We start from the raw sequence: 144,179 nt of genomic DNA, 5'->3' as shown, positions 1-144,179 counted from the left end.
AGGAGACCAGGCTCTTGCAGAAGTATATACTTACCCATTTGGAAAGGTGGAATGGTCCTCCCAGGGTCTGAAGGGATGCCTCTGCTGTTCAAAAGGTATAGGTTAAATTGTGAATACATTTCACTCATGCCTAGTCTGGAAAGCTTTTCCTTTACCACTTCTCATGTCCTAATAGCTGATAGCACTCCTGAGGACGAACGTTTCTGTGCTGCTGCCCCTTGGGTGGTAGATGTTGGAAAAAATACAGTGCTAATCCTACACAGCTGCTCTCAATTCTGCCCACATGGGTTTGGAGTAGGAGGTTCGCTCCGAATACTTCTACACAATTTTCAAATGCTGCATTTTTCCATGCCAACACATCTTTGCTTGTCAGCACCTAATTGAGTACTCACACACACACATACACACACACACCCCCGGGGTGTTCACACGCCTACAATTTACATTCTCAAAAGGAGTTGTTGGAGAGTGTGAGCCAGGATGACCACTAGATGGCAGTATACGAAACACTCCTAATGTGCTCAGGTGAACCAAGTTTGACGATTACCCAGTGCTGGGGTTTCCAGAATTTAATCTGTAAAATTTCATGAAAGAAAAAGAAAAGGGGAGCGCTCCTTAAGCTTGTCAACTTTTTATTTTGCCAAGGAACATCATTAAGATATAAATCAACTTCCAGGGCTTCCTAAGAGAAACATTTTAACCATAAAGAAATAGGAAGGACAGAATCTCAAAATTAGTGATTGTCTTCTAAATCTAATAAATGCAGCTTTATGAAAAACTCACCCCACTGTCAGTTTGTTCTCATTTTGATGTTGACCAGTGAAAGAGTCATCATGAACAAGCATTTAGGAAATAATTAAACCTAGAGGAAAATTTGCAATTCCAGAGTGAAATCAAGATCTTTGGGCTTGCGCCATCTTATCTCCAAATTGCTGCTAGGGCCTCAGTAGTTTCCATCTAGAGGCACAAAGGAGAAGCAGTGATTGCCACGTGATCAAACTGGATTTGACAAAGCTCACTAAGAAGCATGTGTCAGACGGAGTATCTGCACACGTGCTGGTTGCGTTGTTGTCAAGCCACCTGCCTTGTTTATCTGGACTACTTGTGTCTTCCTGTTTGTCGGGATCAAAACTGACCATTGTTGGGCCAGCCCCAGTGGCCTAGTGGTTAAGTTCCGGCACTCTGCTTCAGCAGCCCGGGTTCGGTTCCCAGGCCTGGACCTACACCTCTCATCTGTCAGTGGCCATACTGTGGTGGTGGCTCACATACAAAACAACAGAGGAAGATTGGCAACAGATGTTAGCTCAGGGCAAATCTTCCTCAGCAAAAAAAGAAAAAAACGTGAAAAAACCTGACCATTGCTAAGCCTCCCTGGCCTTTGGGATGGGCCCATCTAGCTGAACGCCTGCTGAGCCAGGCCTATGGGAACTTCATGCTGGTCACAGCCTGCTGGGCGAGGGCAGCACCAGCCTAGGCCCTCTATCTGGCATCTTGCTCTATCTCGCGAAAGAATTCTAGAACACGGGGCCCATCTGCATGGTCTCTTCTGTGGTGGGGGCTGGGAGGGAGGCAGTGAGACACTATGGACTGTTCAAGAATGTGCTAAATAAACACTAGTACAGTGAGACCAATGATAGGCTTTCAATCAGAGAGACCCTAATCAAATTCCAGGGCTTGGACAAATCACTTCATCTCTCTAGCCCTCATTTGAAGACTGGGATAATAATAACATACACCTCTTATGGTCACTGTCAGATTAAATGAGGTAATCTATATTGTGTATAATATAGCGCTTATTGTGTGCTCAGTATGCGTTAACTAATCTTAATAATACAATTCATTTTGGTGCAGGGTGCTCCTTTCTAGGGGCAGGCAGGCTGGGTTACCCCAAAAGATGCCCTTCTTTGAGATGAGGATGCTACACATCATATTTGGGAGAAATTAGCTCCCAGCAAATCACCACCTCTGAGTCTTGGATTTCCTTTTAACAGCCTTTACTCTGTAGGTTGCGACAACACAGGAAGTGACCGGGACGTTACCCAGCCTGAGGATTTGGTCCTGCAGCACAGTGCTAGATACCTGGAGTGTCTCCTTCTAGGATCCTGGGCGCCCTGCTTACTCAGAGGGATGGCAATTACTTGGTATTCAAAGGGCGGGGAGTCCTGTTAAGATTTTCCCTCACTCATTGTACTTAATTCAGTAGAAGGTCCCATGGCAGGTATCTCCCCAGCAAAACTACGCAGGCTCTGATGAGGCTGGAGAGCACAGAGAAAACTCCAGATAACCAAACACACTGAAACCGATACCACGACACTGGAGTAGTGGGATGACTAACCCCGGCCTGGTTAGGAAACCCCTGGTTTGTCACAGCCACGGACAGTCCCCGGAAGGCTGTGCTTGTACTGTCACCTAGTGGTGACAAAAAGCAAGACTCGGTCTGGGAAGGATTCTGGACCCCACTGCAATCACCAAGAACCATCTTCCTCACAGAAATTTTATAAGATAAAATTTTTATTCACACTGCTCTGCAAGCTAATTCTCTAAATTAATTTAATTTCATCACCCCCTAAAAGCACTGAACCGCTTGTGAGAGTCAAGGTAAGTCGCAAAGCACCAGCCTTGGTATCCAAAGGCTCATTTAAGTCACGAGCTCACTGTACAACTTTGGGGAAGTGGCTTAAACCTTCCATTTTCTCTTAGAAAAGTGGGAATTAACAATACCCAGAGTATAGGTGGCTGTGAGGTTCGAGTATGAAGCCCCTTTGTAAACTGTAGATTGTTCTCCCCTTTCTAACATCCTGCCGCCCCACCTCACTTGGATTCTGCCTCTCTGGGCCCAATGCCCACACCCTTCCTTCAGTAAAACCAACCAGCCAACCTCCTCCTCTTCCCCAGGAAAGGAAGGGCCCTCTCCCTTGGTAGTGCTGAAAATAGAAAACAAACAAAACCCCCAAATGGGAAAAATCCAGAGCCAGCCCTGATGGCCTAGTGGTTAAAATTTGGCATACTCCGCTTTGGCAGCCTGGGTTCAGTTCCTGGTCGTGGAACCATACCACTCATCTGTCAGTAGCCATGCTGTGGTGGTGGCTCACACAGAAGAATTAGAAGGACTTACAACTACAGAAGGATATACAACCATGCCCTGGGACTATGGGGAGGAAAAAAAAAAAAAAAAAGGAACAACAGCAACAGATGTTAGCTCAGGCAGAATCTTTCCCAGGAAAAAAAAAAAAAAAAAAAAAAGGGAAAGATCTAGCCCAGGATGTACTTATGGGAACAGTTAACAATAAAAAGAGGCAAGGGAGACCCCTGCCATTCACAGCCCCCCATTTACCAGGATAAAACTTCATTCAGAGGACAACACACACCCTGAGGGGGATGGACAACAGACAGGACATACTGCATTTACACAGAGTGATGGCCCCCTAAGCAGAGACCAAGGGCTCTACTTGTGTCCCCCAGGCTCAGCCCTGGCCCTGGGTGCTTCTGTGTGACCTGCATGGAGGCATCTTCAGAACAACTTCCTGCCCAGCTCAGCCCCTCTCTGATCTCTGAAATTCTCCCGGGATCCTAGATTCTGCAAACCTTTCAGGGCTCCCCTAAGCTCAGCCCCCTGTCCCTCGTTCCCGTGGGGCTAGCTGTGGCTCACTGTGTGTCCTGTGTCCCCAGCTGACCTCTAGGGAAGAGATCTCCAAACTTGCTCCATTATGTACCCCTATCTGTAAAATCATTTTAAGCACACACTTCAATCTGAATATTTATTTAAGTATATGTATATTTATATATGCACTAGATTAATGTATCATGTGTATTATATAACATTCTCAAAAACAGATATCCTAAAACGATGTGAAATTAATATATAATGTATCATTGTGCCTGTGCCCTAGAGCAGGTGCAGCCCCTTTTGGGGACCACAGGTCTAGGGAGGGCGGGACCATTTCTCTGACTGTAAGAGCTGTAGTTCGGGCAGAAGGAGGTTGTATCTCCTGAGCTGGCATTAGGTAAGAGAAGCTCGACACACAAGGCAGACCCTCTCCTGGAGCCCCCACATAAACAGAGATGAAGGGGACATCTGCTGGGAAAAGAGTCAAGGCGCAAGGAGGAACCACGATTCTCCTCTCAAATTACACCTTCCTCGGGGCTGCATGTTGCTGTGATGCTGAAAGTTATGCCACCAGGATTTCAAATACCAGCAGGGCCACCCATGGTGGACAGGTTTCAGCGGAGCTTCCAGACTAAGACAGACTAGGAAGAAGGACCTGACCACCCACTTCTGACAAAAGTGGATATGAAAATCCTATGACTAGCAGCAGAGCACTGTCTGATGTGGTGCTGGAAGATGAGAGGATAGTGCCTTCCTCTTGGCATCTTGCTCTACCTCATCAAAGACTTCTGCAACGGAACCCGGGGGCCCATTTGTGTGCCCCTCTGCCGTGGCAGAGGCGGGGTGAGACACTGTGCATGGCTGAAGAATGTGTTAAACACTAATATAGCTAAACACCTGGACGTAAGCATTGCTGGTTCATTTACATACATTGTATCATTTAATCCCCAAACCAATCCTGAGAGACAGGTGAGCGCCCCATTGCAGCTGGAAGCTCAGGCTAGGAGAGGTTAAGCGATGCCCTTAAAGCCACGTGTCTCGTCAGGAGTAGACTCTGCCTATTTCTAAAGCCCCAGATTAATCGTACAAGTTCAGAATAGTCGATTTATTTATTTATTTATTTTTGCTGAGGAAGATTCACCCTGAGCTAACATCTGTGCCAATCTTGCTCCATTTTGTATGTGGGTCGCTGCCACACCATAGCCGCTGCTGTGTGGTGTAGGTCCATGCCTGGGAACTGAACCCAGGCCGCCAAAGTCGAGCACGGCAAACTTAACAACTAGGCCACAGGGCTGGCCCTCAGAATAGTCAGCTTTGATAGTAATATTAACATAAAATCAGTTAACATTTACGGAGTGCTAATCTTTATAAAGGCTTCATTGTTGCATTTGTTCCTCAGGAAAGCACTATGAGTAGAATCTATTATGTAAAAAGAAAACTAAAGCTTAGCGAGGTTAAGTAATTTGTTCAGAGTTGCCAGTTCTAGAAAGTTGTGAAAATGTGATGTCTGACCTCAGAGCTGGAAACCGTAACCTCCACTTCCTTCTCCAGGTCAGTCCAGCTCTGCTGATTGGGACATGGGAATGGAGGACCCAAACAGCAGCATTCAGAGCTCCATGAAAGGTTTCTCCCACACCTGAATATTGCCTGTACTGGGAGGGGTTTACACTATGCAAAATTTGTTTTCAGATTAGCAGAAGGTAGGGCAGAGCTGGGAGTCCCCGCTCAAGAGTCTACGTGAATCTCTGAACTTGGTTTTCTTGCTGTGAAATGGAAGGGCTGGATAAAATACTCTCCAAGATCCCACTTACCTCTAACTTCTATGGTTCTGTAGGACGGAAATTGGACATTCTTGTGTGGGGAAGGGAAAGGTCTGAGAACAAAGATATTCCCACCCTTTAACAGGGAGTCAACTCCGCCCCTTGCCTGGAGGACAAACCACCCCCCTCAACTGTGTTCTCCCACTTCTAAGCACATGCTGGTCTTTCTTCTTTTTAATTTAACTATCATGTAAAAAGTCAATCATTCATTTAATTCCTGAATTTCAGGGAAATATTCTTTATTTCTGGAGACTCCTTAGTTTCAGCAGGTGGGATCGTTCCCTTGAATCAGCTGTCTTAAGAATATCAAGCAAAGGTCCTGTGGCCTTTTCCTCTGTGGGTGGTCTTCTCCTCATTCGGCAACAAGTAAACCAGAGTTATATCCCATCATGCGCTGAGTCCCTGAGACAAAATTTGGGAGATATATTGAAGTGATAGGTTCAAAATTCTTCCTGAAAGTTAATAGTCTGTAAGCATACTTTCAGCTAATTTTTAAAACTTATCAGGTGTTGTATAGGCTCACAAGGGAATACTTGCTAATATAAAAGTCTAAGCCTGTTTATAAACCTCCCATGATAGTTTGTTGCCTCTAATCTTTATCACAGGGCGGTGAATTCTCACTCATCCCCCAGACTGTACCTGCCTGAAGGTCGGGGGCCACGTCTCATCCGTCTTGTCTTTCTACAGCCCTGGTTCAGTGCTGTCCCTGTTTGTTGAACTGAGTGGATTTTTAGTAAAGAGCAGTTCACAAGTTTGTTTAGTCTATCCGTTGCTGGACAGCTGTAGTAGAATGTTATTCCCCAGCAGAGCTAAGACATATTTCCATGTAACATGTTCCTCATAGATGGGCAAAAGTTAGAGGAGCTCACTACATCCTTGCTGATAGGCAGCAGGAGGAAAAAGCAAGAATACTGGGAGCCTCTGCAAGCAAAAAGTTCTGGAGACTAGTCTCTGCTCACTTTTTGGTATCTCAGCAGATGCCACATCACACCAGTGATATGCAGTAGGAAGTGGCCATGCATAAACATGTAACTGGGCTTCTTTGGCCCAACCTCCATTGGCAGTAGAGAAGGACTCTTTGTACACCATCCTCCACCTTAAGAGCAAGGCTTTGTCCTGCATTTATTCTTCAGGAGCTCCTGGTTTTCCATGTGTCTGGAAATAAGAGTCATCACTAGGTCCCACCTACTCCCCCATCTTCCCCACACATTTGCTATCATGTGAACTAGAGGGTCCCACCTTTGGATTTTATTTTATATAGAGCTCTAGTGATGAAAGAGGCATAAGAGATCATCCACCTGCCTTGTCCAAGACAGCAGCCACTGGACACACGGAACTATCTAAATTTAAACTAATTAAAATCAAATAGGAAATTAAAAAATTTGGTTCCTCAGTTGCACTAGCTGTATTTTAAGGGCTTAATGGCCACGTGTAGCTACTGGCTACCATATTTAAAGTGCAGAAGTAGAACATTTCCACCATCACAGAAATTTCTATCAGTCAGTGCTGGTAGACAAAAGCATTGATTTTAAAATCAAAGAGATTAAATGCTTCACCCAAGGTCTGTGGCAGAACTGTAAGTGAAAGCCAGTTTTCCATACTTGAAAGCTACTCCTTTCTTCACTACACTTGAGGTTCCATTTAAAATGCCCAGGGAGAGGTTCCTCAACAGCGTGTTAATACACATCGTCACAAGTTAACAGACAGGCCATCTAGTCCTCCCTGGAAGAAGCTAGGTCAGGCAGTGTGGAAAGCCAGGTAGGATGAGTCATGGAGATGAGATGAGGGTCCATCATGACTCAGAGTGTGGGTTAGACAAGCCCAGAGGCGTGGCATCCATGTCTGTGTTCCCAGGGCCTGGACCAGAGCTGGGACTCCATTGAGCCAGAGGAAACAAGAGGAGCCGGGCATAGCACAAGTTGCTGGGTATTGAGCAAAAGGGCAGTTAGGGAAGACTGGAGAGCTCTAACCAGGATCTGCAATAAGATGTTGACTGTCCCTGTGCCAGCTTTTCACTCTGTCTTGTCTTGTCTCTCCGAATGTATGCTCCGCTGTCTGGGATGCATGACACCACTCTGGAGCTGTTAACCTTTGCCTTAGTTCATATCATGTGTGACTTGGTAATGAATTTCAACCCATTGTGAAAACATAGACCAGGCACAGGTTAAAGCTTTGTTTTGAGTAGCTGTAGACCTGAGCCATAGAAGGAATGTAGGATAAGAACTCAGAAGACCTGGGTCTAATCTCCAGCACTCTTTGATCCTTGGCACTTCACTTAACATAGTGCCCTCATCTGTGAAATGGGACAGCAGTAAGGATTCCTTGTCAGGATTGCTGAGGAGATCAAGTGAGGTAATATTCAAGACACTTACGTGCAAAGCAGAGAGCTCTGTACAGGTGTTAGTTAGTTATTATTTTTATTATTGTCCCCTCATTTGGCACCTTTTTCATAGCAATTACAGTCCTGAATTCTGGGTGGCCAGCATTACCTTAGGTTTAGGTGTATGTGTTTTCCACCCCAAGATTTACTGTGTTCAAACAATTGATGGATCTACCTAATATCCTTATTTGAAGATGATGTAGTCACAGCCTATGTGGTTTTGTGAGACAGCAAAGAATAGTTTAATGGTTCAATTAGCTCCTTGAGGAGACACATGGCGCTTGAGATACGCCAAACAAGCAGCATGCAACCTCTGTGGGGAGAAAAGAAGTCAGCCGACTTCTTGTGAAGACACAGCTTCCTGCAGAGCCAGATGTAGTTTGCATTTTCCTCTTGCTTTTTCCCAATAGCAGTGCTCAGGGGGGATAAACTTTACTTAACCTAATTAATTTTAATCACAGCTTTCAAATCTCATACTGTGAAAAGAATTACAAATTGGAATACATTAATAGAAGCCATAGTTTATGCTGTAAGCTAATCATGAAATGTGCATTTACATTTTCTGCATGAGTTTGCAATTACCATTAAAATAAAATTCCGTTATGTCCTTTTAAATTACCAAAATGTGAAGAGCAGATTGAGCCAGGCCCATTTTTCTGCTAAATTACTAGAAGAATGTCTAAATTTCCAAGAATTAGACAGCTTCCTCCATTTGAGTTGCAGCAAGGAATGATTTCCAGTCCGAGCTCCAAGCTATTTCTGTTTTTAAATAATAATCTTTTAAACTAATTGTGCAATGTCTCACCTGCTTTAACAAGTAGTCTTTTAAATTTAGTACAGAGGAGAAATTATATATATGTGTATATAGATATACACATACATACATTATATGTATACATACAGACATGTATCTATATACTTATAGGTATATTTAGATCTATACATGTAATTTTGCTTTTAGGTTCCATGTAGACTTTTATTTTATGGATGTTTGTATGTAAGCAAATGCTACCTGGTTCCTTAAAGGATCTAAAGCAGTTTAGAGGAAACACAGAGGGTATAGTAATAAGATTTTAGTAAATAATTAATTCCCAAACTAGAAGAGAATGGCAAGACATCTGCAGAGTTATATCCTGGCTTCGACGTGTGTAGGGTTGGGCAGTGTTTTACCTCCCCTCACACACTTCATTGCACTTGGTCCTGAGGTGGGCAGCACAGGTGTGATCATCTCCAGTTTACAGGTAAGGACACCGAGAGAGTCTCAGGGAGGACCTGAGTGGGTCTTGCAACTCCAGTCTGAGGCTTTTTCTATAGGAAGGCTCCTGGTATCTAGAAACACAGTTTTTGAATTGTGATAGCCCAATGAGGAGGAACAAGTGGACATAAGCAGTGACAACATGCAAACAGCATCCTGATATCTGAATATTAGTGATGCAAAATGTTGTGGGGTGAATGCTCCTCCATAATACATTAGGAAGCTTCAGCTGGTTTGTTTGGTCACTGGCTGGACTCATTTAGATTTTGGTTTCCTGGAAATATTTCAGATCTAATTATGCCTGAGAATGTTGCTAGTATATCGCTAGCTGGTTTCTAGCAATGCACAGAAACAACACACCCCAAAACAACAACAATAATAATAGTAATAGCAGCTACCAATTATTGATTGCTTACTATGTTCAAGACACCTTGTCCTATGCTAGTTCTGCCCATTTAGTGCTCTGTCTTCTTTTTTCTCGGGTAAATATTCCATTTCTGCCAAAATTTCTATCCAAGATGGCTTTCAGATGCCCACCAACCAGTCTGCCTACCTCTGCACATGCCAAGATTATGAGGGTGCTGTTGGACCCCTGGCTGGCCTACATGGAAGTAGATCTCCTTTAGGATTAGGAGGGCCAGGCCAGTTTGCCCCAGGGTGGTCCAGTCCCAGGTACCAGGTCCCCTTCAGATGCTACCTTCTCTCCACCTGCTTCCTCCTGGCCTAGCACTTCCTTCCTTCATGGCTGACATCACTTGCTTTTGGATTCACATATCAAAAGACTCCACCCTAGGGTAACTTAGGTCCAGGCCCAGAGCCCAGACCTCATCCATTGGTATAAGGAACAGCAGACAGTGTGTGGTCCCTGAAAGACCTGGGCTTTCAGCCCATGCAGACCTGGGTGTGAACTGTGGCTCCACTGTGTGCCCACTGGGATGTTGGGGGATTCACTGAACTGCTCTGCACTTCAAGTTCCTCTTCAGTTAACAGGGATTTTCAGTCCGCTTTGCCAGGGCTTTGGGTAAAGATGAAATGTGACATCTGTGTAAACCATGAATACATCATGAATACGTCCCTACCACCTCAGTGTTTAGTGCCCTGACTAGGAGGCTTGCCTGAGCTCCTGCTTCCTTTCCTTGTGTTCCTTAGTATTTCACTTAACATCTGTCACGGGAGATATCTGGGCCTGTTTTCTGAGCAAGTGCTAGCCCCAACCCACCATTTCTACCTCCTTCCTCCCCACTTCCACCCTTCAATCCTAGGTCCATGGAGCCAGCAGCCCTCCCAGACCTGACTCTGGCTGGAGGCGGCCCCATGTCCCGAGTACAAGGAGGATCTGAACACGGTCCTCTGGGTCTCTGCACCGTTGACTACTGAGTCAAGGACAGTGAATCCCCTATGGTCTGTCTACAGTGGCAAGAGATCAAGACTGGGGCACCAAGGGCATTAGATTTCGCTACTCAAAGCATGCTCTATGGACCAGCAGCATTGGCATCACCCGGGAGCTTGTTAAAAATGCAGAATCCTTGGGGCCAGCCTGGTGACACAAGTGGTTAAGTGCGTGCACTCTGCTGCGGCGGCCCGGGGTTTTGCCGGTTCGGATCCCGGGCATGCACCGACACACCGCTTGTTAAGCCATGCTGCGGTGGTGTCCCACATAAAGTAGAGGAAGATGGGCATGGATGTTAGCCCAGGGCCAGTCTTCCTCGGCAAAAAGAGGAGGATTGGCAGATGTTAGCTCAGGGCCGACCTTCCTCACACACACACACACACACACACAAAAAGCAGAATCCTGGGCCACTGATTTGGAATCTGCATCTTAACAAGATCTCCAGTGATTCATAGGGACATCAAGGCTTGAGAAGCCCTGGATTGGCCCCAGAGGACAAGGGTCCCCCAAATCACTGCTACAGGTGAGCTTGGGTTCTTCCTTCCAGGGTCAGCATTGGTGTCTGCAGAGCTTCCAACAGGTATGTGTTCAAAACATGCATTCAAGTCAAATTCATCTGTGTAGAGTCAGTTTTTTCTTCTTTCTATGTTGTCTAAAGCAAACTTGAATCTCCTTCCCCAAGACCCACAGATAATATAGGATGCTGCCTGCTTGCATTAGGTTAACCTGCTTGTCCCCATGCCATTCAGTAAAGTCTCCCAGACCACACCTACTCCAGCCCTTTCCTATTACGGAAACATGATCACACATACACAAAGGCATACCCACATACACACATATATATATATACAAGGACATACATCACACACACACACACACACACACACACCAGAAGCCATGCCATTTCCCACCCCTGGACCTGAGCTTTTTACTGCACAAAATTGGGGTTCTCTGCCCGATGTGCATAAACAAGCCAATTAATTACAGCATCAGCCTTTGGGAAAAGAGATCAGCTTTACTCTGCAAGATCGATCTGCCTGGAGAATGGGGGTGTGTGCTCTCAGGTCTGTCTCCTGGATTCAGGATTTGGGGGGAAATTTAAGAGGTTAGAGAGAACAGGCTGGCATGCAGAAATGCTGGTGGGACAGATTTCGATTGGTGGGCTTCAAGCATTTATGGTAAGGTTTTAAACATTTATGACAGGGTTCTAAAAATTTTTAATGTGGTCAATCCTGAACCTCTTAATCTCAAGTTTGTGTGCCTGATGCCCAGCAAGCTAAACACTGAGACATTGGTGCTTGGAGATGGAGAAAGATTTATTCGAACTGGCCAAAATGAGTCGGTGGGAGCCTGGGTTTGCTCAAATCCACCTCCCCCAGAATAGAAAGCAGGAGGGTTTTATAGAGCTTGGCAGGAGGGGCTTCACGGAAACAAAGGGGTTGCTCTTGATGAGCCCCTGGGCAAACTGACTGCTGGGCTTCCACAGCTGCTGACGCCCATCTGGTGATTGCGACCTCCCCGAAGGCATTCTCTTTCTCCTGCAAAACAAGCTCACAAATCCTCTGGAAAATAAGCTCACAAATCCTTGAGACCCCTGAGTCACCCCTCAAGTTACACAGGAAAAACAGCAAATTGGTTTAATATCTGCAGTACCCCTCAGGTACCCAGCTTCAAGGTGAGGAAGGAATTTTAACACTGGATCTTCCTAAACGCGGGACCCTTCACTTCTGATAAGTGTCTGACTTGCAAGTTCTGGTCATGTCCCGGTCCTTGGGTTCTGGGGGAAGGAGGATCTTTGGTTCTGCGATGGTTTCAGGTCAGGATTTCTTCTTTTGCGCATGCCCTAACTACGTGACGTGATGTGACTTGGCAGATTTTCTGAAAGGCAGTTCTTAATCACTCTGCTGATAAGAGATGGGGACAGTTGAACTGGTCCTCGAGGGCCTGTGGTTGTCTCTTCTGCCTGGGATGTCCTTCGTGCCCTCGTTTGGCTCAATTTTAGTCATCCTTTAAGTTTCACTTAAAGCTTCAGCTCAGCCAGAGCCGCCGTTTTCCTCCCACACGGCCCTATATAAAATGGCTGTGTGATGGTATTTCCATGGTCACCACATTGCATTATAATGTTCTGTTTATAGCTTGATCATGTCCTGGAAACACTGGACTCAAGGAGGGCAAGAACTGAGTTGTATTTATTCATCTTTGTCTCTCCAACACCCAGCACAATGTCAGGCACAGTGTAGATGCCCCGAAAATGCTTTCATCAATGAAGTGGAAAAAAGCTTAGCTTGTTCTGGTGGCTTGGTCTTTCGTCCTTTAAAGTGTAATCAGAATGAAACAAAATTACTGCAGACTCAAAGCGTTTGGGGAAAATTCTTAAAACCTTGCAACCCAAGTGGAAAAAACAGATCAAAGGGAAATTAGATGGCAATTTGTCTTAAAAAAGATTCTGCAGTGGCATTTTAATTAGAGGATATTCTTCTCATTGAAATTAGGAACTCCCAGGGAAATACTTGGTAAGGCGGAGTATCCCTCCTTCCTGCTTTTCACCAGCTGTTGCAGGACCTGCTGAGCAGCCTTTGTGAGGGAAGCTCCGAGGACGCAGCACAATAAGACATCAGCACTTACAGGGCACTCTGCACTCCACCAATTAAGCCTCTCACTCCTCCTCGCCCTGCGGGGGAGAAGGCCGGCATCATTGACCGCATTTGAAGGCTGAGGGAAGAGGCTCTGAGCATAAATGACGTACTTGATTCCACACAACTGGACTGTCACATGCAGAATTCAGAGTTTTGGATCCTCCTCTCATGTCAGGCAGTTTTTTCCTACCTCAGAATGCAATCCCTTTTGACAAACATTATGTATCAAACCCAAAGTCTCTTCATAAGAAGGCAGTTTGGTCCGGATGAGTGTTTCCTAGACTTTGGGATGTCACAGATCAGTAAGATTGTTGAAACTAAGTTTAAAGAAGACTAAGTTTAGAATAGCCAGCTTTTTATTTTGCTAATTAAGAAAATCTATGATCAGAATTATGTCATAGAAGAAAATAAATGTTAACATTAAAAGGAATGATCTCAGAATAAAGGCCAGTGTGGGGGATCAGAATTGGCCACCCCAAAATGTGTCTCTTTGCCTTGATTTTTTTTAAGAACAAAAGACTGAAGGAAACTTTGACCTTCTCCCTAACTGCCTAAAAGAATTTAAAATAGAAGGCCTATTCCAGGAAGAAACTAATACCATAAGATGACGTTGTCTATAGATGGCCCAGCAAACACTTGTTTAACAAATATTTGCATTTCCATCTCCATGTAAATTGCCTTCCTCCACTTTGAAGTCCCAAACCACTACCCCCAACATCCTCCTTTGTCTTTAGGTGAAGATGGTATCTAAGGTGGCAGCTTTGGCCATTCTGGCGAGTTACTCTTTTCCTGGGTCTCTCCCATGTATACATGTTATTAAACTTTGTTTGATCTTCTTCTGTTATTCTGTCTCATGTCAGTTTAATTCTTAAACCAGCCAGAAGGACCTAGAGGGTAGAGGAATTGTCTTCCTCCCCTACACCAGCTTTTTGAAACTTGAATACATTTAGCTTTATGAAAAACTCACCACATTGTCGTTATTTTTCTCGTTTCACAGCAGGCCAATGAAAACCAGTAATGGTTTGGAGTAGTGTTTGGAAGACGCAGGCTTTGTTGAGCTTTAATACGCTAGATCCATGTATTTTGTTGAAACCTCAAAGCCAAGCTTTTGTAGCAGAAAAGTGAATGAAAGTCCACCTGTGGGCATTCCACACCCAGGTCAGTCAATTCACTCCTGACATTACTTTTCCAGAGCTAGTGTGTCATGTCTTTGCTTCATGTTCATTAGAGAAAGAAGATGGAGGACTTGGAAGCCTTGATGTGATTCTTCCTAGTGAGTTTTAGGTAGGATTAGGCTAATTCAAAGTTTTGAGCTGAGGACTTTATCCCATGATGTACCCTACTCTTATTTTTGCTTTGTCCACACAAGAAAAATAAAGAAGATAACTTGTGTTGAGATGTGAATTTGGGGGCTTATTTGCGAAGGAGAAATAAAAACCAACACAAAACTCTAGGTACCTTATGAAGAAATTATGTAGTAAAAAGTCTAAAAAGAATTACTGTGATTGGCTGAAGGAGGGGGATTGTGGATAGACTTTTCTTTTATATTTTCCCAAGTTTTGTTACATTTTAAAGTGATTTTTGTAATTATAAAGAAATGAGAAAAATTGAAGAATTACATCTTTACTGACTTGGTAGGGATCTCAATGAAATATCGTAAAAGCAAGTCACAAACTAATAAATGTGTTGTGGCAGACTGTATTTTCCCAAGAAGGCCATCACAACATTGCCCCTCCCAGGTGCTCCTCTTACAAAGGATGTTAACACTCCTCCCACTGAGCTTTTCCTCTCGAACCTGGACAGACCTTTGTAACAGCCTCAACCAATTGAGCACAGTGGAAGGATGCAACGTGACTTTTGAGGCTAGGTTGTAAAAATGCCATATACTTCTGCTTTGCTTTCTGGGGACCCCACCCTTTGAATTCAGCTGCCATGCTATGAAGGAGTGCAAAGGAGCAGCCCATGTGGCGAGCCCACATGTAGATGTTCTGGTTGACAGCCCAAGTGAGGACCCGATATCAACTGCCAGACATGTAAGTGAAGAAGTCCCAGATGATTCCTGCTATCAGCCGTTGAGTCACCTCCAGCCTTTGAGTCTTCCCAGGGGAGGCCTCAGACACCATGGAGAAGAGGCAACTGTCCCTTCTGTGCCTAGGTCAAATTTCTGATCCACAGAATCCCTAATTCTAAGCATAGTTAAGTGGTTGCTTTATACCATTAAGGTTTGAGGTTTGTTACATGAGGAATATGTGCGTAGTATAAATCTCTTTTAGTAAAAGTAAGCAATGAAGAGCAAAAACAAAATCCCTGTACATCCATATATACAAAAACACCCCTGAACATCCATCTATCTATAAAAATTTTATTGTGTTAAAATATATATAACATAAAGTTTACCATTTTAACAATTTTTAGGTGTACAGTTCTATGGCATTAAGTATCTTCAGATTGTTGTACAATCATCACCACAATCCATCTCCTGAACTTTTTCCATCTTCCCAAAGTGAAACTCAGTACCAGTTTAACACTAACTTCCCACTCCCACCTCCCCTCAGCCCCTAGCAACCACCCTTCTCTTTCTGTCTCTATGAATTTGGCTACTCTAGGTACCTCATAAATGGAATGCTACACTATTTGTCCTCTTATCACTGGATTAGATCACTTAGCATAATGTCTTATAGGTAAAACCATACTGTAGCATGTGCCAGAATTTCCTTCCTTGTTAAGGGTGACTAATATTCCATTGTATGTTGTAGGGGAGGAAGACATATCCTCTACCCACTCTGGGTCCTTCTGGCTGGGCTACGAATTAAATTGATGTGAGACAGAATAACAGGAGAAAATCAAACAAAGCTTTATAACATGTATGCGTGGGAGAGACTCAGGAAAACTGAGCAACTCAACAAAATGGCAGAGGCTCTCATCTTAAATACCATCTTTAGCTAATGACAAAGGAGGATGTTGGGGGTTTGGGACTTCAAAGGGGAGGAAGGGAATTTACATGGAAATGGAAAACAGAACTTTAACAAGAATGGGCTTAGCGAGGACCCTCCCAGTCTATCAGTACCCAGAGTTATCTATGGTGATGGCCCGTCCTGGGGACAGCCTTTTTATCTTAAATTCCTTTAGGCAGTTAGGGGGAAGGCCAAAGTTTCTTTCAGAGTCTTTTTTTCTTAACAATAATCAAGCCAAAGCAAAGAGAGACATTTTGGGGTGGCCAATTCTGATCCCCCAAAATATATATACCAAATTTTGTTTATCCATTCGTCTGCCAATGGACACTTGGGTTGCTTTCACCTTTTAGCTATTGTAAATAATGTTGCTATGAACATGGGTGTGCAAGTATCTGTTCGATACTTTCAGTTCTTTTAGGTATATACCCAAAAGTAGAATTGCTGGATCATATGATAATTCTGTTTTTAATTTTTTGAGGAAGTACCATACTGTTTTCCATAGTGACTGCACCATTTTACATTCCCACCAGCTGTGCATAAGGGTTCCAATTTCTCCACATCTTCAACAATACTTCTTATTTTCTGTTTTTTTTTTTTTTAATAATAGCCATCCTACTGGGTGTGAAGTGGTATCTCATTGTGATATCACATTTTGATTTGCATTTCCCTTAATGATTAGTGATGCAAAGCATCTTTTCATGTGCTTACTGGTTATTTTATATCTTCTTTGGAGAAATAGTTATTTAAGTCCTTTGCCCATTTGTTTTTTTTCCTGGGAAAGATTCACTCTGAGCTAACATCTGTTGCCAACCTTTCTCTCTCTCTCTTTTTTTTTTTCCCTGCCCAAAGTCCCAGTATATAGTTGTATATTCTAGTTATAACTCCTACTAGTTCTTCTATATGAGCTGCTGCCACAGCACGGCTACTGACAGATGAGAGGTGCGGTTCCGTGCCCGAGAACCGAACCGGGGCCACCGAAGCAGAGCGTGCTGAACTTTAACCACTAGGCCATGACGGCTGGCTCATTTGCCCATTTTTCAATTGGGTTATTTGGGTGTTTTGTTTGTTTGTACATATTCTTTTAAATGTATATATATACATATATATAAACAAGGCAGAGGCAGAGAAAAACAGCCAATGGAGTGTTACCTCAGGGTGTGTGATGGGGATAGAAGACCAGCAAAAGTGAGTCTTCTTTGCCATTTACGTCATGTACTGGAGGGTTTCACTTGTCACCAGCACGTGTTACTAATTGAATAAAGGAAAAACAATTTAAAGAAATTATCAATAAAATGTCATTTTGCTCAAGTATCAAAATATCTGACTTGATACAGCCAAGAAAATAAGTCTTGAGCTGACTCTCCAGGCAAATTTCATTGGTAAAATTTTAATGAGCAGAAAACTTCCCTTCACTGTTTCAGTTGCAAATCCTTGGCCTGCCTTTTTCCACCTCCCCCTCCTCCCTTCTGGAAAGAGCTCAGACTAGGAGAGGAGCCTGTCTCTCTTTAAAGAGACTATTTGTTTCCATGGTAACATGCCTTCTTCATTTTCAGAGTTGTAAACTGGGAAATTCTATTAAAGGCTTATCCAGGCAGTTGCTTTTGCAATGGTGTCTGATATGAGCTGTTTGCTCCATTCACCTTTGCTGCCCAGTAATCTTTTGAATTTGGTGATTCTGTTTCTATCAAATGGAGGAAGTAAAATAAAACAATAAGAAGCTGATTATAATCGGTCTGAACGGGCTCACTGTGTACTCTTGTCAGGTACTGTCGAGGGCTGTCACGGTGGAGGCCCTGGGTGACTGTGATTTGTGTGGCCCAGGCCCACCTCTGCCCTGCCCCCCGGCAGCGAAGCCCAGCATGCAAGCAGAGCTGCTTGGAGATGCCCCATGGGGTCAGCTGGAGAAGAAATAGAAACTAGCTCTGTTGTCAAAAATGACTTTGATTGTTAATCTATTTCAAGTCTTATCCATGAGATTCTGATACGGGCACATGGAGTTGATTACACCACTGCTGTGAAAGCAACTGTAGTTCAGACAGGTGTAAATAGAGCAAGTAACCAAATTACCTGAGGCTGATGATTTTAATTTTTCCAGTAGCAACTATGCTTGTAAAGCTTCATTTATTGACTCTGGGAATACAAGGTTTTCAGATTTTTTATTGACCAGTGTGATTGATATGCACGAAATCTATATGGTTTTTAATCTCTCTGGACCCCCAAACACATGACATTTAAATCAATTTATAAACATAGAAAATATCTTGAAAGCACTTTTTCTATTCAAGAAATTGAGCCACTTGATTGTTTTTGAAAGCAACTTCATCTAATTATATTGAAAAAAATAACATTCTATTGGCTTTCTTTTTTTTTTTTCTTTAAAGCTAATTGCTGATCAATAGCTTTCCTCCAATTTTTGAACAGATTTCTTAGGCAAAATATTAATATTTAAAGATAATATTTAGATTGGAATGATGAAAAAGTTCTGGAGATGGATGGTGGTGAGGTTGTATAACAACGTGAATGTACTTAATGCTGCTGAACTGTACACTTAAAAATGGTTAAAATGGTAAACTTTATGTTATGTATGTTTTACCATGATGAAAATATTTAGAATTTTCCAACTGGAAAATAATGAGAGTTTCTGCAATTGCTAAAGAAAAGCACATTAAGCAAAACACAATTATATGAAAGTCCCAGACTCCTAACGTTTTCTCCCCCTAAATTTTTTCGAGGAATCACTGAAAAATAAAAATTGTATATATTTAAGGTATTCGTCTTGAGGTTTTAATATTTGTATATGCTGTGAAATGACCACCACAATCAAGCTAATTAACATATCCCTCACCTTACATAGTTACCATTTTCTTTCTCTCTCTCTTTTTTTTTGCGGTGAGAACGCTTAAGATCTACCCTCTTAGCAAATTTCAAGTATACAATACACTAGTATTAGCTATAGTCACCATGCTGTACATTAGATCTCCAGAACTTATTCATCTCATACCTGAAAATTTGTACCCTTCGACCAATATCTCCCCATTTCCCCTCCGCCAACCCCCACTAAGGCGCTGGCAACCACCATCTTACTCTCTGCTTCTATGAGTTCGCCTATTTTAAATTCCACATATAAGTAAGATCATGCAGTATTTGTCTGTGTCTGGCTTATTTTGCTTAGCTTAAAGTCCTTCAGGTTCATCCTCATTGTTGCAAATGGCAAGATTTCTTTCTTTTTCAAGGCTGAATAATATTACATTATATATACACACACACACACACACACACACGCATATACACACACACCACATTTTCTTTATCCATTCATCTGTTGATGGACATTTAGGTTGTTTCCATGTTTTGGCTACTGTAAATAATGCTGCACTGAACATGGGAATGTAGTTATCTTTTTGAGATTCAGGCTCCTAGCTTTCTATGAAGCTTTCCTTCATCGTTAGACTCCCAAGAAAATTCCAAATTTCATTCTTTTTCATCATCTTCAATTTTGAAGCATTTTGAATGCTCCCCTTTTCCTGTGAGAGATGACACAACTACTATGTTTGGCAGCCCTTATTTCTAGAGACATTTTTGTATTCCTTCGTTCCCAATTCTTGTCCTGGAGGAGTTTGCTGTCTCACATGGGTCATCAAAGAATACAAACCATCCTAGAATTGTAAGGGATCTCTGCAGCCAACTCACCCACCATCCTACCAGGGCAGGCTTCTCTCTCCAGCATCTCTGACAGGTGGACATTCAGTGTTCACCTGATCACTTCCAGTGAGGAGTTGCTCTCTGCCTCACAGACTGCCCATTCCACCTTCGATCGGTCTCACTTACTACACACGCACTCAACAGTTGGTCTTGGCCCTGAGTTGGGTACTGGGGATACCAAAGTGAACAACATGGACGTAGTCTTGCTTTTATAAAGCTTACATTAGAATATTCTTCTGTCTTATAGGCTGAAATCTTGTCCCTTTACCTTGGGCCCATTTGTTCTAATTATGTTTGCAGAGTCATAGAATGCATGGCACCATTAGTGAGTGCCTGCCACGGGCAGCCTGGTGCAGAGAGCCCTGTAGCTTTATTTCTTTTACCCTTCATAGGAATCCTATGAGGCAGAAACCATCACTGTCTCCATTTTACCACTGAAGAAACTGACTTAAAAGGTTAAGTGCCTTGCCTAAGATCATATAATTACTATCTGTTTCTCCATTCATATTCATTCATTCATTGGTTGAGAATCTACTGTGCAACTGGCAATGTGAGAAAAATTTGGTGGCTATACTTGAAGAACTCACAGCCAAATGGGGGAAGACGTGAAGTAAACAGGTATAGTGCAATGTGCTGGGCTGTGCGCTGGGGGCGAGGACAGCTTGGAGGAAGGTCTCTCACTTGGTCTATGGGTCCAATTAGGCTCCCAAATAACACAGCCAGCCCCTGCTGGTCTCTGTCGCACATCTGGCCCCTCTAATCCACCCATCACCTGCATCCAGAGTGATCGGTTATCACACTCACTCATGTCTTTGTTCAGCCAACAAATAATTGTGAATGCCTACTTTGTTAGCCTTTGGGGACACAGCAGTGAATAAACCAGACATGGTCAGGACATTTATAGAGCTTGCAAGGTGAATAAGAAACAGAAACAGGGAGATGCATGGGATGATAAAAAAAAAAAAGCATACAAAAAAAGCATACACTCCCTAGCCACTATGGAAACAGTTTGGTGGTTCCTCAAAAAGTGAAGCACAAGATTACCATATGACCCAGCAATTCCACTCCTAGGTATATACTTACAGAAATTGAAAACAGGTACTCAAATACTTGTACACGAACCTTCATAGCAGCATTACTCACAACAGCCGAAAGATGGAAACAACCCAAATGTCCATCAATGGATGAATGGAGACACAAAATATGGTATGTCTATGCAGTGGAATATTACTTAGTCATGTGAAGGAATGAAGTACTGACAAATGCTCCAACATGGATGAACCTCAAACATATGCTAAATGAAAGAAGCTAGACACAAAAGGTTACATATCATATGATTCTTTTTATATGAAATATCCAGAATAGGTAAATCCATAGAGACAGAAAACAGATTGGTGGTTGTCAGGGGATGGGAGGAGGGAAGAATAGGGAGTGACTGCTTAATGGGTATAGCGTTTTCTTTTGGGGTGATGAAAATGTTTTGGAACTAGATAGAGGTGGGGGTTGCACAACATTGTCAATGTACTAAATGCCACTGAAATGTTCACTTTAAAATTGTTAATTTTCTGTTATGTAAATTTCACCTAAAAAAAAAAAAAGCATAACAAAGGAGACTATTTTAGACTGGGATCAAGGAAAGATTCTCTGAGGAAGCACCGCTTAAGCTGGGACCTAGAAGCTGAGCAAGAGTTAGCTGGGAGAAGGTTGTTGAGAACATGCCACTGGCAAGAAGAAGGGACTGTGGATGGAGCTGAAGCAGAAGGCAGCAGCCAGACACGGTAAGGATTTGTAGGCATGTAAAGCGTCTTAAATCTTATCCCAAATACCATGGGAAATCTACTGAAGAGCTTTAAGCCGGGGACAGTCACAATCCAAGCTACGCTTTATCAGGTTCACTCTTGCTCTCCATGGGAATGGATTGCAGGGGAACAAGAGCAGGGCAGGGATGCAGGGAGGATGCAATGCACAACAGTGATGTGGACTAAGGCTCCCTGCAGCTGTCAATTTTGTTCGTATCCCTCCAGGGACATACAGGCGCGTCGTGACCTCATCCTTTCCCAGTTCCCCTGGCTCATCTCCCACCCTGTCCCCCTCACACCCTCCGCTCCAGCTGTAAGGAAGGGCCCTCAGTACTCGTGAGTTCAAGAGGTACCACAAGCTCTTTCGCTTCAGGCCTTTGAACATTCCGCTCCTACTTCTGAAACGTTTTCCCGTAATATGTGCCTGGCCAACTTCTCTTCAACTTTCAGCATTCAACTAAGGCATCACTTCTTTCTAGATGTTGTCTTGGCCCTGGAGTACTATAGGGCCCCCCTTTGGCGCTCCCTCCAGCCTGCTGACCTAATTCTATGATGGTGCATAACACAGTGGGTGGTCATTGCCTGTTTCACCATCTTGGTTTTTCCATTAACCTAAGGCAGAAACTCATTTGTCCTGGTGTCCCAGCACCATGCACTGGGGTAGATGAATGAATTCTTTCACGAGAAAGGAGTCAGAATGAAGATGGCTCTCCCGGAGGTTTCCCCTGAGTTGTCAGTTAACATCATTTCTTTTTTATCCTGAAGATGTTCATTCCCACCCTCCCACAGATACTGACCCTTGTCGAAATGCTTGCCTCTTCCCACTTTTCAGAATACCTCCATCCTTATAAGATACTAACCACATTTGAGTTCTCCAAACTTCTCAATGGTGAACAAGGCTCTCACCGTTGCTTTTGTTCATAAAGAGCACAAAATGGAAAATGTTGACATGCTTTTTAGTAGGATACCTTCCTTCATTTTTCATGACATTTCTAGTTCTTTAATCTAAAGACTATGATATCAGTTCAGAAATAACTGATTTTTAAATAAAGACATTATAGTTTTAATGGACTTCTAATCCTCAGGTTGCAAGTGCTTGTCAATTTTTTACTCTCTTGAGGATGTAATTTTAAAAATATATTCATTTCAGTGTTACTCAGGACCTTACACATTTTCTCAAAATATTCACCTATTATCTCCCCAGGTGGTGTTCCGACTTTAGCATAACGTTACGAGCCCAAGCTGCCTGCACTGAACGCCACCTCTGTCACGCACCAGCTGGGTAACCTCAAGTAAATTACCTCACCTCCCTGTGCCTTTGTGTCCTCATCTGTAAATTGGGGATAATAATGGTACTTACACCTCAGAAAGTTTTTGTGAACACTGAATACTTGTGATACACTCAGACAGTCGCCGACATTTGCAGCAGCAACAAATCCCTTCTGAGGATGGGGAAAGAGAACAGGAGGAGTTGTGCGCGCTACGGCAGCTGGGACCTCCTGTCTGCACAACCCCACTTGCTCCTTTATGTGCGGAGTGAGGACAGGCCGGCGACATCTGACTGGGGAAAATTGTGTTGCCACCTGGGGAGTGCACTCCGGCAATACCCCTGACAGCAAAACACAATCTTTCTGAAGCCACAAGAGCCTTAGGAACCTTGGTCTGGTTGTCACAGTGCCTTCCCATTGACTGAACTGGTAAAAAGTATTCTCTTGAATTCCTAGACTGTTTGAAAAAATCATTACTTACAGAAAGAAAAAAGAAAAATTTCCCTGACAATATAGCTTTAACTTAATTTTCATATCAGTTAAAGACTTAATTGGTAAGAAAAAGCTAAAATCTGGAAAATCTAGGACAGTCTGGGACAGTATTAGGAATACTCAGAAATGGAAAATATTCCTTTGGGGAAATTTTTTTTCTTTAGCTAAGCAAAACCTAAGTCCTTGGACAGAAAAGGCCTAAGGATAAAATAAAAAAAGAAAGAGGAAGTATGTAACTATGAGGCAGCAAGAATTTCCTTATATGTTAAGAGGGTGGAGCCTTGAAAACTGAAAAGATCAGTTCTCTCATCCTAGAATGGTCCAGAAAACAGGTGAGCAAGAAGGTCATTTTAGGGTCCTCTGACCTGCAGGTCCCCAGTCTTCATGGAATGCAGAGACTACAATACTGGGTGCACCTCAGGGAGAAATGTAGGGGTCATTGGGCAGCTAGTGAAGGATAAAGACACTTTCAGGCATAGAATGAATCAAAAAGTTTACCTTGCTTGTGCCTTTTCTGAAGAAACTGTAAGGTGATACGCTACAGCCAAATGAGGGAGTAAACCATGGAAAAGAAAGACATGAAGTGCAGAAAACAGGGATCCAGCCCAGGGAAGCAGCGAAGGGAAGTCACAGAATGACAGCTCAGGGCTGGCCTGGCCTGGAGAGCACCAAGTCTGCATGGGAGCTGAAGGAACTGTACTGGGCAGCTGCCGGATGATGGGGGAGTGGAGCTGTAACTCTATTTGAGAATATGAAAAATTATTGATAGGTGTGGGTGATAAATCTGTTGGAGCATTTATTTAAAAAGGTGATAAATCTATAGGCAAATGAAAAAAGGCACTAGGAGAAACAAATGGTTTTAAGAGAAAGGCAATATAATCATAGTCACACGTTACTTGGCTCAGCTGTGAACACTAGTTACATAGTCATAACAATGCAATATTGCATTGTTGTCGAAGATGAAGTCGAAATTTTGGTATGCAAAATTGATAAGAAAGAGCAGTATAAACATATTATTTACAAATATGGGGTAAATAGAAGAGATGGATTGAGAGCAGGGGATGGTGCAGCGGCTGCTCATTTTGTAGAAATAAACTTGATTTAAAAACGATGTGTACATATTACTTTAAAAAATTAAAATTCATGTTTAAAACACATTTTAAAAGCCAGACAAATTGTTCATTTGCTTGCTGAGGTGTAGTCTGCTTCTTTGCTCTGAGGTTTCCTGCCTTCTCCAACCTGTGGCCAGGCCACCACAGATGTGCCATACAGTCATGACCTGTAATGAGCTGACCCAGCAAGCAGAAGTGGAGGAGGCGTCAGCATTTCAGGTTTTGTTCTGCCCTCTTATTAAACAGAGCCAAGTTCTGAGGAGTTTTCATTAAGCTCAAATTGGGAATGAAGGAGGGGGAGGGATTGGGAGAAGAGATGAGAACCCCACTCCTTGTTACAGCCTGCCTTGTCATCCGTTTTTGCTTACACAGCAATGATCAGCCCTACTCAGCTACCACGGGGGAAATTACCACATGTAAATACAAAACTGGGGATTACAAAAGGTCCTTGAATGCTCAGAGTGATTAGTGTTCGACTTAATCTTCAGGGATTAGTATTGATGCCAAGTTAATAACTGAAAGGATAGTCTGTAAATGACTCATTTAGTCATAGTGTACATTTATGGTTTTACATAAATAACCGCTACAATTTATGGTGATTAGAGTATTAAGTTCAATTTCCACCCGTGTTTGGAGGCAGCTGTTTCTCTCAGCATCCCTCAGGTTTAATACAGCAAGACTTACGATGGGTCATATGTTGTATCTGGGAACGCTACCCTGCCATTTTATCGGAGAGAGACTGTTCTCATTATGCTGGTCTTGCAAACGAAGACCAACGCATCCCTTGTTCAGAGCAGCAGTAATCTGGCCCCAGTCCAGGACCCTCCCTCCAATCCTAGAGATCTTCCATGGGGAGACTGATTTTTACATTTGTTCACAGGACATTTACTAGCTCCTAAATGAAGGTAACATTTTTAAAAGGTCTGTGAAGAATTTATGTTAACATTAAATGAGAGGTCTTAGAATCTCTTTTGAAAGTAAGAATCAACAAATACACATTCAAATCTATTTTTCCTCCAACATTTTGATTCATTCTTCTCTTGTCGTCAACACCTGAAGTATATGTGACAGAAGAAATGAATTAGCCCTAGTGGGAGAATGGGGAAGGTAACATTAACAGTACTGAGATTACAGGCATTTAGAAATGGATCTAGCCCATCCCTGTGTTCACTGGATGACGAAACTCCTGGCTCTCCCAAGAGTCTCCCAACAGCAAGGCGCATCCAGCTAGGACCAGAGCGGGTTGGCCTGCAGGTCTTTTTCCTCCAGGGAATTGCTATTCCCTGGCACAGTCAGCTACAACCCTCCCGTTATCTGGCTCCCAAGTATTTGATGACTGCAGCTCCTTCTCTGCATGCAGGAGCAATCTGATGAATGCTGATCTAAGAGAAAGCAGAAATGTACTTGTTCCCATTACATTTATAGTTGGCAGGCCTACCTTGGAGTTACAAATAATAAAAACAGCAGATTGTCACATCAGTGAATAGTCTGACTTTGTCCCCATTACTACGGTTCTTTCCTTTTTCTTCCTTTTCTTTATATATATATAAATCACTAAAAAACTAGCTATTCACCAAGGAAAAATTAAAGGAGCACATCCATGTGTTCGTGAAATCAGTTTGTAGAGGACAGTCCTAGGAGATGAAATGTCACATTTTAATGGATAATAAAATGCCCTATTCCTAACAACCAGCAGAATAAGAGAATTTAGAACAAAGGTGGTAAAAAAAATCTTTTAAGTAACAAACATTTAATAATTCTACATCCCATTTGGCTACTTTTAAGTGTAAAATAAGACATTTCTTTCCCCTAATAACCAAAGCACTGTGTCTGAGTGGGGGCAAATTTTACTGCTTCATTTTAATGAACCTGCCTCTTGCTCATCCATGGAACAGTCTGCTGGAAACAGCCTGCTTTTCATTGCGGACCAACCACCTCCGCATTTGTCAGCGTGACAGGCTGTTATTTAAGGGGAATGGCAGGTTGTTCGGATTCTAAATGAAGTTCTAAGGAACAATTATAGCAAAGTTTAAGCATTTCAGGCAGACAAGCTGGCTCAGGTACTAGCTTGTTTAGGCAAGGAAGAAAAATAAATGCCGATTTCCTGTAGTTTTTGATTTATAGACCTACTGAAAGAGTATGTGATTTCTGTTGACTTTAAGATAGTCACTTAAGTTAGCAGCATGCAGTTCTAACTGTGATAGCTGGCATGGCTGATACCGGAAAAAGTAGACCCATCTGTTGCCTCCCGAGTGGGAGAATAAGCTAAGGAAGCTTTAAAACTAAGCCAACTCTCTGCAGTATTTTCTTTGGTCTTTTGTCATCTCCTCAAGTGGTTGACAAGTGTCATCTGCTGGCAGGGCCGGAACAGGAGCACAGCAGGAAACTTCTCCTTTATCTATTTAAAGGAATGAGTAAGCAAAGTTAAAGGCATTCCATTGCTAGTAAAGGTTTGTGAGCATGAAGAGGGCCGGCTCCTTTGGTTCCTGCTTCCAGCATCTGATCACTTAGGCACAAAGGAGCTTCGTCTGTGCAAGATTTCTGTCCACATGTGTATTCTGTTGATGAGCCTGCTCACAACTGTATAAAGGGAGTCCCGGGGCAGGCAGAGACTGGGATTTGCTCCTTATTGACTTATGAATTTGCCTGTTTCTTTCCCACAACTTCCTGAAGCTTTCCTTGTGTGTTTCAGATCAAAAACTTATTGGTGTGCAGAGAGATTTATGATTTATATATATGTGGCTGCAGAAGTATTCTGAAAAACTGCTAGTTGCAATTTGTCCTCTTCTACATGGTTATACACCAATTCATTATGCTGTGCTCTTGTGTTTTCCCTCCCTTCCCTCCTCATTTATTAGTCTTTGTCACACTATTTACAGACTGTGGTAATCACAGGAGATCAATTAAAAAGAAAATAATATTCTTGATTATCTAAAAATAATTATTTTTGCAGGCCTACATCAGGGTTGGTCACATTATATATGCTGTAAATGCCTACAAATGCATTTTATGAAGCCCCATTCATCTCATACAACTACTTTTAAAAGTATTTCCAAAATGGAAATCATTTTTTTGTAAACCAAGAAATTCATAGATTCTTTTGCAGAATCTTTTAGAAAATATCGAAAATACAAATCACCTGTACTTCCCACCCTTCAACAGCAACTTGTGTCCCTGACGCCACCGCACCTTCTACTGCATGACCTCCCACTGTCCTGTCTCCACCTCTGCCTCCTTCTTCAAACTTGCTTAGATTTTTAAATTACAAAGTTATTGTTTTCATTAAACATGCCAAACAACACAGAAATATATAAAAAAGGCAATAATCTCTCCACCCCCATCTACCCTTTCTGGGATAATCACTGTTAAGAGTATCTTTCCCCACTGTTTTCCATATCCTTACGCATGTCATATTATACATACAGGTTTTTCATTTTGTTTTTAAATTTTGACCAAAACAACATCATATATCTGCTCTTCAATGTCCTTTCTTCAAGTAGCAATAGATCATAGACATCAATCCAGATCGATATATATAGACTTAATTCATTCCTTTAAAAAACTACATAACTTACCATAACTAATTCACTCTTTTCCCTATTGATAGACATTTTTGTTGTTTAGGGTTTTTTTTTTTTTAATTAAAAACATTTTTTTGGCCATTATGCAATGTTTCAAGTAACATCTTGGTATTTATGTCCTTATGTACAGGTGTCTTAATCCTGTAGACTCTTCAAAGTGGAAATGCTCTGTCCAACAGTATGATTTTACTTTTAGTAGAAGCTACCAGACTACTTTGGAGTAAATACAACAAAACATGTCCAAGATCTCTACAGTAAAAATTACAAAACATTGCCGAGAAAAATTAGAAAAGATCTAAATAAATGGAGAAAATCACCATGTTCATAAATTGGAAAATTCAATATTGTGATGATGTTAACTCTTCCTAGCTTGGTCTATAGATTCAAGGCAATTCCAATCAAAATCCCAATAAGCTGGCTTTTTTTTTTGGTAATTAACAAGTTGATAATAAAATTTATATGAAAATTGCTAAAACAGTTGTAATAAAGAACAAAGTTGGAGGACTTAACATTACTAATTTCAAGACTCGCTATAAGGCTACAATTTGATATAGACGAATGGAAAGGAACAGTGAATCCACCAACAGACTCACATATATATGGTCTATTGATTTGAACAAAGGTCCTTAAGGGAAAGAGGGAAAAATGGGGAAAGAAAAAGTCTTTTTAAAGAATAGTGCTGGAACAGAACTGGATAGCTGTATGGAAGAAAATGAACACTGATCCTTACTTCACATTGAACACAATAATTACTCAAAATGGATCCCATATCTAATATAATATGAAACTGGGAAACTTACAGAAAAAAACATGGGGAAAATCCTTGCAAAGATTTTTTAGACAGAACACAGAGCATGAAACATAAAACAAAATAAAAAATTGATAAATTGGACTTCATCAAAATTAAAAGCTTTTTCTCTTTGACAAATATGATTAAGAAAATGAAAAAGGTAAGCCACAGACTGAGAGAAAATATTCACAGCACAGATATCAGACAAAGAACTGTAACGAGTATACAGAAGCCTTAAACTCAATATTAAGAAGAGAATCAACCCAATTAAAAAAATGGGCAAGGGATTTTAACAGACTCTTCACAAAATAAATTATATGAAAGCCCAATAAGCAGACGACAAGATGCTCAAAATCACTAATCATCAGGGAAACGCAAATTAAAAATGCAATAAGAGACCACTCCACACCTATTAGAATGGCTAAAATTAAAAAGACTGATCATACCAAATGTTGACAAGGATGTGAGGCAACTGGAACTCTAATACACTGCTGGTGGGAACACAGAGTTGTACAGCCACTTTGGAGAAGTTTGGCAGTTTCTTAAAGAGTTAAACATACGTCTACCTTAAAACTCAGCTCTTCTACTTCTAAGTATTTACCCCAAAGGAATGAAAACACATGTCTACATGAAGACTTGTACACAGATGTTCATAGGAGTTTTATTTGTAAGAGCTGAAAACTGGAAACAACCCAAAATATCCATCAATAGGTACATGGTGTTCTATCTATATAGTGAAACCCTGCTCAAAAAAAAAAAAAAAAAAAAAAAGGAACAAACTATGAATACATCTAAGAACTTCGGTAAATATCAAAATCATTATGCTGAGTGAAAAGCCAGCCCAAAAGAGACTATATTCTGTAGGATTCAATACTAGGAAATGCCAAATAATTATAGCTCTAGAAAGCAGATCCGTAGTTGCCTGGGGAATGGGGTGGAGGAAGGGTGGATAATCAAGGGGCACAGGAAACTTTTGGAATTGGAGAAACTCACAGTTATCTTGACTGTGGTGGTTTCACAGGTATATGCATCTTGCCACAAGTTATCAAATTATACACCTATTAAATATATGCAATTTGTATGTAAAGTGTACCTCAACTGTTGAGTATTTATTTCCCAAGAACTTAAAAAAATCATTTTGTCCGGTTCAAAACAAATCCACTCCCAACTCCATTGGATTTCTGATTGAAATTGCATTAAACAAAGATATAATCTATAAGTACATATAGCTACATAAAAATTCTATGACATTGTTTTCTCATTTAGGAAAATGTTATGTTCACATCTCGTTTTATATTATTCATTAAGACTCTATAGTTTCTGTCAGCCCTTCCTACTTCCTAAGTGTTTTCTTTGATATTTTAGTTTTATTGTCATTGTCAGAAAGATCAAAAAAAAAATCTCATTTCTACTTCTGATTATTGTTATTATAGAGAAAAACTACTGATTTTGACACATATCAGATACAATCACTTTATCAAGGTCTCTAATTTTAATAGAATTTAAGTAGAGGCTTGTGGGCTTTCTATACAATTTTATATTCTGCAAATAAAGATAATCTTGTTTTTTAATTTCCAGAGTTTTTACTGGATATTCCAGAATAATTACTAATTATTCTACTTTGGGGGCTTTTTTCATTAGCTAAAACTTAAAAAAATGTTGAATGATGACAGCACATCCCTGTTTTGTTTCAGATTTTAATTAAAATGTTTCAGATTTGATTAAAATGACAATTATGTAACTAATACGCTGTTGGTTTAGATGAGTGGTCTTTATCAAGTTTGGGAGATTCCATTTTAATCCTTCTATTTTATTTGTAAATATTATCACATGTCCTTTAGGCCTCTATGGATATAACTGTATAGTTCCTTTAATTTATTTATATAATAAATTATACTGATAGATTTAAAAAAATGTTGCATTCTTATTATAAATTCTACTTCTTGGTGTGTGAATCTTTTAATATTTTGAAGCATTCAGTTTGGACAGATACATACACCAACTGTAGAACTATATCATACTTTTTAATGGCTATATAGCATTACATGGTGTAGCTGTACCATAATTTATTTAACCCTGATTAATGGCTATTTAGGTTGCCTTTTACTCAATGCTGCAATAAACGTAATTGTATAGTAGAATACCTTTAAAATGATTTCTAATTTCATCTTTACTTTCTATGCTTCCTGCATAGAAATGGTGTAACTGCAGGCAACAGTTCAATTGACCTATCTCTTATCAACAGAGTGATTAAGAATTGCCTTTCAGAAAATTTGCAGTCACATAGAGCATGCGCAGAAGAAGAAATCTTGACCTGAAATGACCAAGGAACCAAAGATTCTCCTTCCCACGGAAGGACTGGGACATGACTGGAACTTAAAAGACAGACTTATCAGAAGCAACCCAGGGGTCCCTCATTCAGGAAGACCCAGTGTTAATGTTCCTTCCCCATCTCATCATAAATGTTTAGAACTCTACTATAAAAGTTTAGAACCCTGTCACAAATGTTTAGAATCTTACCATAAATGCTTGAAGCCCACCAATCAAACACGTCCCGCCAGCATTTCTTCGTGCCAGGCTGTTCTCCTGAACCTCTTAAATCTCGCCCCAAATCCTGAATCAGGGAGATGGATCTGAGGGCAGATGCCCCCCTGTCTCCCTGCAGATTGATCTCCCAGAATAAAGCTGATTTCTTTCCCAAAGGCTGATGCTGAAATTAAATGGCTTGTGTGCATTGGGCAAGAGAACCCCAATCGAGGGCGGTAACAGTGGGAGTGGTGGAAAGGACAAAGTTCGTATATTCAAAACTTTTTGATTTTCTGATGTTCAGGTATCCCCCCCTTACATAGAAAGGCAGCTTCCCACCCCCAGCCTCCACTTATCTAAAAACATTTTGAGTTGTCTTTCCATAGTTTTTGAAAGTTCTATCTCTGCATCTTTTCTAATCTTATCCTTACCTCCATGCTCATATTTTTTTGGGAATTCCAGAGATATGGCAGATTTTTATCTTTCTCTGACTCATTAATGATTCTGACTCCAATTCCGATGTGTGGGTTTTTCCCTCCACATCAAGCAATTCTTCAACAGCAGCTGGGTGTCCCACAACTTAACTCAATTCTGACACTATCTACTTGGAGATGGCATCAGATCCCACAGGTTAAGGGCTCAGTCCTACAAGACTGCTCCCCCTGCACTTCAGACACCAATCACAAGTCTGAGTTGTCACCTGTGTGTCTGACCAACCGGCTAAAGATTAGAGGTTCTCACGACCCCCTCTTTGGATTCAATTAACTTGCTGCTAGAGCTGCTCACAGAACTCAAGGAGACATCTTACTTACTAGATCACTAGTTTACTATAAAGGACGTAACTCTGGAATAGCCAAATGGAAGAGATGCATAGGCCAAGGTATGTAGACAGGGCGTGGAGTTTCAATGCTCTGAGTGCACCACTCTCCCAGCACCTCCACGTGTTCACCAACCTGGAAGCTCTCTGAAAGCTGTTCTTTTGTTTTTTTTTATGGAGGCTCCATTACACAGGTATGACCTATTAAATCATTGGCCATTGGCAACTGAACTCAATCTCAAGCCTCTCTTACCTCCCCTGAGTGAGGTAAGAGGGTGAGGGGTTGGGTTGGGAGGGGAGGAGGGACTGAAAATTCCAACCTTCTAACTACGAGGTTGGTTCCCCTGGCAACCAGCCCAGATTCTTACTTAACTAGGGGGTTTCCAGAAAGTCACCTCATTCACAAAACAATAGATACCTTTATCACTCTCACCACCTAGGGAATTCCAAGGGTTTTAGGAGCTGTGTGCCAGGAACAGGGGACAAAGACCAAATATATATTTCTTATTATAAATCACAATATGACACTCATCCTCTTAGCTTTCACAATACTAGATGGGTTAGGATCTAGAAAATTTACAGTTGCAATACCTTTTCTATCTGCTCTATGGTGTAGGTAATTCTCAAATTTGTCTGTGCAACAGAATCACTTGGGGAACCAGAAAAAAAAATATCCCTGGGTCGTATCTTGTCACTGTGAAGCAGAATTTCAGAGGCTGGGGCCTCCAGATTGTGCATTTAAAAAAAAAACCTTAAAGCCATTAAAGTTCTGATTCATCTTTTCACTCCTCTTGTTGGGACTGTGCTTCATTTTCATCAAATCCGTGGGAGAACCTTGGGAATTCCCTCCTCTCAGGTCCACCCCTCCATGCAGGGATCCAGGTTGGGGCCAGTAGTGGGAGGGGAAGTTCCTGTCCTCGTAGGATTCAAGCAAGGGCTCCAACTGTTGTGTCCATGGCAAAGGGCCCTGGCGTCCTGCCAAAGAAACATGGTCAGAGTGATGTGTAAGGCGGTCTCCTGGTCTGGTTTTTATTTTTACTGTGCAGAAAACAATAAAAAGGGAAAGAACTTTTAAAAGGGAAAAATCACCACAGTATCAACACCTGAAGACATCGACCACTTCATTTTTCTCTTTTCTCTCACAGTCTTTGTTGGAATTGTTCCATTTAATGGCATTATTATTTTATTTCCATTAAAGACCAAATAGTTTTGTGAACGGGCTTAGGAACCTAGCTCTCCTCCCTTTTATTAAGTCTAGGGAAAAATGCATTCCCAGTTCTATATTAATTAAAAATGAGATTTTTTGTAGGCTTTGAGGCTTAGAAGATCTGGGTTTGAAGTGGACTCCATCATTTACTAGCAGGGCAAGTATTCAAACATCTCTGGGCTTCAGTTTCTCTCTAAAGTCACAGTAACATTTAAGAAATGCCTGAAACATAGTATACACTTAGTAAATGTTAGTTCTTTAGTTTCTTTATAATGATATCTCTAAGTTTGTTGAACATGTTTTCCTCTTATGGCTAATTTTTGTTTTCTCATCATAATGGGTTGTTCTACCAAAGCTTCTATTCATTCATTCATTCAATTGAGATATAATTCAAAGTTTCTTTTCTAAGGTGGACTGTCTGTTATTGAACATCTAAATTATGTACTTCAAGTCCGGTTCCCAACTAGTGTTCCAACTCAAGTGCTCCAATTTCACATTTGGAAGTTTTATTTTTCCAAGCTGCATCAATTATAAATACAGGAAAATTTTTAAGTATGGTATACCCTATTGGTCAGATTTTGACACTAATGAAAATGCAAATTACCTGTGCATTCGTGTGAGAGGCCAACTTTTCCTATAACCATTTTTACTTCAGAGAGTGGGGACAGAGGAATTGGAGGCACTGGCCTAGTTTCCTTCCCGTGGAAGAGTGGTGAAGGCCACCCATTGTCCTCTAAATCTTTTCGATCCTTCACTTGTAACTGAATTCCCAACTCTTAGTTAGGCACGTGGCTGCCCATTATACAGACAGTTCCCAGTAGGGAGGGTGGTCACGTGACTGAGTTCTGGGAAACGGATGTGAGTGTAGGTGACTTGCACCTTCGTTGCTCTTGCCCTTTCCCTCGCCTCTTTGGGTGGGATGCAAATGAAAACAACTATCATATTACTTTAGACTTTTTCTATGAGAAAGAACCGCTACTTTGTTTAAGCCATTATTCTGAGCAGCCAGATTTATGTCCTAATGAATATAGGGAGATAATGCACATGGTTTGGAGCACTGAGACTAAGAGATTTTCTGATATGGATGAAAAAAGAAACTGAAAGGAGAAGAAATGTTCAGCTTAGGCCAAGGAAATTTGTACCACTTCCTCAAGCTGCCTATACATAAAACACGGAATTACGAATGGGAACATAGACTTATGTAGTCAGACATGAGTTTTAACACGAATTTTTAAGTAAGATTATTATTATAAAGAAATGTTTCCAATCCTCAAAGAAAGAATATCCGTTAGATTCTCACGGTCCACGCAAAAGGAACAAGAGTGGTATCAATTTTTGTAAGTAATATGCTCATCAAATTTTAGATGGATATTTAGTTAAGTACCTTTTTAGGATAGTGATTAAAAGTCAAAAGGGTGTGTGATGAGGGAATATCACCATTTTTTCTTCAACCATAAAAAAGTTACACCCATTTTCCAGTTTCTTCAGTGTCTAATTTGAATTGAGTAAATGTATCAATCAGTGATTAATGTAGTCATTGCTGTAATAACTAACGAAGAGGTATCCACAAGGAGAAACAAGCAATAAGTCTGAAAGGTAACTGCATTCTGTAAATTACTTTCGCTTTTCAGAAGATAAATATTCAGTATTTGCTCAGTAATTTCTGCTGCTTTCAAAGCAATTATCCTGCTGCCATATGGCATCTGTAAGATATCATTGACCATTAAGTTACAGAATAAAGAATGCATTTTACTACTTGGAAATAAAGTACCATGAAACTCAGATAAAGTCAAATAACCATTTGTTTCTCAGAAAAGCTTCACTGAAAAAACTCACATGAAGGGCAGCTCGTATAAACAGAAGCTCAGTTGTGGTGGGACCTCATGGCCGGGGGCACGAGAAACTCTGAGAGCAGTGACTCCTGATGGAAAAGGAGCACAGGCCCTGGTGGTAAGCAGTACATGACATGTCAACACAATCCTGGGCACCCTTATACCCGGTAGGACCACCAACAGCTTCCGTATGAGATATCATGTCAAATACTTTTTAAAGAAGATTGTTTTCATAGTTATTTAAAGTACTATTTTGCATAATGTTCTGTGGTGTAATAATCAACCTACTTTTTCCTAGGATTTTGAGCAAGCAAAAGGCAACTGCAGTCTAAATAAAATGAAAAGCATAATTTTTTTTTTTGAAGTTAAACTGATCAACCATGCTTGCTGAAAACTACCATGCACATACGAATACTTGCCATGTCCATTCATATTTCAAACACTCAAAGCAACAGAGATATAAATAGGCTTACTTAAACAAACAAATGCAAGGGATTTTGTGAGCAAAGTATTAAGGTTCTATAAAAACATAAAAATAAAGTGATCTTAAATGTTTCAGAAGATGGTAACACTACACAATCAAGCAGGTTGCACTGGGCACATCTACAGCCTCCTAAAACCTGTATTTTTCCCTGAAAGACTGATACTACAAGGTTATCAAGTATCACTAAAGACGGTTTAACTAAAATTTCCTCCCAACTATTCAAGATGGGAAAAAGCTTAAAAAGTAGAGTATACATTGTATGATTTAATTTATGTAAAATTCTAGAAAATGCAAACTAATTTATATTGTTAGAAAGCAGATCAATGTCTGGGGCCTGGAGTGAAGGGCGGGATGGATTGCAAAGGGGCATGAGAGGACTTTTGGGAGTGATGGAAATATGTTTAGTATCTTGGCTGTTGGGTGGTTCCACAAGTGTATACACAGGTCAAAACTCAATAAATTGCACACTTTAAACGCATGAAGTTTATTGTATAAAAGCTATACCCTAATTAAAAAACAAAGAGGGGCCGGCCCTGTGGCTTAGCGGTTAAGTGCGCGCGCTCCGCTGTTGGTGGCCCGGGTTCGGATCCCGGGCGCGCACCGACGCCCTGCTTCTCCGGCCATGCTGAGGCCGCGTCCCACATACAGCAACTAGAAGGATGTGCAACTATGACCTACAACTATCTACTGGGGCTTTGGGAGGAAAAAAAAAAAAGGAGGAGGATTGGCAATAGATGTTAGCTCAGATCCCGTCTTCCTCAGCAAAAAGAGGAGAATTAGCATGGATGTTAGCTCAGGGCTGATGTTCCTCACACACACACACAAAAAGTAATAAAAAATAAAATAAAACTGAAAACAAAAACAAAAACAAAAACACAAAGAATAAGACCAAAAAAAAAAAAAAGAAGCGCAAAAGCAAAAATACAAAAAAAAAAAAAAAAAAAAGTGTCACTTTCCCGCGGAAAACAAGTCTTCTTTCCAGACCAAGCCTCACAACACCATTATTTGTATTTCCATTTTTAGCACCTCTTTCAGGGGCGGGGGGCGCACAGAAGAGACTGAAGACACCACACCCATCATATAGATGAATGTGAAAGCTGAAGCACCTTGAAACTCAGTGAGCATTTTAAATTACAGTATGGCAAAGAGGTTTAGAGCACAGACTTGGGTTTAAAAGACACATGTGTGTCTCAGTGTTACTATCTATAGAGCTGTCACAAAGCCCCGGTGCCTGTAAGTTCCAAGTGACCTCATGTTCCCCTTCCTTTGTTTGCCATTCAATTTAAAATTTTTCCTATGCTCTTCTTCACCTCATGGGCTGATAGTGGCCAGAGTCCCTTTACATGAGATTCTGCTTAAAACAGATGATGATGGAAAAGCAGACTCAGGCACAATTCTTAACCTTTAGGAGCCTACTTTCCCATCTGTGAAATGGGAATACCATCTAACTACCGTGTGACTGAAATGGATATGTAACTTGGTATTAGCCACAGTGGTGGGCTTATAATAGGTGCTGAATAAATATTCGTTAAAGGAATGAGTGAATGGATTGATTGATTTACTAATGAAGGTAGAGTTTATAAGAATCTGTGTGTGCGCGTGTGTGCGCATGTGTCGGTAGGGGGGCTGGTGGGTTTATAAAGGAATGCAATACTTAATGTAACTTAGATATACTAGAAGAAATCAGTTTTCTAATGAGAAGAATCACTTAGCAATGTATGCCATGTTGTACTTCATACAAATAGGATTCACCGAAATTGTGAGGAGCATCCATTTAACCAAAAATTTGAACTGCAGGAGATACGTTAACTGGCCAATCACCCAGCCTCTCAAAAAGCATGATTATGTTACAACAGTGTTGAGTATTAGAGAATACTGACTTCTCAGTTTTTATTCGATTTTGTGTAAGGTAAACATGCTGCTGGGGCGGAACTCGTCACAGCTCGTTTGCTGATATAAATCAATCACCATTTTTATGAATAAGTTTAGAATAACAATCTGAATTTTATTACAAACAAAAATAAATCTAAAAAGCTTCCTTCAATTATACAGTATGCACAAGGATTTCTGCATTACATCATTTTACATAAAATGTTCTGAATGACAGAAGCAGAACTTCCTACCATTTGAAGAGAGGAGCTGACTGCTGAAAACCACATACACTTACAGAAAGAAACAAAATTTCACAGGTAAGGTCTATGATCTCTGGCTACAGGCAGGAGCGGAAACTACGAACATAAAAAAAACTTGGAGAAAAAAAGACATTCAATACTCTAAAATACTTCAGCAAAATAGTCAAACATTTGTAAACAACTTTTAAACATATCTCTTCAATATGTTGTGTTGCTATAAGGTAAATATCCTTAACCGACTTTTATTTGACTCAAAAAAGCTATTCTTACTGCTGAGGAGTATTTCCCTCTAGATTAGATAAAAGCTTTGTTTTCTTTCCCCAGAGACAAGAATAAAATGTAATTAGGGCTTGTTCAGGGATTGTTCATGAATTTCTTACACTGCTTTTAGCCACTTGCTTGTCTGTTTGCTATTTCCAACCAAAAAAAACAAGGGTTAGAAGAAATGGTAAAACCAGAATTAACAAAAAATTTGGCTCCTTGTTAACATCTTTGTTTGAAGGGTGAGGACACTGTGGATTTTGATTATCCCTGCTACCTTTCTCCCATTATCAAGGATAATCAGGACTTAACAAGTATGAGCTTGGCAACACAACTACTTAAAAATCAAGTAAGGCTGAACTGCACTCAGTGTCCAAGACAACTACAGTACCTAAGATCCCCAGGAACTCACTGTAAACAAACAAGCAAGTGTGCAACAGCCTTTTTTGCATTGGGCACCATGACTTAAAACTACGATTTTCTTCCATTTACCTATTTGGATATTTTTATGAAGTGATTGCATGTAATAATAATAATAATAATAATAAAATTTTCCTTTAAGTATGTAATGTATAGCAAAATTAATGAGTAGAAATAAAATCTGAAATCTATAATACTAAACCCTAATGGAAAAGTCAAGCCTTAGTATCCATGCTTGGCTATCTCATGCTCTGAGATAATTAGAAAAGTCTCTGAACACTGACTAGGGGTCCCTTTTGGTGGAGTGACAGATGTACACACAAGCAGCCATGCTATGAATGAGTTCCGCTTTTCCTCAGTCTACAGTTATTTTCCGTGCCAGTTTTATCTTACTATTAATATGTTGAGCCCAATATCACTTTCAGCTAGGTAATCAAATTATTTGGGAATAATAACACTTCTTTTCCTTAAATGAAGTGATGGTAGACATTTATTTTCCAGAAACTGTCTAATTATAGATTTTGAAGAAGCTAAAAATGACACAGTTCAGTACAAACTGCCCTTTACCTTTATTGCTTGTATACACAAGGAATACATTATAAAATTCAGTGGGAAGAGGGAAAAATAATGGAAGAAAAAGTTACCTGCTTTAGTATTTTTAAGAATAGTTTTGATAACTTCTTAGATCAACTTGCTTATCTGAAATAGAGCAAAACTACAATACAATCATGATATAATTCTAATAATCACAGCAATTATGCTTTCATTTTTAATTTTCTCTTCATAAAACATTAATGCTATAAAAATGAGGTTGATGACATCTTTATTTAAAAGATACCTTGCACTGGTATCAAAATGTGACTTATTTTAATACCAACTGAAAAAATAGAGCTTATATAGTCTATTATTTCAATGACGTTTTATTATTACTTTTATTTGCAAAGTTGGTAGCAAAGTTATTGTTAACAATATAAATTTTCTCTTTATAAGTGTTGAAATTCCCTTAAAAGTGTTGAAAGGCAGCAGGCATTCTAGGAAGGGCTTGCAAGGAAAATCAATTATTTCACTGTTGATAAATAGGATACTTGATGAATTTATATTTACTTTTTTAACTTCCTTACTAACTTCTGATCTGCCAGGTTTTTTATTTGGTATCGTAAAAGAAAACTAAGCCCAAGCCTATTAGCTGGAGCAATTATTTCCATTTTCCATTATTTCTCTTCAGTTTTTCAAATATACAGAAAACAATCCAATAATCATTGCAGGAAGGAATGATCATTTAAGCTGGATTGCGTTCATTTACCTTTTAATTTCATTTAAGAGACAATAATATTAGAGTCATAAAAGCTTTACAGTTTCAACACATATACACGCAATCACAGAATTAAAAATCTTTATACCTTAAAAAAAAAGGTTCCATTTTGTTCAATGTATTATAGTCAAATTTTAGTCTAATGAAATATGCTTTTATTAAATACAGCAGCCGCCACTTACCTTTAAATATCTTATGGATGGAACTAAGTTCAGTACTGATCCAAGGATGCTGGCATCAAAGCACTCACTTTGAACTATCCCTAAAGGTTCTGCATTTCTATAATGTACCAATTATTCTAGATCTATAATACCCTGTCTTTAACTTGGTATATACCATATTTTGGAAAAAAATTATTTGTTTTTTGAGATGAGATACAAGAACAAAATCATTCTTGAGGTTCCACCTCGAAAAAAAAAGACAACGTTTGCACATAGCAGCTAGTTTGATACCCCTGTTTTTGTTAGGCTAGCCTTCACACAATGAGCATGCATATACAGCTGCGGTTTACTGCATCTGTTCTGAAGTTGAGAACTGCTGCTTATTCAAGTCACAGATGCCCCCATATTATGCAAGGAGACAGTTGAATTGCATGTCCACCATGAGAAAAGGAAAATGAACGATAAAACAAATGCAGCAAACATAGGCAGTTGGCATTCAGAACACGCCAAAAAGCTAACACTCATGAATTGTCATTATAAGGGTTTGTCTTTCCTTAAAAAAAAAAAAAAAAAAAAAGTCTTTCTTTGCATATTTTCAAATTTAACAGTCCCAGAGAATCATGAAGTGCCTTGTCGTTTCTGCTGCTGACTTCTGATGACCTCTAGTTGTTTTTTGCATTGCTGGTAGTAAGTAGAAAGGCTTTTGTTTTCATCTAAAAGCTTTTTATGTTCCTGTACCAGACGAGATGTATTTTGCTGGTCCTTTTCATCCTGGTCCAGTTCTGCAACTAGTTCTTGCCTAAAAACAACCACCACATAATAAAATATTATACATGATGGAAAAATTCATACTTAAATAGCCGATGATGAAAGCTCAATTAATTAGAACTTTTATTCTGGGTCTATCATTATACACTACTCAAATATAATTATGGGCTGAAATGGAAACTATCATCTTCTCTTTTAATGTAACCAACAAATATCATAATCTTTTAAATAAGTAACAGTACTTGGACAAAGAGTGAAAACAGATGAAACATAATACAAGTTTCAGAAAATTTTATTTGGTAACCTTTTTGTGTAGGAGGGAAGAAAAAAGGCTGGGAAGGGCTTTATCTGACTACAGGAAAATAACACAAGTTTTCATCATTCACATTCTACTTTTATACTCATGTACTTATATTCATATTCTGAAGTCACAATCCTATTTAACTATAGTGCAAAGTTGTAGCTAAAAGAACATTTGCAAGCTAATTAAAATAGACGCTATTAACTTAAATCTCTTTCCTATTTTAAAACAGTGAGAACAATACAAAGTACCACCTTGAAGCTACTCACTTTTGCAAACATTTTCAGGAAAGACCATCAGAGTCTTTTCTAGCCTGATAAACTTTTTAAAGTCTCTTTTATTTGGAGGATATTAAATATTAGCTTCTAAAGCAAAGCTACTGGATATGAGTGAATAATTAATGAAAAGTCTTCAAAAAGATTTCCTAGTAATATTTCTCATTTAAAGTATTTAAAATTGATTAAAACTGTCAAAATTTTCACATCCCCTCAATCTACCATTTGTCTTTTCCAGCACAGAACTCCTCCTTCAAATGATTAAAGCATGAAAAAAGTGTAGGTTAAATATGTGAAATAAGAAATACAGTTTTTTTTTAACATGGAGTGCCAGCAGTTCTATAACCAGTTCTACAATGTGCAGACTCTAATATTTATTTCCTATCTAGCCTTACCTTTAAGATACTAAATTGAATTCATTTAAATCACTGTATCAGTAAATTGTGATGAAACTATTTTTTTCCATTTTTTGGAAGTAAAAACAGAAAATTTTCCAGAAATTACTTTAGAAAACACGAATTTTCATTTATTTAGATTCAAATTAATAGAGGGAATCCTATTACTATGTATATACATCTAGTTGCCATGATTTTTTTCCTACAACACTTCATTTTAGTTATCACCATAAATCAGCTTCAGAGGTATAAAATTTCATGAGGCGCATGCTGAAGAAAACCGAAGTATTTTCTTTTAGAAATTGAAAATAAAGGAGTATGGAAATTGTACTGTATTTCTTAAAAAAGGGAGGAAGGTCGTCTCTATAACTCTCAGAAAAACACATCTGAATATAAAACTTCCCAGAAAAACAGTCACAGGTATGAAATAAAGCCCTCTAATGAGTAATTCTACCCTCCTAAACATACACTCGGAAGGAATATATCTATACAAATGTTTCTAAGATAAAGCACAACTGAACATTAGTAAATCAAATTATTTTACCTTTGTCCAAGGAAACAATAAATCTTTATGATAATAAATCTAAATAGCTTTTAACTTTAAAATACCGAGAACATAAAACACGTTTATGTAGTACCAGTTTATTTTCCTTAGTACTAATACAATACGATACAGTCAAACGGGTTGAGCTTTGTATGAAAAGCCAGAGTGCTTAAAACTTAAATGTGAACATACATAAAATCTCCAAGTCAGAAATATGTTTAATGATTAATTCTAAAAATTATATAGTTTTCACGTCTTCAAACAATATTGCACTTTAACATATTTTAAACTCAAAACACTACTGTGTTTTTATTTTTATTCATAAAAGATAACTTACTTTCTCTGTAATAACAACGCAATTTCTGTTTGAACTTTCATATATTCTTGTGCCATTTTACAATGCTGTTCAAACACTGCCATAGATTCTTTGGAGTTTGGGCATGGTGCTAAAGGCTGAAAATAAATCAGGAATGTTAAAACATAATTAAATCAAATCTCAATATCTAGCTAAGATGAGAGTTAAGACAGAGACTGATATATTTTTATAGCACTAAAGCAATGACCTTTTAAAAATAAGTGTTCAACTATGCCCTAGAAAATCTCAGTGTCCTTTTGTCAGAGTTAACTCAGAACTTAAATTTATACTTGTTTTAACACTTTCGTAGTGATAGAGAACCATGACTCTTGGCCTCTGGTTTTACATTTCAGGTTGCCAGACTGTATTATACCAAAAGATGTTTATAGCTCTCATACTCATGAGGAGACACTGAAGTGCATTACTTATATTTTCAGTCAATATGAACATGACAATGTATCACAAAATCTATTAAGTAGAAATGAGCTTATATGAGTTTTATATTTTAATGTACTAAAATTAAAGAGCAAAAATGCTATTCTTGGCAGTCTTAAACAAAGACATAGGAGTATTTTAAGATGACCGTTAGAATAAGAACATATGATTTTGCCAATTTTACATCTGGTTAACTTAACTCAAAGAATCATTTATTTTAACTTGATTTTAAAAAGTTCAAGGAGGCCAACTGAAAGCATAAATACACTAATATACAATGACAGGAACACAACTGTCAGCTTTAAAGATAAATTCTCTAAAATTTTTCTAAGGAAAAAGTAAACATTCACTGAAAAGTACTCTTTTACCTGTAGTTGGTGATCCAGTGTAAGATAAGCCATTGGGATGGAGTTATCCGATCCATTGGTATCTGGAATTCAAGCATGTATTTTATTTATTTTCTGTCATAAATAATTGTAAACAAAAAGCAAGAAAGAATGCATGAAATGCTGGTATTTTTTTCCTAAGGTAAAATAAAAATTAATGCTACTGGTAATAAAAAAAAGTCTATTTTTGAATTCTAAAGGTAAACGGGATATCCAGTTACTAGAGATAATCAGAACGCAACCATCCTCTCATACTCACAATTTAAGTTGGCTACAAACTGAGTGATATTAAAGCTTGTAAGCCCTTGTTTAAGTAAAAACAAAACCAGTGATGCGAGGCCTTGACATTTTAAATTCAGTCTTCACTGCCCCACCTAATCAAATCTCACATCTCTTTCTTTCCCTGAGCACGCTAACTTTACTATAAGGTTGTGTCAACTCTGGCAACATAAGTGTTCCTTCACAGGGAAAGGGGAAAAGCAAGAGATACATTCTCTTCCAGTGAGTCATCTTCAATTCATATAGATGCTAGTGTGAGCTCCTTATTCTGCCTCTCGTAAAGAGAATCACTGCAGAACATGAGAGATGTTACTGACGGGAGTATATCACCCATACCAACAACATGGAAACTGTGGCTCAGTGTCATGCCCAAAAGAGTTAAATGGGTTAATTCAAACAACCAGTCAATTTCATCAAATTACTTGCATAGATAGCTTTTGTTTGTATTTCAAAAGGGGTAAAACTGCCATAACAACTTGTACAAGGAACATGAGATGGTCCCTTCCCAACATTAACATTTATGTACACAGTTCCAGAAGCAGGCAGGATAATGTGAAGTAATGTGGACTTTTCTATTTCAGAAGCAGTTGCTTTTCCACTGTTAGTAGAGAATAAATCAGCTAAACAAGTGAGTTGTTCAGCCCTTTTTCTGACAAGTCACTCCTTGAAAGAGTGTTGTGCGTAAAGGCAAGGTCAGGACAGCAAGGTACGGCATCTCATGCAATAAAAAATTAAGACAGTTTGATGATTCAGTAACCTTTTAATTTATTGTTGACTGACATTCTAGTTTTTTTTTTTTTTTTTTAAGCCATTGAGAATGTGCTTGCAAGTAACTCCAAAAGCTAAGCTAAATTAGACCAAACGAGATAATGCATATAAGGAACACCATACAATGCTGGCATATTGTAAGCACTCAACATGTAGTGGTGATGGTTATTATTATTACTGTTATTGTTATTAATACTAAATGGAGAATTAGGAAGGAAGGGCAATTTTAAATAGTTAAGTTTGTATTTCAGATTGAAAAAGTAATGTTTATTAAATACTGAAGTGCAATAAAGAAAGAACGAGTAGTATTGCCCAGTAGAGCCTTACTAACTCTAAAATCATATACTAACATAAATGTTTTTCTGAAAGGGTTAAATAAGAAATACACTTAATTTGTTATTCTCACCCACAACAGTAGTTGCAAACTATGCTCCCATGGAACACTACTTTCCATAAAATTAAATTTGATTAAAAATGATTTTCCTCTGACTTTATAGGAAAAATTAAGTGTCTTGAAAGAGTTTTTTCAATTTAACATTTCCACTCCTATTACTCTTGCTTAAATCTCTGATGTTTGATATCTTATTAAATCAGTACCCTGTACCCGATATGCATTTCAGAATTAAGTATCACTGTTTCACAGCATTCTGGGGGCGGAAAAAAAGTCCAAGGATTATGCTATTCAAACAATTAAAGCCCTCTGATGGTGGGGATTTAAGGTCTTTACTGAATTTCATTTTTTCTCTAAAACCACAGAGTGAGATTTCACTTTCTCAATTACACTTTAACTGAAATTTAGCTTTTAGTCTCTAATAGCAATAAGTGATCACAGGATAGCAAGCTTATTCCATGGAAGTTTTTTTTCCTAATGTTTCAATTGCTAATCAAATCGAACCTGTTTTCCTGAATGTTGAGACACATTTGTTTGGTTAAATCAGGTGCAATATCTTTTCTGGCCCCTCAAACACAATACTTATAACCATCTCATAGTCTCTAAGTATGTGTTCCCTTCACGTGGAATGCTGTCTTCTTTCTGCTTTATGACTAAAGAAAAGTCTCACTATTTTATGAAAAAGTTGTAGACTATGCCAGGTCTTATCTAACTGATTTCTCTCTTAACTATTAAAGCACTCAGCTTGTACTGCAAATTTAGTAGTTTATTATATAGCATGATGAGTTTACTTTTAATGTGTTAGTATTATGACTCTAATCAGGTTGTAAGCAATGGGCCATGTCTCACACTTCTCTCTAAGCAAAGTACCAAGCACAGGAGAAACTCTTTAGCGAGGTTTTCCCTTCTGCAGCTCCCTCTACTGGGTCTACGCATCTCTCTCACTAGCTGCGCTTGGCTATGGATGCCTTTCTTTATCCTCACACTATATGATAAATAGAAACCCAAGAGCACTCATTATGTGCTATGATTATTAAATCGTTATGCTCTTTATTTTTCTCTGAAAATATACAGAAACCGATCCCCTTTTAAATTAAAAAAATCGAATTAATTAGGTGTTTTAACCTACATATACACTTGTAATTTTTTCCTGAGTCTGTGGGCCTTCAAAGACAAAGCCTTTACCTATCTCTTCCCTGTAATTTATTCTATTAGCTTGATTATCAATACTTTTCTTAGAAATAGTGCAAAGCTGAACTTCGTGAATTATAAACTTAAACCAGAATATCAGATTTAAGATTACATTCAAAATTTTTTAAAAATCATAACCACATATTTGCAATATATTTCAAGGCAAAGACAAAATCCAATTGATATTGCAACCTGGACCTAGGTATGGTTTCTAGCTATCAATATTTGGTGGTATTTTAGGTCCCAGAAAAGAAAAAGTGAGATGGGGGTTGGAAGGGTGGGAGAACACATAAAGTGGAAACACAGCAGTTAACAGAGAGGCACATAAGAGAATTCTGATTTTACCCTCATGAATTCACAATCTGCCACATGTTAATGGCACGTCTAGATTAGCCTAGGCTGAAGTCAGGAGGCCCTGCCAAGTTGAGTACCAGGTCTAGGCAAATGCTGTAATGTCAGAGTGAATACTCCCTCACCAGAGGGTTTAAGAACCAAAAAGAGCTGACGGTACCTGACGGTTAGTGATCAAATCTGTCAAGAGCATTTCCCTGTCTTCCTCTGAGGAGAAGCACGTCATGATGAATGCTGCACATGTTCTGAGCAGTGGTGAATGTTCTGGACAATCCTAGGTTGGGCTGTGCTAGGGGTGAAACTCAGAGGCGTTTTTGCCACCACTAAATTTAAACTTACTAAAACTAGAGAGTACACCCGTGGCTAAACATAGTTCTATCTTAACGACACAGAGAAAAGCTACCCAATTAATTTTTTAAATTAAATTATGAACTTGACTAAACCATGCCAAATATCTATAAATACTTGTAAGCAGTATTTTAGTTTGTAAAAACAGAAAGCTGACTTTTCAATTTCAATTTAATTGCTGCTATTAATAACATAGTTGATCTTATATAAAATTCCAAATGGTTTAATTTTCCAAGGTCTAAGAGCTCATCTTTCCCTCTCTGACATAATAACATATAAATAACAATTTTTATAGAAGCATACTGATGAGTATTTACCAGGGTATTCTCTGAATGCCAAGGAAAAGTTAATTCCACTATGCACATAATTTCCTGCTTGCCCATAATAAAACTACTCCATCACTAGATTTTTTTTTTTTTTTGCTGAGGAAGATTCACCCTGAGCTAACATCTGTTGCCAATCTTCCTCTTTTTTTGGCTTGAGGAAGATTAGCTCTGAGCTAATATCCGCGCCAGTCTTCCTCTATTTTGTATGTGGGTTGCCGCTGTAGCATGGCTGATGAGTGGTGTAGGTCCACATCCAGGATCCAAACCCACAAACCCAGGCTGCTGAAGTGGAGCTCGTGAACTTAACCACCACACCACGGGGCCAGACCCCATCACGAGATTTTAACACTAATATTTTGACTATCTAGTTATTTATGTGAGGGAGTTTTAACAACTCTTAACAGGCTTTTTAAAGGCTATTTAATAGAATATTTATACAACTGACATGAGGTCTCCCTATCAGTTAAAAATGATTCAGAAGGTCAATGGTGAGAAATTTTTTTCTCACTAAAATACATGATATCTTGTGTTTTTAAAATAAAAGACTGAAATGAAGATAATTATTTTTACCATTCTGCTGATCTTAGTTATTTAAAAGATAATGACTTTACTGTTGTCATCCAGTTGTATGGATCATAACAGGAAAATCACAGACTGAAGTATCAAAAATATAATATCTTCCTATCTGGAAAAACCCCAAAACAAACCTTCTTCAAAACATATGTTTAGCATCTGGGAGAAAAAAAATACAGAGGGCAAGGTGGTCTCTGTCTCAGTACTCAAAAAGACATTTGTAAGTTTATTGCTAAATATTTGATCTATTAATATGAAAATCTAAACTACTGTACAATGCCTGCCTTGTTAAAAATCAGAGTAATAACAAAACAAAATGAAAATAAACACGATGAATTCAACTTCACAACTATAATGAGGAAATAGACTGGTCACCCGTGGAATCATCAGGGGTCCATGGATGACTTCGAGCTGGCTTTTCTGAGGTTGGTCCTGAGGTAGTGATCATTCGGACGCTAGGACTGGATGACCTACTGCTCACCTGTAGGAAGAAGAGACAAATGGTGACTTTTATTAAAAAAAAATGATAAGAGAAAATTTCCATTATAAGGCAAAGGACAGACTTCCATTTCTATCAGTAGAGATCTTGAAACACTCTTGCAAAAAAATAAATCCTCTAAAAAGATTGTGTGTGTATATACATATATATATAAAATATACACACACATATATAAAAAGTTTATATGAATTCATACACAGTACCTCTTAAACATTGACGAGCTTGCAAGAAAGTAAGAGAAACACTCTGAAACCAGACATAAAACAGGATCATGAGTCTAGCAAGTACCTAAGCTGCTAGCCCTGGGAATTTCAACTGAACACCAACGACCTATAGCTTTTGTTTTGACAGCCTGCCGCACTCAGAGGAACAGGCATGAAGTCTGCGCCTTTGCAGGATGGGAGTAAGACTTGCTTAAAGCTGAAGCCCAAGAAAGGCTTCACTCTCACGGGAAGAGGGAACTATGAAAAAAAATCTATCCTACAAAAGTAGATAGCAAGTAAATTTGTCTGTTTTCATAGTAGCTCTGGATGGAGGGGAGAAAATATATCTACTGTGAAGCCATAAAAAATTTCCAGAATTGACGGAAGATACAACAAATCCCAAGCAGAAAAAATAAGAGAAAATCTACAATATTAAATTAAACATAGGGCATATTATTATCAAATTCTAGAAAACAAAGACAAATAGAAGATAGTAAAAAGCAGTCAGAGAGAAAACACAGATTATCCACAAAATAATACCAGTTAGAGTCTCAAGAGCAACAAGGCAAGAGAGAAGACAGTGGAATATCTTCAAACTGTTAAAAGAAAATAACTGCTAATGTAGAACTGTTTAGCCAACAAAAATGTGAATGAGGTCAAAATAACATTTTCAGATGAGCAAAAACTGAGTCTACCATCCATAAGACTCTTACCATAAGAATTTCTAAAGTATGCACTTTCAGGAGAGGAAAAATTTTTCCCTGATGGAAGGGCCAAGTTGCAGTCAGGAATACTGGTAAACATAAGGACAAATCTGAATACTGACAATATTAACCAATGGAAATAACAACTAATTTACAGAATTACCAAACAAGTAAATAAGATGGTACTAAAATCTGAATAATAGCATAAGCAAGAGGAGCATCGATTTAAAAATCCTTATATTGTTCAGGATGAGGGTAAAGATATTAACTTTAGGTTAGGCATGAGTGTTAAAATTTCACAGGTAATTACTAAAAGTAACAATATATATAACTGCCAAATCAGAACAATAATGGAAAGAGAAATATATTTATTCAATTCAAAGGAAGGGAAAAAAGGAGAAATAAGAGAAAGCATAAAATAAGAGAGAGCAAATTTCTCAGTAACCATAATAAATGTAAAGAGATTAAACTCTTCAGTTAAGATATTTAAAAAGTCAGATTGTCAGGCTGTTTCTAAGAGACATATCTAATTCACAGAGAGAGAGAAAACAGAAAGCTAAAGGATGAAAAAAGATAGCCAGGCAAAAACTACCCAAAATAAAGGTGTGTAGCTATATTAATATCAGAGCAAATACGTTTTAGGGCAAAAGAAAGTTATTATAGAAAGAGATATAATGATAAGTGATTTAATTCAGAATATAACAATTCAAAATGTATATGCTGTACCTATACATAGCTTCCAAACAGATAATAAAACTGCAAAGAGAAAGGGACACATTCACTACCACAGTGAGATATTTTAATACTTCTCTGTAAATGATATATAATAGCAGACCAAAGAACAAAACATGCACACAATAAAACCTGAACTCCATAAAAAGCATGCTTGATCTAAAAATATATATGAAGCCTATGCCTAAAAATTGGAGACTATGCATTCTTTTCACACATCCATTGAATATTTACGAAAATTGATCATGTACTAAGCTATAAAGCAAATCTCAAAAAAGTTAAAAAAATTTCATATCATATAAACCTCATCTTTTTGTACTGATTCAAAATTAACCTTAAAAATCCCATATGTTTAGACATTTAAAAACACTTCTAAATAAATCAAAGAAAACAAAATGGAAATTAGAAATTATTTGAACTGAATGTTAACATGAATCATGCTAAAACTTGTGGGATGCAACTAAAGAGGCATTTAGGGAAAAATATTTAATTCTAAGTATTTATATGAAAAAACCACAAGCAGTCATAATTTACAAGCTAGGGATTTAACTTACATAGTTAGAAAAAGAACCAGGCTATAAGCTTCCCAAAAAGAAACAAAAGAATGAGACAATACTATAAAAATTTTGTGTTTAGTAAACTAAAAAAAAAAACTTAAAATGAAGTAGACAAATTCCAAAAAATACATAAATTACCTAACTTTGTATATATACGTTATAGAAAATACCAAGCCCAGAGGGTTTTACAGGTGAGTTCTATCAAACATTCAAGAAAGTGACATTTTCCATCATAAAGAAATTATTCTAGAAAAAAGAAGAAAGCTTCCTGACTCATCCTGTGAAGGCAGTAAAACTTGATCAATAAATAAGGACAGTATAAGAAAAACTACTAGCCAAATTCACCTATGAAAATAGATGCAAAAGTCAAAAGTCCTAAAAATTATATTAGCAAATGGAATTTAACAGTGTAAAAGCAATAAAAGTCATTTAAAAAGTGGAGGTTCTCCTACAAATGCAAAGGTCACTTGACATCAGGAATTCTATTAATCCAGTTCATCACATTAACAGATTAAATTTAGGAGAAAAACCTCAACAGACACATAAAAAGTATTTGACAAAATTTAACATCCACTTACAAAACATACACTTAATAAACTTAAATTCCATTTAAGAGAAGAGAATTTCTTAGACAGATAAAGGGTATTTAAAAAAAGTCTAGAAATGTGATAATATGATAGAAAATGGCATTGTGGGCTGGCGTGAGGATGACAAGGAGGCCACAGGTGAGGATTACACAGGGAAACTCACAGGAATTGATCATGTTCCATTTCTTAAGTTGCGTTGCGGGTTCATGAGTGTTCATTTTATTATCAGGTTTCATACCTTACATATTACACATATTCTTGTCTATGTATTAATATTTCATATATTAAAAATTCTCAAAGGACATATAAACTAAATGGATTTCATAAGAATTTTTTTTAAAGCAGCTTTTTTCTTGAACTGTTACTGAATATACAAAATAGGAGACTCAAAAAAGAATATGGAGTTTTATAATGTAAAACATAAAAAATATATAAATTCATAAAGAATCTTATGTCTAGTTTCAATATGTAAACACAGAAACACTCAAATTAAAGACTGTATAAAGCAAAACGAGAGGCAATCTAGGAGTGGAAAGTACCCTTGCATAGAAATGAGCAGATGTGAATTCTAATTGTGGTGTAACATCTGATTTAGTTACTTCAAGTCTTGCTTTCTTTATCTGGAGAGGGTTTGGGGCTGGGTTAGGGATGTAATGACTTGTAGTGTTCTGTCCAGTGCTAAAATTCTGATTTTACGCCTTGAAAACTCACAATGGATTGAGGATACTAAACAGTGAAGGGGACTTTCATAACACTTTCAGAGATAAAATCATAAAATAATTTTGAAGAAAAACTGATGGAATATTACTTTCATCTTGGGTAACTATTGAAATTGCTTCAGAAATTCCAAAAGCTTTTCTATATTATAAACAATTTTAAACTCCATATCAAATTGGTCTTTCCAAAACCTTAGTTCATTCACACCACCCTTACAAAGGTGCCCTGTATATCACGATGCTCTTCTCTCCTCCTTGTTAATTCCTCTCCAAACTGTAAGGCTCAACTCAGGTTCCCTTCAACATTATGTGCTCATTCTTGCTACATCCCTGGTTCTTTGTGCACAAAGCCAGACCCTGTGTTTGAGGGCAAGGAGTGTCTAGCAGTGTGCAGAACACAAAATGTTGGTTTATTGGTTGTTATTGGATCAGTTCTGAAATTCTCACCCTAGCATTCCTGACCCTCCAGGGGCAGGTTCACCTTACCTCTCTAGATCATCTCTGCTCTGACAATTCTTTAAGCCCTAATTTCCCTTCCTGCTTTTAATCACGACCCCATATTCATTCAAGGATGATATGGTGTAATGCAAAGAGCATGTATGAAACTGAACTGCATAAAACTACCATTTTTATAGGTCAAAAACAGTCCAATATCAGCATATTCACATGATTTAGTCTAACACTTTGGAGACCTGGCTTTCAATCTCAGTTCTGCCATTTATAGCCGTGTGAACTTGAACAAGTAACTCAGCCTTTCTGAGCCTTAGGCTCCTCATTTACCAAGTATGGATGAGAAGTAATAGTTAAGAAGTCAGGCCTTGGAGACAATATGACCCAGAGTTTGAGTCTCTGGTTAGGTAAGTTATTTAATTTCTAAAACTCAATAGTAAAACAATGATAGTATTATCTATCTCATCAGGTTGTAAAAATCAAATGAAATAATGTACCTCAAGTGTCCTGACACAATAAAAATGCTCACTAAATGGCAAATAATTAGGTTGTTGTAAATATAAGATGAGAATATATGAGTAGACTTCCAGCTCCTAACAATTCCTTTTCTAGATCAAAATCACAGTTCTTTCATAAAACATGTTCAGTGACTAAACTCTGTCACAAAGACATTTTTCTCCTTTGAGCTCTGACTATATTTATAGTCCATTTCTACATAAACCTCAACTTGAGCTGGAAATGCTTTATATTACTCGCAAAGTTTGTGATTCCTCAAAATCATTATAATCTCCTAAGGGCAGAGACCATGTGTACTTTTATATTGTACTCCCCAGGATTCAGGAAATTGCTGAATATACAACAACCACATAATAAATACTCATTGAATAAAATAGTAACATAAGCTGCTGGCACTCAGATATAAGATTGGTGCTTAGGCTTATTTACTTTTTGTATATAAGAAGAATAAGAATACACACCAAAGAGAATGAGTGATGAAATACATAACTCTTACTTTTAGGATGCTGTTACCCTGAGTAAACAAGTACAGATATTATGACATTATTCTCAAGTCCTTTTAGCCTTCTTTAACTGAAAGCAAGTCTTGATGATTTAAGAAGAGTACAGTGATTTGACTACAGTTATAATTTCTACTGTAGATCACGAACAATTTTTCTTCCAAGTGCTAGCAGAGAAGTGTTTCAGAGTCAATGTAATTTTATGCTAATATTCTTACTTTAACATTTTAAGAGGAGAAATAAATCTAAGTGTTTGTAATGTGAGACTCAATACCAGTTATGAGAAATTAAACAAGATACAGTACAAGTTAAGAATTAGGTTTACAAAATATAAGAATGGACTTTGTCTATTAAAAAAAAAAGGCCACTGAACATTTGTCATATTAAAACAAATAATCCTATTTGGACCTAATATGAATTATAGTATTCCTTAAGTTTAAATCTTTCCCAAGAGAATTCTTTGCTACTTATTTCTTTTCACTTTCTACTTTCCAAGAAACTCTTAGTACCTCATGTGTACACTCACTTTGTTCGACTTGAGATTTCCTATAGCTACAAAACTAAGAAATCAGGCTAATATTTCTAGGTCAAGTTTCAAAACTAGTCTTTCTTTAAAGGTATAAGAAAGTTATAATGAGTTAAATTTAAATCCATAAATTAACTAAGTCTTTATATTTCAAGGAATTGGTATTTCAATGAATAACATATTCATTATGTTATTCATTATGTAACATTAGCATATACAAATGCTAACACATTTGTAGAGAAAAACTTAAGAAATACTTAAAAACAAGCCATAACTAATTTTTGAATGCTTGAAAAATACAAGACATTAGTAAGAGAAACAGGTAATACTTGACAATTAAAGCAAAAATCAAACTAGTTTGTGGGTTAAATTTATGTTAGTGTTTACAACCTATTAGAAAAGAAGTCTTCTTTTACAGTAGCTATTTTAAAAAATCACTGGTAAAATTCTGATGGCCGTAAATGCTCTCAAACTATTAAAACTCATTTAGGTTGCTCCTTCCTTCAAGACATTTATAATTACTTTATTCTATTCTCATATAAACTGCAAAGTTTAAGGATATAGAGAAACTTGACTTACCACAAGGATTGGATAAGAAAGTGGTTATGAGAGTACAGAAATGCCACAGTAATTTAAGGCCGCAAAAGAATACTAAGCCAAATTTAAACTACAGGAGTGAATTATCATGAGTAGCCGTGAACCCGAACTGGACTTTGAAGAGAACTTTATATTTGTAAAAAGGAATTGGGAGTTATTTTCAGACAAAAATAAAGCTTTGCTTTTTATGTCTCACCTGAAAGACTGGGAAGATATTTTCATAAGTCAAGAATTTATGGGGAGTGCTACTATTTAGACTGACATTTAAAAGCTATTTAAAACCCTCAGAAATTGTCTTAGTTGCTAAAATTATACAAGCACAAAACACAGAGATTAAATGTTGATTTACATGATATTCTTGCTCAAGTAACATTTGAATAATGTAAATATTAAAAAGAAATGGGTATCAAAGGGTACTTCCTCCATTATGACAGTCACAGATAATTCCATTAAATCTATACATGTCGGGGTGTATTGAAAACATTCTTTCTAATCTGAAGCTATAGGCTCAATCTATTTCTAGCTTCATTATAGTTCATTACAAGGAAATTTAAGAATTTTATTCTTCTTATATGGTCTTTAAATTCTCCAAAAGAAAGGTATACCAAGAACCAGAAATTATTTAAAACTGACTTAGAGCTTTAACAGAAAATTATTTACACTACAGGAGGTGCAGATTGAGGATGAACAAAAGAAGTAGTATAATAAATTATATCCCTTAAATAAATAACAGCAATGTATGATAATACATCTCTTGATAGGTGATAAAAGGCCTTTAAGGCAAATACTCTTCATGATCTCTGACAGAAGCTTCTCTTATGATACAGAAAGAATAGAATGCCAATGGATTTACTTCTTTCCAAGTGCTATTTTTGTTTTATTTTCAGACAGTAATACACTATAAGGAGAGCAGGAAAGTGGTAAGAGCCTGGGAGGAACAGGATGAAGAGGCAGGCATACAACATGTATTAAGCATCTACTGTATGTCTGGTACTTTCACATAAGAACCCCAAGGGGTGGGTGTTTTGGTCCCCACTGGGAGATAAGGTTGCCGAAGCTCAGGGAAATTAAGGAACTTTCCCAAAGCCACATATCTGCCTAGTAAAAGTAAATTCTAAAGTCCATATAGAAATACAGTAGTATGTCTAGTTCTCTAAATAATCATAATTGCATCATCTTGCAGTTGTGCCTTTCATTGACTGCAGCCCCCGCCAAGAGTAATCCTGAAAATAGATCTATATTGGATACAATTCCAGAAGGGGTATGTAGGCATACACGAGAAGGTATCATTTCAGTGAAACATAGAAAGGCTCACTCAGCTGTAAAAAAAATAAATTTGTGCAGTCATCTGTAGAAATTTATTATCAAGGTGGGTTAGCCTTGCTCAACAATATGATACAGCTAAAACTCACCATCACGGAAAACTATATTAATTAATTATATATATTTAACTTAATTTAATATATAAAACTATATTAAATAATTAATGATGATACAATCAGAAGCCAAAACACTTGAAACTGAAGAGATCTAGGATTACTTTAGCATGCATTACATTTGGTTTTATATGCAAGATGGAATGATGGAGTGTCGAGTTTGTGTGCTTTGGAATCAGATCTGGATTCAAAACTTGGTTACAGCAATTACTGGCAATGTAAGGGAAGTAAAAGACTTAGGTGAGTTTCCCTAACCCTCAGTTGATCTATCTACAAAATGAGGAAAATAAAAAGTATCAAATTTATAGAGTTAAGACTTAAATAACATATATTAAAGGCCTGACTGGCATAAAGTTGGTGTACAATAAATAAATGGCAGCTATTATTACTGTAGTTCTCTAATTGATGTGGGTATACGTCTGATCTGCCCAAATAAGCTCCTTGAGGACTGTGCCATCTTGGTATTGTCAATGCCCCCCATTCAAAGATCACCAAGAACACATCTGTAATGGGATGAGCTGGGTTTAATATTCATTGCAGTGAAGCAGAATGAACACCCACCATGGGGCACTTTGGGGTGTCTCAGTAGGAGAGTTTTAGAAAGAGTTTATTATAGGATTTGGGCTTTTGTTGAGTGATTTTAGGGAGGCTCCTAGAAAGGGGGAGTTCACTCTAGATTGGCTACTGTCAGAAAGCAGAGGCAATTCTACAGAGAGGCCAGAGCAGAGCGAGGATAAAGCTGCAATTGGTAAAGAGGCAGCAGCCACTCACATCAGGCGGGAGAGGGCAATGTTTGGTATTTTGTGGGTGGCACAGTGACATTTTTTGGTCTGTGCTTAGACAATATTATAAAATGGTCTTGTTTCATCTTATTTTATCACGGTCTCAGCGTAATCTTGTCTTCTGGCATTCTGAGAAATTGTTTATGTCCTCCTTCTAACACACTGAGGCCTCAGTGTCAGATCATTTCCTGGACACCAAGAAGCATCCTGGGCTGCTTTTTTCTTTCTCAGTATATTTTCAAAGTATCTATTCATTACGTGTGCTTAATAAGATTCCTGAATTAATAAAAACCTGAATTAATTAATTTAAAAGTGAGTTGCATGTTGTGAGGATGCAATCTTTTACACAACTACTTTTAATTAAGAAGCTTGCTTCATTCACTATTCCTTTCAATAGAAATGGCAATATAAAAACAACCAATTTAATTTTAGTTTGCTGATGGAAAGTCTAAGTGATTTTATTAAGATCAGTCGTGAATCAGGAGCCAAAGTACAAACTCTGGTCAGTTCACTTTCCTCTATGAGATGTAATGTTAAATTTTATTACTAAGTTCTCTCTCTTCCTCTGATGATTGTACTGGGTGGGCAAATTCTTTCCTACATGCTCTTTATCAATTTCCATGGCCAAAAGAAACAAACAAAAATCCTCCATGCATCTGTTTAATCAGTGCTTTTGTTGTTGGTGCTGTTGAGTCGATTCTGGCTCTTAGTGACCCTGTGTACAACAGAACAGCATCCTGCCCTGTCTTTTTCCACCATCTTCTCACCTTCTGACACTATATGCAACAATGCTCCGCTGCTATTCATGGGGTTTTCACGGCCAATTTTTCAGAAGTGGGTGGCCAGGTCCTCCTTCCTAGTTTGTCTTAGTCTAGAAGCTCTGCTGAAACCTGTCCACCATGGGTGACCCTGCTGGTATTTAAAATACCAGTGGCATAGCTTTCAGCATCATGACCATATGCAGCTGCCACAGTATGACAACCGACACATGGGTGGTGTGGTCCCTGACTGGGAAACGAACCCAGGCCACGGTGGTCAGAGCACCGATTCTTAACCACTAGACTACCAGGGCTGGCTAATTATTGCGTAGCCAGACTTTAAAAAGAACTACATTTTCAATTTTGAAAATCTATATTGTGTACACCTTTTTTCTTCAAATAATGAATGTTATTTTTATGAGTAATTAAAAAGATTTAATGGTCATTTATCGTAACATTTTTGGGGGAAAATGTTTTCATAGTACATTAGAATTACTGTTTGCCATTCTCATCACAAACTGGTTATTTAGGCATTTTAAGTTTGTAACGCTTAAGTAATTTTGACAGAATGGATCAATTTTAAGCACCAGCTATACAATGGCTATATATCACCCATTTTAGAACAGGTTTTACTACCATATCAAACTCCCCCTGACTCCAGATCTTTTGGAGTAGTCCATGACAATTCATACAAATGACTGTCCCACAACCATAGCCTGCCTCAGTTCCAGTGTTTTACTACCTGAAGGTATTGTAAATGAAAATGGTAACATTCATAATCTCAACAGAGAACTTGAGAGGAAATAAGTAAGGCTTGGTATGGCGAGGTCAGTCCTAAACTATAAGCATTCGCCCTGGCAGATGCCCCTGAATTGTCTTAGAGCAAGCTTCTCATTCCTAGGAAAACACTTGGCTAGAGGTTCTCATAACTGGAATATCAAGGGCAACAGTAAAGAGGGTTAAAAAGGTTGAGCTCATCAAGCCTCTAAGGAATCAAAGCAAATACCAGATGTCAAACTGTTACTAAATGCCCTGTTAATGCTTTAAGTATTTGAGGGGGAGAAAGTGGGAAACTTCATTCAAAAGTTCTGGGATCTCTCAAAAGCAGATTACTGAAAACAACTGTTATTAAATAAATGAAATCAAGATTTAAGGTCACTTAATATCATAAAACATAATAAATTAATGTGTATATATGTATATATATACATATTTTATGTATGTACGTGTATATATGCGTGTGTTTGAGTGTGTATAGGCACTGTGAGAAATAAAAATATTTCCCAATATAAATGAAGATCAAGGATATTTATCATTTAAATATCTCAAGTGGCTTTTGTTAGTTAAGTTAGTTAAGTTGATGGCTATAAAGGGTTTTCAAGTTTTTATTCACGACTACAAAGAATTTCTAAAATTTAAAGTATGTTATAAAAATGAGATAATAATAAAACCACCTTTCTAGGATGAAAGTACTAATACATTTTCCCATAAATTAAATCACACTGTTTATAATATATAATCCTATAATTTTACATGAATATGGACCAGAATTTTTATTACTTCAGATGCATGCTGCGCTCATAAAATTTATTTATTTCAGCACAACTGAAAACAAATTGACACCTCATAATTAGTTCTCATTCATTTTAAGAATATGATATAAATTACATACATCAAGTTTATTAATCTGAATAACAGAAAAGAAACAACGACTGAGCTGCTACTTTTATATACTTGGTTAGTTAAAACTCTGTACTAGTCAGTAACGGCATAAATTTTGGCACTGTCTGGATCATCTACAAAGAAGCAGTGGTAAGGAGATCAGGGGAGTTTAGAAGAGTAACCAGAAATACAAAGATGAAGAATGAAAACCTTAAAAACTGGGGTAGAAGTCTTTCTAGAGTTTATCCATCTGCTTAGTAAATATTGTCTTAAGAATATTTCACAAAAATATAAAGCCAGTGGATATGACAAATTAAATGATGTTAGAGTCCTCCAGGTATGTCAGTACCTACGTGATCCCAGAGACGTGACACTGTATTTGGGAAATATTTATTCCCCTCATTAGTTAAAAGGAGACAACACTAATGATTCACCTTAGAGATAATAATAATGACAAATAGTTAAATTACAAAATTGAATACTTCCTTATTAAAGCATTTATAAAAACCACATAACATACACAGAGCACTACTGAATTAATCAAATTTTCATAAATTATCCTTCAAGATAAATTAATAATAGCATCTATCATTTTTTTCTAAGTATTTAAGTTCAAGTGCCAATGAACTTCTCTATCATAATATTAGGTCAACTCATGAAACTAATTTTGCTGATTATATAAATTATACTTAATTCTTGATTTCTGCCCATTATTATTCTTCAAAGACAGAGAACTTGAATGTTAAGTCTTACCTGACTAGGTTCTGTTCCAGTAACAGTCAAGTCTTGGATGGATCTACGTCTTGGCTGTCCGTTGCCTTTTAAAAAATAAAAAAAGTAAAATACAGAAATTTATTCAAACAGACAATAAGGGTGTTAATTACTACAGTAGGAAGTTGGAATTTGTTGCTCCTTGGATCTACACGAAATGTTTGTAGGAAAAAGAATGAGTTTATTAAAAAAAAAAAAAAAAGATAAGGAAAGGAAGAGAAACAGCTGCAGTCTTTTAACTCACAAGTTGCTGGCCTACAACAAAGTATGTCCTAATACAATAACCGCCCCTACCACACGAATAGCTGCTGGACTCTCTTCCACCATCTTCTGTCATGTATTTAAATAGATGAATGCTTGGGGGCTGGGGCTGATGACGGCATCTATTTCAAGGGCCTTACGTTACAGTTTCTACAGAAAGACAGCTAGCAGATTGTAAGACATGACTGAGTTTAACCAACAGCAGTATGTTGGTTCATTTCAGGGCCTAAAAGAATGTTTAGGCTTAAATTTATTATACCAAGTCACACTTACTCAATCCCATTAGTCTTTGTCAGAATCTAGTAATTCAGTATTTGTGAAAAACAATTCTCAGTTTCCTACTGGAGATGAATGACTCTGATTCCATTCTCAAATATACAGCTTGCAGAAATGGGCTATAGTGTTAATCCTGCTTTAGGAACTTCTATGCCAATAATAATTTAATTTAAAAATCAGTTTACGAAAGAATTCTACAAATATGTCTTCAGCAAAATAGAATGAATTAAGAAATAGCTTCACTCAGCATTTTTATTTGGATAGGGCTGTTTACACATTATCTTCTAAGATGGGAGATCAGCTGTCTAAAAGAAAACATCAAAATAGTATGAGTAACAGCTGACACAATACTCAAAATTCTTTTGACTCTTAAAGTTATATTATGTAATTTCTCAACTAGTGGGTAGCACTCAGAACACGCACTCTAATAGCCGTGGCCTGATTAGCAGAAAGAATTCATTCTTAAAATTATATTTCCACAATCCTGAGTATCTTATTTTAAACCAATCAGCAAAATAATTTAGCATCTTAACCCATGTGACTCCATTATTATTTTGCACATAAACTAAAAGGACCTTACAACAGAATAATAATGTTTAATGCAATAATATGTGTAGTGAATATAACAACTCAAATTTATATCCACCCTTGAAAGTGTAAGACATCATCTCTCTTTTTCATTTTAAGCTATGTTTTAGAATTCTTTGCATAATCTTAACTCAAATTTACTTCAAATTTCATTTTATTCCCAGTTCCAACTTTTGATTACAAATTAACATAACAACAAACTGCACATTTATTGAATCAGGCACACTAAGATACTTTTGTGAAAACTTTTAACCATCCCTGTTTCCCAAGGATAAAAAGGATCTCCACCACCATGACTAATCAGCAATTTTAGGCACATTTCATTCAACACAATCATTCTAAAATTAGCTTCGATGAGAGAGGCTTGTAAAAGTGTCTGGAATTCTCTTTTCAGATTAGCAACATTTGTGAATCTGAGGAACCACCCAGCACATGTGTCTAAAAATCATTACATCACCATTGCAATAACAACAAAAACAAACTCAAATCTAGGTGGGGGTAGGAGGAAAGGGGAGTAAAAACTTTTAAGGAAGTAGGCTAAAGAAGAGCTGAAAGTTAACAAATGCCATAAAATGAGAAATCTTCAAGCTACAGCATGAGTCAAAGCAAGCAATATTAGGCAATGCATTTTAATTAGCATAACCATGGCAGAAACCATCTGGCAAACAGTTCAGATAAGCAAAAAAGGATTGCAATCAACAAATACTTGTTGCTCCAATATTAAGTTTTAAGTCATAATTTAGAAATATGAATGTAAAAAAAATCAAATTCCTATTATTGCAAACGAAAATTACTGGGTGTGTTTTCAGTACATTTAGACTGATTCTGAATTTTTTTGCAACTAAATACTAATTTAGAAACTCACTTATTTTACATTTTTTCATGGTTCTTGGATATGTGCATACCTATGTTACACATGGTAGTATAAATGAAAAAAGAAGTAGAAATGAGGGGAAATACGATGTCAATAGATGCCTAATCACGGGACCTGAAACCTGCAAATGATGTTCCAAGTATTTCATTCTATAATGAATTCTGGAACTTCCATGACTTATGACAGAGAATAAATATTTTTTAGAATAACTTTTCTAAGAGCAACAAAAGAAATACACTACATCTCTAGCCTATCCTACCCTTCCACCTCCTAAAAAAAGAAAGTGTGGTTAGAATAGCAGTTATAGGTCAATTCAGTTGATTTTACAATAATGCCACAAAAACAAAATCTAGATCTTCAAAAAGCTGCTCTTTTAAGTACAATTCATTTCCTGAGCTGGTATTTGAACACAGAGTCCCTCCAGATATTGCTGGCTTAGGTCCCAGACAGTCACTCCTGTGGTTTTTCTTATTGGTTTAAGTAAGCTCATAGTTTTCCTTACCTGAACTACTTTTATTTTTCTATTTTCCAAACTTCCAGAAGACTCTCTTCATGTAAAAAATCAACACTCCATTTTCCTGGAGACATCTCTTAACCAAAATGCTGGAAATTTTGAGATTCCTAAGTTTTGAATATTAAAAATTATAGGACACAGTTCTCTTCATGTGTAAAATACACAAGATTTAAAAAATTTGTACAGCACTACACACTGCAGTACTGTATCACTGCTTCATGGTAAACTGAATATGTAATTTAAAAATCTATGTTCTCACTTAGGCTGCTACAAATTTCATACTCCTTTACTAATTTCAACATATTCTGGATCATTCCTTAGAAAGGCCCTTCAGAGTATTTTTTTTTTCCCTCTACCAAAGGAAAGCAATTATTATTGATGAGTTTTGCTTTCTAATAAACCAGCTTTATTCAGTTAGAGTTCAATTTTTTAGATTAAAAAAAGTGATCCTGACAGACTACAATATAGTGGAAAGAGACTACTAAATATTCTCTGTAAGGTTAGATGGACTTCTCTATTTAATTAGCTACAAATACAGATTTTATTGAAGGTGAGGTGGCTACACATGGCAGAAGCAGGTACAGTCTATCTCAGCATAGTTCTCTTTGGGCCTCAGCATACCTAATCAAAGATTTACAACTGCTAATGACAGTATCTGTGCAAGGCAGAACTTGTCAGATCTAGAAACGCTCAATTCTTTCTATCTCAGTCTCTTCATACTGGCACTGCACTATTTAGTGGGGAAAAATTGCACTAATAATTTATGTACTTAAAGACATGTTTACAAACATTAGTATCTACTGGTGCTTGAACCCAATATAGTATTAGAAAGGTTATATTCTTTTCCTGATAGAGAAAGCAAAATAGTACCCAGGTGTCTCTGAACAGATCTCAGCTCCCAGCTGTCCAGCATTCTATAAAGCCCTTACTGTCCCCCATCTGTTTGCCAATTAACTAAGACACTTGAAACTTCTGAAGGAGGACAACAACACGTAAGTATTAGAAACTTGACTACCCATTTACTTTTCTGTTAAATGTGTTTGGTACTTATTCTACTTAACTACTTATCATACTCTTTAAACAACCAATATACAATAGAGCTAAATGTCCCTGACTGGAATTAAAAGTGAATATTCACTCAATTTTTCTCAGTTAAGAGATCTAAATGCAGCTGAAATCATAAAGACACCCGAAGTTTCTTTTCAGCTTTAATAATATTACAAATAATAAATATCAATTAAATTCAGGCTCTTCAGAGACCTGGGCAAAAATATTTTATATCTTTCAATAAGACTGACTCGAAATATTTGCATATTCAATTTTCCTTATCATATCCTTAAAAACAGTATGTAAGACAGAAAATTCTCTTTGGTGAAAGCATTCTGTCACTCTACAATGTTATGCCGTATTATTTTAGGCTTAGAAATAACAAAAGGTATACTAAAGCACCACTGTTCAAGGTTCTCAGAAAGAAGCACAGTAAGGCAACGCTTATCTATGGAATAGATGAGAGAATTTTCAAATGTTTAAAATGAAATCAAGCACTATAATTTAGTCTGAACTAAGAAATTCAGAACTACTGATTATGCTGTTATAATAGCATTAATAAAAACTTTAAATATAAATATTCTATGAAACCTTCCATTTTAGCTAATTTTTAAGACATTTTAAATATATGATAATTATAATGGTCATACAACATCAGTATTTGGAAAAATTTACTTTTGTAAATCACATATTGGAAATTTATTTCATTTTATAATAGCAATCAATCTGGTATAAACTATGTATAGGACTTTTACATTAGAGAGGAACGATGTCCAGAAGACTAATGTTTCAATTAAATCTTTCACAGGTGGTATGTATATATGTATTTAACAGTACTTTTTTCCAGTGGATTTCAAAATACATTATAATCACAGTAAATTCCCTTAAGTGCTATAACGACTCACACAAAGACTCCAGAGCAGGACTGCTGATCTTCCTTGATTACTGATGCTAGAGCCACGAACAAAATCTGCTTTCTTAACTACTCAGTCTCTTACTCTATGCTTTAAACTGGAAAAGGTTGTTGCTCCTGTTTTGCAACTTTTTGACATTTTACCTGTTCATCTTTGACATCTGGATTTTTAAAAGAAATGTAAAATTCAGGTATTCTTTTAACACCAGATCAAATGTTATTATCAGAATGTATTATACAGTTTCACAATCCATAAGCCCTATTTCATTTGAGTACTTGAGATGAAGATGGGGGAAAATAGATACTTGGAAGCTTGGATAGTAACAAAAACAAAATGTGAGAAAGTCAAGAAAATCCAAGTAAAAGAACCAAATAAACAAAGATCCATGTTCTTATTAAAGTCTTGGAGGAAAAACAAACCAGAAAAACTTAAAGCAATCGAATAATCGGCCACCCATTCTCTTGTCTTCAAATAAAAGTAACACAAATTAAAATGTACTGGCTGAAAAGGGGAAAGAATTATGCTTTTAAAACTTTAAGTTTTAATGGGAGACATTTAAGAAAGCCTATTTCCTTTTCTCAAAGTCCATTCCAATTTATAAGCTCACAATGTTCAATAAACAAACGGATTAGAAAATTGCAGGTCACATGGTTTAAATCCCGGGCAAGAAACTTCTACATTTACATTTACATTTGCTTACGTAGCACTCTGTTACTCGGCAAGACCTTTTCCACAAATGAAGAGTTAGCAAAATGTCATCTGTATTGACAATGTGCTTTTAACCATGTGTCTTGCTTGGTAATAAGAAACCAGACTGATCTACAGCCACTCTTTGTGGGCAGTGGGAAGTAGAAGAAGGGAGACTTATCCATACTAAAGTTTGCTAATACCTCTTCTGAGCCAGGGGCAATGTAAAAGAAGTATAAAAAATTGTGTAGTTTGATCCGTAGGAAGTCCGTAGGTATTAAGGGTCCACTTTTGCATGACCTGAGAGACTATAAAATCAATGAATACTGTTGTTAGCCATAGGTTGCTTGCTCTTCCTCATCTGAACGATGGCATAGTAGATAACAGTGTTGAAGAGCAAGCAAAAAACAAAATTTGAATTTGTTTACCTACGACTAGGTTAGGCATTTTCGTCATTATAAAGTATTTCTAAAAAAATCCTTTAGAGTAATAGTGTGATTAAAAAAACTTTAAAACTTGGTTTTTAAAAAATGCAAGAAGCAACAAACTTCAGAAAAGATAAATTTGTACATTGCCAATAAGTGATGCTTAAAGGAATGCTATTAAAAGAGGCAGTTCATTCCAAGAAGTACATTAGACTCAGTATACTGCACTTGGCCAAAGGAAAGTATTATTGAACCTACTTACCCATAAAAGATAAAAAACACAGCTATATTTTTAAAAATGCTTACAACTGGAATCCAATGCTAATTAATACCAGTTTAGTTATATCAAGAAGTATCAGGTAATACTATAGAACTTCTGGGAAATCGACTTCGAGGAAAAAATTCTAGAAGGTATTAAGAAATTTGGAGAATTAAATATCATCCTCCTTTACAATTATAATGGCCATGTAAGACATTCGAGATATTCTCAAAGCATGGGTTATATTTTTATATTTAATTTAAAAATACAAACTAAGAACAAATTAATGTTTGGTTTTTATGTCCAACTGTTTCAATTTCAGCGCTTGCATTCTTTTACTGAAGAAAAACTGATTAGGTTAATATTTAGATATCTGAGGAAAAAAACAAAAATATTTAATAAAATGTATTACTGAATACTATTTCCATTGGAGCAGCATTGTTGCTCTGGCAATTAAGAGCTGAATTAAGGTTTCCTGACTCCATAAGGACCCAGTGTCAGAAAAGAGGGTCTCCTGGCTCTCTTCAATTCAAGCCCTAAGGATGAGCAAGGCAGAATTACTCTATCTTCTCTGACTCAAACAAAAGAGGACAAAGTAGATGTGATTTGAAGTCAGAAGTTCTGGGCTGGGATCCTGGCTGTGACTCTGGGAAACCCACTCAACATCATTAGATCTGAGTTTTGTATCTGTAAAATGGCTATAATTTTATCTGATACCCTAAGACTGTTACGAAGGTCAATTAAGATGATGTACTTTAAACTACTTTATAGGCCACACAGAGCATCTAACCAGGGTTTCTCAGCCTTGGCACTGTTGTCATTTTAGGCTGGATAATTCTTGGCTGTGGGAGGCTATCTGGTACATCAGGGGATGGTACCAGCATCCTTGGCTTCTGCCCACTATATACCAGTAGTGTCTGCCAGCTGTGACAACCAAAAATATTTCCAGATGTTGCCAAATGTCCCCTGGGGGGCAAATTCACCCTGGCTGAGAACCACTGAGACTACTATTCTTTCTCTTCTTCTCTCCCTTTCATTATCTTGTATAGTATTGGATATATTGCCCCTGTGTGTGTGTATGTGTTTATTCTTAATGCTTACCCATAAGACCTGGATTAAGTTATAGTGCCATTTGCCTAAATCTTACTGATTCCCTCAAACATTTAAGATAATCACAGCTCAGCAGTATGTATGTTTAAACATTGCTACTTCTTTAGTCAGAATATTATTCCCTTAAACACAGTATCTTTCAGTGTGGATGTAAAACGATCTCAAGTACTTTGTTGATTTTGAAAGCAGCCCATGACTCAATAAATAAAATTATTAAGTGAGAAATGGTTAACTCAACTCTCTGAACAGCAATAGTGACGATGTTGTAAAACAAACCACTTTGATAACCAGAATAAAAATTAATTACTCTAATATAAAATGGTTTTCTTTGGACAAAACAGCCCCTAAGAATTGTATAATTTATATTTTACACATATTCATAATTTATACAACATTTTATATGTATCTTAGTTCCTACTCACTGGAGCTCAGTAACGGTTTGTTCATCTATTTAATAGGCATATATTTATTAAACACTATGTGTGAGGCACTGAGCCAGATACTGCTCATACAATCAATATAAATAACAAAGACATGGTCTTTATCCTCAGTTTTCAGTTTGCTAGAGGAGAGAAGAACCACAATTCCAGCTATTCCCCTTCTGGGGTTATCCAAAGAACACGAAAACACTAATTCGAAAAGATACATGCAACCCCTATGTTCACTGCAACATTATTCACAATAGCCAAGACTTGGAAACAACCTAAGAGCCCATCAATGGATGAATGGATAAAGAAGATACGGTATCTATACACAATGGAACACTACTCAGCCATAAAAAAAGATGAAATCTTGCCATTTGCAACAACACAGATGGATGTTGAGGGCATTATGCTAAGTGAAATAAGTCAGACAGAGAAAGACAAATACCATATGATTTCACTCATATGTGGAAGATAAAAACAACAACAAACAAACATAGAGAATAGACTGGTGGTGACCAGAGGGGGAGGGGGATGTAGGGGTAAAAGGGCACATGTGTACAGCAAAGGACTTTAGGTGGTGAACATGACGCAGTCTACACAGAAATCAAAATATAATGATGCACACCTGAAATTTATATAATGTTATAAACCAATGTCACCTTGGGAAAAAAAAAAAGAACCACTAGGTATTCAACTATAACACAATATTATGCTAAAAGCACAAAGAGGCAAAGTATAGAGTGCTGGAGAATTCACCCAAATCACACCCATGAATGTGTGTGGGAAAAATCATGTATTTCCTTATCAAAATTTTGGGGGTAGAGGTGGAGAAAAACCTAAAGCAGAGGGATAAATAAATGATAATTCTGACAACAAATAATAACCAATACTAAAGGTTACATATGCCATTTAAGTTTCTATCAAAAATGGTGACTTAGACTCATCTATGAAATGATCACCATAAGAAATAAAAGCAATTTACCAATTTGAGACCCATGTGTGAGTTCGGTATAAAAATATGTAACCTGCGGGGCCGGCCTAATGGCATAGCTGTTATGTTCGAATGCTCCGCTTTGGCGGCCTGGGTTTTGCAGGCTCGGAGCCATGCTGTGGTGGTGTCCCATATAAAGTAGAGGAAGATGGGCACGGATGGTAGCCCAGGGCCAGTTAGCTCAGGGCTAATCTTCCTCTCACACACACACACACACACACACACACACAAAAGTAATCTGCAAGAAGATTCTCCTGACAATACACAAGAATCATAAATGATCATGATTCTTTTCCAAGATACCACACAAAACAGCAAATCTCATTTGGTTTTACTTTGTTTCTGTTTTCTAGGTTAAGGCAAAATGGTATTTAGCAACTCTTTTTTCTCAACTTCATATTTCACTTGCTACCAACAGAAAGAGGCTGGGATAGAAAGCCTAGAGGGAGCCCAAAAAGTAGTAACTAAGGAAGGAAAGGAGCCGAGGACAACAAGTATTTTTAAACAATTGTTGCCTCTTTCTGCTGGGTACAAAAAAGGTCTGGGTTCAGCTCATCTGCTCACTTATAAGGTGAGAGGAAGTTGGTAGAATTCTGGGCTGGTATTCTCCCTTTTGTGAAAGTTTACTTTGCCTTCCATTTTATCCTCATTTTTAGAGATCTGAGATATCCTGTCAAGCTCGCTTCAGTATAGATAAATATATACAGTTTTCAATCTGTCTTCCTAACCAGTGCATGCAAGGTATCTATTTTCATGTCCTATAAAAACTGGAGCAAGAAGCATTTTGTAAGTACCAGGGATCATTATTCTGGTCCCACAGCTATTAGACCAACTCAGGTGGTCTAGGATACCTGATAAGATGATCTCAGGGACAAAAGCTGCCATCTCCACAATGTTGCCAAATGAAGCAGTTTTATGGTGGCCCCGTTTAGGCTTGGACTAGGCTGCAAAAACACACATATACAGTATACATGCAAACAACCACAAATAGTAACACAGAAAAAGATTAACTACAAAAACAATAATTTTCGAATAGTTTTGTTAATAACACTTCACGCAGAATGGCATGCAGAACTATCTAACTTTTCATCCATGCTTAGAAAAGGCGTGATTAAGGAGCAAACAACTATCAATATGGGATGTTTCACACACTGGCTTTTATTAGCAGAAAAAAAATAGGACACAGACAAACAAAGCTGCAGGGTAATGAGGAAGCTAAATTTCAAAACATGTTCACAGAAACAATTTATCTAAGTGACACCACTGATATGCAATGCAGGGCTAGGATGAAAGTGGGAAGGAAGAGAGGAGTTAAAAGGAAACAAGCTATCAATTTGTTTTAATTTCACAAACAGGAATATATGTTCAAGTTAGGCATTTCTTGAAGTGTGCTACAAAGTAAAATTCAGTGATTAAATGATAATTATTGAATCAAAGTATGAAATGTGTATGCTTTTATAAGTATTTATACATACTTCTAGTAAACTGAATATTTATTATAGTTTACAAAGTTTAGGCTACATTCTCACTAAACATGGATAGTGTTGAAAGGCTGGAGGATATGAACCTTTCAAGGTAAGACAATTCTCTAAAAAATCTGAATTGTGTAAAATTCAATGGATGTTCAATAGTGTCTGTTCTACATTTAGGGTAATTTAAATGTCTGTGGTTACCTTTAACCTAGTGAAATATCACTTGCATAAAGAATAAATACAAAACCGTAACTGACTAAAAAAGATATAAAACTATTAAGTTTCATAGTTACCAGCAAAGATATAAAATTATTAGAACACTATTCACTATTTAGCAAGTCTAACCTGAGTGATATGCCTGAAGTGAAAAAGGTTCCCCAAAGTGCCAGGGTATGTCTCTGCATGCACTGTTCACCTGACACTTCACTGAGACGCTCTCAATCCCCAGAAACACTGTGACTCATAGACACCAGGAGGGCTTGACAATGGCAGGTGACCTCCATTCAACTTCATCATTTCTGAAGCTCCATCTGTGTGGCAGAGACAGCTACTCTCCTGCCAGTCTCTATTCTTCCCTTGTTTCTTAGCAACAGAATCCTGACTTGACTCGGGACAGCAATGTTCTCAGATAAAAGATTGCAGATCCTTCTTTCCCTTGGAGCCATCTGTAGCCATATGACCCTATTACTTCCGTGTGGAAGCCAATGACTTCTATGTGGAAATTGTTAGCAGGGACTTCTGGGAAAGTTCCTTGAAAGAGCTTGAGTGTGTGCCCTTTTGGTCTTCCCCTAATTCTTCCTTCCTGCTGCCTCGATTGTGGATGTGATGATTGGAACTGTAATAGCCATTTTGTGGCACAAAGTAACCTTGAAGATGGAAGCCACAGAATACAGACTATGGCAGAGAGACAGAAGGAGCACAGCTGCCTAATGATCATGGAGCCTATCTCCAGATTTGTGTATGTGTGAAAAAAAAAGCTTACGTGTTAAAGACACTGTTATTTTGGATATTCTGTTATATCCAACGGATGCTAATGCTAACTGATTCAAGTCAGTGATCATGATTAGCTGAAGACAAATATAGTATGATGGTCCTCTGGACAACTTCTTTCTGAAAAGAGCTCCACACAAAATGAAAATATTCTATTCAGAAAAAAACTAAATAAATGACAAAAAAGACCTAAAAAAAACCCAAAATGAACCTGGTTAGCTAAGTTAAAAAATATATATGCTAATATCCATGGAAATACACATGTATACACATATACAGTTAAAAGACTAGAGGTAAATACACAGAAATGGTAAGTGTTTATCTCTGAGTGGGACAATTATGGGAGATTGTTTTTTTTGTTTGTTTGTTTACACTTTCACAACAGAAATGTATTTACTTTTATAATCAGTTCCCCTCCACTCCTGGGGGAATTGGAGAGCAAACAAATTAAACCAGCATTACTAAAATGAAACCTGGTTAGAAAAGAAGGTTAGATGTTCACTCAGATAACAAAGCATATAATTGCTTTTGTGCTGACTAGTCTTTCCATAATTAATCATTTTAAGAACTGACAAAACGGAAGTGAAATGCTAGCTTTTTCAAGATTGAATAAAATTATCATGACCTTTTATTTTACAATTAAAAGAATTAACGACAACCAACTTAGCTACTTTTGCCACTGGAAGGAGGAGAAGATAGTAAGGCCAAACCATACTTGGATCTGGAGTACATTTTTCTGCTAATTTCAAAACAAAACATTTACTATTATTTGAGTTCAGCACAAGATTCTAGTATAATCACTCAAAATCCTCCAAAACATTCTGGTTTTGGCAAAATTTCAATTTCTCACTTAGACTTTCAGCTCACGTTTGAGTTGCAAGACTTACATTTGATAAAATCTGTACTTAGGAAGGTACATTTTATGATCCAAATAATTCTACAAGTCATACCTTCCTTATTTGGAATTTGAAATAAATGTATAAATTATTGCTAGAAGCTTAGAAAGTATACTGTAAGCCTACTTCCTGCGTTAAAAAAATTTTAGACACAAAAAAACCTTGACGTTCCTGCTAATGAAACAACTGTAACTACTACTTTCACTACCCTTCAGACTTTCATTTCCCTTTTTACCTGCGGTCGCAGCAATCCTGGCTTCTATTTCAGACATATCAGCACTCATTCTCTTGCCCTCGGACGTTGGGGGCAAGCTCTCTACGCTGCTCCCACGAGACGCTCCCAAGCTTAATCGTCCAGATTCACTCTGTTAAAATTACAGGTCAATTTGAATTACTGAAGCTCTTTAGATTTAAAAATCCTGGAAAGCCTAGAAGGAGGAAGATATCAACTGGGATTCTTATGGATTCTGTTCTTTCTGAAAGAAAAGGCAAGTTTTCAGGGAGAGGGAGCTACAGGGGTAAGGGAGAGCAAGCTGCAGATGCTGGCTTTTGGGAAAGCTGGGAATTAAATGCCCTAATTATTAGTTAACCTAAATGACTCAGGTAAGATGAATAAAATCACTCCTTAAAATATTTTTAAACTAAAAATGGCAAAAATAAAATAAACATGAACAACATGAAATGACAGATTTAGGACAACTCCTTTAACTGGGTAGTACAGCCAAGAAATAACCATTTAAAATTTTTAACCATCAACCATTAAAGTTAGAGATCATCATAGGGAGGGAGTTGCACAGTTGGCAAAGGCAGTAATCATCAGAAAGGAAAACAATTTGGTAATAAATGGTATAAGAATCTCATTATATGTCTCTACTCTTAAGCTTATCTGTCTGCTTCAGGAATAAGATTCAGGATTTGTATAATGGAAGATGGCAAATAATTTCAGTTAGTATAATGTTATGACTACTGGTAACTTTACCATATGATTTTACTTTTAATAATAAAACAAACCTGTTGCTTTGCCTGATTTTTCAACAATTTTGATTCTAAGCGTTTAATAGTATCATTTGTGGCAGGAACCTGCTCCATATTAGTGTCACTTTTATTACTGGTATTTGTAGAAGCGATGTCCATGAATGAGCCTAGGAAAGCAGAAACAATTATGAATATAGGTTGGGAATAATGCAAATGCTTCATTCAATAACATGTAACAAATTCTTTTCTAAACTAGTAATATATGAACAAAAATAAAGTAAGACTTTTCGAGCTAATGAAGATACCCAAACAAACCCATTTTAAATGAAATTTAAGGATAGCACAAAAAAGGAACCAAAATGCCTAAACAGTCTTCAATAGTCAAGGATGACTTTAAGGTTCTTAGCCTGAGCTAGTAGAATGAAGTGGCTTATATTAGTCAAGATGGGGAGGGGGGCCGGCCCTGTGGCTTAGTGGTTAAGTGCGTGCGCTCCGCTACTGGCGGCCTGGGTCCCGATTCCGGGCGCGCACCAACGCACCGCTTCTCTGGCCATGCTGAGGCCGTGTCCCACATACAGCAGGTAGAAGGATGTGCAACTGTGACATACAACTATCTGCTGGGGCTTTGGGGAAAAAAAAAAGGAGCAGGATTGGCAATAGATGTTAGCTCAGAGCCGGTCTTCCTAAGCCAAAAGAGGAGGATTAGCATGGATGTTAGCTCAGGGCTGATCTTCCTCACAAAAAAAAAAAAAAAATTTAAGATGGGGAAGACCATGGGAGGAGTGAGTATGAAGGAAGAATCAGGAGCTCAGTTTGGAAATGGTAAGTTTGAGTTCCTATTAGATATCAAGCAAGTAGTTGGACATATGAATGTGAAATTCAGGTCCGGGATGGAGCAAAACGTCAGCAAACAAATGGTATATCAAGCCATGATAATGGATGAGATTATTCAGGAAATGAGTATAGACAGATAAGCAAAGAGGCCAAATGACTGAGCCCTGGGCACTCTGACATTTTTAGGTTGAGAAGACGAGGAATAACCAACATAGGAAACCATCAAAATAAGTGGCCAGACATATAAGATGAAACCCAGGCTAGTAAGGTATCCTGGAGACCAACTGAAGAAAGTGCTGTAAAGAGGAGACAGTAATGAACAGTGTCAAATGCTACTGACAGTCAAAAACGATGAGAACTGAAAATCATTCATTTAGAGTTAGTAATATGGAGATAACTGATGACCCTGACAAGAACAATTCTGGAGTAGTGGTATAATAAAAGCCTGAATAAAGTGGGCACAAGAGAGAATGGGAAGAGAGAAGATGGAGAATGCAAATACAGACTATATATGCTCTGAGAATGATCCCAGTGGAACAGGAGACAGAGGGAAGGACTGCTGGGAAAAGCAGATGGGATAAATGCACAAGTAGACAAGCTTGCCTTTGGCTAGCAGCACGGAGAGTTCAGCCACAGCAACAGAAGAGAAGGTAGAGTAGATGGGCACAGATACAGGTAGGTGGGCAGATGCAGTGGGGGAACTTGTGGAAGCTATCTTCTGATTACTCCAATTTTCTCAGAAAAATAGTAAACAAGGTCAGAGGAGGTGTTTGAAATCTGAGGAGAGGAGCTAAAGTATAAAATAAAGTCATCTAGGAGAGAGGAGATAGATTAAAATACAGTGCAACTGTCCAGCAGCACTAAAGAGGCATTTGAGGATGGTAAACGCGTCATCTCCAGTCACATCTAGCTGCGCTGGTACAGGCAAGGAGTAAGGTGAGTGTCAGATTTAATCAGGCTTGTGGTTGCAACCTTGAGACAAGGGCTAGAAAGCTGAGGATTATTTCCAAAGGAATTATAATGACTGCCTGGAATTAAGTGGAGGGAGGAAGGAAGGAAGGATCTAAGAGGACTGAGGGTCAGTGAAAAGGTGGAAAGAATCAAAGGACTGAAGGTCACAGTATGGGCATGGGCAGAGGGGTAGTGGTAGAAACAAATAATGGCATTTTAGAGTATTCATTTTAGAATTCAGAGCAACTCAAAAGATTTTCAGTAAAATTGGAATTTGGGAATAACTAGCCAAATAGTAAACCAGCTTAAAATAAATATAATTATTTTTGAGGTGGAGAAAATAGACCAGTACAAATATTTATCAGTAAAAATAAAATTTTAAGTATAGGATAAATATATGGATAAATACACGTGTACATATACACATATGCTTTTTAGTTTTAATTAAATAAATAATGAAATGCTTAAAATGCCATATATTTGGAGAAGTACAATTTTCTAAGTTAGAGTATTATATTTACTATCTTTGATGATCATAAACTACAAACCTCACTATGACTTCATATTTAGAAAACCGAGGAACTTTGAATTAAAACACAGCTTCTTACTTAAGAGTCTCTGTAGACTCTTCTACAAGGACCAAAACATAGGGTATTCAGGACAAAGAAATATGTTGTTATACATATTTACAATAATTTCTAATACTACTTGATCTAGCAGTATCTGTGTAAAAACTGTTTTTCAAATAAAGAATGACATTCACAGCAATACAATATCCAATCTTTTTACATATAACTATGCAAGAATTCTAAGACTTGGAAGCAGGTCTTCAGTAACTCTTTAATCTAGGCACCTTCACGAAGAATATTGTACCTGGAAACTCAAATTGCAGTCAATCATATGAAATGAAGAAATTAAAATGCAAATGGGGACATCATTCATTGCTTCTTGATTATAATTTCACAGGAATAGAGACACAAAAAAATTAGGTTATTACTTTTCCAATCTATCCATTTACCTGTACTGGTGGCAGAGTTGCTCTGTCCTTCATCTGAATATTGACAAGGATATTGTAACGGCTCATCTGCTCCTGGAAAGTACTATATATAAAAAAGTAAATCAGAGTTTAAAATTTCTTTAATATAAATTAAATCCTGTAAAAATTAACTTGAAGAGTACATCTGAATTACTTCCTTGTTGTAGGATTTCAATGTAGCAAAGATCCTGCTTTATTTTCCCTAAGGCATATACTGAATTTGTAGATACTTAAGTTTTTTATTTTACAAAGATAACAATAATGTGCTACTCTTGTGAATTTCAACTGCGATCAATGCCATGTATCTACCTAAGCATCCCTTTTACACAGAGCCTAGATAGTCTTGAAGAAAACAGCAAATATTTCTCTAGAGAAACATACGAAATACCATAATATCATTTCTCATAATTATATGAAACATAATTATGTTCTCCTAGCAGTGATGTAAACTTCCAAGTTGTTGAAATGATTCTTAGTTTGACAACTGAGACTGGTATGCCATAATTGTTATAACTAATATTTTAAATATCAAGGATAGATTATGGGTGTCCCTCTATGAACTGAAGACATAATATTGGAAAGATTTGCTGGATAAAAATTAGAATTTAGGGAAAAAAAGAAAAGTTTTTTTCTCAAATTAGACAAAGCACATATAAGCACAATTACAATTTGAACAATTTACATATCCCAGTGTTGAAAGGTATCTGACTACAGAGACCAAACTGTTTTCTTATAACATATCTTTAGGGCCCAGGATTCTATATATAGTTGGTACCCAAATGTGATGGTAAGCTTTAATCAGGTTAGTTCAAGCTGGTTTGTCTAAATTATTTTCAGCAGAATGAACAAACTAAATTTTCGGCCATTTAGGAAATCACTTAGTCTATATTTAAGGAGACTGAAAGATTCTTCCACTGAACAAATTGTTCTGAAGAATTCAGGAACTTTCATAAGGACGTGAACTTTTTAAAGTCAAGGTACCACTTGATAGATTTTGTTAGTGCACCAAAAACTAGAGGCCTAAAATTATTCAAATAATTCTAAGTGTTTGATTTATAGACTAGGAAATTTTGATAATCATTTAAAAGAGTTCTTCTAAATTAAAAAATTCTATAAATCCTAGAAGGAAGTTTAACTTTTTAATGGCAAATGAAAAGCTGAAAATAAGCAATGAAAAATCAAAAGGTAAGAATCTCTTAAATAAATTTGCCTGGGAAGGCAACCTCTCTATTGCCCCGCATAAATGACTGTTTGATGAAGATCTGTGCTAAAGAAAAATTTTATATTCAGTTTAGCAAGTTATTAGAGTCAGAAAATACCTAACTCCTAGAAAGGCTTTAGAGATCATCTAATTCAGCTTCTCTCAAGTTACAGATGAGGCACCAGGCCCAAAAACAAACACATCTGTCCACTAAGTTAAGCAGGAGGAAAAAGCAAATCCAGAAACCTAGTCTAGCCATCTTTTCATTAAAAAGAACTAGATTTTTTTTATTTTCAAAATAATGTTTCCTCCTTTGATATGAGTAATGAATGCCCATTCTAACTCGGAAAATACAGAAAAGTATAAAGCAGAAAATAGCAATAATGTGCCTTTACTTTAAAACCCCTTTAAAACTCAGTATATATCAAATTCCCCTAAACCCAAAGCCCCTCAAAAGAAGGATTATACCCGCATCAAGTGAGTCATTATTTTCACAATTTCCTCCATTGAAGGGCGCTGAGAAGGATCTTTAGACCAACAACGAGTCATCAGGCTCTCAATGGGCTTAGGTAAATTTTTGATCAGTGGCGGTCGAGTACCTATAAGTGAAAATTAGAGTTGAGGGGAAGAATGTATTTACTCAGAGAATGGTGTAAGCTTTTTATATGTATTTCCAAAGCAGTATTTATTTTATAGATCTTGTAACTTAAGATTTTTTTTGGAGTAACAAAAGTACATTTTTTTGTCCTTTAGGTTAACATTATATTTTCATAAAGAGAAAACTATACTTTTTGAAAAGTTAAATTAAAATTTTTATACGCATTATGGTAAAAGACTGAGAATTAATAATATTTCATTTGTTATAAACATTCTTTTAACAAATAATAATGGCTTAATGTGTTTTATTAAGAAAAATAAAGCGCTGCCTTAAGGTAAATCTTACTGAACTATATTCTTAGATTTATTGCAAAAATTTCAAATATGTTTGAAGAATCATCTTCCATATCTAAAAAGTCATCATCTATGGTGTTATACTCACTGATCTCCCAAATGACTCTCTTGAGGGAGGCAGAACTTTTGGCTGCTGTGAATTAATCATTTCATAAGCTGAAAACTGGCAACTTTTGTGTAGTTACTAAGACTGTAATATTATTAGTAAAGTCTCTAACTTAAAGAAGGCCTCAAATATAATGAAATCTTTGTAATTTTATCAATTAACAAGTTAGTTCTTTTATTCCTTACTTCACTGACATTCAATTATTTACTGACAACTGACAGAAAAAGAAAACAAACTGTCTTGGTCAATGTTCTAGCATTCTCCACAATGACATTAAAGGTAGTAAAATGAAAGGCAGTACAGGAAACTGGTCAACACACTTAAGATTACTCATATGATGGTACTGTTGGACAAGTCTATGAATGACCTAAATAGTTATGAGTGTTTGTATCACTCATAGAATAGTGTATTAAAATGTCATTAATCAGAATGATTATAATCAAGTGATAGAAATTAAATAACAGAGGGTGATGTTAAAAGTTAGGAAGATTAAGTAGTTTCCCTTCATGAAGTTTATTTTCCCAAAACAAATGCAAAGTAACTTGATTAATAAAGATGTATTCTAACATCATGGGTGGTTAAAAACATGATAACTAGCGGCATAAAAGGAACAGGAGGGATGCAAGGACAGAGTCCATAAGGCAATATAACTTAAAAATATGGGCACTGGAATCACAAAGATCTGGATTTGAATCCCAGCAATACCACTTACTAATCTTGTGAGCTGGGGCAAGTCATTTAACCTCTCTAGGTCTCAGTTCCCTAATCTGTAAAACTGTAAACTGAGGCAATAATTGTACTCAGCTCATTAGGATGAATGAGAAGACAGAAGGAAAGAGGATGTGAAGCACTTTGTGTTCTGCCTTTATGAATAGCTTAAGTAACAACTCTTATCATCATTCTTTGCTTTCTCTCCTCAGTGAGACCCTTCCTTCCTCAGGAGAAAAAGGCTATAGCTCCTCAATTATCTTAACCACGTGAGAGATTTTATCTATTTATTTCATTTTTAAATTTTATTTTCTCCACAGAATCCAGTCTGATGCTTCCCCATCCCCTGGAGAGAGCCAATCTAGGTAGTTGGCTCTGGTCTTTCCCTAATCAGCACAGCCAGCAGACTTCCTCAGCCTTGTGCCAAGGCTAGGTGTGTGCCCAGCCCTGCCCTGCCTGATTATGGGATGGGGGGAGGATTGGAAACTGATGGTAGGAAAGTATTCTGGTAACAAAGAATTGTACATTTTAATGTTAGGGATAAATGGTCTTCTTTGGGGAAGAAACAAGTTTCCAAATAGGAAATATATTAAAAAAAATTTCTTTTCACGAACCGTTATGAACAGCCCACATGATACGGAAAGCTGGGCCACCAATCTCATCAAAGGGTTTCCGACGTGTTATCACTTCCCAAAGGATAATACCCCAGCTGAAGACGTCACATTTTTCGCTGTAATTGCTACCTAGAAAAAAGGGTAGTATAATTTCAAGACTTTTTTCCACATGACTTACAGAAATAACTGCTTTCATAAATTTTAAGAATGAGCATTGTGTACAAAAACAAGAGGATGCCACAAGCAGAGCTGAGAAATTACTCTTTCTGAAGTACCTTAAGTCTTTGTAACAAATACATTTTTTTAAGAAGAAACATTGCTCAGTTTGCATTTTAATTAGTGTTTTTTGTTTTTTTGAGGAAGACTGGCCCTGAGCTAACATCTGTTGCCAATCTTCCTTTTTCTTTTTTCTCTCCAAAGTCCCAGTACATAGTTGTATATCCTAGTTGTAGGGCCTTCTAGTTCCTCTCTACGTGGGACGCCGCCTCAGCAGGGCTTGATGAGCAGTGAGTAGGTCCACGCCCAGGATCCGAACCAGTGAACCCCTGGCCCCCAAAGCGGAGCACGAGCACTTAACCGCTAGGCCACCGGACTGGCCCCATAAATACATTTTTTTAATGAATTAAGTATTAACGATGTGCTAAAAAATCCACCTTAGAAAGCTGGTCATTTTCCACTTTTTCATCAAGAGGCACAGCCCTTATCTTTTATTTATTTAGACTACACTTTCTAAAGAGCAGAGTATGAAACATTTGTACACTACTGTCTGTAATTTTTTAATCTTAAATTTTATTCCCCAATTCTCTTAACGGATAGTACCACTCTACTATCAAAGCAGAAGAAATTTCTAATTTAGTGTTAAGATTTTCTTAACAACCCACTATAGGAATGAACAATTGCAGCGATAGCTACACATGCACTTACACGTGTACCACACACGCACTTAGCCGTGCACTGTAGGCGTTACAATGACGTCACAATCTAATTTGGGCCACAGGTGCTGACATCTTTCAGAAATAAAGAAATCTACATAGCTTAATCATCTGAGCTTTGTTGCTCTAAACAACTAACAGTAACTTTTATTTCTGGATTCTTCTGTATAAACAAATCTTTTTGCTCTCCCTACTACAGTAATACTGCGTTACTTTAACTGACAGAAACGTATATTAAATAAATAAATAATTACAAAACAATGCCAATTATATGTATTCTGTATATGAATTTGAAAACAGGAGGTATTATTAATTTTGTATAATTTAACACTTCCTTGTCCACTAACTTTTTAATTGAATTTTATGGCAAAATAGCTCCACTCCAGTGACCAGTTGCATAGCAAATTCCTCTTTGTCTCAGGTGGCTAAAAACAAAGAAACAAAAAACTTTAAATTCATCAAAAATAAAAGAAATAAGCCATAATCAGAATCTGGTCACTGAACGTATCTGAATTTTATGTGCATTCATACTTTGTAACATACAAATCATACACCTTCAGTTCAACTTTTCTCATTTAATAGATAGCTTGATGTTTTTATACAGAAAGCTAGTATGAAATTTATGAATCACTCTTTTAGAACTTGAGTGAGATAGAGAGACGTAAAAGAAAGTAAACATAAGCTTATCCTTTACTTGTCGTTCTTAGTATCATATTTCTCCCAATTTCTTGTGTTCTTTCTAAGGCAGGCTCATTTAAACTTTAGACTGTCGATTTTTAATTGCTAGGAAACCAATAAAAAAGCACAGTTGATTCTTGTTATTCCTGGTATTTCTGCTCTATAAAGTTGCTGGGAACACTGAATTAGTGAACACTGAGTCATCCGCTCCTAGGGGAAATAACAGGGTTAGGCTCCTGCAAGCCTCTTCACAGCATTTTGTCAACTGATCAATACATACCCTTGTTTTATGTGTGTTTCTATTTAAAACATCTTATTTAATATATGTTGTTGACTTGTCAACATTGAACTCATGGCTAATGGTACTATAACCCACACCTGAATGAAGATTGGTTAGCACATGTATTTTCTCTGTAAAACACTTCACAGCAGGCTTATACTTAGAAACACTAGAAAACACTTCAATACTATTCTTGGAGGCCATTTTATTTTATTTATTTATTATTTTTTGTGAGGAAGACCAGCCCTGAGCTAACATCCGATGCCAATCCTCCTCTTTTTTGCTGAGGAAGATTGGCTGTGGGCTAACATCTGTGCCCATCTTCCTCTACTTTATACGGGGCGCCACCACAGCATGGCTTGACAAGTGGTGCGTCAGTGCACACTCGGGATCCGAACCTGAGAACCCCGGCCACCGCAGCGAAGCGTGCACGCTTAACCGCTTGCGTCACCGGGCCGGCCCCTTGGAGGGCATTTTAAACAGTGAAATCAACAAAAAGCACAAAAAAGCGAAAAAATGTGGCACTAAATAGATCGTGAAAATGACACAGTATGAGAGCTGAAACAAGAAGGCAGAGTATTGCTGTGTTCGACCTCAGCTGGAATGTGTGTGTGTTTGGTGACTCAAAATTTTTCCCCACTCTGTGTATGCCTGAGAATAACCATGAAAGCACCATGAGTACTGACTTTAGGGTTACAAAGAGGTGATTTTGCAATTACGGAATCTGAGATTGAAGATCAACTGTACAGAAGCTTGAGCTTGCACAGAAGGTGCTAGACAACTTAAATCTTGCTATGAGATATAAGATCTAAGGCTACATTTATTTAATACCTCCTTAGACTTTAGTATATACTTTATAATTATGTACTATGCAGAAAAAAATCATGGAAACAGGGCAAAGCCATAAACATATATTGGATTTACATGGAATAATAAGGCAGATTACCAATCACATCACTCACGCTTTCGTCATTTTACCTTCAAAAACTTCAGGTGCCATCCAAGCAGCACTCCCCTTGTTATTGGTCATGTGTGTCTGAATGTCACAGGCTGTACCAAAATCACAGATTTTTAAAACTGTCCCCCCTGCAACCAGCAGCAAGCTGTTTAACACAAAAAAATCAAAGGTTATAAGACCTATATTTGATTCTACAATAAAAGAAGAGCCATTTGTGGAAATAGAAAGGGCTAAGTGAAATGTCACCATTCAAGTTCTGTGAAATGTTACCTGGTCAGTATAATAGCTTCACAGTTCACAGAGGAATACTGGCAAAACTTAACTGGCCATAACCTAGTTCTCTTAGGGGGACTGTTAGACCCACATTTTCATGTCTCCATCTCCATCTCCATAATCTTTCCTGACTATGCTTCTCTCTGGGCCAAAGTAAAACATAGGGTTTAAAAAACTTCTAGTAGATCAATATTATGGTGTCCTGAAATAGGACTGGATGGATATCTATACCTTCATAAATTACTTGCCCCATATAGTTAATCTATCTATCACAGTGTTTCTCAAGCTTCAGGCAGAAACCTAGTTATAAAATCTATATGATAAAAATCTAGATCACAAAATCAATTCAGACTATGACAGCATTTAAAAAAATAAAATGGAATAGCAAATACCAAAGTACATCACAACTAGTAAGATTAAATATTGTTTCATGAAAGTTCTGTTTCAGTTCTATACACATTAACGTGTGCACACATGTTAGATTGTAAAGTATTTCTTACTGTGGATCATGCTCCAAAAGTCTGCAAACCTGCTTTGTTCTTATTAACCTTATGGCAAACAGTAACAAGAGTCTTTAGTTTAGCCTAATGTAGCAAGACTGGCTAGCTGTTGACTGATCTCATTTCCTCTCCCTCCTGGGCATACAACAAGATTATATTTCCCAGTCTTCTGAGCAGTTAGATGTGGCTATATGACCATTTTAACCAATGGAATGCAGGTGGAAGCAATGTACTTCACTTCCAAGCCCGGCCCATAAAAATCTCCCAAATATATACTCCTTTTTCTTTCCCCACATGCCACCGAATGCAGAGGATTCTGAACTACACAAGAGAGGGAGCCTGGCATCCTGAACCACCATGTGAAAAACTGCCCACTAATCAGGAATATTCACTTTTCACTTCATAAGTGAAAAGAAAAAACTTGTACTTTGTTCAGCCATGAGATTTCAGGGCTTATCTATTACAATAGTGTCACTCTAACCAATATAAGAAAATGGCATTGAAGTGGGTGCTGCTGTAACAAAAAAATCTGGTATATTTAGTATTTGCTTAGCAGTAGACAGCAAGAAAACTGCAATCAGAGGCTGGAAAGATAGAGATCCATGCAATGATGTGGCAAAACACGTGGTAAAATTTCTCTCCTCTGATAATTTGTGGCTTTAAAGGACTGGAAAAGCTGACTGCTTCTAGACTCCAAAGAGCAGGAAATAAGAATGACAAAGGGCAATTAAGATTCAGCACTGCAGCAAAGAAAAAATTAAGAGAAAGTACTTCCCACCTAAGCTTGATGGTCTCAAGCTGCCTCCATTCAGCTGAGAAAAGGCATTGAGGCAAGGAATTAAATAAACCAGGTTCAAGATTTTGTCTAAGAAAGAATTCTGGTAGTAGTTACAGGCACAGTGAACTAAGTGGAATAAGGGCGATCAAAAGCCTACTTTTAAAGAAATTATATTGCCCAAAACCCCCCAAGTCTGGAATAAAAAAGCCTTTGACTGTTTGAGTCTTACAACAACCCTCAGGACCCCTGATATCCATAAGCAGGAAGCAGGCTATGAAAGCTGTACAGCTTCTGAGGAGGCTATATGCCCCACACCCACTTTTGACATAGCTCTGGAAAATGGACAAGGAAGAGCCTACAAACGGTTGAAGCTAGGAGTCATGAGCAACAGATAAGGGAGTTCCTCCACAAGAGCAGAATCAGGGTCTGATCAAGAAATCTCCCCCAACTCCAGGGCAGAGGGACCAGACAATGGAGGACTTTATCCCTACAGACCAGTAACTGCTGCATGCCCCCATTCTTCCCTTTTCCCAGTGGAGACTTTTACTGTCTTGTCTCTCTTCAACCACTGTGTGTGTGTTTGTGTGTGTGTGTGTGTGTTGGGAGGGGGCAGGAGAAGGCACAAATAACTTGTTTTTTAAATTCATTTGTTCCAGACTATGAGGAACCATATCCAGACCAGTTGGAGAGGACTGTACATCATCCCGAGATTCTGGACTGTGAGCTGGATGGTGACTAAAAGAGCTTTGGGGATGTTTAACTGGCAAAGGGCAGTGAGTGGTTCTACCTGTGGTAGGAGTAGTAAAGATCTTGGGTGACCAAAAGGCAGAAGTGGCTGAGACTGGCCAGCTTCTCACCAAACCCATCCCTTCTTCTGGAGCATACAGGACATTTCCCAACCTCTCCTGCGGGTAGATATGGCTAAGATTGAGTTGTGGCCAGTGGTATGTGGGTAGAAGGGACATGGGTCACTTCTAGGTCTGGCTCAAAAAACCTCTCATACATGATCTCCATTCTCTTTCTTTATCTGCTGGCTGAATGCAGAGGTCCCCAAAGTCCTGGAGGATGGCAAAAGTACAAGATGGTGGGAGCCTAACCAGGTCCTTGAATGATGATATGGAAGGTTATCTGCCAAACAGGAACACTTGTTTTGGATTTCACGAGTGAGAAATAAATTCTATTGTGACAAGCCTCATCGGCAAGAGCAGCTAGTGTTAAAACAACTAATATACCCAGCTATTAAGATTCCCTTAAGAAACTGATACTCAGGGGCTGGCCTGGTGGCACGGCGGTTAAGCGTGCACACTCCGCTTTGGAGGCCTGGGGTTCGCAGGTTCAGATCCTGGGCGTGCACCGAGGCACCGCTTGTCAAGCCATGCTGTGGTGGCATCCCATATAAAGTAGAGGAAGATGGGCACAGATATTAGCCCAGGGCCAATCTTCCTCAGCAAAAAAAAAAAAAAAAAAGAAAAAAAAGAAAGAGGAGGGTTGGCATCAGATGTTAGCTCAGGGTGATCTTCCTCACCAAAAAAAAAAGAAACCGATACTCATAGTCTTAGGTTTTCATATCCCAATGTAACTTGTTACTCCTATAAAAACTGAAATCTATAAAGTATTTTGAAAGTGTAAAAAGAACCATGAAAGTAAAAGATATTTTTTAGTAGATTATTATTAAAAAGAAGCTAATTATACATTCAAAAAGGTAAATCACTCCCTATATCATTACCTAAAAGGCCCCTACGCAAGATATACCTTACAGCTCACTAATTCTCTTGTCAGCTACCTTGTATTTGCTATTTAAAAATTTTAATCATTTCTAAATGTTTTATTTGGTTATTTTGGTCGTTTTTGATAGTTTTCATTCTTTGCACATTTTAATTTCTTCTTTTAGTTCTGTAAATAATTTAAACATATATGTTTTATACTCCATATCTGATAATTTCAAATGTTTGGAGTCTTAATATTTGAGGGCTTAATTCTGCTTTGTGTTATTTCTGCTGACTTGTACTCATGGTAACTTGCATGGTTATGGGTGTGGTAATTTTCACTGTGGCTTCATATCTGATCAAACTTAATCTGCAATAATCCTAAAGGCTTGGATTGAAAGTATATGACTTTAAAATGGGGTTTCACTCACTCTTAGATGTCCTGAGACACTATCAACCCCAAAGCACTTTTAACCTGTCTTAGGGTTTTCTTGATTGTGTAGGGAAGGCAAATTCAAACTCACAGTAGCACGAGGGGAGACCCTCAGTTAAGACATAAAAGTTTGCCTAGTCAGAAAACTGAGTTTTTTTTCTAGCCCACTTTTATTTAAGTTGTTCCCTCCAAGGATACTGAATTTATGCAGAGGTCTCAGTTCTGCCACGTCACCTGGGGCAGAACAAAGAACCTGTCTCCAGTTACACAGGGGCCATTTAAAACCTGGGGCTCTACATTCTTGATACTGGCTGAGGCTCACAGTAGAGCCCTTGGCTTCCAAGCTTGCTTCCCACTCAGGGTCCACTTCTCTCCATCTTTTGCCCTGACGATTTCTTTTATTTTCTTATAAGATCACCTATGCATGTAAAAGGATGTTGCTGTAATATGCAACATCTCTGCGTGTTTGCTGTAGGATGGTTTTTCAGTTTATCTGCTTTGCCACATTGCTAGAGTGTCAAAATTCTTATCATGTGAGCATAAGAATCAAAGTCATATTTCTATTCAATCCCTATGAGCACACAGAGGATGTTAGAATTTAAATACCATGGCTTAAACTTTATGTGCTTTTCAAAGTAGGGTATGAAACCTTGCCAGTGTGTCAGTGTATGCTGGGATAAGTGGCAGGGAGCCTACAGAGCCCCAGGTTAAAGCTAGCACACTTCCCTAGACCATTATTTTTATGCAATTTAAGTATTTTTAACATCTTAACACTGACTTTAAAACAAATAGCGTAATATATGAAATAGAATACAAAATTCATATGCAACTTTCCTTAAGATGTGCCTACTCTCAGACCTACTGAGGTTATATTACATCATAACTCTGTTCTAGGGGATAAGAAGTTTGAGAAGCACGAATTTAGAGCATTAAAAACTTTACAGAATCTCAAAATGTCAAATGATTCAGTAGCATTGTATTTTCTAAAAACAGCTCTATAAATCAAGTCTTCCAAGTCAAAGATTCCTCATAAGGCCAAGAATAGTATCTATTTTAAGTACTCACTATATTTAAGAGGCAATAAGGAATATTATTTATCCATTAAAAATAAAGAGGTGGGGGCCAGCCTGGTGGCATAGTGGTTAAGTGTGTGCGCTCCACTTCTGTGGCCCAGGGGTCGCAGGTTCGGATCTCGGGCGTGTACCGATGCACCACTTGTCAAGCCATGCTGTGGCAGCGTCCCATATAAAGTAGAGGAAGATGGGCACGGATGTTAGCCCAGGGCCAATCTTCCTCAGCAAAAAAGAGGAGGATTGGCATCGGATGTTAGCTCAGAGCTAATCTTCCTCACACACACAAAAATAAATAAAAAAATAAAGAGGTAAATATCTGTATATACTGATATGAAAAGATGTCCATGTAAGAGAAAAAAGCAACATTATGTATAATATAATCCACTTAAAAAAAATACCAGTGGTTACCTTAGAGGAGTGGAAATGGGAGACAGGAAAGACTTACTTTATATTTTTCTATAATATTTGAATTTGCTTTTAAATCATAAACATGTATTATTTTAAAAATAACAACATACAATTAAGGAAAATAAACCTATATATAAGAAGGAAAAAATGGTCCTTATTTTAAATGTCCTTATTTTGAAGATACTTCTAAAAACATTCAATCCCCAAACTATTTTTATGTTTAGAGTATGTGTATAGGGGAGAAGTACAACTCTATTATGGTTAAAATGACCTAATGAAAGATTTCCAGAAAATTTTCTGAACTTAAGATTCTGACTTTCCTAGGTTCCTGAACTTAAGATTCTGACTTTCCTATGTTCCTTGGACTCACCCAAGTATAATCACCAAGTAGCATACTCTTACTTAGGTTTTCCTTTTAATGACAGCCAGAAATAAAGATGGGTAGTATACTTTGCATCATCACACTCTACTGCAGTAATATTCAACAGCAGTATATGGGGATTCACTATAATTATAAGTTTTATAAATTCTTTGTATGTAATTTTGTACTAAAATTCTAACTGGAGAGATTATTTAGAAAATTAGTTTTCTTTTACTCAAACATGACTAACATAAGCCAGACAAACTACTATGTCACATCTCATAATGCACAAATACTTCTATGATAACAGAAAGCAGAAAGAAAGCTAAACGCAATTTACCTTTATATGCACTTCAACAAAAACATTTTCCCCCCGTTTCACTGTTCTTGTTCAAGCTCTTACTACTCTTTACCAAAGATGAGAACTCTGTAACTGGTTTCCTTGTTTCATCCTGGTTACAATCAAGATATTACAGTAATTTTTCTGAATATCATATATTATAACTATTACAATTAGTACTTTTTTACTCATAAGACTTTAATAGTTCACCAGCCCTATGCATGACATGCAAGGCTCACTGAAATATGAACTTAAATTATCTTTGTAGGCTTACTTTCACAAAGTTAGGACCAAAACCACATTTTTATTATTGAAGGACATGTGAACAAACTTGCAAATGATAAACAGAACAGGGGCACAAGCACCAGTTGATACTGTATAAAACACCCAACCAAATCATCAGGTGCCTTCTTTATACGCCATTCTGAGGAACTCTTCCTGACCACAGAATCCATAGGTTTTCCAGTAACAATAAAATACAGCCTGTGTGCTTGTATATACAATTCTATATGAAAGCATAGCCATTCCAAAGAATTTTCTTTTCCCCAGTACATTCTGAAAAATCAATTCTCATTCTAAAGCCCAATTTGTATACTGAGTGCCCCAAAGACGACTTGCAATACTACAGGTGAGTCTAACCGTAAGGATGCCCAAGAGGAATGGATGACCTAGATCAGACCTCTTGTAAATATAGTAACGGTATTTATCAGCAAAAGGAGAGTCCCTAACTACAAATGATTTTAGTACGCCATATCTGATCTATCTAAATAGGTTGGTTAAATAAACCTAAAATTTATGGATTTATGGGGTATGGTTAGATGGAGAGTAGAGGTAATCAGTTAAGCTGCGTAATTATGGAATAGAAAATTGAAATGAGCTCCTTTTGTGAGTATTTTCATGTATATTGTTTAATAACTAGTCAGTTATTCCCAAGTCAAAACACACCCTAATGCAGAAGAAAAAGGACACTTTTGGGAGTTACAGCTAATGGTTTCTGGCTCTTGCAGGAAAAGAACACTTTGTGCCTGATGCTTGCCTGTACCCTTTGAATCATTAGTCAATTTGTTGCTGGATAAGAGCTATGATATTATTCATGAGTTTGCTTTGATAATTCAGCTCTGTGTTAATACAGGGGGAAACAGGAGGACTCAATCTCCATAACCAGGAAAAAAGGCTAAGTGATTTCTTCTTCACTAGCCAAGATAGGTAGCTAAGACAACAGCCTCAGGAGTCAGGTTAAAAAAAATAAAAGTGTCATGAATCTGAGGCTTAAATATCATTTGACCAGGGACTTGGGGAAAGAGAAATCTGTTTAAGGCTGGGAGTAGAAATAAAGTACACTGGTGAGTCCTAGAGTTGGAACCTATGCAGAGTGTATCTGATTAGACATGAGAGTGACAAGTTATACCCAGAAGGGACACTTTAATGCTTTAAACCAGTATCAAGGGAATGGAATACTTGAGACTGATTTCCTAAGGGAAACCTCTTATCCGAGGACAGATATGGTGGCCGGGGGTGTTGGGGAAAGGGCATGTGGGGACTTTTTTACTCTGTCACAAGTAAATAAAGAAGAAAAAAATTAGAGAGAAAAGGGGACAATAAACACCACATGTATGTTTTCTTAAACTCAGTACCTATATAGACAAAAAACCCCAAAAGTTTTAGCCTTTTAAAGTACTTATTTAGAGAATTTTGAAGTTCTTTCCAAGTCCCAGGATCCTCAATATGGAGAAATGCAGAATATTTTCAATTTCTACTCAGATGCCAGACACGCCCTTTTGCCTTCCTCTGAAAGGGCAAATAATAATCACTCTGTAAATTTCTGTAGAATGTCTGCTATGTGTGGACACTATGCTAGTTGTTAGGGATCCAGCAGGGAACAAGACAGACTTGTCTCTGCTCTCATGGAACTAACTGTCTAGGGGCAACAATATACACTGCATGCGTGAAATAAGATTTATAGGCTAACAGATTCTAGAAGTATGCTAATCTAAAGTAGGATAAAATTCTGGTCTAATAAAAATTAGACCAAAATAAAAATCCCACTAAAGACAACCTTCTAAAATGCAAGCTTAGATAAATGACTAAGTGATGAAGGTGAGTTAAAAATAAACACTCTTGAGCAAGCCAAAAGGAAAGAGAAAAGAGAAATTCACGTGTAACAATCAGTTTGAATCAGGGAGTGGGTTGGGGGTGCCAAGAGAGAGCCTCCACATTACTAGAACTTACTTTGGTGGTTTCAGGTCCCTGTGAATTAGAGCTTTGGGCTGCATGCTGTGAAGATAGGCCACTCCTTGGGAACACTGTAAACACCAACTCATGGCGTGGGCAGCAGTGTAATATGGCAATGGTTCAGCACCATGCAGCACTGCAAAAGAAAGGCACAAACTAAAAAGAACTTTATTGCATATAACAAAAGACACAAGGTGAACACAAGCACAATCAGCACACATGACTGGGTATTTTTCTACACATGCTTCCATCAGTCCTGCTTTTATTCTTTTCTAAAAAAAAGATGGAAATATCTAATAATTTCAAATGGATAACTACTACATAAGTACCTAACATTTAATAGTACTTCTGTTAAATGTTATACATACATTCAAGTAAAAATAATACACATTACCAACTTTTTCATATTGATACAGTGTTTCATACAATAATATAAATTATAAGCAATATGATGGCACACTACTATAAGAGACACAGAGAAATAGTACAGAAGGAATCAAAATAATATGTATTAAGATGTTTACAATTATGCTTTCTATAATAGCTAAAAACTAGAAACAGTTCACCCAAATAAAACAATGGAGTATTAGATGTCCATTAACAATGATGAACACCTAGGCAGTAAATATAAGTAAAAATTTATATAGAATAATGTTAATTTAAAAAATAAAATGCACGGTTGGTCCCGTGGCATAGTGATTAAGTTTGGCACGCTCTGCTTCAGCGCCTGAATTCACAGGTTCAGATTTCGGTGACAGACCTATACCACTTGTCAGCCATGCTGTGGCGGCAACCCACATACAAAACAGAGGAAGACTGGCACAGATGTTAGCTCAGGGCTAATCTTCCTCAAGCCAAGAAAAAAAAAAAATGAGGAAGATTGGCAACAAATGTTAGCTCAGGGCGAATCTTCCTCAGCAAAAAATACATAAAATAAAATAAAATGCAACAATTTATTTTACATAAATGGTACAAGAGACAATACATTTATATATGCTGGCGTTTCTTAGAGCACAAGAGTTAGCTCTTTTCTATAAAGGTATCTAGATGATACACAGTTTTCTTTCACTGTTATAATTAAAATGTTCTATGAAGTGAGTTTTCACTATTTTGCTTTTTGAAAATAAAGCAAAATAAAGCAGAATGACATGGAAGTATGGTTAAAGAGTTTTAAAATGAGGAGACTCAAAGCTAAGAGAGGTTAAAAGGAAAAAAAGTATGAAGATTTTTTTTTTTTTTTTTTGTGAGGAGATCAGCCCTGAGCTAACATCCGCCAATCCTCCTCTTTTTTTGCTGAGGAAGACGGCCCTGGGCTAACATCTGTGCCTATCTTCCTCCACTTTATATGGGACGCCGCCACAGCATGGCTTACCAAGCAGTGCGTCGGTGCGCGCCCGGGATCCGAACCAGCGAACCCCGGGCCGCCGCAGCGGAGCGCGCGCACTCAACCGCTTGCGCCACCGGGCCGGCCCCGATTTTTTTTTTTTTAATAATTTTTTTTATTTATTTTTTCCCCCCAAAGCCCCAGTAGATAGCTGTATGTCATAGTTGCACATCCTTCTAGTTACTGTATGTGGGACGCGGCCTCAGCATGGCCGGAGAAGCGGTGCGTCGGTGCACGCCCGGGATCCGAACCCGGACTGCCAGCAGCGGAGCGCACGCACTTAACCGCTAAGCCACGGGGCCGGCCCTGAAGATATTTTAAAATCTATTTAAAAAGCAAATTTTACTTTACTTAAATGCTTTTAAAATTATGAGAAGTATCATCAATTGAAAAGATTGATAGACTTCTAAATTTCCTATACTAATATTGTAGCATCTTATCTTTTCATCTTTAATCTTGAATAGATTTCTTTTTTAAATTACCTCCTTTTGGGACTCTGAGGGTAAACTGTGAAGAACATTAAGTAACTTACAGTTTATATTAAAAGCTTTTCAATTATTTTACTCTACTAAAGACAGATCTAATGACACTCACCATTATATAAAGAGCCCCCTTCAGCATATTCCATCACAAGACACACCTAAAGGAAACACATGCCAGAACAATTAACCACAGAGCTATAGCTTCTAGGGGACTTTACAGATAACTTAGTTCAACTTTTGATTTTATAAATGCATTAAAAATCTTTCTTTTGGCCTCCACTATGTGAATGGCACTAGAGGAAAAAAAAAAAAGGTATCCATGATCTAAGATCTTCTTTTCTAGGGGCCCACTGTCTAAGAGTGGAGATGTATGTAAAAGCACAATCACAAGATCTTTGGGCCCTTTCTCCACTGCTAATGAGTAGGTGCTGTCACAGGATATCATAAGCCTCATAAGAAGACAAGGTTACTGGGTAAGACCACTTAAGAGAACTCCTCCAATACATTGTATTGCTAACAGATTAGAAACAAATACATAATGTACATTTTTTTTCCAGAAATAATGTAAGATAGATCAATATAGCTTCATAAACTACACAACTGTACACTTCTGCCATGTCATTTCTTATAGACAGGCAACAATGAAAAAGTGACAAACTTACTGGATTCAAGCAGGCGCCATATAGCTTTACAATATTAGGATGGTTCACACGGGATAACTGCCGAAGCTGTAACAAATTAACATTTATTTTAAAAAGTGCTAACTTTTGAGGAACTGATTTCATAGCATCTTTACTTTAAAATCTTAGGGTGGTACAAAATATTAGTTTAATAATTCAGCAATCACTATTTACTATGTAGCAGGCACTGTGGTCCTAAGTGCCTGCCCAGAATGGCACAGAATCCCTGCCCTAGAGCTCTCACAGTTTAGCTGGGGGATAGATATGTAAACAAACAGAGCAATGTGCAAAGTGCTATAATAGGAGTTCTGAACAAGGCATGATAAGTACAAATAAGAAGAAATTAACTTGGCCAAGAAATGCTAGGACACCATCCCAGAGACGGCATTGAGCAGACTTAGGCAAACCAAAAGAAGCCACGTCACTGTTGTCATCATCATCTTCATCACTTTGCTTGAATAGTCTACCTACTCGATTTTGGGCCCTGGTGGGCACTTTATAGATACTGTATAATTCTCACAACTCTGCAAGATAGGTATTATCATTTCTATTTTAAAGATGAGGGACATTTAAGATAAGACTCAGAGAGGGTTAAGTGAGCTGCTAAATACCATACAGCTAGGAAGTGGTACAGGTGGGATTTGAACTTTGGCCTCTCTGACTTAAAATCTGTACTCTTTCTGTCTACTTGTACTCTCTTCCCTACACTCCATCTCCCATCTCTTGAATTAATTCCCTCCTCTCCATTCCCACTACCAATGCCTTAGAAATTCCAACTTGCTAACGGAGAAACACTTTTTTTCATAATATTAAATTCACAGAGTATCTTGGGTGAAGAACTACACAACAGAAATGACATCTCTACTTACCTCTACAATAAAAGCTTTCCTCTCAGATTCACTTTCTATTTGTTTAATAGCAACATCTTTTGCTCTCCACTTAGCTTTGCAAACTACTCCAAAGGCTCCTCTTCCAACAACCTGAGTTAAAAAAAAACCAGGAGAATTAGAAACAAATAGATCCAGCCGAACACGAAAAACTGAAGCCAATCTGAAAGACTTATTAAAGACGACTTTGGAAATCATCACTATCTTGATTTGCCACTGAGCAAGTATGAATTTTCATTAAAGCGAGGAGATAATGAAATGTGCTTGTCTCAGTCTTTGAAAGTTTACGGTCTAGACACTTCTTCATTCTCAAGTAAAACCAAAAACAACAAACAAAAAAGATTCTTGGAGACAAAATCAAACTAAAACAGGCAAGATGAATGAGAGGATAGAGAGAAGATGGTTTAGAAAAAATAAAAAGCAGGAACATATAAAAAATGTTTTGAGCTATCATATTTGTGAAATTAAAAATAGCTTTACCCAGTTGGGAGTAGAGGGGAAAGGATAAAAATATAGATGATAAAAGATTGGTCCTTGTGAAGGACAGACACAATGTGCTATTAGCTATACAACGGATTATTATTTGTCAAGAAAAAGGAACTACTGATATATGCTACAACATGGATGAGCCTCAAAAACACTATTCTAAGTTAAAGAAGCCAGAAACAAGAGACACACATATTGTATGATTCCATTTATATGCAATGTCCAGAAAAGGCAAATCTACAGAGATAGAAAGTAGATCAGTCGTTGCCTGGGGCTGAGAGTAGAAATTGGGATTGACTGTAAATAGGTAAGAATCCCACCAAGGTGGTGAAAATGTCTGAAAACTGATTTATGGTGATGGTTGTAAAACTCAGTATATTTGTACAAATCATTGTGAATTTTATGATATGAAAATATAGGTTATTACAGTTATTTTTCAAAAGTTATAAAATAAAGATTGGCCATGTGTTGTATTATTGTTAAAACTGATGGATACCCTCATGAGTTCCTTGCTTTCTCATGTTATTCTCTCTACTTTTATAAATGTTTGAAATTTGCTATAACATTAAAAAAACAAACCAAAAAAAAAAAAATAGCTTTTGATACTCGTTAGAACAAAATCACTAGATTTTATCATTGTAAAGGACCTCAGTTAAGTGCCATTTACTCCAATCTTTCGATTGCCAATGGATCTAAGTACTTTGTGTCAAGGCCTTTTCATAAAGTGAAAAATCTCCCTTCCTGTACAGCTCATTTAGGATGTGCTTTCTATGTAGTAGGCACTGAGCTAAGTGCTTTACTTACATTACCTCATTTACTCAACCCTAGGAGACAGGGGCTAATGCTATCCTAATTGTACAGATGAAGCACCAGGGTTTAAAGGAGTAAACTAACTTGCCTAAGGCTATATGGCTAGTAAATAGCAAGTGTGGTTTGATATCAGACAGTCTAACAGCAGAATGTTAGAGATCCTAATTTGTACACATATATCTGTATTACATGTCAGAAAGTAGCAGTTTTATCTTCCCTTGGAGGACAAGTCTTCACTTTAGACAAACCTACATGAACAAACCCTGGGCACAAAACTCTTCTATAACAAAGTTGGCTGCAACTAGGGTGATCGAATAATTATTATCTACAATGGGTTCTTTGTAGAGAAAGAAGGGGGTGTTAATAATAACTACCAGGATAGTAGCTGTAAACTGGGATGTATGGCCACTCGAGCTACAGCTCAAATTCCACTTCATACATTATGCAAAGCAGAAAGGACATTTCTCATGTCGCTTAATGTGTAAAACCACACAAACGGTTAACATTTATTGAATGTTTACCATGTGCCAGGTACTAGTCTATGTGCTTTTCACGCATTAACACATTTATTTAACCCTCCTCATTTAAAGGTAAGTAAACTGAGTCACACAGTTGCAAGGTGCCCAAGATCACACGGTCAGTGAGTATTCAGAGAAGCCAGGATTTGAAGCCTAGAGTACAGAATAACCAAGTCACTCTATATTAGCTTCTGTATGTGATCCACTTAAAGGAAACTGGGCTGCCTCTTGGGCCGGCCCCGTGGCTTAGCGGTTAAGTGCGCGCACTCCGCTGCTGGCTGCCCGGGTTCGGATCCCGAGCGTACACTGACGCACCGCTTCTCCGGCCATGCTGAGGCCGCGTCCCACATATATCAACTAGAAGGATGTGCAGCTATGATATACAACTATCTACTGGGGCTTTGGGGGGAAAAAATAAATAAATAAAATCTTTAAAAAAATATATAAATAAAGGAAATTGGGCTGCCTCTAGGCAAAAGAAGGCCAACACCTCTGGTAGCTAGTCTTTCCTTTGGTGACTTTCTCTTTTTCCCTTCCTAGCCCTAGGTGCTCAGGGTCTTCCTGCTGTTTAGGCTCTTGCTGTCTTCCACACCTCTCATAAGAGAAAGGAACCAACATCAGTCATTTGCACTTGTTATCCAGTTACATTAACATGAACGGGTACTGGTTAAAACTAGCATCATAGAATAATAGAAAGCGCGTGCCTGGGCTCTGGAATCCAGACCTCAGTGTGAATACAGGCTCTGTCTACCTATCAGCGATTAATGCAGGGCAAGTTAACATCTTTTAGCTTCTGTTTTCTCAAGAGCAAAAGGGAGATGCTTACATTTTCCTCAGTGAATATCTATAAGGTTCATAAGTCAAAACCAGGCATTTCCTTAAATACTACAAAAGAACAATAAGTGCTTGGAGTTGAGTATGAATCAGTGTAAGGAGCTGTACTACTCACTTCTCTCACAATTAACCATGATGAATAGCAAATAGGTCCTAAAACAAATTTCAACTTTATGACAACATTAGGCTAACAAGGTATGGATGGAGACCAGCCTATCTATTGATATTACTATGAATTAATGATTATGAAATAATTTAATATATTCTTCAACCATGTATTTACAAATATATCAAAGCAGCTGGCACTTAGTAGGTCTCTTCTTATTTCATTTTCTTATTCTCAGGAACGCCCATGCAGGGATTCCAAACACTATATTTGTGGATCATGCACTTGTCACAAAAACTGTTAGGTGTGTATAACTGACTGTGATGCACAAGTGCCACCTAGTGCTGAGACGATGGCTGACTCTGAGCTTTTGAAGTAAAAGCACGGGAACAAAATGTAGGCAAATGAGGACATGATAAACCTCCCTTCTGCTTAAGAAAGCAGTTTTCTGGAACACCCTGAAATATAAAACAGGCATATTCATGTAAGATGAGAGCCCATGCCTTAAGAAGCCTCCACTCACATTAGGGCCATAAAATATTTCATATGTACGGTGCAACAACAGATCTAAAATGATCATAAAGGAAATCCAAGATGCCTAAGGTTGTACACATAAACTGAAATACATGATAAGAAAAATAACTGCTATGAATTCAAAGGAGTGAGGTTAGAAGCACAGAGTCAATGCTTATTAAAGAATTACATTTCTTCTTTCTGAACACCGAGTCCAATGTGTGGAGGGGAGTTTCCCCAACCACCAAGCAATTCTCAGATACCAGCTAGGTATCCTGCAATTCAGCTAAATTTAGACACTATCTAACTGGAGACAGCATCAGATCCCACAGGTTCAGGGATCGGTTCTATAGGACCGTCCCTCTGCCCACCTGTGCTTCTGACCAACTGACTACAGATTGAAAGTTCCAGTGACACCCCTCCTTGGGTTCGATTAATTTGCTAGAGCAGCTCAGACAAACATTTTACTTACTAGATTACCGGTTTATTACAAAGGATGTAACTCAGGAACAGCCAGATGGAAGAGATGCATAGGGCAAGGTATATGGAAAGGGTGCGGAGCTTCCACGCCCTCTGTGTGTGCCACTCTCCCCCAATCTCCCCGTGTCCACCAAGCCTGAAGCTCTCCAAACCCCTTCCTTTAGGGTTTTTATGGAGGCTTCATTTCACAGGCATGATTGATTAAATCATTGGCCACTGGTAATTGATTCAACTTCCAGCCCTTCTCCTCTCCCTAGAGGTCAGAGGGGTGGGACTAAAAGTTCCAACCCTCTAATCACACGATTGGTTCTCCTGGCAACCAGCCCCCATTCTAAGGTGTCATTCAAAAGAAACTTCATTAACATAACAAAAGACATACAAAAAGACATCTTTATTGCTCTTATCACTTAGGAAGGAAATTTGGAGGGTTTTGGGGGCTGTGAGTTGGGCCATGGACAAAGACCAAATATATACGAGAAATATTTTGGTCATGTGAACGACTAAATACATATCCTACAAAACACCATATCACAGTATCAAAATATGACTTCCCATTTTTTCAAATGGCATAAATGTAGAGTTTTTAGCAGTGAAAAGAAAAAAATGTATAAAGAATTGACCCCTGCCTTCATGGGATGAAGGGGAGGTAGAGAAGAAATTCAAGACAAAACAATAGTATTTAATTTTTTAAACACCAGCTGAAGAGAGCCAAAGGTGAGAGTCTGTGAAGATGGCTACAGAATCACCTTTCCCCTTCTGGGATAGGCTTAGGGATTTGAGGGCAGAAAGAACTTATCCCCCCCACACTTCTCACTGAGATCCCCAGAAGGAAGTAACCTCACAGAATATACTTTGCCAACATTGGAAGCTACAAATAAGTAAGAGTGGCAAGGGAGATAGCTAGAGGGAGGCCCTAGTCAGGTTATCTCAGTCCCAACAGACATGGAAATGATACAGAAAAACTCATGCTACGAGAAAAGCAAGGTAACTGAAAATTAAAGTGTTCTGGCTGCAGGAAGAAGGCTGGTGTAGGGCACAGTGTTGGCACCTATATCACAGGCTGTACACAGCTCAAATACAAGGAGCTAATGCAGAGCTCAGCTGGGTTTCAGAGGATCAATGAAAGCTAAAGGGGAAGGCCTAATCAGCACGCAGGGAGAAATGGGTAAGGTCTCTTGCTTTCAAGGGGTGAAAGTGAGGCTTATGCTAAGAGAGTGACGAACTTCACTTGTTTACTTCTTAAACCAATACTTTTTTTTTTTTGCTGAGGAAGATTTGTCCTGAGCTAACATCTATGCTAATCTTCCTCTATTTTGCATGTGGGTCACCGCCATAGCATGGCCACTGATGAGTGGTGTAGGTCTGTGCCTGGGAACTGAACCTGGACAGCCAAAGCAGAGTGCGCCAAACTTAACCATTAGGCCACAGGGCCGGCCCCCCAACACTTTTTGAATGTCTACTATATCCAGCTACCATTTGGGATACAGAGATACAGCAGTAAATAAGACAAAGGCTCTGATCTACATGAGGTATACTTTCAATTAAGGGGAGGGGGGAGAACAGACAGTAGATAAAAAGATGAATAAGAAAAATATTAGATTGTAAAAAAACGCCCTGTAGAAAACAAAAAAAAATAAGATGGTATGACAAAGAGATTGGTGGAAACTTCAGGCTGAAGAGTATGGGAAGGGCATCTGAGAAGGTTACTAACTTGATATTTGAATGACTCAAGGAACCAACTAAAGAAGAAACAACTAATGTAAAGGCCCTATGGGAAAAAAAAAACCCTCATTCCCTATTCAACAATATTTGAAGCCCATCTATAGGCTGGGCGCTATCTTAGGCACCCAAGACACGGAAGTGAACAAACCAAACCAAAACCCTTGCTCTTACTGCTCATATTCTTGCGGAGGGAGACAAAGAGAAAGCAAGATATACAAGAAAAAGATATAATATTTTAGAAAATGATAAGTGTGCTAAAAAGAAAAGGAGCATAATTGTGTGCGTGTGTATATATATGTATGTGCACTCCTCCCCACCCCAATCTTAAACAGGGTAGTCCTGAAAGGCCTCACTGAGAAAGGTGACATTTTAGTGATGATCTAGAGAAATACTTGCAGCATTCGGTGTGGGCAGTGCATAGTAGGAGAAGGGAAGAGTGAGGCAAGATAAGGCTGGAGGGACAGGCAGAGTCTGGATCCTGATTGGCTCTCTGCACCATGGAAAGGAGTCTGGATTTCAGTCTAGGTGCAATGGGAAGCATCTGGAGGAATTTAAGGAGGAAAGATATAATACGATTTTACATTAAAAAAAAATCATTCTAGGGCTGGCCCCGTGGCTTAGTGGTTAAGTGCGCGCGCTCTGCTGCTGGCAGCCTGGGTTCGGATCCTAGGCGCGCACCAAAGCACGGCTTCTCCGGCCATGCTGAGGCCACGTCCCACATACAGCAACTAGAAGGATGTGCAACTATGACATACAACTATCTACTGGGGTTTTAGGGAAAAAAAAAAAGGAGGAGGATTGGCAATAGATGTTAGCTCAGAGCCGGTCTTCCTCAGCAAAAAGAGGAGGAGTAGCATGGATGTTAGCTCAGGGCTGATCTTCCTTACAAAAAAAAAAAAATCATTCTAGCTCTTATGTGAAGAATGGATTGTAGGAAAGCTAAAGGATATAAATGAGAGCAGGTAGGAGGCTATTACAGCAGCCCAAACAAGACAGAATAGCTGTGAGGACAAGGTTGATGGCAGTGTAGAAAAATGGGCAGATCTGGGATATGTTTTAGAGGTAGAGTCAAAAGAGCTTGCTGATGGTCTACATGCAGCAGGAAGAGTCGGGTAGAAAAAGACAAGAATAAAAGATCTAGATTAGGCAACAGTTTAATGAAGGATAAGAGAGAATGGAGCAAGCATATATATATATTTAATAACAGAGAGTTCTGTTTTAGCCATACAAAGTTTAAGATGCCTATTAGATATCTGAGTGGAGATATCAAGAAAGAAAGCAAATACATGAGTCAAGGAGAAGTCAGGCAGGAGACAAAAACTTGGGAGAATCATCAGCTTTTAGCTGGTATTTCTAGTCAATCAACTGGAAGAGATCACCAAAAAATATTATGTAAATGCTGGGGTCCCAGAACTGAGCTTTGAAGCACTTTTAACATTTAGAACACAAACAGAGAAAGAACCAGCAAAAACTGAGAAGGAACAGTCAATAAGGTAGCAGGCAAACCAGGAGAGTGTCACAAGAAGCCAAGAGAAGACTTGCAAGAAGAAAGCAGATATGAAAACAGCAAAAGCGGGGTCGGCCGGGTGGCATAGTGGTTAAGTTCGTGCGCTCCGCTTCAGCAGCCTGGGGTTTGCGGGTTCAGATCCTAGGCGTGGACCTATGTACTGCTCAGCAAGCCATGCTGTGGCAGCGTCCCATATACAAAATTGAGGAAGATGGGCATGGATGTTAGCTCATGGACAATCTTCCTCAAGCAAAAAGAGGAAGATTGGCAACAGATGTTAGCTCAGAGCCCATCTTCCTCACACACACACACACACAAAAACAAAAACCAAGGAGAGAAAAACCAGCAAAAGCTTTCAGCCAATGGCTTTCAAAGTGTAGTCTCTGGGTCAGAAGTATCAGCATCATCCGCAAATTTGTGAGAAATGTAAATTCTCAGATTCCAAACCGGAATTACTGAGTCTGAGGGTAGGGCCCAGCAATCTGTGTTTTAACAAGCCGCTGAGGGGATTCTGATGTTTGAGAATGACTACATTAGGTTATATTAACAATATAATTAACAGCAAGCCAAGATACTTCAGTGGAAGCCATCACATAGACCAGAGAGCCCTCCCCTGCTGTTGATATTATTTATGGAAGTTTTCCAGAGCACTGAGACAGTAAGAAAGAAAAAGGAGAATTCTTGTGAGCAACACAATGCTTTTCTTGATACATGGTAGGTCAATAGAAAAGAGTGGCATAAATGGCAAATTAAGACACACTGAGAACTGAGGTAAACAATGAAAAAGCTAATATTCACATTACAAAACACTGAAAGGAAGTCACTTCTTCCTAGAAAATTTCAAATTCAAGTTCACAAATCAAATATGCTTTTTGGATTGCATTCATATCTGAATAATTTAAGTTTCTTTGACACATTATCATTAACAATTATTTTGAATGACAGCTTTCCCCAAAGATCAATTTTCACCAAGAGTGTAAAAAAGGGCAGACATCCAAATTACAAGCAACTCCTCCATCACACCCATCCATCCAAAATGGTGAACCTAGAAATAAATATTTTAGATATTTTTCACAATCCCTCATCTGTAAAAACAGAAGAACAGAGGAATGTAAAGAGGATTTTGGTTTTAAAAGGGAAGTCAATTTAGAAATATTTCCTTCTAAATTTATGAATGTTTTCTAAACTAAAATGTTCTTAGATTAATTCTCTTATGATATGCATCTTTCCTCCTATGGTTCAGCCCTCTTGGTTTTGGGTCCACAACTTTAGTCTCATACAGTAAAGCAGATTTAAATTTAATTCCTTTTTTTTTCCCGCAGGGAAAGACTCCCCCTGAGCTAACATCTATTGCTAATCCTCCTTTTTTTCTTTTTTTCCTCTCCCCAAAGCCCCAGTACACAGTTGTATATTTCAGTTGTAAGTCCTTCTAGTTCTTCTATGTGAGCTGCCGCCACAGCATGGCTACTGCCAGACAAGTGGTGTGGTTCCCCGCCCGGGAAGCAAACCTGGGCTGCTGAAGCGCAGAGTGCCGAACTTTAACCACTAGGCCATCAGGGCTGGCTCTAAATTTAATTTCTTAATAAAAAATATAACAGAAGAACATGAGAGATGGTATATAGAATATTTCTATGTGATTAGTATTAAAAGGCACAAAAATCAAAATCAGAATTTGTTGTCTGTGTTTAAAGAAAGCAACTCCTTTAAAAACTAATTTCTTTTTTTTTTTTTAAGATTTTATTTATTTATTTTTTCCCCCCAAAGCCCCAGCAGATAGTTGTATGTCATAGCTGCACATCCTTCTAGTTGCTGTATGTGGGACTCGGCCTCAGGATGGACGGAGAAGTGGTGCCTCGGTGCGTGCCCGGGATCCGAACCCGGGCCACCAGCATCGGAGCGCGCGCACTTAACCACCAAGCCACGGGGCCGGCCCCTAAAAACTAATTTCTTTAGGATGGAAGGAAGGCTACTCCATTCCTACATCCAAGTCAAATTATTAAAAACAAAAACAACATAAAATAAACTAAATGGATTTATGCCCTCACGCTCTTAATTTACTATGAAATAATTCTTAATTGTCCCCAATTCATGTTATTTTTAGTTTAGTGACTATAGCTGTCAGTTTGGTTTGGCCCTGTTCTGTGGACTATGTGAGCAGACCCTGGCTATGCTGCCATTGCTTTGGCTAGAAATTTGGAACATGACAGAACAAGCATAGATCTTACATTTATTAGTTAGAACTTGGAGCCTCCAACTATTTCAGAACTTCAATATCTATTAATAAACTGTGGCAGAGTAGAACTGCCATCTGCTGACAAGACAGATTTGATAACACAAAAGTAAAGCTTTGATTATTCAAACTTTCTTTTGAATTTTTCATGTAGTCTTTTAAAGCCTGTCATAAGACATCTGACCCATTTAATAGGCCTTTCTTTCAAATAATATGCCCTTGTCATCTTTTAAGCTACACATGCACAATATAAAAATTATCGCTGTCTACCTCTTCATTGTGATAATTCCAGATTTCTACTGAAACTAATGATCACTATATTTCACATGGAAGAGTTTATTAATAATTTTGGATATCTATAATTAAATACTAACAAATCTACGGACTCAGTTTATTCAGGCTGCTACAAATGAGGTTTTTCTCTATTATCAGTTGCCCGTACACCTATAACCTAAAACTACAAAATATACATCACTGCCAAAGTTCTTTCTTCATTTCCCTTTAAAACAAAATCTTTGTGTCTCTATAATGAAGCTTAAGAATATATAAATGCTGCAATGATTATATATGCTTTGCTCTTATGCTACACTTGAGGTCAACATTGTGGGTCTCCCTTTTAAAAAGCAACCACGCCAAATAGGGTCTTTTTAGCATTTTAGTAAAGGCCCACCAATACATGGCTTACTCACAGCATCTGATCCTTAACAGCATCTTTTAGCCCTGCTAAACAAAAGTATTTTCTCAGCATAATCTCCATTATAATGGAATCAACATTTGGAAAGAGAATTAAATTTCATTTCTAGTGTAAATGCTGCCTTAGCCAAATTACTAATTTATCTTAACCTCTGGTTTTATTACATGTAATATAAGAGAACCAGATGGGAACTAAATTCTCATGATTATGCTGTGATAACTTCATTTACTGGTTCAACAAATATTTATACAAAAACCTTCCAGGTGCTAGGCATTGGAGTTACAAGTGTGAATATGGCACCTTACATTTTGCTGGGGGATACACAATTTTGGTTACTGGTAAGTGCCATGAAGGATAAGAGAAGTGACAAAGATCTAGGTTGCTCAGGGAATGCTTCACTAATGAAGTAATATCTGAGGTGGGACTTGGATGGTGAGAAGAAGCCAGCCATGCGAAGTTCTGGGGTAAAGAGCATTCTAGGCAGAGGAACAACTGCAAAGACAATTCTTCTTAGTGCCCTTCCTAATCTGTGATGCTTACTTTATTCACAATCTAGTTTTAAACTCTTTTCCACTCAATGGAACCTTCTGTGATTAACCCTATCATGGCTTAAGGGCTCAATTTACATTATATTCATAGTTTTACATTTGTGGTTCTGAAAATGCAATTATTAACTGCTCTGTGTTTATTCTAGTCTCACAATAAGTCAAAAATTTTAAGTAGAGAATCCTAGAATTCTTCTATTCATCTTCCACAGTACCTAAGCAGTATTGTGCACTGAGGAGACTATTCATTAAATGCTTAGAACTAACTACTATAAAGGAAATCAGTATTTTGTTTCCCCATTCTCAAAATAAGGTTTGGTTATAAAATATTTCAGAAAAAACTAAAACAACACTGTAAATAAATCCAGTGGAAAGAGCAACTGACTCAGAAGTGAGAAATCTCAAGTCCAATTCCCAGCTCTACCATTTACTTAGGCGTGAGGATTTGGCAAATCAAACTCTGACCCCTTGTCAAGATCTGCAAAATGGGGATACCATTTGCCCTGCCTAACCAGAATTAGTTGGTCACCAACTACATTCCACAGGAGATCACGATCACTGTCAAAGTTTACTGTGGAAATAGAGCATAAATACAGCAAACAATAAATGTGTTTTCATTTTAGAACTGGAAGAGACCTTAAATGATCTTCTTCAATCCCTCATTTTATGTGAGAAATCAGAGACCCAGAAAATTGAAGTGCCTTGCTCAAAGTTACTGAAATATATTATGGCAGAATCAGTACAGCATCTACATTTTCTAAATATCCAGCCCAGTACACTTTTCACCACTCCACACTGCCCTTACCACTTCTTGCAACCTAGTCCCCAATGTACATACCTTACAATTTATTCTAACATTTTCTACACTCTGATCCAGAATGGTAAAAACTAAATGATTTAAAAAAAAAAAAATCTACGTATGTTTCTGAGGCTGAGACCTTACATAACTGGATATCAGAACTGAATTTAGGAAGTGTCATGCTGATATTACTGAGTCACAACATTAGGAATTTAAGGATTAAAATCAGCTGATGCCTAAAAAATATGCATCTACCAAATGACTGCAAATTTGGTCTGTGGTTGGAGTTTTTTTCTTACATAGTTTCTAACTGAATTGATATAACGCTGATTCAATTACATTGTTATCTGAAAAATACAGAATACAATTTTCTTTATTTATAGGCAATATATTTGCACCATACAAAATACTGCAAACCTTGTAAAATACTTTTTGTTTCTGGTCATCTTCCTCTATTCTCTTATTCATGATTTTAACCTAGAAGCAGATTCTAAGTTGAGAAATAGTTACCGAGTGCCCACGGTGAACCCTGGATCATATAACACTGTTTTAATGTATGCAAATGATGATGGAAATTATGTAATAGTCTCAACATTAGAAAGATCCAAATTCAATCTTTAAAGTGAAAATAAACTGGCATTAAAAAATGAAAAAAACACAGCTAAATGACTGTCTAATATTAGAAATTTTCATCTAAAACCAAAAATCTACTCCCCAGGAATGTCCTAAATATACCAAAGACGGGTTGAAACATTGTCTAAACTGAAAGAGGGTCTTTGGAAACATAAAAATCTAATCAGAAGTTAAATGGCTTTGGTGGAAGAGCAACAAAATGATAATTGTCTCCTTAGTAACTTTCATTCTTCCAAGAAGCAAGAAGGTAAACGCTTTAGAAAGTAGTGTGTGGAAAACCAACCTTGTAAGACTCAAATAATGTAAGTCTGTGAAAGCATTTGGTAGACTATGAAGCACAAGTTATTATTATATAACAATTTGTAGTCTACAAGCACAGCAGTTCGCCACAGAGTAGACGTAAATGCTTATTTAAAAACTGCAATTCTTTTATACTGACTCACTGAATTTTTATTCTTAAAAAAGAAAGAATGTTAGCCACGAAAGCTGGATCAACTATCCACTTCTGAAAAAGGAATTTATCCTCAATAGAATTTAGCCTCAATAGAAAACACACACACACACACACACACACAAATTGCCCCCTTTTCAAAACACAGGTCCTTCTTTTAGCCATGTGACCTTAAAGCAGGTCAATGTTCCTCTCTGGAACTGTTTCTTAGTAATATGTGTCAAGCACTGTGTTTTGCACATATTGCCTAATAGGATCTATTATACACATAAAATGAAATAGAAATTATTATCCCTATTTTACAGTTATGGAAACCAAGGCTCAAAGGGGTTAGTTAGGAACCTTGCTCCAAATCACACAGCTAATAAGTGGCATAGCTGATATTCTGAACCTTCCTTTAACTTTAAAGGCCTCACTCTTCCCACTTACACTACCTTGTAAAATGAGGTTGTTCTCAGTGATCTCTAAGGTTACTTTATGCAATAAAAAAATACGACTGAGTAATCCATTATTCTTCCAAAACCCGCATAGAAAAAAATTTATTTATTGAATGATAACTATCCCATTACTTTTAGTTTGCCACTACCTAAAAATAATTTTGAACTTTTAAAGTAGAGATAACTCTTTGAGAGTCTACAAAAGAGAACATACAGGGTTCTTTATGGCATACGTTATGTAAAGTGCTTAATATATTTTAAAAATGATAAATAAATGGTAACTGATAGATACTATTTTCAACCAAAGTTTTAACACTTTCTGAAGTGTATCTTTAAAACATATAGTTTTTACTTTTCTAAATTTTATGGTTCTTAGAAACAGTCTACTTCTCTGTGAATCTGAAAAGAAGGGACGTATTAAAGGCACATATTACTTTGCTCTAAAATAACTTAAGGATGGATTCGGATTTTCTAACAGCGATTTCTGTCTGTTATGTTCTGGTTGTCACCGAAATCATTAGTTGGCTCTTCAGAACATGCTACTCGAGACATCTTTCCTTCTAGACCAGTCTACATTATTAATGGTGAAATTCATCTAAATTAGTCCAATTGATGGCAGAACATTTAATATTACAGCTACTGCTCTATGGAAACAGCGAAACAGAACCGTTCGGTACCCGGGGAAACACTTTACTAGACATGGTGATGTGCTAATTTACCAAACACTTATTGAGCATCCACTACGTTCTAGGCACCGAGCTAGGAGTCGAAGAGAATACAATCCTTGGTCCTTAAGAACACCACGTCGTAGTGAGCTGAAACTCCAAAACGGCCACGGTCTTTGACGAATTTACTACTTAGAGACATGGGAACTGGTGGACCACACTACCTCACCAGTCCATCCTCCTGTTTGAGATGACCCAAATCCAGGCACCAGAATATCAAATCCAAACTCAAGAGTGCCGAAGTGAGGAAAAAAGAGAGCTATCGGGGAGCAGCTGAACGCGGAGAGTTCCCTCTATACCCGGTCTCTGTGGGGACTCCGGGGTGGACCCTGCGGGGCCCAGAGGATCAGAGGGGCCGGGGAGGCGCCTTAAGAGTCGGGACCAGGCAGAGGCGGGGACAGGCCGGGGCCGGAGCCCCGTGCCAGGCCTCGCTCACCTCTTCCACCTCGATCTCCTTGTAGTCGATCTCTTCAAAGTTGAGGACTTGGGTGGGTGCTTCGATCATCTCACCGGCCGAAGACGAGGAGGAGGAGGAAGCGGCGGAGGCTGTAGACATGATCCCTTGTGGAGCCCGGGGGGCCCGGGGAGGCTGCCGCCCGGACACTCCGGGGGAGACCCGCGCCCACCCGCCTCCGGACCGACCTTCAGCCTGGAGCCACGGCGATCCGCGGCGGGGACAGAAGCAGCGGCCACAGCCGAGTCCCGGCTCCGGCTCCGCTGCGTTTTCCGCCGCCGGGCCCCGCCCACTAGACTTCCGGTTCCGGCCTGAAATCGGAAACAGGAGGAGGGCCGTGAGCTCAAGGGAGGGGAGGGGAGAATTTTGTGATTGAGCCAGAGAAAGGAAGGACAGGTTGGGGGTGTGGTAGGGGAGGGTGAGAGGCTATCTTGGGCCTGTAGAACAAATTTCGCGAGATCTTTGTTAAAGGGCCTCAGCAACCGGATGATACCGCGAGAGCTGACGAAGTGTCGTAATTAAAATGCGCGAACGGAAGTGGCGCGGAGGACGACGGGATATTGGTGCGGTTGGTCCTTTAGCAACCCGCGGGAAAGATAAAAGCTACGTTTTTAACTTTGCTTCGTGAACTACGTTAAGGCCCCGCTTCCTCTTCTCTCAGAGACCTGCAGACGGACGGGGTGGTGTTGGACTGAGTTTTTGTGACGAAGCTTAGTTTTCAGCTAAGCTAAAAGTAAGCTAAGCAGAACTGTTTCTTTAAGAAGCCTTGGAAAATGTGTTTCCCTCAATGTGGTATATGGAAGGAAGCGGTTGCTACTGTTACTTTGAGCCAGGTTGCTATTGTTACTTTGACGCTATCAGATTCTAAAGCAAATAATACAGAGCGAGCCACTGCATGTAACCTGAATAACACTACGAAGGCTGAGTACTCACGAATAGAAGTTAATATTAGGTAAGGGAGATATTTGTAATTTGGCATAATTTGTGTTCATCTGAAGTTATGGGTTATATTAACAGTACGTATCGAGTGCAGAGCACTGTGCTAGATGCTGTGCATTTATAACTTAATCATTAACAAAGGCCTTGCAAAATAATATATATTTTTTCCATTTTCAGGACATGAGAAATTAGGCTCAGAGAGGTTAAAACAATTATGATTCTCACAAGCTGGTAGAACCTGTCAGTATATCTCCGGATAGTATTGCCTGTGTTGTGCTATCAACACAGTTTTTAGTTTTAAACTAAATGTTAGTTTTTATTTAGTCGGTTTGACCTAAAGACTAACTGGGAAAATTGGAGTTCGAAATGAAGGTTTAAGGACCCAAGGTGAAAGCCTGTGAATATCAAAATCTGAATCTCAGTAAGAGACCAAAAAGGAACAGATAGGGAGATAGTCAGGGGAATGATGATCCAAATATCACTGGAGGAGAGCTTTCTTGTTAAAGAGCAGCCAACCAAATAAATGCTGTACAGAAGTAAGTTAAACACATTTGGGTTAGCAAATAGGTCATTTGACTTGGCGATCAAGAGGTTATGAACTCCTGGAATACATTGTCTTTCTTCATTCATGGTTCTAGTAACACTCAATGATAGTTTGGTGAATGGATAAAAGAATGAAAGAAAGAATAATTTCTTTTCACTGTACACTCTCTGGATGATCTTACCCAAGATCTTGACCACCTATACTGCTTATATGATGATAACTCCCAATCTCTCCCATTACTCAAATTTTTCATGAATTCTGGACTTATTGGACATCTCTATTTAGATATAACATAAACACCAAAACTTGAAGATTCCAAAAAAAAATTGAAGTTACCACCCACCACAAATACATTCTTCCGTGCGCATTTTCTGTCTTCGTGAAGGATCCCATCATCTACTCAGTTGTCCAAGTGGGAAATCAGGGCTTTATTTCTGCATGTAAAACGATGGTTAGGGCACTGATAACCAAATAGAACCAGATTAAGTCAATGGGATAACCATTTTTATCTGTCATTTCTCTACTTGAATTCCCAAACTAGGATGGTCACCTCTTAACCTTGTGCTATCACTCTGTGCGTCATATCTGATTTCTCTTTACCACCTTGATGTTAATACAGTGGATGCTATCAAGTGGGAACTCAAGAAATATTTGTTATATATTCTGGATGAATGAATAGCTTTTGTCAGTCCTTCGTTTCCCTGGAGTGCAAGATCTGTTTTGTATACCTTCAGTTTAGGACTAGAATCCTGCTGAGAAGGGACTAATCACTACAGCCCTGATGTTGTTCTCCTGCTTGGTGTTCCCACAACATTTTATGAAAAGTATCAAACATACAAAAGTTGAAAGAATTTTACAGTGAACACCTATGTACTTAGCAAGAATATTCTACCATTAACATTCTAGTATACTTGCTTTATCATATACCTGTCCATCTGTCCATCCACCCATACAAACATACATTTATCTTTTTTGATTGAATGCATTTCAAAGTGGATTTCCTGCATGATTTTGACCGTCTACCCCAATACTTCTACTTTTGTGTTTTATCCACTGATTTCGACTTCTGATATTGATACTAGTTTAAAATCAATTCTTGTCCTATTTGCTTGCAGACCACCCTTTTTTTGGTCTGCATGGTGCCTTTTCACTAGCTTCTGATAATAAAATCCCAGCAATGTTCATGTCTGTGAATCCAGTCATCCCCCAAATGCAGTCTACCTCTTCCATTCTGTGATTGATTATGTGAGCTGGTAAATTCCCATTTTTTCGTTTAAGCTGATTCGAGTTGTATTTTTGTCACTTGCAATCAAACAATCCTAAGTAATACAGTTTGAATCCAGAGAAATGAGGGAAGGGAGCTGAACCCATTTTAGTTCACCCCAGTTTTGACTTTGCATCCCCTTTAACTTCTTCAGCTTTCATGAGTTAAGGATGGAAGCTTGGACGTCACAATTTCATGTCAACTTCAGTCACCAGTCTATTGTGTCTCTACAAATTTCCAGAGATACATATCAAGCTATTTAAGTGGTCTTTAAGTCCCTCCCAGTTTGATCACTCTCCACCACCCACCCTCATGTTAATGTCCTAATAACTACTCTAACCTTCAACTCTGTCTTCAATTTTAACACTTTTATACTATCCAGGGGATGAGGGCCAAGAGTTTCAAAATCCATTTCCCAACATCTCTGAATGTTCTAAATGGGATTCTCATCCTATTTGCCTCATTTTGGATATAAGGACACCTGGCACCTGTTTTCATGGAGACTTAGCAGAAACAGATTAAAATAGTTCCACTTTAAAGTTCTGTTGCATTGGCGTGTGTAATACATTTAGATTAACTTTAGATAAAGTGTTTCCTATTTTATCAGTCAGTATCACTTTTGTTATAAGTAACAGGAAACTCAACACATAATACTTGAAACAATAAAGGGGATTTATTGGCTTAGTTAAGTGGAAAGTCAAGAGGTAGAAGAGGCTTCAGGTGTCTTGATTCATAAACTTAATGTTAGCATCAAAAATTGAGTTTCCATTGTCTTCTGCCTTTTGTGGTATGTGCCATTGCTCTAGAACAGTGTTTCTCAACTTTTGTTTTCATTATTGCCCCCCGGCTCCAGGAGCCTTTTAAGGTTGTTTTAAATGCCTTCCCAAAGTTTTAATACCACGGATATACTGTGTATCTGTTTATGTACTGTATGCATATTTATGCTTTATACATAAAAAGTGTTGTTTTTTTCTCTCCTTAATTTTCACCGCCTTGGAGGTGATATCATCCCCATTGAGAACGCACGTTCCAGCAGTTTCATTTTTCATATGACATGTCACACTGTCCAGTACAATAACAGAGAGCATCTTTTGGTAGCTATCTCAGAAGAGCAAAGAACTTTCTTTTTCAAAAGCCCTTGACAACTGTACCCTTGAGTGAGGAATGGGGAACAGGAGAGTTGAGGTTGCAAATATCTTGTTTAGTTTAGATCCAGGACTGAGAAAACATGGACTTTGAGAAGGAGGAGCTGCTAACTACAAGAAAAATCTGAAGACTCTTAGGAAGGGCAAAGCAGGGAATGGTTGCTGGGTATACAGTCAACAAATGTTCATTATTCATATGTCTATTCAGGTTGAGCTCTATACCTAGAAAGTGCTGTCTTTACTGCTTGTCCCAGAACCAAACTAGCCCAACTCAATCAAATATTATTCTTTCCAGGAAGTTCAGAAATAGTTTTCTGCTGTACTATATTCAAAACTGCAGTACACAGAGGATAGCCAACCCCTTAGCAATTCAGTGACACTGCTGGAGAGCAGCTCCCCAAATTCCTGCATTTCTTTGATATTTGAGTTCATTCCAAATTTTCTACTCCCCACATCTTCATCTTAGGTCTTTTGCAGCCCATGGAGCTGCTGGAAGGATTTGTGTTCCAGGTACCAACAATGTGGCTAGTAAGAGTAGGCCTGCGAAAGTGGAGTAGAGGCTTCTGGCAGGTGCAGCTTCAGGGCATTCTCTGACATTGCATATAGCTGAAACTTCTGTTTGCAGCTAATGTTCTTTTTTTCCGCCTCAACCAAGCTAGCTGCAGGGTAACTGCTTTGGTGGTGCCATGTGTCCTGCAGATAAAATCTCCATCATTGATTTTGAAATACTTGATATGAAAAAGTTGAACTGGTTTCAAAATCCATTCATAATATCACAAGAAATTTGAACATTACATTGGCCATTTAAAGAAGAAGAAGAGCTGTTAGAGTCTTTAAATATGATTTCAACTGTTGTAAATTTTAAAATGATTGTAAAAGTATTTAAGCATTTTTTTGGTTTCCTTGTGTGAACAAAGTTTCTTTTTGATGATTACTGTAAGAATTTGAAGAGATCCACCTTAAAAAGTCTTGATCAGGAATTGATAGTAGGTGTTTCAAGTATAAAATCTTATATTAAAAATTTATTTATAAAGGAAAGTTTATTAAAAATTCTTATTAATATTTTGAAAACTATATTTGATATTTATACAAATTCAGTGTTTAACATTGTCTCTAATACTTTGTATTTATTTATTTTTCAAAATTACATAGCATGAGAAAAGCAATAATTTTTAAAATAAAGCCCCAAATAGATACCTCCAAATCCTTTCCAGTTCATCCCGGAGTATCTTACAATATTATCATTTTCTACCTGTGTCATGCCATGAAAAAGTTTGAGAAGTGCGAAGTTAGGAGGATGTTGCAGTAGTCAAGGCAAGAAATAATAGTGGTTTGAACAGTATGGATAGTGGCATAAGGAGTATAGATAAATGGATATGCTTGAGAGATACTGAGAAATGGAGTTGGTAGGATTAGTGATTGACTGGTTGTGGAAGAAGGAGGTAAAGGAAAGGGCAATGTAAAGGATGATTCCCAGATTTCTCACTTGTGCAACTCAGATAGAAGGATGCTCTTTACAGAAGCAGGGAAGACTGGAACGAGGTTGGGGGAGAAGAAAATAAGGAAATCAGTTTTAGACACGTTGAGCTAGAAGTACCTGAGAGATTTCCAAGTATAATTATGCAGTAAGCAGTTAGTCTTAGGGAAAAACATGGAGCTAGAGAAACAGATACTGGCCTACTGATGATAATTTGAGTCATGGAAATGGATGAGATCACCTAGGGAAGATGTGTAAAGTGAGAAAGAATAGACTTAAAACACAGCCTTAAGGAATAAAATCTTTAAGGCATGGGTGGAGGTGGGGGAATTGCCAAAGAAATTTGTGGAAAACTAAAATTATGATGTGGAAACCAAGACAAATGGTGTTACAGTGTTATACTTCCAAGAAGTTAAACAGGAGAGAAACTAAACAGTGTCCATTGGATTTGGATCTTGCCTCCAGAGGGCTAGTCAAGGGTATCTCTTTGTAGGGAAAGGGTGTGAATGGGATCAGATGGGTAGGTTGGGGTGTCCATATGTGGGTGTATAAGGTTCCTTGCAGAGTAGAATTGAGTCCAAAATAGGAGGAGAGGGGGCTAGGTCAGGAGCTGAAGGCTAGCTTTGCTTATACCACCACATTCTGGTGTGGGTAATATTGTCACGGTAAGAGGATGGAATGTATTTTCTTTACCAGTTTGTTATCTTGAGTTAGAACTCATAAATATTTAGACATATAGTATGTGAGCCTCCATTTTTATTCATGCCTGAGGCCCCACCAATGTTAGGAGAAGGCTTGTTTTTATATGTGTTAGATTTCTATTCCTGTGTACTAGTGGTCTACAGGTAAGGTGTTCCCAACTTGGATTTGCAATTTCCCAAATTTCCCACAGATGTCTCTCTGTTATCGGTTAAGTCTCAGCTCAATCACCACCCCAGAGGTACTGCTATTAGCCCCCTGTCAGCTCCCCATCCCTTTCCTTTCTATCCATTACTTAGTTTTATCTCTAGCCTTTTACCTGACATTATCTTATTTAATTATTTGCTGCCTTGTTTATGTTCTGTCCTCCCACCCCCTCCCCACTCCTGCCATTGGATATTAGTTCCACTGGGACAGGGATCATAGCATTGTGTTCACCACTGTCTCCTCAAGATTTAGAACAGCATCTGAAATGTAGTAGACACTTAATTTTCTAAAACAGAAATAAGTATTTACATTTATAAGTAAATGCTGTTTAATTTATTTCAGGTATAAGGCATGGGTTAACCAAATATTGTCTATAATATCATTGAGGGAAGATGTAATAAATAGCTAAATTGATATACAAGTAGCATACCAATTATTTATCATGGAGATTTCTTAAGTATTTGTGAGTTTTGAAAATGCTTTGTTCTGGTCAATTTAAATCTGTCTCCAATCTTAAAATTACTAATTTTTAGGATACTTCTCTTTCTAGATTTTATAAGGGTAAACTTTAATTCCTCTTCTTTCCAAATACTCACTTCTATTTAATCCATCCAAATTTTTTACTAAAATTTTATAACAAAGTGTTATTGTGGGACTAATGATTGCTTTCAGAAATAATTGATATTTTAACTAAAATAGATGTAAAATCAGACAGAATAGACAGATCTTTATTTTCTGAGCTTCTGAGGCAAGCTTAAACATCATGTTCTACCTCAGCATCAGTTTTTAAAAGCAGAAACTTAATCAGATAAGAACATACTTCAGAAATAAAAGTAATCTTCATAGAAATAGTGCTTTTCACTACAAAAACTCATTCATTAAATGTTTTATTTCACAGACTAATATGTCAAATCCATGTTCTTAGATAGTCTTTCTCAGAAGAAATTCCAGAAGCAATTTGGCTTCATTTACGGGAATAAATAAGGGTGTTTCATTTCACACAGCCTCAGAGAATCACAAATTAAAACTTTCCACTACAATGGATGCCATCTACTATTCATTATTTCAACAAACCAACCACTTCACTCTGCTGAGGTTGCAATCAGGGTAAGGGATGTATAGTGCTCGAAACCTGCAAGGCTCAGAGGACCTACTTTGCATTCTTATTGGTAAGCAGCCCATTTCACATCTTCCTCTGAGTTCCCCAGCACCCCACAGAGCTACTCTTAGTGGCGCAAAGCTCCATTAAGTAAATAGAGGCTCCGTATTTAGAAGCCGTCTCTGGGAATTCAAAGCTTTCTGAGAGGAAAATTGGTACTATCAAGATTAAGGTATTAATGAAAAGTTCTGTTAAATTTCTTTTGGAATGCTCATTAATCTTCTAAAAATTGTTAATCAATTCAATTATGTAACGCACTTAAACTTTAACACATGGTACAGGAAAAGTACCAGGGTCTTTCGGTTATGCCCAGAGGCATTCAGAAAGTTAATAGAAATAGTTCAAATGAAAATCATCCCCAAATGGTGTTTTAGTTTGATCTTCAATATGCACTTGTTCTATCACATTTGATAAGTTTGGGAAATCAATATTTAGTGCTCAGATCTTTGAAAAAATACTAGAAGTATTAGAAGACATTTAGGAAGTGGAATTATGACAACTGGTCCTTAATGGAATCTCCTACCAGAAGTGCAGAAGAATTTAGCATGCGTTATTTTTTTTTTTTTTTAAAGATTTTATTTATTCATTTTTTTCTCCCCAAAGCCCCAGTAGATAGTTGTATGTCATAGATTCACATCCTTCTAGTTGCTGTACGTGGGACTCGGCCTCGGGTTGGACGGAGAAGTGGTGCCTTGGGGCGTGCCCGGGATCCGAACCCGGGCTGCCAGCATCAGAGCGCGCGCACTTAACTGCTAAGCCACAGAGCCGGCCCTAGCATGCATTATTAAACCCATGCTGGTAGCTTTAGCTTGAATTGTTAAACAAAGAAATAATCTGATAAATTTTTAATATTTGAAGCCTGACTAACCATGCTGTCAGTATTGAGTTATTTAAAGTTATTGAAGTGTTGAAAGATATTGGTACGGTTGTGATGAGGTCACTAGTGGCCTATAAAATCATTTTATCAACACAGTCTGAGCAGTGTTTGAAAAGACAACAACTAGCTTTGTAACCATAGGAAGACATCTCATTTTAATGGGCCCTAGAGGTTCCTTGTAAAATCACCAAGTCTATTTGCCTGAAAGCTTAGAGCTAGATTACTAGTTCTAGGTGTCTATTGAGCTATTGAACTAGATTCTACTACTAGTTCTAGCTGCTTAACAATCTGGTTCTAGGCTTCTATTGAGCTATCAGATGATCAAATTGCTTTTGGGCATGTTGGAATCCCTTAAGACAAATGATTAATCATAAACTTGTTTTTGAAGAATGTTTTTTGAATATGGGCCTTCCCTGGAAAAATGTGGGGCCTTTTGTATTCCTTTATTTGATGCTATAATTATACTTTAGGATTGCATCATTGTGATTTTCCTAATAGTATTCCCTTTCTCTTCTTATCTGATCATTTGCTACTGATTTAAGGCCAACTATGCTTAAAACTTGGGGTGGTGTGGTGAGATTCTTTGGTTTCATAGAGAAGAAATTAAAGTTGAAATTTAAGCAGAGTAAAACATTTTAAAGAGTGCAAGGTCAGTTAATCCTTAGGAATGAATCCTCAGGGATGTTCAGGAATGTGGTCATACTGTAATGAGTACATCAAATGTAATGATGTTATACTGCATGGTATTAAGTAGAAATTGGTAATTTGGGGAGGATGAAAAATAGCAAATATTATCATTCAGTTTATGTTAGAGTTTTAAATCTCTAAATTTTTTAAACTTTTTTAGTAAATACTTCTGGTTTCCTTGATGAATGGCAATTGCTTAAGGTTAGTATGCCATTATCCTGATCCAAACTGGATGAAATTCACAGCCTAAAGGGAAATTTCATTCTGAGATCAAATTAAGAAATTCTTGATCAATCTTAATGAGAGTAAGTTTTACACCTCCTCATACATACAGACAATTCAAAAGTTTATTAATCAATATAAGCCATCTTCATTAAAAGAAAAACAATAGCATATTTGAATTGACATATGCTGTTTATTAAACTAACAAAATGGAGTTGTCTTTGGTTTCAATTTCATATAATATTGCTTACCTTAACTTTCTTGCTCAGAATTGATTTCTGCTTTTTTCTAAAGGACTCATTATCAACTTTAATAAACCTCAGATTGATCCCCTTGGGAAAACAAAGACTACATTATTTCTTGTGTCTCTAGCTTAATTTATAAAAAAAAAATAGATGTCATCAGAATTGATAATTCACCTCCAATTGAAGCATATTGAACTAGCACACAAATGATTTCTGAAAGCAACAAAATTTGGCTGCAGGACTGTAATAAGATGTGAAATCTGGATTAAAAATTTAGCCTTGAAATGCCATTAGATCTTGAGAAAGAATGTGGGAGATTTAGGGTATGTAGAGAACAAGAAGTTAAATGGCTGTGTTACTTTCAAGATATTGGCTGCCTTTCCTTTTCTGTGTCACGTTCCTATTTCCCTGATCAGGGTCACTGTTCCCAATAAGCCATGTGCACTCAATCCTTGTCTCAGGATTTGCTTCTAGGGGAAACCCAACTAAGAACTTGGTATTCTCCAAACATTCCAGGTAGAATCTTGGTTGTGGCAGTGAAAGTCTACAAAATACAGGTAGTGGGTAGGATTTTTGTTTTTTTTTTCAGGCCTGAAAACTTATGTACCACAACATATGACTGGCAGAATCTTACTGGGTATAATTGATTGTAGATTCACATTCACATAAATGCTGTCTTGGATTAACTGGTTTCACTTTGAGATCACCAAATGATTCACCAAATTGTTCACTTTAAATAATGGGAATAACTGGGTAGAGGCACTATGTATGCCATTCTTTAATTGAACAAAACTAATTGAACATCCGCTATGTGCCAGCTACTATTCTAGGCTTTAGAGATACAGCAATGAATAAGACTAATGATTACTTAGTCTTAACTCTGCCCTCATGGAAGCTTAAAGTAGAGCTTATTTTGTTGTTTCCAGCTATATTTACATGCTGTTCTTGGAAATCTTAATAGTCGTTAATAGAAAGTTATTGGTTTTACTCTATGTATTTAATTCTTTTTCTTAATACTTGCATTGCAAGACTCAGTTATAATACATTTCCTCTGTTATGCTTTTCCATATTGATTACAGCTTACTGATTTTGCATATCTGGTAGGTCTACATACCTAGTTCTTTTTTTTTCCTCTTCAGTCATTCTTCTTTTTCAAGAATGATTTTTCATTATTGTAGAATTTGTTTCAAGGTCTACTTTATTATTCCACTAACGTCTCATTGAGATTAGCGTTTTTCAACATTCTCATATTTGGTTCAGCCACATTTACACTTAAGATTTTTAAGTTTTTGATTAAGTATAAAAATGCTCAAAACTGAATACATTTTTGACTAATAAATAAGCAGTCCAAAACACAAGTAATTTTTAATACTATGCAGAACAGTATATATCAGTTTGAAATAAGTACCACATTTAGCTTTCCACATTGTAGCAATTTTCGGCTCAGTTTAAAAAACGTTAAGTTAAAATTTTCTTGGAAATGCCGAAAATTCTTGTAAGTGGTTACTGCCTTCCTGTCACATGTCAGGGTAAACATTTATAAATTAAAAGCTGTGGCTTTTTCACGTGTGCATTGATTGGAGTGTTCACCTGAAATTTGCACTCAGCCAAACCTTGAGGAAACATAGAAAGTTTATATACGGAGTCTGTTATTTGAAGGTTCGCATTCATGTAATATGCGCATTCCTTTGAAAAAAACAATTGTTTATTAGTCATTCTCTGCCTTTAATATTCTTTGCACATAAAAATAATTCTTAACATTCAACAGTTGGCTTTTTATTTGTCTGCCTCACATTCATTTCCCCTTCTTCTGTCATTAGCATCTTGATTTTCCCTTGCAGAATGACCCCTCTCTGTGCTTGGGTTTCAGGTGAGGTTGACTGCTCCCCCCTTCAGCGATGGGAACACCATCTAGTTGTGGCCACGAAGAGTAGTACATCCTTTCGGCCACAGTGGTTGGTTCAGGAGTGGATATATAAATGAAGTCAGGTCAATCAGAGCCAATAGACTTTGGCTAGAACTATGGGAAAGAGGCAGTCTCTTTCTGCTAGGGTTGCTAGACTGGTAGTCTGCATACCTGGAGCTGCTAGGAGCTGTCTTTGTAATCATTTGGGAAAAGCTTGCTTGAGAACAAAGCCTGTAAAGGGAATTGAAGCCTGGATGAAGAGAGACAGAATCCTAATAACAATGCCTGAGTATCTGGGTCCAGAGGTACCTGGAGATCCAGCCCTGAACTCTTACTTACATGAACCATTAAGTTCCACCTGTTCCACCAATACTCTCCCACCACCTCTTCACAGTTTGCATTTTTTTTTCACTTACAACTGTAGGTTTCCTAATACTATAGGGACTGTATGAAACCGTTGTTCTCCCTCCCCCAGCAATTCTTTTGTGATCGAAACACTAAATAAATAAACTTATGTTTTAAAAGCCTTTTGGCGTTTGAGGTATGTGCTAGAGAGTTAGGCTTTTCTTTGCTGTGAAGCAATAAGAAGTGTCTATGGTGTTGAAAGCACAGTTAGATGCTTAAAGGAGAGCAGAGCCATTGAAACTCTGAGTATGACCTAAATCTACAACCATAAAGAAGGCCTGTTTGTCCTTAGAGATATACTATTTATTCAACAAATGTTTACCAAATTCATGCTATTTTAGGCATGGGAATAGAGCAATACAGATAAAAATCCCTGACCTTTTGGAGCTGACATTCTTGTATTATTGCGAAGACTTGGTACCCAGAACTGGAGACATTTCTGGGGCAGGTGGCGCTCAGAAAGACTTCATTCCTCTGCCTAGGACTGTGCAGATCTGCCCTATGCTCACTTGTCCGGTACCATATCCAAGAACTTACACCCCCTTACTCATGCTGCTCCAGTCAAACAAGCTTTCTTCCATTTCCTGTAACATAAATCTATCTCACAAACTTTCACATCTTCTCCTCTCCTTCTTGACTATCTCTTTCACCTGACACTTCACATGGTCACAGCTTAAATGACGCTTCTTCAGAGAGACATTCCCTACCCCCCAGTCTAAAGTGTGTTTCCTTAATATTCTATCAACGAACTCTATTTTTTCATAGTATTTATAATAAATTTTAACGTATATATATTTATATGTATTTGTTTCTTAGTATTTATTTATTACCTTTCCCACCACTCTAAGCTCTATGAGGTCAGAGACTATATTTGCTTTGTCCACCACTGAATTACTCAGTGCCTGGCATAGTGCCTAGCACATTGTAGGAAGTTAAATATATTTGTTGCATAACTATGTTGCTTGACCTCAGGCTCTTTAGATGTAGCTTCTACTGTCTAAACCCTTTTTTGAACTTCATGCCTTTCAAGTCAAGGACCCTTTGTAGCCCTCTTCTTTAGCTATCTATCCTAGGGGTCATTCTGGTACAGCAGTCATCATCTATTTATGTGATAGGCTGGGCCTCAGGCACCAAACTGGGAGAGTGACCACAGAAACTTGATGAGATAACAGGAACCAAAACAGAAACTCTGCCTTTACAACTAGAGCTTCCTAGAGCTGGAATTGAAAGGGGCAGGGTAACCCCAGAAGCCCATTGGTCATCACGGGGGCAGTGAATCCTAAGGCTGACTGTGAGCAGAATAGGCTCAGGCAGCAACATGGAAGCCAGTGATGAGACTGGGAATGTGGGCAAGTATGTCAGCTTCTAATCTTGTTTGGGTATGATGTGTGTGTGTGTGTGTGTGTGCGCGTCGGGGGTGGTTATACAGTGGACAGCTATATCTGTTTGCATACTGACTGCCTAACACTTGCAACAGCTGGATAACCAGGCAAAGACTGACCCTCTGGTGGGAGAATCAATATAACTTGGGTGCTGGGGGAGTAGAGGCAGAGGAAAGGAGATAAGCTGACATACTGATCTTGCCATTCCCATCCCATTCTAGTTCTTTGTTGGTTTTAGATGGGGTATAAACAGATCCTATCTTAGCCTCCAACATACTGATCTTGCCTATTCCCATCCCATTCTAGTTCTTTGTTGGTTTTAGATGGGGTATAAACAGATCCTATCTTAGCCTACGCTGATCCCTTTCAGACTTCAAAACTTCTTAGATCTTAGGAATTAATTTTCCTCCCCAATATTTTATTATGAAAGTTTTCAAACATACAGAAAACTTGAAATAATTTTACTGTGAACATCCAAATATTTACCATCTAGATTCTATAATTAACATTTTACTTTGCTTGTTTTATCACATCTCTATTTATTTATTTAGCACTTTATCCACCCATTAATACATCTTAATTTTTGATGTATTCACTGCTGAAAGTAAATTGTAAACATTGGCACATTTTCCCTTAAATACTTCATTGTTCATATCATTAACAAGAGTTCAATATTTTTTACATTTTTTTTCTTTTGAGATAAATTTTACATATAATAAATGCACAAATCTTTAGTATACATTTGCTGAGTTTTGAAAAATGAATACACCTATATAATCCAAACCCTATCAAGGTATAAAACATTACCATCATCCCAGTAAGTTCCCTCATGCCGTTTCCCAGTCAGTTCCTGCTCCAACCTCCAGAGGCCAGGGCTGTTCTGTTGTTTTTTTCCTTATCGTAGTTTCAAGACATTGATCTATACCAGTTAGTGTCATTAATGAACCTTCAAGTAATCTTTCTTCAGTAATCTGTTCTTCTCATGATTCAAATAGAAAAGAACTCTGCTTACAAAATTCAAAATCAACCAAAACCTGAAAGAAAGAACTTGGCACAGTGTCAACTTCATAATGACTTTTCCTGGTTAGAGCCTACTGTTATTTTATCTAACTCGTATTTCCTCAGGGTGAACCAGATACAGAATAAAAGTAGAGTCAAGGGTCACAGGGTCACATTAACAGAAACAAAACAGTATTTCTCTGGTTATTACCTCCCCTCCACTCTCTGCCCTGGCCTACTCAGAGGTCATTCTGGCCTCTTAAATACTTACCAGTGCTTTCAAGGAGTCTCTATACATGTCTCACTAAGCTGGCTAACATGGCCAAAATCATCCTTCTGTGTTGACACTAGCTTGTTACCCTTACTTGGGTCAAACTGGTCCTCCTAAAGTCTCTGCTAACCTGAAGATGAGTTATTTCCCTGGAGCATCCTTAGTCTCTTTTAGAAATAGACCTTTGGTGGTCAAATCTCACTTGGCCTCTAGATATGCTCAGACATGTCTGAATTTTCCATGAGTTCATAGCTCAGCTTCATCTTGGTGTCTGTTGTTACTATTACAAATGACACCCTTGAAAACTAAACCATTGATAAGGGCCACACCGTTTTTCTAGCCCTTACCCCTCCAGTACAATGGAAAACACTTTATATTTTGTGTTGGCCTTTAGCTTTCACACGTTTCTTTTATGTATTAAAGTGCAGGCTCCTCTAAACCATCTTATCAGCAATGATTTTGAAATAGTGCTGGGTTGGCAGTGCCAGCCAGCCAAAAATTTAGCTTCACCTATCTTCTTGGCTTTATCCAAGCAGCAGTATTTATTTAATATTTGCATATCCTATTATATTTGAAAAATAAACTCACAATAGAAAAATGAAAGGGCTGGTGAGAAACAAAGGCCTAAGTATCTTAATAAATTTGGGACAAAGACTAAAATTATTAAATGAGCTGAAAGCAGTGATTTGTCAGTCTCAATCAAAGGTTCATCAGACTTAAGTGGCTTGTCTGTATGTTGAAGTATATTTTTTAAAAAAGAATATATGTGGGATGCTTTAGAAAAATACTATCAAAGATTGGGTCTAAAAGGTAAAGTATAATGAGAGATTTTATAACATTTGGTAACTGAGAAGAAAACCCAATGCTAAAATAGTTTATTATAATTTTATTATTACTATTTATCACAATTAATAGTGAGAAACATACTATGTGATTACTTATCTAGTTTAAGTTTATTCCAGTACACTATAATCTCCCTGAGTTTTTTGTTTTTTTCTTCTTTTAACCAATCTTCCATAAGAACCTAGCAAAGTGACTAGCACATAGATGGTTCAATAAATGTGTTCAACGGATTAATGAATTTGTGAGAATACTCCTATAGAAAAGCTACTGTGGTGTTAGGTTGAAAAATATGCACATTTTAAATATTGATAGATGCAGCCAAATTGTTCTCCAAAAAGCATAAATCCCACTCTTGAGATATCGGGAAAATCTAAAAAGGATGTAGGTTTGTTGTTTTCTTGTGAAGAAATTAGTATGCTAAAAAAACTTGTTTTATTATGTTTAAAATGTTCAGATAGAGAGTATATTGAGAAATTATGTTTTAAAATTTTGAAATTGTTGGTGTGGTTACTCTGAGGTAATGTAAAATCTGAAGTTTGTATGTGTAGATGTTGGCCAGGTGGAGTGTAGGAAATGTGTTTTAGAGGGAAGAGCAAGTGCAAATACATGATATAAAAGTAAAAATCCAAATATTCAACAATAGAGATGAGATTAAATAAATTATGTATGGAGTCATTGTAAGGAATGAGGTCATTCTGTGGGTACTGACACAGAAAGTTATTGTATTATTGAGGGAGAAAACACAGGTGATATGATCCTACTTTCTTGAAACAAACAAACACTCTGTGTGGGTGTGTGTGTGCCTCCAGAGAAAAAGTGTCTAGGAGGGTACAAACCAAAATGTTAACTGTGTTATTCCTGGGAAGTGAGTGGTTTCGGGTTGTAATATGCAGATTTTTAATTTAATATACTTCTGTTTTAACTGTTTTTATCTTTTACAGCCAACCTGTATACATTTTGTAATGAACTATTCTTTAAAGAAAAAAAAGAATGAGGCATGTGGAAGCATGGTGGGCTGCTCTTAAAGTGCATTTGTTAATAAATGTGCGAGAAGCATCAGGACATTTCTTATAGCCATTCTTTACTAGACTTATACAAAATAGGTTAGGTTAGATTAGTGATTTTCTGACATTTCTAAAGCCATGGAGCCTGTTGTTTAAACTCATACCTAGACAGAATTCCTGTACGAGAAAATGATGAAAGCAGAGTCAGTTGGTGGAAGCTGGGAGTGAGGGGCCTCTCTCAGTGTTCCCCTCCCCTTATAATCTTTTGACAGTCCCTAGGGCTCTGCTGAACACAGTTTGAAATACACTGGTCTCTTCCCAGGATGCTTTTGATTTAGTCCTTCCTGAAGGTCAGAGGGATATACCAGCTCTGTGATTCAAAAGCACAGAGAATAAAGAATGCCTACAGGTAACCCCGGAATTCTCTCTTGCCTTACAGAAAACACGTTTAGAGCAGGAAACATTTGTGTCATGTAAGATATTTCCAGATGTACAATAGAAATGAAACAGTTTTTATTTTGCATTTCTCAGCTTTGGAGTCTTATAATCTTACTTCTTAACATCCAAGCTTTATGATCTATGCCTTTTTTATAGCCTCAAAGTGACTAGAACAGTTTTGTTCAACTAACAAATATAGGTTCTATAAATGTCTGGCTGCTCTGCCAATCTTCAATGTAATGAGACAGGCAACTTTAAGTAAAACATTACTTTGTATTTGTCTAAGAATATGCCTTTGCCAGGTCCAAGCAACTGAACAAAGAAATGCATTTCTTAAAACCATAAATAGTATTTAATAGTGAACTTTAAACCAATTTTTAAAAGAATTATTGTGCACATAATTTTATATTTACTGTGTAATGACTAACAATAGATTTCGAGGATTATTTGTAGTATTAGAAGTACAATTTCTAAATACCATATATTGTTATGTTTAACTTAACAAAACTTAAAGGTTATTTTGATATAAACATGCTAGTGTGTTTAAAATGGTAGAGAAGGCATATTATCACAATTTATTCACAAAGACCCAAGTTTTTGTCGTGTGCCTTAAATGGCTTTATTTTTATTTAAAATTTGTGTGTGTGTGTGATGTAGTACAGGGAAATAAAGCAACTATTAATAGAGAAAATGAAAAAAATCTCTCTTCCCCACAAGGTGGTACTGTGGTTCTTTTACTCTTTCAAAAATCTAAGCATAGAATTGATATTTCTCCACTTGTCTTCCTTCCCCCAACATTTTATAGGTTATCTTCAATTAGATTCTAATAAAAATGAGAAATAATTTCAAAGGAAACTTGATACTTTTAGGTTTGAGGTAACTGGCAAGCAACTAAAAATTCTCTATTTAGCTTTCTTTAAAAGAGCTTTTTTTTTCCCCCTTAGCCTTTTGCTTCTTTTTAAAAAGTTCTTATACAAACTTTGGTTATAGTTTATGGTATTTTATTTGTACTCTTTATACTATATATACTATGATAGTGTGTATAGTAGTAGTTTTTGTTGTTTTGAAGAAATAACATTATCATCCATCTTTAAAATGTTTCAATAAATGAGCATAAATGCAGCTCGTCATTTTGAGGCAATTCGAGTTTTAGACAATTCAATCTTCTCTCGTCCAACCAATCTCAATAATTAAGAACTTGATCTAAACCTCATTTCTATAGGTAAAAATTACAGAACATGCTTTAAAACTAAACCACTTGAGTAAATCTTGTGCTATTTCTTTTTTACACTGTATCTTTAAGCTTATTTGAAGATTTAAAAAGATATGTTCATATGTGAGTATGGAACATCGTACATAAGTTTGTTTTTCTCTGTAGTAAGAAATCAAGACGAGTAATTGCAAGGCTGGGTTCCGGCTGCAGCTTCCCGGTTCCTCCCGTTGCTCGCTTGAGCACATTTGCTGAGCCCTTGCATACATTTCTGGGCCTGGCGTCGGGGTCACAGTGAACAAGAAGTCACGGCGACCCCTGCCCTCAGGGCAGCGGTGGTCTCGGGGTCCTGCATAGCAGAAATTTAGTGGTTGGAAGTGGGGCAAGGGGACGTTGGGGCGTGAGACCGCCTTTACGTAGTAAGCAGAGTTCTTCCGTGTCTGCACGATTATTTGGGGGTGGCCCGGACAGGGGGCTGATGGAGATTATGCGGATTTGCCTTGGGGAGCCTAGGGTCTAGGAAGTGGAGACAAATCTTTGATGAATTTGTTGGCTACAATAATGAACAGGGAAGGAAAAGGAGAAATGAAAGAAGAGAAGAAAAACTATTCTGAGAGATTGGGAGACAGAACCAAGGGAAAACACAGGATCAAAAATGACCGCAAAAGCCAAAGAGAGAAGGCAGAACGTAGAAAAGAAGAGGAAGCAGCGGAATCGAACGAAGACAGGGCAGGGCACTAAGAGCTCGAGGCTGAGCATTCATCCTCATTTCATCCCAGTGGGAGTCCGCGGAGACGGCATCTTTGGTCCCGCTTAACGGGTGGGAAAACATCGACCTTAAGAGGTTAGGTAACTGCTCAAGGTCACCGAGCTAAGTGCCAGAGCCAGGATTCTCAGCGCTCCTAGACCCTGATCCCGGCTCTGGCGGGGTAGCGCCGGCCGCCCGGGGCAAAGACGCGCAGGGCGGGCGGAGCGCGGCCCCGGGCGGAGCTGGAGCCGCCGCGCCAGGAGCGCTCAGCGGAGGTGACCGGGCGAGGAGTGGTCATCACCTCCCCAAGCAAGAGCAGTTTACAGGGGCGCGGCCCGGGGGCCTCTGCAAACGTCTCCGCCCCAGCTGGAGTCTGTGCAGAGGAGCGAAGGACGAGCGACGCTGGGTTCTGGCGAGGGAGAGACTCCCTATCCTTCCGCTCCAGGTCGCGCCCAGGCTCTTCCCGCACCTCTTTGTAGTCCCCCAGCCACGCCATGGCGAGGTGCCCCCCCTCTCGGGGCCCGCACCTCCAGCTTCCTCGGACCCACCAACGCGCCCCGAGGATTGCAGGCAGGGGCTGCACCGGGTGGGTACTGAGTTAACCGCACGTCCCAGGGCTCAGGCGCCAGGCGGGGACAGCGTTTCCCAGCGCCTGGGCTCAAGCTCTGCGGTGGAGCGTCCCTGTCAATGAGACCAGACCCAGTGAAGAGGCCGGTGCTATTTACTAACCTCACGGCAACTTACATGAATATACACAAATACATAAGACTAGGGGCGTGTGCACCTCATAGGAAATAAAAACAAAACAATCACAAGGAAGAACAATGCCCAGTCTAGACTGTAAATCGATGCAGCTTCATATTATGAGCAACCCTATTCGATGAATAGCTCCTGCCAATCCTTAGTGATTATTCAATGATTATTAATTGACGAGACACCTTTCACCTGAAAATGGCTTGTCTGCATTGTCTTTCTTCGCAGAGAACTGCGAATTAAAGTTTCTTTGTTAGGGAGAACAAAGAAGAATCCAAATTATTTTAAGGAGGCTTTAGCATTTGACTTGGCAAACCGTTTTGCTGAGGATCAACCTTCGCTCTTTGACTCGCCCCCTCTCTGTCACACCCTCACTGCGGAGTTGTCTTGGCTACAAGGCTAATGCTCTCGGCAGGTTTGGGAGCCCCCTCTTTTAGAGATTAGCAATTTAGAGTTAAGAGGAAATTTAGAAGCCTCGTAATACAACCTTTTACTTTCACTCCAGAGGTAAAAGAGGCCCGGAGAAGTTAAGGCCATCTTGCCGGTTCGTGCCAAACCCCGGGCCCGGACACCAGGTTCTGGCCCTGGTGCTCTGCGTGTTCGTTGGAGTGGGGGCGGGGCTGCTCCCGATGTCTCCCTTCACGTTGCCCTGCACCTTCTACCCTCATCCTCCCTCTTGGGAGCCCAGTAAAAACTCGCTTCCTGGAAGTTTGTTGAGAAGGCAATGTCTTCTTCCTTTTCATTTTTAAAATTATTTTCTTTTGCTGTCAGATTCACTCTGACATAGATCAGGGATGGAAAAGTGTGTGGTATAGAATAGAGTCATTAGTAAATCCATCTCGTTTTTTGTTTCATTTGACAGGAACACATTAAATTAATCCCTGTCCAAAAGAATCACATTAAGGGAGCTGTCAATGCTAATCCCCAGCTCATTGTTGCTACCTAGCTCAGGGTTGACTTTAATAGGTCGCGCTGACATTTGTTTCTTCAGAGGCACATCGGTGACTTCATCCAGACCGAAATCTATTCTCATCAAAAAGTGGAGGCACCGGCAGGTGTTCACAGACCCTGAATTCTCTGGGCTTCTAGCTTGGGGTTTGGGCTCTGTTGGACACCTTGATCCACATTTATACCTTTAAGTGAGTAAAAATGCTTTTAACAATAAAAAGAAAGTAAGGTAGAATCTTCTCTAAGAAAAACAAAAAGCTGATTTTTAAAAAAAATTAAAAATCAGGTGATGTTGCTATCATTCTTATACTTGTTTTTAGCACCCTGTGTTAGCTACTACTGTTATATATAGACCTGATTGTATGCAAACCAGAACTAAGATAAGAAAAAAATTAGGAAAAAAAAATAGTTGAGAGAAGAATTGATTACATAGACTAATGAAAAGGGGAGAAGAGGCAAGGATGAGGAAACCTTGAGAAATATAAGAGTAAAAGATCTATAGAAAGATGGAGGAAAAAGGAATTTACTGGCCAGGAAGAAATACAACTAAGCAGTAATTTGGATAGAAAGAATTTAGGCAGCACAGAAACTAGGAAAAAAATACATTACAATAAGATTAAAACTTCTTTTAACTAACATTTAGAAACTATGATTATAAAATGTTTTCTTTAAATGTAATCTCTCTGCCTCTCTCTCCCATCTTCTTTACCTCCTCCCCTATCCTGCACGCTGATACGCATTATCCAGCTTTGTGCTTATGACATTTATGGATTCCAGATCTGACAATCATATATTAGCCTTTTCTGGGCAGCTAAGAGAATGCAGAGGACTGATCCAATCTTAAATCATTTAACCTGTTCTTAAAATAATGCTTCCACCTGGTTATTCTTATTTATGTCGATATTTGGCAAGGTTTGGAAGATGAAATTGGAGCTAAAAATTGAAAAACAGGTGTCCATTATTTAACAAACTTATATTGAGTGATTAGTGTACAAATACTACAGATTTGCTATATCCAAATATACCAGAAGTATGTATATTCTATTTTTACTAATTGAACTTACTTTATTCGTATTGCAAAGTGATACTGTAAATCTTTTTGTCAAGTGACAACTCACCTCTGCCTCAATTGTTTTTCTCTGAAAATCCGTATTTTCAATAATCATGGCACAGTTGTACCTCTTACTCTCAGAGTTTTAGTTATTTTAATTTTATTTTACTTTTATTATAGTTTTCATCTCCTTTTGCTCCCTGTCTCCTCAGAGTTGTCTCTGGACATAACCATTTTAAAGTTACTTTTATACAATCTCTGTAAAGCACAGTTTCGCTGAGCTGTCTATTGAAGGCTATTTCATTTATTTGAATGATTGAACAACTGAAGTTCATTCTGAGAAAATGGGCTTGGGTTTTGGTGGTCCAAACAATAAGACTACAAAGGATCAGTAAGAAGAGAACTATGCATGCATTCAGGAATCTCCAGACAAATGCCGGGAGTATGAGGAGTAAGAACTTAGGTTCATATTGCATCAGTGGACTAAGATCTAGTTGACATTTTAGAAATTGGTGGGTGAGAGCAGACATGAATGGAACGCTAAAACTCCAGGGACTGTGAACTTAATGATGCCTTGTACTCAGTACAATATCTTGTACATAGTAGGTACTCAGTAAATAATCTTTACATCAACAGTGGATGTGTGTGTGACACATGCATGGGGGAGGGAATGTAGCATGGAATGGATACAGATAGGAAACAAACGAGAAGGCCAGAGGAGTGGTAGAGCTGGACATTTTTAGTTGTAGAAGTGGGCATATTAGGTGGTGCTTTGCTGGGTTGCAGTGACTGAGGAGCTGGCTCTGTGGGAATTAAGGCAGTGGGTAAAACCAGTAGGCAATAATGCGGTGGATATATGAGTACTTATCCTTGGGATATGTACTGCACATGCACTGTGTGCACTGTTTACTGTACTGTATTCATGCTCAGATAAGAGTTTTGCCTTCAAGGAATACGTATTTCAAAGGAAAAACATGTATGTTCAAATTTATATAATTCACTACATGTAACGATGTTGTGTCAGGAAATGACTTTCAGTGATTGAACTTCTGAGTGTACCTCTTGGTTCCCCTGTGTGCAATCGGGAAGAGCTCCTCCCTTTCTTCTTCTCTGCTAGATGGAGGACGCAGGGCATGCCCTAATGACAAACCATTGGTGGTGGATCCCAAGGCCACTGGTAGAGGCTGGGCTGAGACCTGGGGAGGTGTTGTTGGTTTGGTGGTGGCTGAAATGGCAGTGGGGTTATAGGGTGGGGAACTTTCTAGTAGAGTAACCCTCTGATCATTCTCTTGAGCTTCAGGCCATTTCCTAATACCCTGTCCCCTCCACCAATTCCCCTACTATTGTTTTCTTCACTGGCCCAAGGGTTGGTCTGCCTGCTTTCCTTTTCCACATCTGTCTCCTGTGGTTTTTGTCTGGGATTTTCTTCATCCTATCGTGAAATAGAGTGCTGATTCACTGCTTTTGCCCTATCACCCATCTGACCATGAGACAAACACAGCATTTTTTATTTTAAAAAGCGTTGTTTTGGGGCTGGCCTGGTGGCGTAGCGGTTAAGTTCACGCACTCCGCTTTGGTGGCTCAGGGTTTGCAGGTTTGGATCCCGGGCATGGGCCTATACACCGCTTATCAAGCCCTGCTGTGGCAGGCGTCCCACATATGAAGTAGAGGAAGATGGGCATGGATGTTAGCCCAGGGCCCATCTTCCTGAGCAAAAAGAGGAGGATTGGCAACAGATGTCAGCTAAGGGCTAATCTTCTTCACACACGAAAAAGGGGGGGGGGATTGTTTTTATTACTCATAGTGGGAGTGGAGCAAACAAATAGAGGTGAAAGGGTACCCCCATTTTTCCTTTCTTTTATACACTTAGATTTTTATGGAAACACAAATATATATAGAAGGACCTAAATAAGAGGCTAAGTTTCAGACTCTACTTCTCTAGACATTTGTCACAGGAGTTGGAATAGATGTCTGGGAAGAACAAGACTTCTGAGATGAAGGTGAAGATTTGGAGAGGGGTGTGGGCACTGCTGGCGATGTTATGGCTTGGACTACGTGAGGCAGGGACAAGGAAGGGGAAGTCAGCTCTGGGTCTTTACCCTCCACTCAACTCTCACACTTGTTATTTCTTCTGAACACAGGATCCCCAACCAGGACAGCAGGGAGCAGGGTGAGAAGTCAGATGTGCTGGATTGTCTCTAAATGTTGATAATTTTCTCTGAGCTCTTGATGGCCTTTCATTATTGACCTGTGGCATATTTCTGTGATATTGCTTTCTGGGTTAGTAGACTAGGCTGTGGAATACAAAGAAGACCCAAGTGGGGGCAAAGGAGGTGTATGAACTTATATACTTTTAGTTTTGTTCTATTGCTCTAAGCCTTTAGAAAAGACTGTAACTGACAACTACAACCCATTTTCAAACTTAAATTATATCTGTGCAATTTAGGTAGAAAGTCCCTGGGCAGGCATGATACCTTTTTTCTGTGCCTGCCAGGATACCAAGCACATTGAAGGCATTTCACAAATAATGATAATAATTTAAAGCAATGGGAGCATTCAGTGTATAGGGAGATAAGAAACTGGAAGACTAGGGCCCACTAATAATTAATAATGTCTCAGGAGGTGGTCCCACTGTTTTTGGATTTTAAATCCCCTTGTTCAATTTCTTGCTGGAGTGAATTCCACACAAAAAAGAATAATCTTTAATTTGATACTTAGTCACTTCAGTGTCCTGTGCTGAGCTGGCTAAGATTGCATATTCTTATGAAAATATACGCATTCATAATCAGTCTGATAATGTTGCTCCCCAGGGCTTCTAAATGCAAAAGCAAGAGATCATATATTCAGATATGTGGCTTCAAAGTCATAGGATCATCTGAGAAGTTCACGTTTCTCACTTTTTACTTTTTATTCTTGGAATTGAAAGGAAAAAAATCCCACGAAAACTTCTAATTAAATACATAATGAAACAAGGCCCGGCACCCGCAAGTTAAGGCTTCACCAGGAATGAATTCTTGTCCTTTTATGTGATAGGCTGAATTGATAGACATTTTAATAAAATGACAGGATAGCTAGAGTATGCATTTGATTAAGGTTTGATTACCATTATTTTGCTGCCCCTCGTGCTCACGTCTTGAAGATTTGGAGTCTGCCTTTATTTATTTGGGTTAAAATATTCAGAGACTGTAGAAAAGGCTGCCCAAAGGAAAGATTGGAAAGAATGCAAAGTGTGTCTTCTGTGCCCATCCCTCCTTCCAGCATGTTTTCCCCTTTATCTAGTGCACCCCTTAGCACCTGCCTTGGTTTGGTTTAGACTTTCCTTCCCCTGCCCATATCAAAGCTATGATGACTCTTCACTTTTTTGAACTGACTCCATTCCATTTTAGATTCTGCTTTCATAATATTCTTGAATTCTTCCTTTCCTCTATATCCTCTTTGACACAGTCTTATTTTGAGACTGCACCATCTCTTTTTTGAATTATTGAAGCAATAGCTTCTTGAGTGGTGCATTCAGTCTGGTCTCTTTGTAGTCCACCCTTCACCCTCTGTTAGAGTGTTTTTATAAAACACAGGTCTGCTTTTGTCTCTCCTCTGGTTAAAAATTTTGACACCCCACCTCCATCAGCTATCAGATAAAAATCATCCTCCTTAGCAGAGCATAAAAAGTACTTTGTCATGTGGTCCCTGGCTATCTTTCCAGCCTCATTAATTGCTTCCTGGCCATGGATCTATATACATGAATCTTTATATGGGCTGCTTTGCTCCATCTATGCCTTTGAACATGCCATTCTGTCTACTTGGGTTGAAGATGCCTACCTTTCCTTCAAGGCTCACCTTGATATTACTTTATTGTATTGGAGATGGCAATTATTTTCTCCTCATCCCCACACTTCCTTTTAAGAGAATCTGTCCTTGGACTAGGGTAGGATTAAGTCAGATTCTCTCTCCAAGGAATTGGGGATAGAGAGAGAGAGTGAATTGTTGGCTATGAGTGTGGATGAGTAAGATTTCATGGTCTCCAGTGTTGATGTGGTCATATATGCAAGCCAAGAGAGCTGATTGGTAGGAAAAGGTAGGAAAATGGGGCGAATTACAAGGGAAAGCATATATGAGAAATATACTAAGAAAGAGAATAAATGGGGAGCTGTCTTGGTTCTCGTTGGCTTATCAATTCCTATTGGAGTCCCTCTTGAGACTACAATTGCTTTTTAGACACTCAACTCTTTGCGCTAATATCTTCTTTATTTAACTTGTCCAATTGAGTTTCTGTTCCTTGTTATCAAATGATTCCTTATTAAGACTTATCTAGTACATGCAATAAAATGATGGGATATATGTCCATCTTCCCCACCAGATAGTAAACTTTCTGAGGGTAGGGACACTGTTTAATTTATCTTGAGATTCCCAGTAATTAGTCTAGCTGTGGTAGATTGACAATTTGTGTTTGAATGAATGAAAACTAACCTCATTTTTTCAATGCCTTTTCTAACTAAGAGCTTATGAAATTATGAAGTTGGTATTGCTATCATAGTGGATGAAAAAGTGTTAGGTCTTCCAGTAACATATCTGTATTTTAATAAGGGCTTTCTGGAATAAATTCTTTGAAGTACAGGAAAAGCCATAAGAGTGGGAATTTGTCAGTGTTGGATTTCATGGGGAGGTATTTTGGGAGCCTTTCAATGTCTCTGAAATTATAACATACCTTTGTTCAGGGCCAGTGGGGTGTAGGGCCAGCAGCAGGAGGAACTGTCTGAGGGACAGAAGGACGCCTTCCCTGCAGGGACTGATGAAGTGGGAACCAGGACTGGGACCTTACTGCCCAGAACTGCATTTACTTCCTTCCAAATGATTTTATGTAAGCACAGATCATGCAGGACAAACAGAAATAGTCTTAGCGAAACCAATCAAAACACAGAGTTACTTGAGGTAATATCACAGTGGGAAAGTTCACTTTGTGAAGCAGCGTATTGCTCTTCAAGTATTGTTGTCTCTAATAATGCACTCGCTTACGCTTTCTGTGTTGGTATTACTGATCGAATGACACTTAAACATCAAATAAACACCTCTTTTCTATGGCATGAATTAAAGAAGATGTTGTCATACTACAGCTGAGACCTCACTAGAGGAAAATCAAATGGGATAGATCATAGAAATTAGCCTGAGATGAATGTTCCTCCCAGCCCCCCAAATTGATTTCCCCTTTTAATTGTGAGGTGTACATTTTCACCCTTTTTTCTTCCCTCTTTACACTATTATATTACTAAGCCTCTTCCTTTTTTCGTTATACCAAGATTCCTCTCTTTTTTGGTTGGTTAAACCAGGGCAGTGAAACTGTCATTTCTCAAGTTGCCAGCCTCATTAACCAGCATTTCTGTTGGGGTGGAAAGTTTTGAGAACATCAGCCCTCACCAGACCAAAGACTGTTTAAGGCAAGGCTTTTTCTAGACAAACCTTTAAAAAGGGAATGCATCCTTCTTAGTACTCATTTACAACGGTAAATGGCCCAGGCATTAGAGGCTAGCTTTATTTGAGGACTTAATAAATTCTACTTGTGGTTTAAAGTGGTGTTCCTTTTAATGCTAAATGTAATTATAATAGAGTAGAGGTTCAGTGTAGGCATGTTTTTGGATAAACACATAAATTTATGGATGTTTAACAGATTCTGTGTTTATTCCTCCCTTGTGAAAATGTTGCTCAGCTCTAGTAAAACATACCTGCACTATCCTCCAGAGAATCTAAGAACATAAATGGAGGTTAAACAGCTGGACAGAATGCCAATGTTTTAAAATATAGCTGGGAATCAAAGTTAGAAAGCAAAAAGACCTCTTTAGCTTCAAAGGTAGCCAATTAAGTTGCAAACACTATTGATGATAGTTGATTTATTCAGAAGCTTATTATATAAAACACCATGCTGTCTTGAAACTGAAGAGGTTGCCGTGCAGTCATCTCTATAATCCATAATTGAAAGAATCATAAATGTAACAATTATTTCCGTCTATGATTGCTTTCACAACTTCTTGTTCTCTGCAGGATCCTTGTGTTTTCTTTCTTTCTTTCAGATCATTGCAACAATCAAGTAATTATAGTGTGATTCATATTTAAGATTAAATTTTGTGTGTCTACTGAGGTATATAAAAATCTCTATTTTTCGTAATTGTGAACTATGTTTATATAATCAACCAACTTTTTAAGTAAGTAGTATTGATTGCAATATGTGCTTTATAAGTAATACCTATCTGGCCTAAATTTTACAAGTTTTATCAATCAATGACTTATAATAAAGCAATATGATTAATTTAAAGATGGATGTAAATAGTATAATATTCAAATTGGAAAAACTCTGTACGATGGAAAAGAGATAAGAAATAAAAACTATTCTCATGTGGTGTGTTTTAATCTAATCTTTAAAACATTCTGTCATCCTCCAGAAGCTATTTCTGGCTTTAAGTATTTTAAAATGTTAGTAATGAACTAAATGAAGATGCTATTACTTCTCAGGTTCGAGATTGTCATTCTGTAGGTATCATGCAGTCACAGAGGCTTCTTAAAACTCTATTTTTTTCTTCCCTTTATTTAAGGAGTTCAGTTAATATTCGTTTTGGAGTGATTGCTCACCAGGCGTGGATTGGAGACTGGCCAGCTTTTGGGGACCCTGATGTAACGGTTGAGTGTAAGGAGAGGGGAGAAGCTCTCTTTCTTCTAGACCGCCCCCCCCCTCAACCTTGCATCTGGTGGAGAGAAAAGGAAAGTAAGCAAGGAGGGAGGAGGAGAGGGAGAACTGAAGGAGAGCGAGGGCACAGTTCCAGAGACAGTCTCACGCATTTTGAACAAGTGAAATAAAAATAGCTTTCCACGTGTAAGTTCAAATACTTTTTATTTAAAAATAATAAAACTATCAAATTATGTCATCTTAAGCAAAGCTAATAGCACTTTATAGTATTTTAGACTTTGTTTATAAAACATTCAAGTATTTTTTTCGATTTATAACCTATGTATTTTAACAAAACCCGTCATGTTTTACATGACCTCAGAGACCATCTAATTCATTTTCCTAATTGTACTGGAGAACAACTGAGTACTCTGTATTACAATTAGGGAGATTACATACTTTATTGTCCAAATCTGGACACTGAGAATAAAAGAAGTTGCTATTAATAATTACTCCAAGACAACAGGTGTAAACTGGGAAACTAGGATTTACGAGCATCTTGATAATAAAAAATAGAAACTAAGATTGCCAGATGGTTGAGTCATTAAAATTAATTTAATTGCTTTTTTAGTTAGTGCCATTATGACTGAAGGAAAAAGTTAAATTGGCCATTTTAATAATAGCTAACATTTTTTGATCGTTTCTTATGTACCAGGAATTATTCTGAGCATTTTATTTGTAAAAACATAATTAATACTCATGATAACTCTATGAGGTTGCTACTCTTGTCTCTATTTTATAGATGAGGAAAGTGAGGCCTAGAGAGGTTAAATTACTTGTTCAAAGTCACAAAGTTAGTAAGTAAAAGAGCTAGGATTCAAATCCAAGTATTTTAGCTCCAGAGTCTCTGTTTTAACCATATGTCTAGCATTGATCGTTGTGGAGGCAGGTCTTGCATAGCAATAATATTTGAAGGGCTGAGCAGATCTCAGAGATTTGTAATCCTAGGGGCCATAAAAAATTGGAAACCCGGGGTAGGAGGTTGTGAAGTAGATGCTTAGAGACCAATACAAAATATCTGGTATTATAAATCAGAAATTAAAGAATGAGGCTACAGTTATAGATGACCCTCTGTGTGCTTCCTAAGGTGTGGATCTTACATATGGCTTAAAGGAAGCAGGAATGATAACCACATGGTGAGCCCAGGGCAAGCAGTCAGAGGCAAAAAGAGTATCAGACTGAGTGAGGAGTAAAGGTAGGGAATGCAGGTTCCTGACCATTCATTTGATCTACACATGAGCTATATACCCAACTTTGGCTTCAGTTTTGTTGGTAGAAGGGAAACACTTGCTCTTACTTCCAGAGAATAAAAGGAGGAAAAGGAGCCGCTAGAAACAGGGGCTAAAGGGGGGTTTTCTAGTCAATCACTGAGGCTCCTTGGCACAGCTTCCAATCCTGGGCTACCACTGTGCTGCTGGAGACCTCAACAGAGGTTCCACCGTGCTGAGGCTGTGCTGAGAAATCACAGGGGAACCATTGGATGGATTATTCCTTGATTTCCAGCTCTCTTTATAGTGGAAAATTATGAGATTCAAAAACTGGTGGCAATATACTTCCAGTTCTAATGTGAGTTGTGTTGGTCTTTTAGGCAGTTATTTTTATCCTTATCAATCAAGATATCTCTAGTTCCAATCATTTATGATTGTATTGATTTTGGTACAAACATAGATTTATTACATATACTTTAAAACCCTTTGAGTTATTGTGTCTAAATTTTCCTTTAAGAATATAAGAGCACATTCATTCACCTCTTTTTTGATAATTTTCTCATCTGGGTCTCAGTTGTTTGTATTCATTAAACTAGTGACTCAATCTTAATTGTGTTGATCAATCTTATTCAGGACCCTTTTTTTTGAACAGTGGTACCATGGGGAGGAAATAGTTCCTGTCTTCAAAGTATAGAGGTAGAAACATATGCCAAAAAGCAAAGCAAAAGATAACTTAATTAAAAGCAACATAAACAACAGCAGGTGATAATAGGAATTACTTACGTTAATTCTCAGTGGTTATAGTTTAAAGTGCATTCACCAGATATTTTCTCCTATCCTAATCTGTTTGAATACTATCAAGTATTTTTGCAAAACAGTTAAGTACAATGATAAAATCTAAAAGAAAAAAATCTATATTATCTTAAAAAAGCTAAATAACATCTTATAATTTTAGATTATGTTTACAAAATGCCTATATATATTTTCCATGTGTACTATTAAGAAAAAACTCCAGTTCTAAATGAGAAGGGAGATCAGAGGTCATCTAATTCAATCTCCTTCTTTATAGGGTGAGCAGTCGAGGATCAGAATCTTTCATGCCTAGCTCAAGTTCACCTGGGAGCACAAACAGAACTGAAATCCAGGTTTCTTGTCCCTTAGCCTGCAGCCTTTTCAATAGTTTTGTGTTCACTTAAAATTAAAAAATTAATATATCTGTAGAATACAGAATGTGCTCTATAAAACTAGTGCTGAAAGATAAAGGCAGAAACCTAATTCAGGAAAATGTAATTTTTTTGTTTAACAAAATAACATTCCTGTTATGCACACAAAGCACCAGCCGAAATCAGCAAAGTTCATAAGTAATTCTAAATCCCAGTCTTGCTTCTGTCACCGTCTTTGTGCGGTATTTGATAGGTCGGTTCACCTCAGTGACAGTTACCCCCTGTACATAATAGGAAAAATATGTCTTTACTTTCTGAGGCAGGGAAAATTCCGTGTCTTTTTTTTTTTTTAATGCATCAACAATTGGAAAGGACTTGAAAATTCCATGTTATGGACATACTATTACGTTTTAATAGGAAGCAAATTATCTAAAGTACTAGCAATAATAGTTAAACAAGGCAGAAAATCTTTAAGCGTGATATTCTCTGTGTATGCCTTTTATTTCAATTCTATTCTTCTAGATAGAATTAAATATATTTTCTGTATATGTTTTTCTGTCTTGACTAAATTCTTGTTATAGATAAATTGTGTTGTAAAACTACAATAACTTTCCTGAACTTAGTAAGCCAAGCTAAGTCATTCAAGCAGTTTCTCCCTGAATCCCTACCTTAGCTCGGTGGACTATTGCCTCTGGTCACATTAACTGGATAGTTACTGAATCTCCATTACTTTTTGATATTACAGCTGAACCAAAAATAAGAGAGCGTGAACAGTGAGGGTAAATTGTGAACAAATAGCGTAGCTATTTAACTTTTTCTTGTGTACATATGTTTATCTTTTTTAGAGGTTGGGGCAGACTTTCATTTCAGGTTAGAGAAATAAAAATGAAGGAAGAACCAAAATAATCTATTTTAGAGTAATATCTTTCTTAAATTAAATGCTTAAATAATAATATTAGAATAGGCATAACCCCAATCTGTATTTCAACTTCAGCACATGTAAGACTTAATTACAGACATCATTAAAAATATTTGACACTTTTTTATAGGAACTAACATTTAAATCTATTTGACAAATGTCTGTTTGCTGTACCTCATTTGCATTGTCTATTGTACAGGGCAAATAAAATGCATATATTTCTTGTTTTTTATTAAAGACGTATCCATTTTACTTTTGAAGGCATAGGGTCGAGTCAAAGAAGTATCTTTTAAATAGAAATATTCCTTGAAATTAATATGTTGGAATTTCTTTTATGGTTCTGATTATATTTTTATTTTAACCATTAGAGGGCACATTAGCTCAAGAAAAATTAAACGAAAAGCACAGCAACAAGAAGGAAATAGGCTTAGAAGTGGTAGGCAGAGCAAATTTATGTATTTAACTATTACTTTCACTCATTTCATTGTCATTTGCAACGTAATTTATCAGTTTTTTTTTAATTTGAAAAGAATTCAAGTATATATAGTTTCATGTAAGAAATAACTCCTTACTTTTTATTGCTAGCTACCACTCCTAGGAGAATGAGGTTGGCCTGGTTGAATTTGATGAGGTTGACTATAATGTGACCAAGGAGGACATAATAAATCATGGCATTTGAAGACCATCCTGAGTTCAAAGGTAGGTACAATTAGGTTATTATGAAGTGAGTAAATGCCAGTCCCTGGTCTCGTAGTTAATAAAAAAAGGCACCTAAGTGTAAATGAATGCAGCTCAGCAACTATGCTTCACCGCAAGTATTTATAACCTTTAAAACTTGGTACAAATTACAGAGAGAACAATAGATGGCCCCAGAGTGAACACAAGGCTTTATTTCACTAGAAAGGCTTGACTGAGGTCATAAACTGCAAGAAGGCAGACAGCTCAAGTGGCTTATGAATGACTGCTGGGTCTCAGAATGAGTTCATTTGTTTTCAATCTATGGCAAACTGTTATTATTTCTAATGTTCAGTCTTTTGCTCTAAAGGCTGCAAGTTTTTAATCTGTAAAGGCTGAAATAGATACTAGCTAGTATTTAACAATAATGCTTTTATGATGTTAAAGGAATACTTTAAATGATTAATTCATTAATTTATTTAATAAAATTAATTGAGTACCTGCTAAGTTTCAAGTTCTGGGCTGGGTGCTAGGGAATAGAGACAGATTAATACATTGTCCCTAACTTGAAAATACAATTTTTTTATTGCCCTGTGATTTAGAGAGAAATCAATCAGCAAATAACTGTAGTATATGATAACTTTATGTATTAGTGGGAGAACAGGAAAGAGATTTATCAAACCTATCACCAAAAATATTTCACTTTATATTTTTAAGTAAACTGAGGGGTTAGGCAAAGTCATTAGTATATACTATCTTCAGTTTAAGACTGCAGAACTGCTCTGGTAATATTTTTTTTTCGGAGAGTCAATTATACAATAAACTGTAGTAATTAGTAGCATAAAACAAGGTAATAATGTAATTAAAACCAAAATATTTACTTGCTGTAGAAGATACTTTTGTGCATCTTAATTCTGCTCCTTGCAAGCTAATAATACTCTATAGGAATTTCTGTGTGGCTTTTACATCTGGTGGTTGTGCAATTAGCATGTACAAAGAGAGCTCAGAATTATGCTTTAATTATGATTTGAATGATGATTTGAGTCTGAGCATGAGTTGTCAACAGAATTGTGAGCTGGGGGAAAAAGAGATAAGGACTGTTAGTGGGATAAAAAGTATATTTGCAGTCACTTACTTTAAAGTGTCTTTTGTTTTAAAAGAAGTAATTAATGTTAGGAATTAATTGGTTCAGATTCTTGATTTTAAAGTTATCACTTGGTTGCTAAGATGAAGCATTTTCAAAATTACTACACGATATACAATGGCAGGAACATTTCAGTTGAAAGGTAGGAAACATAATTGAAAAGCTAGATTTTCTTATCACTCTAATTGATAGCAGATGAGCCTGAGGAACTAAATGCTGTAGTTCAATAAAAAATGTATTTAGTTGGATTTCACATGGTGATGCATGGCTTCCTCTAAGAGCTAAACATTATTGCCGACGTTTTGATACAATAGTAGGCTTTAAGTAGAGCCTGATCAGTATGTATTAAGTATTATAAAGCAATCATTAAGTCAAAATTATATGCAAAAAATGGATCCACGTATAGTATCTAAAATTTTTTTGAAGTTTAGATAACCAAATTAGGGCATTCATAAAATTCATAAAATGCAGCCATAAAGAAAGATGTTTTAGATGTATATTTATGAACATAGAAAGCACATTACAAAACAAGCTGTACAGTATGAGGCCCACTACTGTAAGAAAAAACATGTATAAGCATGGGAAAAATCAGAAAAGACATACACTGAATGTTAACAGTGGTCATCTCAGGCAGTGGAATTATGGGAGATTTTCATTTTCATTAGGCATATCTATATTTTCCTAATTTTTCTACAACAAATATATTTAATTATATAATAAACAGGATATATTGGTATTCCAGTCTGCCTAAAGTTTAGCAGGAAAATCTCCATATGACTTCAAAATACAACTGTGTACTCTTGCTGATATTTAGTTGATCCTAACATGTATTTACAATTCCTATTTATTAATTTGTCCTCTGTTTTTGTATTTACATATTTTATTATAACAAGTATTAAAAATTTAGCAAACTATAACGTAGATAATACCTAATTTGTCTCTGACAAATGAGAAGATATAGTGAATTCAGAAATAGAAGAAAAGGACAATTGAACAACAGATCTGAATTTTAGCTTTGCGAATATAGAAGAAGTATTTAAGATAATATGAAGGAATTATGTATAGGATGTGACCTAGGCATATAGGAGGCATGAAATGAAAGGAAATAGATTTAAATTTTACCACATTTTGAGTCCGCACATGGGGAAGAGGACGATAGAACTATCGGAATCACTCAGGACAGAAGGTGTGACTTTCCTTTAAGGAAAGATGATGGGTTGGCTAAAACCCTGGCTGCCTGTTTCTATAAGGTTGTATCCCTTTGTGTGGGGAGAAAACATGGTCCAACTGATGTGCTAAGGAGAGTTTATTTTCTTATTTCTATTTAAAAGAGTAGCTTTTGGCAGGTGTATTCTCAGGGCACTGTAACTCAGACATCACGTCAGTGTGAACAGTTAAATCACACATACAAAAGTCAAATGAGATGGGTAGATTTGAGGAGAGGTTAAGCAGGAATTTCCATTGATAGGAAGAGGAGAAATGACCTCTAAAACTATATACTTGAAACACACACAAACACACACACACACATGCATAGATACACATATTATAGCACTTTGTGACATCTCTACTCCAGGTCAAACAGGATCACACTATAAAAGAAAAAGATTATTTTACTAGTCTGGATTAATAGCTAATCACGAGGTAAGCATTTGTTAAGTTGTTGCAAGTAAATGTTATAAAATCAAAGTTTAAGGGAGGAAGTTATGTTTCTGGGGAAACAGTATTAAGCTTCTTTCTTCCCTTTCTAATTAAACAAGGACTCTAGTGGGTGTTTTATTTTTTCTGCTCATAAGTTGTCTTCATTCTAACATGTGGAAAACAACCTTTAGCTACTAGTGAATAATCAATTTTCCATTACAATTTTATTGACAGTAATTAATCAATCTCACAATTTTATTTAGAATGTTGGTTCAAATATTCGGCTGTAATTTTTTTCAGCCCAAATGAAAATTTGTAAACCAACCATGTTTCAAATTGGTCCTTTAGCCGATGAACTGATTTCTTGAGAGAGAAAGCTTAGAAAATTTTCTAATTAGTGCTAAGACCTGATTTTCTGTGGCTCACTTCTTCATGTATTCTACTTCTTCAAATTATGCTGTAGAAAATGTCTTTAGAGGTTGGTGTTTTCTATTGATCTCTACAATTGTTCTCAGTAATTTAGAAGTTAACTGTGCAGTGATTTTTCAAGAATGCACTGGAGCCTTGAGTCAGCACACGCTCCTCTCCACCGAGCCAGGGGGCAAAGATCCCTGCAGCCTCTCAGCGGCTCCAAGCATAAGAGTGGGACGCCAGACTCCAGCTGTCAGTTCATTTCCTCTGTGTAACTTCCCTGTTCTTGCAGCCTGCAGTTCACGCCTTCAATGCCTCTTCTCTTATAAACTGAGAAGGGATTTGTGCGGCGTGAACTTACCTGAGAAACTAAAGATCATTAATTAGAAAGGTGCTTCTGGGCAACAGGAAATTTTTCATTGGAAAGGTTTCAAATCTAAGAGAGTAATTAATTTCTCTGTGGAAGAGGATCACATTTCTCTCTTCTGATGTTCTTCCCTATTGCACTTGAATGGTTTAAGGCACAACAGAGGGAGTACGACTCCTCTCTCATTAACCCTCACAGTTTGCCTCCCCCTTTTCTTTCCTTTCCTCTACCTTTTCGGCATTAGTGGTGCCTTCTAGGGATTGTGGGCGACACTTAATTTTATTTTTGTGAGAAAAAGTTAAGGAATATGTTTGAAGAAATATAACACGATAAGTACTTTTCTTAATGTACATATACCGTCAGAAGGAGGTTTTAAAAATAAATGTTTCTGTTTATTAAAAGGAAAATGACAAATTAGGAAAAATAGTTGCAGCAAATATGATAAAGCTTTGCCATCATATGTGTAAACATGAGAGACCTTATAATCTTACAAAAATTACTAAAACTCCAATCAAAATAAGTGGAAAGAAATGGACAGACATTTCAAAGAAGAAATAGAAGGATCTAAAATCCATCATTATTAATAATCAAAGAAATTAATATCAGAGCAATATACATGAGAAAAGTTTATGTATATATGCATGTGTGTATGTATGTATGTATCCATCATCATCCTTGTCATCTAGTATCAGTACGGCCTCATGGATTCCTATTTTATTCAATGATTCTAATTCTTACTGTTTTTGCTCCAATTGCCCCAGATTTGGTCAGTGGGAGACCCTTCAAGCTGGCTCTCATGTTTTTTTTTCTGACGTGCTTCCATCATTTTTTTGCATGCTTTCTTACTTTTTGGCATAAAACAATGTTTAAGGCTGGTCTTAAACTTTTCCTGTCCCAGACCTGGAATCAGCATTTCTGCAAGGAGCTCTTGTGCCTATTGGAAGGGAATGGCATTTAGAAACCAAGATGAGATGTTAAATGTGCTCATTGCTGGGAGACCCCTTTAGGAGACAGAACTTGTGAGTGTGTGTTTGTGTGTTAGAAACCATGAGCTCATACTGATACTCAAAATTTTAATCCAAATTCACAAAGTTCTTTACTTTCCTTTCTCCATTCCATATTTACATATCTCTTCTTCTGCAATGAGAACTCTAGGTTCTGGCAACATCAATACATTTACTCATTTGCTTATCCCTTCAGTGCACATAAAATACTTTAAGAATTCATGTACCTTTACCACTATAAAAGCAAACTTGCTGAGTTCCAGATTTGTTTGCAATTCTTTTACTCATCATTACTCAGTGTTCAAAGATAACTTTGGTTAGTTCTTTATTTCTTGCACAGTAAGCTTATATTATCAATTCGAAATACAATTTGGATCACTTCTTTCTGTTTGCATTCAATTTTATGGTTTTTCCCATCTTTGTTGATTTACTTTTATTTTTTGAATATGTAGAGCATTAAC

The 144,179-nt window shown here is 37.7% G+C and overlaps 1 protein-coding gene across 3 annotated transcripts; it reads right to left on the bottom strand.

Moving 5' to 3' along the window:
- Positions 1-37,632: 37,632 nt before the first annotated feature.
- On the bottom strand, positions 37,633-107,336 carry MAP3K7 (mitogen-activated protein kinase kinase kinase 7). 3 transcript variants are annotated; one of them, XR_009223560.1, is made up of 17 exons: positions 107,037-107,336; positions 93,093-93,203; positions 92,206-92,271; positions 91,656-91,701; positions 89,675-89,813; positions 81,594-81,718; positions 78,726-78,854; positions 76,815-76,945; positions 75,128-75,209; positions 72,361-72,491; positions 71,585-71,714; positions 59,603-59,667; positions 48,000-48,105; positions 43,380-43,441; positions 42,559-42,674; positions 39,960-40,737; positions 37,633-39,180 (listed from the first exon to the last, which is right to left on the bottom strand). XR_009223560.1 is itself a non-coding variant. In XM_058566619.1 (16 exons), exons 1-16 carry the CDS (start codon positions 107,154-107,156, stop codon positions 40,557-40,559), a joined length of 1,740 nt encoding a protein of 579 aa, XP_058422602.1. In that variant the 5' UTR covers positions 107,157-107,336; the 3' UTR covers positions 39,189-40,556. The 3 variants fall into 3 exon arrangements, 1 of the variants encoding a protein (XP_058422602.1); XR_009223559.1 differs by having other exon boundaries at positions 37,633-39,164; XM_058566619.1 differs by lacking the exon at positions 37,633-39,180 and having other exon boundaries at positions 39,189-40,737.
- Positions 107,337-144,179: the final 36,843 nt, after the last annotated feature.

This window comes from Diceros bicornis, chromosome 23 (assembly GCF_020826845.1).
Source record: "Diceros bicornis minor isolate mBicDic1 chromosome 23, mDicBic1.mat.cur, whole genome shotgun sequence".
NCBI lineage: Eukaryota > Metazoa > Chordata > Mammalia > Perissodactyla > Rhinocerotidae > Diceros > Diceros bicornis.
The sequence above is the reverse complement of the archived record's forward strand: the minus strand, read 5'-3'. Positions and strand labels throughout refer to the sequence as shown.

What these genes read in the sequence shown, in the direction of transcription:
- MAP3K7 (XM_058566619.1), bottom strand. Translation starts at nt 107,156, where the DNA reads ATGTCTACAGCCTCCGCCGCTTCCTCCTCCTCCTCGTCTTCGGCCGGT. An exon ending in AGGAGATCGAGGTGGAAGAG is followed by an intron (nt 93,204 to 107,036) that starts GTGAGCGAGGCC and finishes TTTTTAACTCAG; the next exon opens with GTTGTTGGAAGAGGAGCCTT. An exon ending in ATGGCGCCTGCTTGAATCCA is followed by an intron (nt 91,702 to 92,205) that starts GTAAGTTTGTCA and finishes TGTTTCCTTTAG; the next exon opens with GTGTGTCTTGTGATGGAATA.